Raw genomic sequence first — 144179 nt, 5'->3', positions numbered from 1 at the left:
AATGCAATTGCCAACTACTATTGTCCTTTTCTTACATCCTTCGAAAATAAGTATTTATATAGGGAAATGTCATCAGCACTACTACTGTATTTTGATGAGGGCACTCTCACTTTATTAAAAGTACGGTATGGCCCGCACCATAAGATGATCTAAACCGTCCATTAGATAGACCACAGCCTAAATAGGTAATGCCCCAAAAAATATCTCCATAGGTTGATCCTATGGAGGATTAGGATCAACACTGTAACATTCAGATCGGAGGGTTAGGATCAACCTATGGAAATGATTTTTGGGGTACAACCTATTTAGGTTGTGGCCCATCTAATGGACGGTTTGGATCATCCTATGGTGCGGGCCATACCCTAAGGAGTGCCCTCATCAAAATACAGTAGTGGTGATAACATTTCCTTTTATATATATAGTGGTGATAACATTTCCTTTTATATATCTACTATAATAAGCCGGAAGCTTTTTTTACTGTTCACCCCTGCGGCGTGTCATCGTCCCTTCCTCCCTCAGCCTATTTTTCCCTTTCTCTTTCCGGTTGAACCCTCGAACAATTGGGATTTTTCCTCTTTCTCCACGTGTCCCAGCCATCCCAATTCCTCCCTTAGAGAATTTTTTGAATATTTCGAAAATTCTGTGAGGTTTACACGTCATCTACTATAATAAGCCGGAAGCTTTTTTTACTGTTCACCCCTGCCGCGTGTCATCGTCCCTTCCTCCCTCAGCCTATTTTTCCCTTTCTCTTTCCGGTTGAACCCTCGAACAATTGGGATTTTTCCTCTTTCTCCACGTGTCCCAGCCATCCCAATTCCTCCCTTAGAGAATTTTTTGAATATTTCGAAAATTCTGTGAGGTTTACACGTCAGTTATGGTGTTTTTTACTACAGACCCCTTCACTACCATACTGTTTCTATATCCATGTGTAAGGGTAAAATAGGAAGTTTCATCAGCTGTATCCACACGTCTCTTCAATATGTATAGTTATGTCAGAGATGTTTGACTTTTTCCGGTAATTGTCATAAACTACTACATGTTGTTCGTATTTATTTGGTAATTTAAAAACTTTGTAACCATTATAGGTAATTTGTCATTGAAAGCTTTATAACTTTAGCTTATTTACTTTTCTTTTGTCATGATTACTTCTTTTTTTTGCTACCAACATTTGCCATCATTTTGACATGCGCATCTTTGCACGAGGATCTGTTATTTGTAATTATTACTTCTTTTTTTATGTTTGCTAGCAACAGTTGCCATTCGCATCTTTTCACCGAGAAAATTTCAATCCTACCCCTTGATGCTTTTAACAAAGGCACCCATTATATCAAATAATTTCAATCCTACCCCTCCTTTATGCTTTTAACAACGGCACCCATTAAAGCCATATAATTTCGATCTTACCCCCTCATTTATGGTTTGTTCATTAAAAAACTACAGGGTGATCTTGACCATCGGATTTAAGATAAGAGGAATTATGAAAACATTTATAGATTGGAGGGCTAGGATCGACCTATGGAAATGATTTTTGGGGCACAACCTATTTATGTTATGTTCCTTCACATGGACGGTTTGGATCAACCTATGACGTGGTCCGTACAGTTCTTTGTCGGCCCGTGCATCGCACGGGGTTTTTTACTAGTATATATATATAAGCTGGGATGAAAAGAAGAGAGTTTTTTCCTTTTGTTTGAAAATTACATGAGATTTACACATCACATTTTTTGACTTTTTTGAACAAATGCACCCATTCAACTCATATAATTTCAATCTTACCCCCCTCATTTATGGTTTTTTAATCTCTCTGGAACTCACGTGTCCCCTCTACACATGCAGCTTCTGTGTATAGCTTATACACTGTATTTCTGTGTATAGAAAGGAATTCGATAATTTAATGCTATAATTTATATTTCTGTTATCACCAACGAGATTAGAAAAAGTAGCTATTTTTCTTTTATATTTTTTTTCCTAATACGACGACTGCTCATATAAAAATCTCTATAGTTTGAAGAGTTGGGATCATATTAGGGAGATAATTTTTTCGGCGAGGCCTGTACGGTGGGTCGCAACAAATGAACGATTTGGATCTTTGAATAAAGTGACCTCATGCAATAATTTTTTTAAAATGCACTATTTATGGTGTGCACTTTCTTCAAAGATCTCAAGTGTTCATAATTGGGTCCAGCTAAGGATTCATGATCAATTAGAGAAGGGAGGGAGTACTGGCTGTGAGAGAATGGGTGGGGCCCACCTTGAAAAAGGCAGCACCCTTGATATTTGATCCAACAGCAGCCCCTTAAACCGATGGATACTCTGAGCAGTTTGACAAGGCTTATTAGGTGGGATTAGGGGTGGCAATGGTTCGGTTTCGGTTCGGTTCGACCCCCAAACCGAATCGAACCTAAATTTGAATCGGTTTGGTTTTACCGAACTGAAACCGAACCGGTTCCGCCAATTTTTATATCTACTAGATTTTTTAATGAACACTTAGCTCTTTTTAAAAATAGCTTACTTTTGGTTCAAGTAACATAATCGTCTCCTCTTAATTCTCTTCATGTGAAACATGCCCCTATTAATTAGGTTATTAATTTTAACGATAAACAAATCGTCTAGGAGAGAAAATCACTCTCAATTTTTTTTTAGAGACACCCCTATTAATTAGCTTTTGAAATTCCTATTAATTCAGTTAGAAAATCACTCTCAATTTTTTTTGAGAGACACCCCTATTGATTAGCTTAGTGTGAAAACTGCTCCTATTAATTAGCTTTTTCTAAAAATAAGCTATAAAGCATTCTTTATACTTTTTTAATAAAAAATCTATAGAGTGATCTTAACCATCCGATTGAAGATGAATTATGGAAACATCTATAGATTGGAGGGCTAGGATCAGCCTGTGGAAATGATTTATGGGGCACAACCTATTTATGTTGTGTTCCATCACATGGACGGTTTGGATCAACCTATGACGTGGTCTGTACAACTCTTTGTCAGCCCGTGCGATTTACTAGTACTACTATATAGTAGAAGAGAAAATAAGTGAATTATTTGAATTTCTATGAGAATTACACATCACTTTTTTTTTAACTTTTTTAAACAAAGACACCCATTCAACCCACATATTTTCAATCCTACCCCATCCTTTATGTTTTTTAACAAAGGCACCCACTAAAGCCAAATAATTTCAATCTTACCCCCTCCTTTATGCTTTTTTAATAAAAAATCTATAGGGTGATCTTAACCATCCGATTTAAGAGGAACACCATATTATGGAAACCTCTATAGATTGGAGGGCTAGGATCAGCCTATGGAAATGATTTTTTGGGCATAACCTATTTATGTTGTGTTCCAGCACATGGACAGTTTGGATCAACCTATGCTGTGGTCCGTACAGTTCTTTGTCAGCCCGTGCATCGCACGGGGTTTTTTACTAGTATATATATATAGAGGGTTGCTAGCAAACCGTACAGAAAAAAAAGCACGATGTCTGTACCATGACACCTGCAAACAAACAAAATAGAGAGCTCGTATCCCCCCAAATAAAATAAAAAAGGTGAAAATGGCCTAATCGATCGGTCATTTTAACCCCCTTTTTTATTTTTTATTTTGGATCCCGTTTTAGAGGTGGTTTCCATATTCAAATGAGGGACTTGTTCGGCAACTTCTTAGAAAGCCATTTCGAGGCCCTTCCTAATAGCAGATTTTGTCTTATTCCATTAATTAATGGGCTTTGCTAACGTAATTGCCCTTGGGAACTTGAGTTTTCACATACTTTTAGACTTTTACACATGGTTTGAGATTTTTTCCTCAAAGTATATGTAAATTCAAGATCCCAAAGGCAATTAAATGATGCTTAACAAGTGCCCTTAGGGCACTCGTTAGCAAAACCCTTAATTAATTGAGGTGGCATATCTTCCTACAAAATTGCCTGGCAATATCCATACAGGTGTGGTTCTTTGGCTTAAAGTCATGGGTATGCTCTTGATTTACGTGCGCATTTAGTAGAGAATAGTTTCACCGTAAGGGTGGGGATGCCCTATGTCACCAAATAAAAAAAAATTGCCTAGAAATTCCCATCTAATATAGGTTATAGTTATCACGTGTATTTCTCGCTTTTAGGGTTTGTTAGATTACACTATTCTATGTGCACTCACTAATTAATGAATGAGAATGACTGTACACGTAGAAAGTAGAAACAAAGCCTAATTAATGAATGAGATTTTTTCTGTTTGCGTAAATCTCCGAGTGTGGGAGTGCCTAAATATGTGAAATCGCACCAAATCTACGTACCAATAGTCAATTATTGTGGGCCCTTCTATCTATGCATGGAAATTCATGGTCCTCTTACTTTACTCATCTTCCATATATTAATAGCAACAGAAGCCCTCGTTTTTCGGGTAAAGATTTTTTAAAGATTTGGTAACTCCTTTTTGGGTAAAAATTATTTCGAGTGGAAAAGTTTAGGAAAGAAGTTTGGAAATCATTTTCATGATTTCCAAACATGCACAAAACTATAGATTTTGGATTTCAACTTTGATTTTGTGAGATTTACCTCGATATGTCAAGGAGGAGAATCTTTTTTACCAACACGCAGGTAGTGGTAGTAACAAGTGGCCCCATCTGTTCCCGATTGTTAAGGAGGAGAATCTTTTTTACAAAAAGAAATCAGAGCAACGAGGCATTAATAGTTGTTAGGGAAGATAGGTAGGTCATTTTATAATAATTCATAAGGAAATGTTACAAGAGAGCCTTATTCATGAGTTTCATAGTGGAGGCTTGTGGGCTACTTTGGGCAAGTGAAGACCATCGCATTAATACTTCCGGCCATGGTTAAAACGTGACGTGATTCGTTACGTATGTCAGTGTAGGACGTATCAGTCTTTCTAGAGCTAGACCCATAATACATGCTTGTATTCTCCGTTGTCAGTTCCTAATAGACCTTGGGAGGATGCCGGTATGGATTTTGTTATAAGTTCACCCCTGGTTTGCTAAGAAGTTCAATTTTGTCTTCATTGTAGTTGTTCTCTAAAATGTCCCACTTCATGTAGATTTTCTAGATGGGTCATGCCTTTACGCAAAAGATATGGTAAGGTTGAAATGATAAAAGATGAGAATGAAGTGTTTAGGTGCGGCGGATATCTTGGCCAAGGAGGGGGGCCAACAAGGAGGATGATAGGATTATCATTTCCGGCCCTTCTGCTAATTTACCCTAACTTTCTTTGTATATCTAGACTTATTGGCCAGGTTTCGAATTTTCCTGGGGGGACAGCTTGTCCCCTTTGTAATGTCGGGATTTTTAATAAAATTTGGTTGTTATCTTTCAAAAAAAAAAAAGTGTTTAGGTACGGCTCCACTTTAAAGGAAATCTATAAGCTATAAGAGTTGGTCACAAAGAACAAAAAACATTACATCAGTATAGAGACCCACGAAATGAAAGGAAGAAAAAGGGACTTACAGTTCAATGTGTAAGGAGCGTATTGGCGGGAGCTCATCTCAGTGCGTGTGTTCTGGTAGAAAGCGATGGAACAAAAAGAAATCATAATTGTTTTCTATGAAAAGTTCATATGGTTTTGTCATGGCCTTTCCATGCCATATACGAAGTTGCTGCTGGTCTATTTTTGTTCAGAGGCATTGAGTTCATATTTGTTTGATTTTCGGCATCTAATCACCACACCGAAATCAGAGTTAAAGAAGCCAGAAAATAGAGGGAACTTGAGAGCACTTCAATGGACTTCTTTGCCACCAGGAACTTCAGGGGATTTTTGCTTATAAATCCCTAATCTGCAAAGTATTTCAAAAATCTTCATTGATAATTATGAAATGGGCAAAAAGTTTCATATTTTGAAGGATACTACTAAAGGATCCCGATATCATCATAAGCCAGAAACTCCTTGGGTGGGTTGGAAACTCGTTTCTCCTAAATTGCATTATGGAAGCATTTTCAAAACATGATAAAAAAAATTGAGGAAACGTTTATGAAACAGATGAGAAACGCATGAGAAAAGTATGGAACACTTGTGGAAAATGATCTCCATAGGATGATCCTAATCCTGTGATTTGTAGACGAATGGTTTGGATCATTGGAAAATGTGAGCCCTACTGTACTTTTTTTTAAAATATGTGACCATGCAAAAATTGTTTTTGAGTACAAAACTGATTATTGGACACAATTGAAACTAATTTTGAGTCCAATAATCAGTTTTGACTCAGAATCAGTTCTCAAAATCCAAAGCAAAACAGGAGTAAAGATATTTGCCGATTCATCTCATGTCCACCAAAAATACAAGTAATTTCATAATCATTGATTTTGACTCATAACTGATTATTAGACTAAATTACTTTTAATTTATGACTAGCTTAATGTGTCCAACAAGATTGTTGCAATGTGGGAGAACATACATTATTAGATTGGTGTATACGAAAGTCACGTGACTCAAAAGTCATGGCCGCCTAGTTATTGACATGGATGTTTGAATTATTGGCATCTGCTTTTGAAATGAACTCGAAGTGCCTTAGAAGAATATGTAAAACAGGTTGAATTTTCAACAACTTGAGAAATCCATTGAGCAAAAGCTCATAGATTTTTTCCCCTAAATCTCTTCTTTGTTTTGTACATGTTTCAGTCTCATAAATAGCCAAAGCAATTCAAAATAGGGATGTTTTGGTGAATCACTCCAAAAATAGATGAGACATCCACAAGGTATTCTATGCTCTTCTTCAATTTTATCTCTCTAGATCTACTTGATTTTGGGTTCGTTCCTTTTCTAATAAAGATCTAACCATTTCAAAAGAAAGAAAGAAATGAGCCATTCACAAATCTTCCTTTGTGGAATGATGGAGACACTTTTGTTCAAATAGACTTACACTTTACATTGTGCTATGCTCCTTCACATGACTGTAGTATCCCACCAATGTTTTAAAAAAAGCAATGTTTGAAAAACCGAAACGGAGGCCGAATAGGAAAGTTGGTAGAGTGGGGTTCCATGGTTGAACCAAATAATTGAATTTTTTTAAGTTCAAGAGATCTGCCCCTTGTCAGGAATTTTGTTAACAGCCCTCTCTAATAACCCACATATCAGAAGAATATGTCAAATGACTATTTTTTATGACAATAATATCCTTTTACGTCTTTGATACCCTTTGATATGCAGAAATTACTTCAATATTTATAAAATAATGTTTTTGGCAAATATAGAATTCCATTACTACAGGAGTCAATAATCAAGTAGTATCAAGGTAAATAATTTTTAGCTATAGTGCTTTTGCTGAATGCTCTAAACACACTCAGAATAAATTAATCAGACATTTTAGAAAATGAAAATTCTACAACCAAATTCCTAGAGAAAATTAACACATCAAGATAGGTCTCATATTGGACATTGTCTCTGTGTGCCGCCCTATGCGTCACAGCGAATAGCTCATTATAGTAACTTCTCTAGTTAAGTTTATTGGGTATAAAATTAGTGTATGTTATTGTGCACGTTATTCAACAACCTAATTTGGCCATTATGCTTTCTTGACACCTCACTAAGTGTTGAAATTTTGGTCCTAAACATATTAGAAGATGTTAAACAATTACACAACATGACATACACATGATGAATAAAAGAGTAAAATAAGAGAGAATTGTGAACAATGACTGTAAAATTGTGTTGCATGACTGCATAAAATGTCATAAGATCTCAACATCTCTTGGAAAGAGCGATTCTATCAAGACTTTCTAAAACCCAAATTATTTGTATGCGTTTCAAATGCGTCCACACCAAAATTTGTATTTAGGGGATTCCCAAGAAAGTTTTCATCCATATTGCTATTTGCATTGCTTCCACATTAGTTATGTACTCAGCTTGATGATTGAGCCAAAGGTGATTGCTTCTTGTCACACTAGGATCTATCAGCTCCACCAATGAGAATCTGGTGGAGCTGAGGCCTGAGTCCCCTTTCCAATCAGCATCGTGGGATCATAGTAACTTTAGTTCTGCACCTTTTATAAACCAATGAGTATTCCTTAGTACTTTTGAGGTATCTAAGTAATACTTCAAAGGTTTCTATTATAATAATCAAAAGATTTGATGGAACATAAATATCAAGCTTTCCCACTACAAAGTAGAAGTCAACACTCATTATTGTTCTCGAGAAATCATACGGTGCAAGGCCTTACAACAATAAAGCCTTGTACAGTGGAAGCACCAACCTCGATATTTGATCCAACAGCAGTGTGCTGTTGGATCAAATATCAAGGGTGGTACCTCTACCGTATTGTTATAAGGCCTTACACCATGTAAAATCTCCGAACAATAATTACCGAAGTAAGCATATACAAATTACCATTACTCATCAGAAGTCAAAACACTAATTATGTAAAAATATGAGTAGCTAGTAAGAACATTTCTGCCATAATTTTGACCAGATACAAGGGAGGGGCCCACACAGAGTTTAGAAAATATATGAAAAATGTTTAAATGTCTCTTTCATGTTCTGTATCGATATTTTATTTTATTTTAATTTCAAAGATCACTGTAGGCCCGCATGCGAGAGAATAAGGACAAAGCATAAAGCTGATTTGAGAGTTTATTAGGGCCAAAATCTTGGATTACTTCAATCTTTTTATATTTAGTTTAAGAAAACAAACAAGAAGATATTCATCTATTTGCCTGTCCCAACTCACTAAGGTCACGTTTTCATAAAGACAGAGATACTTTTCTTTATGTTTTGTGGTGTCAAACCATGTCCTTGGTGTCGTAAAGCAAAGATCACCATATATGCATGTGGGCGTTAACCCCTTACCCCATGAAAAGAAACCTAATGGCCCTCTTCTCCCATTTAATAATAAGGCTCAGTTTCTGTCGACTAAAATGGGTGTAAAACAAATCTGTGCCCATTTTTTCACTTAAAAATGGGTATCAAAATTGTTTTACCCTCATGATATGTGGAACGAGACAAAGACTGAGGGAAATATTATTATTTGACAATGAAGGAAGGGAAACGATATCAAGCTGCAATGTTTTTTATAAGATGCGCGCTGCATCTATTTTTAATCATTTCCAGTGATTTTGGTAGATGGAGACGGAATTGTGAGAGCGGATTTTCCTTTTTTAGAAGGGCATAATTGAAGTATAGTGTTGAACAAGTAGCTAGGTGTAACTGTTGAGTTCCAAAATTGGCTGTCACTCCACCGGTTGTAGAAGATGTAAGGATTAATACATAGAATAACTTTTTAATTGATTGACAATTATTTGAAGCGGAAGATATTTTCGCCATTTGCATCAAGGCATCTTGTCGTGTAGTAATTAAAGGGCTGCCGGAAGAATATTGTAGTTCTCAAAAAGCTTTTATAAGCCCTATAAACACTACACCACAAGATGCTTCCGCGCATCTCATAAGAGCAGTTGAGTGCTGAAATCATTTCCCTAAGGGGCCGTTTGGATACGCAGAATTTAAGATCCGGGATATCTTCAAAATTGTAGATAAGAAACAAGAGAAGAAGCGGACCTCCCGTCTTTTTTGACTCGTTTTTTACTTCTTGCCCCTTCGTTCCGTCAACAAGAGAGTAACGAATCCTCCCATATTTCCAGGTTTTAGAAATCTCAAGATGCAGGAGAGATTTTTAAAACCTGAATTTCTCACTTAAAATCCAAGAAACCTTGTCACGACAGCATACATCATCTTGATCACGAACCTTCTTTTACACCATTTTCAAACTAAAAACCTGGATTCGAACATCGAGATAGAGCAGTCAATTTGCGTGCATCATGAAAGAGTTAATTGATCTTCAATCAGTTCAACCTTCCCTAAGAAATCAGTGCTCTTCTTTTTCAATCAGCTCAACTCGTTTTTAGACTTTTTTGATTGGATGTTAATAGCATCTTGAGTAAATTGTAAAACAAAGTGAGCAGTGCCATTCTCAAAATTTGGTAGTGCGGATACCAGTGACCCTCGTGAATATGCTAGCTGCTACAAATTTTGTACTTATTTAGAAATATTATAATCAGCTCCGAATAAACAATAAAAATAAGGAAATGATATCAGTGCTGCAATCTTTCGGTACTATCAAAAACACTGCAGTGCTGATATCATTTCCCTAAAAATAATGACAAAGAAAGAAGATGATTAGTCAAAGACAGTTGGTAAATCACACAACGAATTTTTAAAACATATTATTTAAACTTATAATTTTTTTTGTGTACTCAATGAAAAAAAATCTCTCGATCAACCCAATTCAATGGCAAATCTATTTCTTTTTTGGAGGTCAATGTACTTAACACAGACTAGGGTTTTTTTTTTTAAATAAAAAAATCCCCATGAACCTTTTATATTGCAACAACATCCTCTTAAACTTTAATATTACAACCCAGACTCTCCTTTTTACAGAATCTTAAAAAAGTGTTTTAGTAATTACCCTCGTTTTAATACCTGCAAAATGATGGTGCCGACAATAGGTTGCCAATGTTTTTGCAAGATTGCCATTATACCTTCACGATGCTCTTGCCTTCTGTGTGGGAGTGAAGCCAGTATTTTTATATAAAATTGTACATTGGGGCCCACTTCATAGGATGATCCAAAGCGTTCAATTTTTGGGCTACAACTTAAACAGTGTACCCCATATCATCTTCGTAAGATGATCCTAACCCTTGATCTATAGAGGTTAATTTCTATAATGTACAGTCAACTCTATAGATTGGAGAGTTAGGATCATAATACGGAGATGATTCAGAGGGTTCAGCCTGTTTACGTTGTGGCCCAACAATGAACATGTTTGGATCAACCTATGAAGTGGGCCCCACTGTGCATTTTATAAAACATTAGAGTTGGCATCCTTGTGCAAAGGTACGGCGGTCCTGTAACTTTGTCCAATGCCCGATGTTTGATGAAATGTTTCACCTCTAGGCATGTGCTGATCCCTGCGAGTTGATTATTGTTTAGTTAATTAGTCAATGTTCTTGGTGATCCAATTTTGCAATTGTCAGTGTTTTCTCTCTCTTCAGGTAGTAATTATCAGGGGATTTGTCGGGATTTGCTAGGGACCATTACGGAAGGCATTTCGCGGGCCGGCTATTGCATGAGAGAGCAGCCACATAGGCTCATTTTTAAACAGATTTTGTCTTATGCAATTGCCAACCACTATTGTCCTTTTCTTACATCCTTCGAAAATAAGTATTTATATAGAGAAATGTCATTAGGACTACTGTATTTTGATGAGGGCACTCTCACTTTATTAAAAGTACGGTATGGCCCGCACCATAAGATGATCCAAACCGTCCATTAGATAGACCACAGCCTAAATAGGTAATGCCCCAAAAAATATTTCCATAGGTTGATCCTATGGAGGATTACGATCAACACTGTAACATTCAGATCGGAGGGTTAGGATCAACCTATGGAAATGATTTTTGGGGTACAACCTATTTAGGTTGTGGCCCATCTAATGGACGGTTTGGATCATCCTATGGTGCTGGCCATACCCTAAGGAGTGCCCTCATCAAAATACAATAGTGCTGATAACATTTCCATATATATATATATATATATATATATAGAGGAAAAAGATTATACGCTTGAAGCGCATTTCGTTATTTACGCTTGAAGAGAGAGAAGTACGCTGATTGGCTGAAATGGTGGGCCCAATTGGCATTTTTGAAAACAAATGCTCCGGCGTTACGGAGGGTGCGTCTTCGACGTACCCTCGAAAAAAAATTAAAACACAAAAATGTTCGTCTCTCTCACGGAGTTCTCTCTCTGTGTTTTGAAAAACTAAAAAAAACCCAAACCCATCGTAATTTCTTCATCTCTCTCGTTCTCTCGCACGGTTTGGATCACCCAAAAATATCTTCATCTCTCTCGTTCTCTCTCACTCTCACTGTGTGATTTTGGTTAACAAAAAAACCCAAACCCATCGTAATTTCTGGAAGAGAATCTCTCAAACCCATCGGCTCTCTCTCACGGGTACGTCGCAAACCCATCGTCTCGTTCTCTCTCACTCTCACTCTGCAGCATCTTCTCCAAGGTTAGTAGCTTCTCCTTCTTCAACTCTCTATTCCCTTTTTTTTTGTTTTCAGCAGCCATTTTCATATTATTTTCGTCAAATAGGGTTTTAAGGAGACAAATCTTGTTTCGGTTTTTTCTTGATTCTGAACATAGGGTTTTGAGCAGACGTATTTCATCTTGTTAAAAAAAAATTTGGGTGAAATAGGGCTGCTGAAAACCCTAAGCCTTCGATTTTTTTGGGGCGAAATAGGGCTGAAATAGGGGTTTGATTTGGGTGAAATAGGGCTGCTGAAATAACCTTTACATGATTGAAATCTTGTCTGGGTTCCATCTTTTCCGTCAAACTGGGTTTTCACCAACCCCATGTCATCTTGTTAGTTTTTTTTTTTGGTGATCTCATGAGTTTCTCTTGAGACATTTAATCTCTCTGAAATAGGGTTTTTCTTCTTCCTTTCACCTCTTACCTGGTTTTGGCATTGATTTTGTAATACCAAAAAAAACCTATTCAGAAACGACATTGTCAAAAGTCATTGTGTTTTTTCATGTGGGCATCTTCCCTTTTTCTTTTTCTGTTTTTTTTTTACCTTTTATTCTGCCCATAATAATTGTGATAGGGCCATCGAAGAGGAAAAAGTGTTGAGGACAACAACTGAATATATAATTTGGATGAAAAAGTAAGAATAGGGGTGATGAGAAGGAAGATCACAGTGTTTACACCCATTTTTTTAACATATGTTCAGCCTTGTTTAACATAGGTTCAGCCTTGTTTGGGCGAAAGAGGTGCAACACGGTCAGGTGTAGGATTCTTGGAAGCACTCGAGTTCAAGAATAATGAGGGGATCTCTGTCTATCAGGTCATAGATGTCATCATCATCTCTCTCACTTATGTAAAGACGAGATTTTCAGTATACTCAGCCATCTGGACAATGTGAGAGGTGCAATGGGTGAAGCAGAATTGCGGTTAAGCCTTAAAGCTGGGCGAGGCCAAATGGGTTTTGAAAAGGTGAATCTTTCGAGAGCTATGATTAACCAACCGGGCAAGATTCCTATCATGGACATCACAAACACTAGGTTCAATGAGAAGAAATCGCATGGCAATGTAATGCGCAAGTTGAAACAAAAGGCAACACAAAGACATCCTTCCCTTGTATAAAAATCCAACAGCATAACAACTGTACATGAAGATGTGGTACGGCAAGTACATGGTTCGTCAACAAGCCTAAAAGGATGATGACCACACTCAAAGTATTTGGAGAAAATTCGGCAGCATAACAGCTATACTAGGAGATGTGGTGAGGTAAGCACATGGTTTGTCAACGAACCCAAAAGGATAATGATTACGCTCAAGGGTTCTGAAAAAAAATCGGCAGCATGACGGCTATACTAGGAGGGTCTCAGCAACTAAACATGAAGAGTATGCCGTCATGGTCAAGATAAAGCAGGGCTCTCAGCAAGAACACACACTCCGGTAATGATAATGGCAAGATAGACTCATAATCGACATGCGGAGTACACGGTCCGATCAGGATCAATCAAATGATCAAGCTCACGGAAGACAGATCATGACTAAAAGAGCCAAGAATCTGATGATAATCCACATAATGGATAGATGGGGAAAAATTGATTAGATTAGAAGGAAACCTAACTAAGAAGCAAGCCCTAATCTAATAATAAATATATACATATATATATATACATCCTAACCAGAGGCACCAACCCTAGTCTAACTAGCGGAGTCAAGGAAGTCTCGACTCAAGACAGACTGATGAGTGTACTAGGACCGCTGTAGCCATGTAAAAATGAACTACCCTAGTCTACAAAGGGGACAAAGCTCCTAACTCTAGGCTCCACACGTGTGAGCAACACATATTCGACCCTATATGAATGCAATATACTTATATAGACATAGGTACTTCCTAGTTGGGTTTCACTAAGTCAGTAAGTATATACATAATAAATAAAACAAAGTAGGGCTCCGGACTCAATCTATCGGGTACTATGCGTATGAAACATACTTAACATGTATAACAAAAGTACGCCCAATGTTATACATAGTATGCTTCATTGCCCATCGGCTGCTGTAGACAAAAGTACGCCCAATGTCTACGGCTGCAGCACCGGCGCATAGCTTGGAAATAGATTCAACAGTACCATCAGGGTGTAATGACATCCCAGTCGGGCACGCATCGAATCTATCCCGTGGAGCCAATAATAATGAAAATAATGAAAGAAATAAAGAATATGACGATGCATGATGTGCAGTGTGTGAATCCCTCGTTTTAATTACGCACCTATCTGGTGCCCCTGGATTCTAACGATAAAGTTCCCATTTAGCTTGGTTTTGACCCAAATTTCTTCAAAATTAATTAAAATGGCATTTTTACAGAGTTAGGCAATGTTTCAAAACGTCCCCAGCAGAGTCGCCAATCTGTGGACCCCGATCCGAGAGAGGCGGGGGGACGTGCCCCCACGCGAGTCTCAGGATCATCCACGTGAAGGAGAGCTCCGCCAAGGAACTCTCGAAAGAGTGCCCCTCACAGCATGAGCGGCGATGTGAAGTGAGATACCTCTCGATTCGGGGACCAGCCCGGATTCGAGACGCACCTTAAACAAAGAAAGAGTCGCCATCCAAGGAAGTGGGCCCTGGATCCCATGCTGTGCTCTGTCGCAACAGATAACCAGAGATACAAAGGGTCCGTGCCTGATGACGAATGGGGAAGGGGTTAGGCGCCCCCAATTCGCCCAAGTGCAAGCACCTGGTCTCTTATGCCATTTATTATTAACTTTGAAGAGTTTTGGGCAAAAATCATGTGAAATGAGAACCATCATCCCCGAGATAACGTCTATCTAAGCATGCATGACCCGGGGAAGGGCAAAGAAAGTGAACATCCGAATCCTAACTCATCGCATCTAATCCTAACTCATCACATCTAAGAAAGCAATAAACAATCGCATGCATAGCTACAGCTAAACAGATAATGACAGATATAATGAGATAAGGAAAGCAAATATCTAAGTTTAGACAGATAATCAAACTAAGACGAATGGATAAACGCTATAGCTAAGCAATCAAAACAGTAAGGTAAACACACTAGCATGCGAGCCTATGCAAGAGATAAGACTAAGAAAATGGCAATCGAGCGCACGCTAGAAGAACAAACAAACTAGAATGCATAAGAAATCTAAGATAGGCGCACAGCAAGCTAAAAGGTGTAAGAAAAGAAAGAAATCGGAAAATCAACGGCACGTGAGAACCAAAATGCCAGGGAAAAGAAGATGGAACACACGATAGGCTCAGAGGGCGATTCAAAAGGAATCAAGCCCAGCGATCCTAATCTGCTGAAGATCAGACAAGTCTCGCGATCGTCATAACCTATCGTTGGGCTCAGCGAGGGCAATCCCTGTAAAGGGGCCACGCTACGTCATCGCCCGTCCCAAAACCCGATAAAACATCAGAAAACCGATGGAAACCGAAAATCACGATGAAAACCGAAAATGGAATGAAAAGAGGGCTCCGAGTGACCGGGCAATCACCATCCTTGCCCATTTTTGCTTTTGTTTTGAAATGTTTGAAAATATTTATTAAAAATGTTTGACTGAACTTGGGTGGACGAAAAGATGAGAAATATTTGTAAAATTGTGATTTAAAAAATGGTGAAAGGGTGCAAAAATGGTGTGTGAAAATAGTGTAAAAAGAAAGGGTGACTGGACTCAGGATGCCAGCTGCACGCCTGAGCTGCCTACGTACCCCTCAGCTAGGGATCAAGCCATCCGTAGTTCGGACCAGATTTTCCTAACTACACTCTAATGACTCGAGATTTTTGAGATTTTTTATTTTTCAGATGTTTTTGATTTTTTCGACACAAGAGGACAAAATCCTATCATCACAAGGGGAGGACAGACTCCTGATATCCCACAAAGGTTGGAAAGCATCCTATGCTTTGCGGGGGGAATGAACAGAATAACAACTCTGCAAGGGTTGGACAGCATCCTATACCTTGCAGGAGTGGATAGAAAAAACGCACGACTTGATGAGAGGGTGGACAGAATCCTAACCCCTATGATGATAGGACAGACCCCTGAAAGACTGAAGGACTGACTCCTATGCTGAAGACTGACTCTGAAAGATGGAAGGACGGAATCCTAAATTTTATGAAGGGATAGGACAGAATCCTAAACTCTACAGGGGTAGGACAGACACCTAAACCCTAGGATGGTAAGACTGACTCCTAAACTCTCTAGGACTGACTCTAAAGAGGAAGAAATCCCTTAACCTGCGAAGACTCTAAGGCAGGAAGGGAAATGGTTGGCTCAAGATACATTCCGCCATAGCCTTGCCCTAAGGAAAGTTCCTGAGAATTGATGGCAAGATCAAATGGTATTGACAATCCCAAAAGACTTATGCTCACTGATGGTTCAAGTTTAAAATGGTCTAAAGAAGGAATAAGAGGAATGTCGTTGAAAGCGCAAGATTTATCTTCAATGGAGGAATTCAATCAATGAATGCCTCAAAACATGGTGAATCCTATCTATAATTCATTTAAGAATGGCTTGCACCCTCTTACCTTGGACATAAAAATCGCTGGAAGACATGGAAAATTAACTCAAAGTCAAGCAGCTATATATCAACGGATGTCCCAAATGATTTGGGGGATGCTGATCCCTATACTCTTTTCTGGAATTTACGAATCTAGTATCTATACTTGGTTTTGAATCCACAGTACTACTACACTTCAAGGATGACATCACTTACCATATATTTGAAATTACCTTGAAGGCCCACTATTGAAAGAATAAATGGGTAGAATAATGCCATCTCCAAAATATAGCAACACCAATATTAGAACATCATGACATGTATGAATGATTCACACCATATACAAGCTAAAGCCCAAAGAAACAATAGTCCTCATGTCAGAACCTTAGCACATTAATGAATCGGATTATTGAAAACTAGGATGACAAGCTGCAGGGCAATGATACCAACATCATTTACAATTTAATTCTCGAATCGAACCAGCTTGTCCTTTGGAATTTCAAGAACAACCAAAAGATTCCAACAAATCCCAGGCAAGGCTCTTGTGAACTTCTCAAAGAAGCAAATATTAACTGAAATAATGCATGTAACTAAGACATGGCTGGGCAAATATCATTAACCAACCAACCTGATGAACAAGGAAGCCTCTCTTAGGCAAATGGGATCAACCCAATCATACCTTGAATTACAGTACCCCAAGAAAACCAAAATGTAAATGGAATAAAAAAATCAAGCATGACCAACTCTTCAAACCTGGTTATACTAGATTTCAATCCCAACAAAGAAAAGTGCTAAAGAAAATGAGAGTCTTCAATAACCTAAGACTGAGATTTAAGGGATTGGATCAAAGGCAAGATCAATCCCTTAAATCTACATGATCAAACAAGATGGGTTAGTCATGCTAAAGTAGCAAATGCAGATTTTAAGATTCAAATTGTCCCAACTCACATGGCATGATCTATGTTGTCCAAACATTAATGAAAAGAGAGGAAGGTTACCTGAGCTGCTGGGTGGAGATGGGTTGTGGCAATGGCAATAGCGAGCAACGGCGGAAGTGGCTGCAAATGGAGGCAATTAGAAAGGGGTTTGAGGGAGGAGATGAAAGATGGTCCGATTGAGAGTGTAGGGGGCGAGATTGATACGGGAGGTGGTCGGAGATGGCGGAGGTGATGAAAGATGCGGAGACGGACGGTGGAAATGGTGGCCGTAGGGTGGGTAGCAAACCCTCTTTCTTCCCCTCTCCTCTCTCTTTCTCTCTGATTTGGTTCGGTTTCTACCCTTCAGCAAAACCCTCTCTGCAATTTTTTTCAAAGAAAATGAACGGATCGTGGTGGGGGTGAAGATGGAGTAGGGTCTGAGCTTGGGAGTGGGTTTCGAGGGGAGTAAGAGTAGAGGGGATGAAGTGGGGGATGGACAGAGGAGGTGGCGGTGGGTGGATTTTGGGTTTTTTTTCGAAGTGGGTTTGGCTCGAAAATGGGTTTTGGGTAGAGATGGGGGTGGAGAGGGGTTTGGAGGTGAAAATAGGGGGGATAGAACGGGGGAGGTGGCGGCTCGGATTCCGGTGGGTTGCTGGCCGGAGATGGGGTCGGAGATGTAGTTGCAGAGGTGGAGATGGTGGTAGGGGTGGTTGGTGGCGGTGGAGAGATGGAGATGAAGGTGGAGGAGGAGGAGAAGATGGGTGCGGCGGCTGATGGTGGTGGCTGAGAAGGGGGTTTAATGGAGATGGGTTTTGAGAAAAAAAATGGTAGAGGTGTTGGTGGTTTAATGGAGTATGGTGGTTGATTTGGGGTAGAGGGAAGAAGGAGAGAATCGGATCTGTTGGGGTTGAAGAGGGTGGATTGGGTTTTCGTGGGGAGATGGTGAAGAGGGAGGAGATGCAGAGGTGGATGATGGTGGTGGTGGTGGTGATTGGGTGGAAGACGAAGAGGGTTTGGGTTGGGGAAGATGGGGAAGATGGAGATGATGGTGGTGGCCTCTCCCTTGGTGGCTGCTGTTGGTGGAGGTGGAGGTGAAGAAGGGAGGTGGCGATGAGGGTTGCCGGTGCCGAGATGATGGTGGTGTGGACGGGGGCTTGCCGACGGCAAGGGAGATTGCCGGAGGAGATGGTGGAATGGAGGCGATGGTGGGCGGCGGCTCCTCCCTCTCTCTGTTTTTTTTCTTTCCTTTTTTTTTTTTTTTTTGAAACCCTAGCCCGACGGCTTATTTAAAGAGAAATGGCGAATTTGTCCCCACTCTTCTTTACCTGGACAGCCCCCTTTTGGATTTTTCACTGGCTTTTCTCTGCCCAGGGTACCCCCGACTTGACTAATTCGACCCTCTTCTGCACTATTTTTCGAAATGAAGCCCATTACCCAGGCAAAATTCTGTCGAATCTCGACGAAACTTCAGGGGGCCCACTTACGGTCTCGAACTATTCAAGATTTAACCCCAGAGCCCTGAGTTGCTAATTTTTTTTATTTTTATTTATTTACATATATATATATATATATATATATATATGTATTTACACTCGAGGACTGATCCGGGCCCAGCTGCCCAGAGATTTTCCAATTTTTGTTTTTTTACTTTTTTTGTTTTTATTTTAGTTTTAGGGCTTGGTCAAAATGGGGTGTCTACAGTAGGAAGATCACAGTTTTTTTACTCATGAATTTGGATGCCATAGAAGGGCAATGGGATCATCCTAGATGATAAGTGTTTCCTTTTAGTTTCATATTCTGCATTTACACATTGGTTGTTGTTCATCCTCATTGTCATTTGCCAAAGGGATATTACTTGACTGTTTCCGCTTGCATTCCTGCATTCCTGTCTATTTTTGCTTGCATTTTGGCACTATTTGGTTCTTTTGTTTCTTTAAAAAGGCATTAAGAGCCAAAGGACCTGAATCCTGAAAAATGTATTCTGATTCTTTTGTGTCGAGTTTTTTATACTTGGGTATTAAATGAGACCCTTGAGCATGTACTGAGTTAGCAGATTCCTACAACAATATTTTTGTGAAGTATTGGCAAAAAACAAGTTCTGCATGTTAATGGCAAAAAACAAGTTCTATGTCGTTTTTAAAGGAAGACAGGTAGGAGTATATGACAGTTGGCAATACTGTCATGTTCAAGTTAACGGGTTTAGTGGAGCGTGCTTCCGTTCGTATGGGAGTAGGGAGGAGGCAGAAGCTGAACTTACTGCGTATTTACATGCCATTAGTGGTCTCAACAAAGATAGGAAAGAAGAGACCAACATTCCTCCGGATTCCCAAGCCTCAACAAGTTCTTCTGTGACGAGTTCCTCTTCCAGTTAGGTTTTATTGTGGTCTTTGTTACTATGCTTTCCATTTTATTTCTTAACATGTATAAATTCTAATGTTGGAAATGACATGCAAGGCTACCCGTGTGAATATTTTGAATGGGTTGATATTGATTTCGACGGTACCGAGTCAGCCACTTACCGAAGGATTCACAATCGACGAGAAGGCAATGGCGGAAAAAAAATGATCAAAGACCGCGTAACAGCACTCGAGCATAAGAATACCATGCGAAAGAATGAATTTAACATATGTTCAAAGTGTTTGTAATTATGGGGTTTATGTTTGCATTTTTCGTGTCTTTCTACCTTGAGGTGAGTAATAGTAGTATCCTTTGGTAGGGTTCTACCTTTAGGTAATGAGTAGTAGTAGTATCAAGTGATCCCACATGTGCTATTTTTAACTTTTGGAAATAATACTCTGTTTATGCTTCTGTTACTTTGGGTGGGAGAAAGACTCCTGGGAATGGATGGATGGACTTTATAGCAATTAGCTATTGTGATGTAATCTTTGATTTTTGATGGGTTTTGGGCTTTCTCTGTTTATTCCCATGTTTCCATTTTCATCTTTGAAAATCTCAGTTGCTTCTTCTGTCTGTGATGGAATTCTAGGCTTTTTTACATCATAGCAGTCAATTTACTACTTTGCACCATTAGGTTTTTTAGGTCATCACAGTTATTGCATTATCTCTATTACGCATGTAATTTGATCCAGGTCACTTGCCCTCGTATTGGACACAAAGATGACATGTTTAAGCTGAAAATATATATCCTGAAAATTCAGTGGATAATCAAGGACTGGAGTACTGGTTCATACAACAATTGCAATGTTGCAGTTCTGGTCGCTCCCTCACCAACTGATGTGCATAGCTGCCTCTACAGTTCATGGCCATGTTTGACTATGTTGAAATTTTATAAAGAAGATTCAGGGAAAATATTGTAGCAAAAAACAAAAAAACACAACTATAGGATTGGTTGCTTCTCGCTATTCAAAAAAAAAAAAAAAAAACGAAAAGGCATTGGTTGCTTCTTTCAAGGTGTCTTGATGAATTTTTTTACCTGAGGAGTTTGGCATAGAATGAGATCATGGGCCATGTCTATGTTTTACTCTGATTTTGTAGTACCCTATTAAACCCTTAATTTACATCCATTTTACACTCTGTCATAGAAAATAATACCAAAGTCATTGAATCAATGAAGCCATGACACTGGCTCGTCAGATGTGCTTGAATGCAGGATAGGCCAATGATTTGGTCATTTCCACAGCTTTTTTTTAACATTTGGTAGGGATTCAAGCTCACTTCCTTGTCTTCTTGAGCATGTGTGACAACAGACTATTTCATCTTTTTTAACAAAACAGATTTCTGTTTTTGCTAGCAGCCCTCTTCTGAAAACTATCAATGCATCCAATGTGCTGTATCCATAACTAGCTTTTTTGCCCTCTAGTCTCTACCTTTCAGTTTTATGGCCCGTTTTTAAGCTGTGATTTGGTCATTTCCAATGTGTAGTATCAATGCATGGTCCATAAAACTGTGATATGGCCCGTTTAAAAGCTGTGAAAAAAAACTATCAATGCATCCAATTGTAGTAGTTCTATTCAGTTTTATGGACCAAATTTTTAGTGCAAATACAGGTCCTGAAATGCATATAATTGAATAGAATGGCACAAATTGCTACTGCAAATACACGTCCCGAATTGCATAAAACTGAATAGAACTACTACTCACTTATCAGAACATGCCAAAGATGGGTTTTAGTAAGTTCAATAAACTAGACTATCATTCAAAAAGAAGTTCAATAAACTAGACCTCAGAAGGTACTTCTGCATAGCATAAACAAGAATTAAAGTGACAGAACTGATATATGATTGTCACGGCAAGAAGGATTCCAGTCCCAGAACCAATGGCGCCAATGAAATCTGCTAGCACTCTCAATGCACCAATGCACAACCCTCCAAAGGCAGCCGCGGTAGGTATGTACCTGTTCAGTTCCCCCTCTAGATTTGAATCTCGATGCCCGGCCAGCACCATTTGTTGCTCCTGAATCAGTAATAAGAACACAAAACAAAGAACTCAACTACATGATAATGAAAGGTTGAAGGATTATTTAGTAAATACAGATAGATACAGTACTCCAGTTCAGTGTACTGTAATGGATAACGTTCGATTTCATGATACAGTACTCCAGTTCAGTGTACTGTAATGGATAACCAAATACAGATAGATATTTATCTGTGGGACATTTTGTCCCCTTGGCTGTAACATACTATTTAGTCTTTAATAAATCATTACCATTCTCAAAAAAGTCATTCGAGCATGCAGATCCAAAGAACTTTTGGGCTGTGTTTCATAACCTCGAAGTGCAGAAATGCTCATAAAATGCTTTAAGAAATTATACATATATGAGAAAGGGAAAATTGAGCTTTAAATCTCTGGTAAACACAACATCATCAAATATGTCACCCAAAGAATTGACAGTAATTTGAAGAATATTAACACTTACCTCAAATGTGATGCTTCTCCACCTTTATTTTCTCCATTGAAAATGCTCCTTTTCACCTGAAAAATAAAGGCAGTTCTTTTAAACTTACAACGCATAATATACTTATGATGGCTGAAAAGAAGGTCAACAACAATTTTTTGCACTTAATATCAAAGTAAATGAGAGCACAAACATGGCAATGCTTTCAATATTTTGGTCCCCCTCAGCTTCTTCTCCCTTATCATCCTTTTTCTTCTCATTTGCAGCCACCTATTAGCAAGCACAATAGTAGATATTTAAACAAAAAAGAAAAAAATGCGGGGCATAATAAAAATGACGAGTAATAACCATATTTTGTTTCACCTTAGCCCTCTTTTGACAGCTTGTTCTGTAATGTCCATATTCCCCACAGTTTTTGCATTGGCGTTGCTGTTTTTTTTGCTTGAGTGGCCTCTATGCCAGATACATGACGCGTGGCACGCTTTGGCCTGCCCTTCATCCTTACAACTTCGGGGTCGCGAATTGTAAACCCAAGTATTTGACTGGAATCAATGTTTGACAGAGGTATTTGACTGGGACCAATGTTTGACTGAGGTATTTGACTTGGACCAATGTTTGACTGCACTTGGCTACCAACTGTTACCAAGTCACTCTACGGAGAGACAATCTCCTTCTCCTTCTTTTCAACTTCTACAGCAAGCTCTGTACAAAAATCAGTCATCTTCTTGAAGAGAATCTCGTCATTACCAACTTTTTCAATCAATTGCTGCCTGTGGACCCCGATCCGAAGAGGTAGTGAGGTGAGGGAAACTAGTCCCTACACCATCCTCTTGATCATCCACGTGAATGGAGAGCTCTACCAAGGAACTCTCAAAAACGGATGCCACCCTCATAGCATAGCACGAGTGGCGATATAAAAGAAAGAGATATGTCTCGATCCGGAGCCAAGGCTCGAAACCAAGACATACCTGAAATAAACTCAGAGTCGCCATCCATGGATATGCCATGGAACCCTAAAATCAAATCCTCTGTGCAATGGATAACCAGAAATATATATGGGTTCGTGCCTGGTTACGAATGGGGAAGGTCTGAGAGCACCCCCGATTCGTCCGAGTGCAAGCACTTGGTCTCTTATGCCATTTATTATTAACTCCAAAGAAGTTTGGGTAAAAATCATCTGAAATGGGAACAATCCTCAGGAATCGTCTACCTAAGCATGCATTTCCTGAGGATAAAGATAATAAGCACACATAAAATGAGATGAAAGATGTGCCACCTAAGCATAGCTAGGTTATGAGTGACAAACCTAATGGGTGTCTAAGTTCTGATGTGCAAACACATGCAAGCTACAGCAAAAGGTATAGGATCAGTACGAGAAAGTAAGAAAACACATCAAAACATATAATAACAACATAATAAATCCTAAGACTCTAAATTATTAGCCCGAGTCCTCGGATGGTCTGGTATTCATCCAAAGAAGCCTACGTATCCCCGCCTCCACGAGAATCAAGGCAACGTAGTTCTTCGCGCCTATTCTAAGCTAGGATGCCTAAGACACCTAGACCTCTATCCTAGACTCGATCTAAAAGACCGGACCAATTATTAAAGTTTATTGTACGATTATTTAAATTTCAGTGAATTGCGGATTTTAAGACACCCTATATGCCCTAACTAAATGCAGATTAGCCCTAGGCTAATGCAGGTAGTTCCTACAACCTATGTGTAACTAGGCTGTATTTCCTAAGGAAAACCAAAGGTGGACTAGCGTATCCTATTCTAGTCATCACTCGGCGATGTGGATCGCCGACTGACCGGACGGAGGCGCTCCTATAACTCTAGGACAAATCCCTAACTCTAAAACAAGCACACAACAAGCAAACAAACAAACAACCTATCAAAAGACACAACCTAACTCTAAAACTCTCTATCTAGGAGAAACTCCTAACTCTAGAGGAAGATCTTTTGAAAATGAAGGTTTTAGAAGTTGCTTATTCGAAAAGATTTAGAATGCTATCTACAAAAGTTTGGCTGGACTTGGGATATAAATCCCAAGCTGCACTACGTACCTCGTGGAAGAGGATCAAGCCAACGTAGTTCGAAACGAACTCTCCTAACTAATACTTCTAAAACACTCAACACTTTAAGCTTTTTTAAGATTTTTCGAATGTTTTTGAGTTTTAAAAATATTTAATGTTTTGGGATTTTTAAATGCTTTAATATGTTTTTGGATTTTAATTGTTTTCACCCTTTGAGTCAAAGACTTAAGGGAAATACACAAAGCAAAACCCTAAGGCTAAACCTTAGGGCAAATAGGGGAAACCCCTAAACAAATAACACTATCAAAAGCAAAGGTAAACGAATCAAAGATTCTCTAACAACACTCCTAAAAGGACAAATGAGTCAAAGACTCTCTAATAAAATCACCCAAAGGACGAATGAGTCAAAGACTCCCCGACAAGAAACGGAAACATGATTCAAAGACACTCTAAGAGAGAAAACACGAGGAAAAGACCCCACTGACAACAACTAAAGGATATACGAGTCAAAGACTCTCTAAAAGATGGAAACACGAGCCAAAGACTCCAGAAACACCGACTAAAGGATATACGAGTCAAAGACTCTCTAAGAGATAGAATCACGAGTCAAAGACTCCACTAACACCAACTAAAGGATGAATGAGTCAAAGACTCTCTAATCAAAGACTTTCTAAAAGAGAAAGAAACACGAGTCAAAGACTCCACTAATACTAATTAAAAGATAAATGAGTCAAAGACTCTCTAATAACACTACATTAAAGACAAATGATTCAAAGACTCTCCTATAACACCACCTAAAAGGCAAATGAGTCAAAGACTCTCCAATAACACCATCTAAAGGATGAATGAGTCAAAGACTCTCTAATCAAGGGCTAACTCCTATGCGAATGAACTATCGAATAAGGAGAAGCTCACAAGCAAAAGGAATAAGAGACCTTGTGCATATTTGGCAAAGGTAAAAACATCCAGCCGGGCCGGACAGCTACCTAGCCCTCAGGGTGCAACAAATGTGCAACCCAATACCCATAAGGGTAGGGGTATGAAGCCAAGCCGAGTAGGGTGTTCTTCCAAAACCAAACGGCGCACAAAGAGGAGGTTTAGCAAGAGAATGAGACCGGGCAGGTCTAAAAGGAAATAAGAGACTTTGTGCATATTTGGCAAAGGTAAAAACATCCAGCCGGGCCGGACAGCTACCTAGCCCTCAGGGTGCAACAAATGTGCAACCCAATACCCATAAGGGTAGGGGTATGAAGCCAAGCCGAGTAGGGTGTTCTTCCCAAAATCAAAAAGCACACAAAGAGGATTAACGAGAGAATGAGACCGGACGGGTCTCCCAAACACACAAAGATGGGCTCTAAGCAACCTTATCATTGCCCTTGCAAAGGGGGAAGCAAAGCTAAGACAACTAATTGACCAAATTGGTCTCTAATTAACAAAGGAACAAATTGAAGTACAACCTCAGAGAGGATTCTACAAATGAGGCTTGCCTCCAAAGGAGGATTGCCTAACGAGACAGAGTATGTCTCCTAGTACAGGTTATAGCATCTAAAGAAATTTAACAGAAATCTAAAAGACTGTGCTAGTCTAATCAAAGAGAGAGGAAAATGCTACCAGATAATCGCAAATTCCAATCAATTATTATAAAAACAAATCAAATATCAGCAAAATATGATCTACAACTAAAGAGTGCACAATCTGTAATAATAGCAATCATACAACGATAAACAACATTAATTAGTCTAGACCAGCCGCTGGATAGCCTAATAAAGTAAAACAATATCAAACACTTCAAAGCCAACCACAAACCCCAATACGGGGACTCCAATGAAATCAGATGATGCCAAAGTAATCATCTGATTTCCTACACAATAATATTTCTACAAACCGCCTTGAAATCAGACGATATTCGTGTCAAGAACATCGAATAGTGCAAATCATCTGATTTCCTTCTTCAATTAAACAATTTATAAAATTAATTAGCCCAGAACAGCCGCTGGGTAGCCTAATGAAATAAAAGAAAGTATGATAAGGTTTCAAGATAGTCTCACCTGAATAATCCATTCATCACCATCTTCAAAACCTAACTCAAAGCTTAGTATAAGAAGAGTATTAGATTTTCAACAGATTATACGAATATATCAAATGATATTCCCAATTTATAAAAAATTTAGTGCAAAACATAGTTGAAAAGTTGACAGATAAAGCTAGCTCTATAGAGACACAAATTATCTCTCTAAAGGGGAGGCTCTAAGCAACAAGGCTTGCCCCCAGAGGAGAGCTGCCTAACGAGACAAAGCGTGTCTCCTAGAACGGTACTCGCTAATGAGACCACAATGGTCTCCTAAATGAAGAAGAGAAACTACCATCTAATGGTGTCTAAAAGACTAAGTAAGTCTACTAAACTAAGAGGGGAAACCTACTCGGACTAAGCAAGTCCCCAAAGGATGGGCTTGGGCTAGCGCCTTCATCGCCCCGGAAATCCTACCTTCAAAACTGGTTCCGCAAACTGCCCCGACTGACCCGCCACCAATAAGACAGTCTTTATCAAGCAACACCTTGGTACCTGCTTCCCAATCTTCATATTTTGAAGGCAAGCTCTTGCTAAAGAGAACCAACTTTTCCAATAATGACATTTGAATCCGCGGAAGCAGGTGGGGAGCTCTCTAAAACCAATATCTCTTCATCCTTCTTCCTCCTATGAGCGCTAATATTTGCCATAGTTATCACACAGACCTCTGTAAGGATTGCTGTGGCAGCAACAATGGTTACTATTGCAGAAATACTTAGCAACCCGGATCTCCTGGTTTCTAATGTGGTGACATTGCCAGGAATTGCCGAGCAGGGTGTGTCAAGAGGGGCACCACAGAATCCCAAATTGAAGATGAAAGCAGAAGTGCCAAATTGTTGAAGGATGGGACTGTCAAGAATGACACCAGTGAGGTTGTTGAATAAGAGATTGAAATAATTTTTAGATAGATCAAACCACTGGATTCTGGACAGATTGCCTAGACTCGATGGAATGCTTCCGCTAAAACGATTTTGATGCGGTCAAGGACTTGCAGGAATGCCACATTGTAAAGGCTCCGAGGGAATTTCTTCCTGCAAATCATTATCTGAAACATCCAGCTCGAGAAGGAATCTGCAATGGCTGATAACATCTGGAACTTCACCGCTGAGGTGAAGAATGTGCAAGTCAAGAATCTGAAGCATGTCAATACTTCCAAGCTTGGCCGGAATACTCCCATTAAGTTGATTAATCCCAAAATTCAAAGTCCTAATCTTTCTGCAATTTGCAAAGCTGGATCGTATTTCCCCACTTATATTGCTCCTAGAAATGTCAAAAAATCTCCATCCAGTCAGTGCAGGTACTGATCTCAGGGATCTCACCTTGAAACATGTTAGGTGACGCATTGAAAAAGCTAAGATTTTTCAGTCCCAGCAGATCGAAAGGAAGCAATCCAGTGAACGAATTGCTAGTGAAATCCAAGAATTCCAAGCTCCTGCATTTAGAGAACAGGTCTGGGACAAAGGATTAACTAACCTCATATGATTTATAAACCATTGTAACATTACCATCCCATCCACATTCTTACAATTCAACCCGAGACAACCATCTCCTCTCTTCTCATCATGACATGAAATTTTTACGAACCTATTCCGGTGATCTCAAATCATGCGGACATACACTATATAAGACTTTAAGGCTAAGCTACCAACATATGAATTGTGTCAATGGACTCTCAAAGGATTTCAGATCAAACATTAGGAATTAATAATCTATCCTTACCTACAAACAAAGTACAAATTTCAGATCAAGAGAATTCAGGAGGGCAGATTTTAATAATAACAGAAATACAGAACTCCATCTTCTTACTCAAATTCGCAGATCAAGCTATGCAATCAAATAAGTAATGTAAATGATGAGATCATGCAGGCATCAGTGGAAAATATGAAAATGTTAGGAGGCTTACCTTTCAAATGAGCAAAAGAAGAAGCTGATCTCTACATTTGCTATTATTGCCCCTGCACTCTCCTGTTCCTTACCAGTGCTCTTGATCTTTTTCTCCTTTTAGCTTCAAATCTTTCAGATCTAAGCTAGCAATATACACAGATCCGAAGATCAAAACCAGATCGGTATCCAGCTAAAATTTTGGCGGAAAAAAATGAGGATCGACGTTGTATTTAACAAAAGGAATGTGAATCTAAAGCTGCTGATATTGGATCTAAAATCTCAAGACCGAAAATAAGGTTTAAATGGAATGAAGATAGAGATCTGAAGTGGCTGAGCGATGGAGAAAATGAGGATGATCGGAGAGGTTCGGATCAGATGAACGGAGCTCCGGTGACCGGAAGTTGCAGGGGAAAATGATCAGATTTTACCGGGGAAGAAGAAAAGGGTTTCTAAGGTTTGATGGAGATGAGAAACTCTGGAATATGGCCGGAGAAGGAAAGATCTGATCGGAGGAAGAGAGAAAATGGGTTAGAATTTGGGAAATCTGGGTTTTCTCTCTCACTCTACAATCTCTCTCTCTGTTTCAAAACGAGAATGAGATCCTCCTCCTCTCTATCTCATTTTGCTCTACCGAAACTCTAGCTTACCTCCTTTTAGATTTTCTGAAACCCTTTCCACCATTCTCTCTTGGAATCTCACAGTCTTCCCTTAGATTTGCTGAGAAAATTACCGAAAATCAAATGGGTTTTGGAATGGGTTCAAGGAAGAAATAATGAAGAAGATGATGGTAGCATGATTGAGGAGGGTGGAAATGGTGGTTCGAATGGTCGGGGAAGCTGGCCGGAGAGATGAGGGAGATGGCCGGAGGTGGGCCGGAAGATTTGAGGGGCGGAGATCCAGCGGATCTGCCGGAGAAGAAGGCAAACCCTTCTCTCCCTCTCTTGCGGCTGCCGAAATCTGCCCTCCCTCAACCCTAATTCGTTTCTCTTTTAAAGAAGGAAATGATGTATTTGCCCCCTTTTTTCCATGGACCACCCTTACCTCGATTAATTCAACCCCCTATACACTCATGCTATGATGTTCTTGAGGCTCGTCCTATTTGCCCTTTCTCGACATATTTTGCCGGAACCTTACAGGGGCCCTGGTGGGACCTTAAGCTACTTCAGGGTTCAATTTGGGACCCCCAATTCACTGATTGGACGGGGTTTCGAACAAATAACACGAACTTGGGTCCGGTCAAAATGGGGTGTCTACACTGCCATGTTGACATTAGACACCACCTCTTCAGTTCATTCACGCCACTAGTATCTCCTTGGGTTACAGATGTTGTGCCCCCAGCTCGATACCTTGCATCAATTGACCATCTCTTTAATAAATAGTGTTTGGGGATAGTAGGTACTTGCTTTCTATCCATAACGTGAATGACATGTCTGCATAATATTCCTTCCCTCTCAAACTTAGCACATTCACATGTCGCAGTTGCATCGTTAGAACTGTCAAACAGAACCCTGACGTATTTCTTCTTGTCATCTGTCCTAATTCCTACACTGTATTCCACAACATTACCGTTCTTTCCCAACTTATCTTTCCATAAGGCAAAAGTACCCATCATCTCATCTTGGAATATGGTGAACATCTTCTTCGTATAGAATTCCCCAGCCTTTCGTTCTAATGGGCTGGTTGTGTTCAATTTGGCACTTGTATTTTTAGACTTAAAATCTTCTTCGGATTCAGCTTTACGCCGCTCAACCAGTGCCTTATCGTATTGACTCAAGAATTCAACTAAAGAGGTGTTCTGGTTAACATAACCATCAAAGAATGAATTTATACTTTCACTCCGTTGATTAGATGTCATTCCTGCTGTGAATGTGTCTCTCCAATAGGCGGGGACCCAATGCTCACGGAGATCCCACATTTTCCCTAACCAATGACTTTCATCAATACCATATTTATCAACCATAGTTTTCCATTCTGTCTCAGAATCCTCTATTTTCCTCCTAAAAAACCAATGATTGTAATCCTTGTAGAAATTACTGTCGGCATCTCTCATGTCTGCAACATGCTCAAGGAGATGATTCTTTATGTGCCACGAACAAAACCGATGTCTGGTCTGTGGAAACACTTTCCTAATTGCATTTCGCATAGCTCCGTCCATATCAGTTATTATAGCACCTGGAGCTTTACCAAACATACACGTGAGCCACTGCTCAAATAACCAGGTGAAAGTCTCCTCTCTCTCGTCTGCAAGAAGTGCACATCCAAATAGAGTCGACTGCCTATGATGGTTAACTCCAGTGAACGGTGCGAACGGCATTTTAAACCTGTTCGTTTTGTAAGTGACATCAAATATGATCACGTCACTAAAGGTAAGGTATGCTTCTCTCGCCCTTGAATCGGCCCAGAACATCGAACGCAAAGTCCCATTCGTGTCTAACTCCAACTCAAAATAGAAGTTCGGGTCTTCAGACTTTCTCTTTTGGAAATGGTTTGCCACTGTCACCGCTTCTTTACCCATATTGTTCTCCCTAAGTGCTCTCAAATGGGCAATAACTTGATTTGTTGAGACCACGGGAGCATTGGAAGTAGAGTTAATGGCGTTTTTTATCTGAGCAGGCTTGAAATTACTTCCACCGAGCTGTTCAATCAAATTCTTACAACTTTTGTTATTACGGAACTGACTATGTGAATGATGCATTTGCCTTTTAACTGGAGAAGTAAGCTCATGAGAATGAATGTCGTCGAAAGTTGTAATTTTCCACTGATTATCTCTCAACTTGATGGTTATCTTCGCTTTACAATTCATTCTGGTAAGGCGATGCTCCCTCAACTCCTTCACATCATCTCTCTTCTCCTTAACTCTTTTCTGTCCCTCTTTGTCACATACGTATTATCTCGATATCACCTCCTTCGTTATATTTGACTTCATTGTACTAGATATTCGTACTCCAAAACCAGTAGCGTACGCATAATTATTGTAGAACTCATATGCAGCTTCCCAAGTTTCAAAAACTTGATCCACAAACGGCTTATTCATAACACTTTTCTGACTGGCAACCTCGTTGGGACTACTAACTCCGTGACTACAACCCTCATCTCCATCTTTCCCATCATTACCCTCCGATACTAGCTCATCATTATTGAGATTCACCCCATCATTAACCTCAACCGTAGTCCCTTCCCACACTAAATTATCATCACAGAGATCAAATCCATCGCCAAACTCAATTAAACCATTTGCATCTACTTCGTCAATAAATGGATCCATTTTTTAGAAATGGTTAAATGTACAGTAAGAAAATCAGAGACAAGAATAGATAATAAAGATAATGACATTTTTTTTTCACATTGCCAACAATAGAACCTAAAAAATGGATCCATCTATTGACACGACACAAAAGAATCAGATTACATATTTTTCAAGAAACTCTGAACAGGGCAATTGTTATAAGACTCAAAATATGTATCCCCATGAGAACAAATGGATAAAAGTATAAAGACAGGGTAATCCTATAAAACATGTACCTGACAGAAACTATGGGCATGAGAAGTCTACAATCCAACAGCCAACAATCCAAGATAAAAATATATAAAATATCCCAGAAAAGTAATTAAAAAAAAAGGGAGTATTCTCACCAAATGTTACTCCCAAATCATGCCCAATTGTCTAATTTTATTATCTAAAAAATAAAAAGAAATCTACACAATTCCAAATAGGCACAGATCTGGAACCCATCCCACCTAAAAACCAATTTCATACAAAAACAGATTCATCCCCCAATACACATATTGATTAACCCTAAAATGTGAAAACACATATTTCTACATAGTTATACTCCTAAAAGAAAAAAAAACCCCTTCTTCTTTTACAAAGATTGACCCAGATGGCCTTATGGAGAGAGAGAGAGAGAGAGAGAGAGAGGAGAGCGTACCTGTGCGATTTGGGGGTTTTTTTTCACCCAAAAAATTGTTGCGGCCTGATGGACTCCGATCGGAGAGAGATCGGAGAGAGAACGGAGAGAGAGATTGGATCGAGACAGAGACAGAGACAGAGAGAGAGTGCGAAGAAACCCAGATTTGGGTTTTTTATTTTCGCCTAAACAGACAGTGAGAGAGATGAAGATGGAGAGCCGATGGGTTTGGGTTTGGGTGATCCAAACCGTGAGAGAGATTAAGGTTTTTTTTTTTTCTTTCAAGGGTTTGGGTTTTTTTAAGTTTTTAAAAACACAGTGAGAGAGAGAGAACTCCGTGAGAGAGTTTGGGTTTTTTTGTTAACAAAATCTCACAGTGAGAGTGAGAGAGAACGAGACGATGGGTTTGGGTTAATTCCGTGAGAGAGAGCCGATGGGTTTGGGAGATTCTCTTCCAGAAATTACGATGGGCTTAGGGTTTTCAGCAGCCCTATTTCACCCAAATTTGTTTTTAACAAGATGAAATACGTCTGCTCAAAACCCTATGTTCAGAATCAAGAAAAAACCGAAACAAGATTTGTCTCCTTAAAACCCTATTTGACGAAAATAATATGAAAATGGCTGCTGAAAACAAAAAAAAAAGGAATAGAGAGTTGAAGAAGGAGAAGCTACTAACCTTGGAGAAGATGCTGCAGAGTGAGAGTGAGAGAGAACGAGACGATGGGTTTGCGACGTACCCGTGAGAGAGAGCCGATGGGTTTGAGAGATTCTCTTCCAGAAATTACGATGGGTTTGGGTTTTTTTGTTAACCAAAATCACCCAGTGAGAGTGAGAGAGAACGAGAGAGATGAAGATATTTTTGGGTGATCCAAACCGTGCGAGAGAACGAGAGAGATGAAGAAATTACGATGGGTTTGGGTTTTTTTTAGTTTTTCAAAACACAGAGAGAGAGAGAACTCCGTGAGAGAGACAAACATTTTTTTGTTTTAATTTTTTTTCGAGGGTACGTCAAAGACGCACCCTCCGTAACGCCGCAGCATTTGTTTTCAAAAATGCCAATTGGGCCCACCATTTCAGCCAATCAGCGTACTTCTCTCTCTTCAAGCGTAAATAACGAAATGCGCTTCAAGCGTATAATCTTTTTCCTCATATATATATATATATATATATATATATATATATATATATATATATATAAAGAGGGTTGCTAGCAAACCGTGCAGAAAAAAAAGCACGATGTTGTACCATGACACCTGCAAACAAACAAAATAGAGAGCTCGTATCCCCCCAAATCCACAGAGAAAAGGTGAAAATGGCCTAATCGATCTGTCATTTTAACCCCCTTCTTTATTTTTTATTTTGGATCCCGTTTTAGAGGTGGTTGACTGGTTTCCATATTCAAATGAGGGATTTGTTAGGCAACTTCTTAGAAAGCCATTTCGAGGCCCTTCCTAATAGCAGATTTTGTCTTATTCCCTTGGGAACTTGAGTTTTCACATACTTTTAGACTTTTACACATGGTTTGAGATTTTTTCCTCAAAGTATGTGTAAATTCAAGATCCCAAAGGCAATTAAATGATGCTTAACAAGTGTCGTTAGCAAAACCCTTAATTAATTGAGGTGGCATATCTTCCTGCAAAATTGCCTGGCAATATCCATACGGGTGTGGTTCTTTGGCTTAAAGTCATTGGTATGCTCTCAATTGACGTGCGCATTTAGTAGGGAATAGTTTCACCGTAAGGGTGGGGATACCCTATGTCACCAAAAATGAAAAAATTGCCTAGAAATTCCCATCTAATATAGGTTATAGTTATCACATGTGTTTCTCGCTTGTAGGGTTTGTTAGATTACATTATTCTAGGTGCACTCACTAATTAATGAATGAGAATGACTGTACACGTAGAAAGTAGAAACAAAGCCTAAGGTCCATTCCAATGGGTGCATGAGAAATAAATAGAGAATTTTATTAACCTATTTCATTAAGGATTCGTTTTTTTGTAGAACAAATTTTACTCCCATTGGGCATAAAATTTGTATTTTTGTCTATTCTAAAGAGAGTCAAAAGAAGAATACTAAACTGAAGTGCGCCGCCCTTGCAAAAACCCATCTGCAAGAGTGCCCAATTGGATCCATGCCACCCGAATATATTAAATTATTCCCTGAAATTTGCATTTTTCAGTGTCGTTATAAATGAGATTGTGTAGTGTGGATCCAATGGAAGGCCCCCGTGGCTGAGCTTTTGTAAGGGTACCCTTCCCGTTAGTATTTCTCAACACAAAACAGGAATGCTAGACTGAAGGACGCCCTTCTAAAAGCGTTTACCCAAGTAGCCTTAGGCCATTGGGAACCCATCTGACACTGAAATGTCCCACGGCATATGGCCACAGACACTGGCGACAATAAACATTCTGTGTATATGCATGCGATGGCCCCCACTTATCAGATGACAATCAGGAGGGGAGGAAAGCACATACACCAAATGGTTGGCGTATAATCCCATTCATTTTTTATTTTTTTTTGAGAAATATAATACTATCTAGTTAATCTATGAAAGAGAAGTATGAGCCATGTGGGTCTACTCGCAGCCATGATTTGGTGTATTATTTAGAGAACTTTATTAAAGGAGAGGCATTTGAAGATTAAACAACCAAGGTGCACGGTCTACCGAATCAACCTTTCCCTATTCCTTGTCTTGTTCTTTTAAAGGTGGACCAACTCTAATGGTGTAAAAAACATAGTAGTATTTGGTTTGGTGAGGTCTTTTTCTTTTTTTTTGAAGCAGTTGGGAAAGTGAGGGAAGAGGAATGAAGAAGCGACATAAAAGAAAATCATCACATGAATGCAACAACCTAATGTCGTGACAAACATAGTTACAAAGAAAGACTGCAAGCCATAAAAAGAAGAAACCACACACTGTTCTTTTTTATAGTGTTTGCTCAAGTGAAAGAAACACAGTAGCCCAACTCTCTCTCTCTCTCTCTCTCTCTCTCTCTCTCTCTCTCTCTCTCTCTCTCTCTCTCACACACGCACACACACACACACACAACAGAAGCTCTATCTCTATCCCAACTCCAAAATGGCCCTTTGTTTTTGTAATAAGAGCTATGATTGTATCCAGTTGGGGAATTCTCTGAATAACTTAAAAATCCGCAAACTTTTTTATGCCCCGTTTTAAACTTAAAAAATCCTGAGTAATTCAAAAGATATTTATCGAATTAAATGCAAATTTTCTTAATTAAACATAAATTTGACTAATAGTTCCATTGATTTCTCATATATTATATTATATGTAAATACTTACTCGAAATTCAAAATGAAAACTGAACTCACATCCTAATCTACCCATGCACTTGGCCATCCTTCCATGCTTCCTGTTATCACTTATTTAGTAGATAAGCAAATGTAGTAGATATACATGTGGCAAATAGAAAAAATTCGGAGGCTGCACAAGGAGACAATATCATTGTAGACAGAGATTCCCTAAACATCATTACATGGTTGGAAAGGAGACCTCCTGACCCTCGGAGATTTTCGGAACTCTTTGATGAGATCTTTGATCGTTTGGAGGGTCACTCGGTCCTCTTTCAGCATGTTACGAGATCGGCTAATAGAGATGCGGACCAACTAGCGTGGTCTGGAGTATCTAAAGCGACTAGAGATTCTCAAATTTTTACCCCTTAGATCTGTTGTATATATCTTGTAGGGTTTTTCCCTCTCTTTTATGTTATCTGGATCCTATGACCGTCTCGATCATGGCTTTATCATTCTTATAAAAATTTAACCATTTAAAAAAAAATAGAAAAAAAGTCCAACATTTTGAAACTCTTTCGTACCCTTTTTTTTAACATTGTAACCTTTGTAACCGTGATCGCATTTATTCATAAAACGATCTTTAGCAATTATAAAAGTCAAAAATTTCCCAGCTCTTTTTCAATGCACATCATCTAGCCTATTGTCAGTATCTTTATGAAAGGCACTTCAAAGTGTCTAAATTAAATAAAATACCGCACTACTCATTTTTTGTTTTTTTTGTTTTTTTTTTTTGGTGAGGTAGGATGTCCCCACCCCCTTTGGAAGTACGGAAGTAGGACTATTCCCTACGGATGCGCGCAATAGCCTGTAAACCACGCGCATCGGGTAAACCCGGGTGGGATTCGATCACACGTCTCCAGGGAGCAAACCCGAGACTTATGCCGAAGAACCACACCCGTCCGAGACTCATTCTGTGTTTATACTTTACTGATTGGATGTTGATAGCATCTTTAGTATTGGAACAGCCATTAAAACCTAATTAAAAAAGTGTCACCTCTCTGAGTATTGTAGAAGCCATTAAAAGCCTCTTTTTTTTTATTTGATGGGCAAGCTGGGGTTAGGCCGGACTCAGGCAAGATATTAAGAAACAGAAAAATTACAACCTAGTGAAGATCGACCCCGAGGAATCTTTTTTTACAATAGCAACAGTCATTAAAAGCTAATTTAAAAAATGTAAACCAAAATGAGTAGTGCCGTTATCAAAATATGGTAGAATAAAAAATTATATAGAGAAACCTAGGCAAATGGGTTCTTGTCATATGTATAAATAAAGGCATGATTAGTGCCTCTTCTCCTTCACCAAGAAGGGTGGATAAAGGGACCATCCAATCCTTTCAAGCAACAAAGAGTCCCATGTTTTCGAAAAAACTTCCTTTTCTCTAAGAATCAGATTATTCTTTCTAGTATCTCATCACTACCTTCACTATACACACATAAAGAAAGAGAAAAAGGCCATGCCTGAAATGACCAGGAGATCTGTGAAAGCTGATGTGAACAAAAGAGCATGGACACCCGACGAAGATAGAAAACTATCTCAATGTATCAAACACCACGGGGAAAAGCGGTGGCGATTAGTTCCAATTAAAGCAGGTCTTAGCTCAACGTCTAAACCAAAACCCAACTTCTTAAAACTGCTTATCTTTATTATAATCTCTGTGGGTGCGTGTTTTTTCAGGGCTGGATCGATGTGGGAAGAGTTGCAGGCTGAGATGGTTGAATTATCTGAGACCCAACATCAAAAGAGGCAATTTCTCAGACCAAGAAGAGGACTTGATGATCAGGCTCCATAAACTCTTAGGAAATAGGTTAGTTTAATCAAGGTAACTGATATTGGCAGTACCATGTTTTGATAATTGCACTAACTCACCTTTTCTTTTCATTTTTAATTGGCTTCTGATAGCTTTTTGGGAACTGTAATAAACTTTGACAGCTGGTTAAATAATAAAAGACAAGGTGATTTAGTGCAATTATAAAAAAAAACATGATAGTGCAATATCAGAGGCCTTAATTAGTCTCCATAAACCCTTTTTTTATAATTTGTTTTTGTTTGTTTGCTAACTGGTGTTTTTTCAGGTGGTCTTTGATTGCTAGAAGGCTACCAGGAAGAACTGATAATGAAGTAAAGAACTATTGGAATTCTCATTTGAGCAAGAGAATGAACAAGCAGAGGGAAAAACCAAGTGGGAATTCAACACAAGAGCTTAAAGCCAACGGATCTAATGGCTTAGACGAGGGAAATTCAAAGGTGACAGAAAAGAGTCCCTTAAACAAAGCTGGAGATCCAAAACCTGAATTTAATGTGAATGAGTTCTTCGAGTTCTCTGAAGATGAAACAGGAGGGCCTCTTTTTTTAAGTTCTTGTGAAGAGAAACACAAGGGAAGATTGGATGAGTTGGTCTCTAAAGAAGGCCCATCATTGAGGGTTGAGTGGGTGAGAGAATTACTTGAGCTGGATGAGTGTTTGTGTGGATTTCAAGGTGCTGGAGGAGAGGAAGAGTACAGGAACCTTGTTTCCCTTACATGAATTTGGTCCAGTTACTCTCTTGTCGTCACTTGTAGAGAAATACAATGGGGTGAATATTCTACATTTTTATCTTTTTGTGTTTTACTTTTGGGGATTGCATATTTTCTCTCTGGAGGAATGTTTTAGATATGAACAGTCCAGTTGATAGGCCTTGCTTTGGATCATAGTTTCAAAACTCTCCCACATCAACTCCGTTTTACCTTGGCCACATCTTTGTCCGAGTCCCATTTTGTTCAATTAAACTCCTTTGATTCTCCAGAGTCATGACTACATCTACTGAGTACTCAGCCGTGTCAACCAAGTACTCAGCCGTCATTGTGCCGAGTTTTTTTCCTTTTGAAACACCGGTTTGGATATCTTATGGCCAGAAAAATCATGTATAGCATGTGATTTAACATCCATATATATTTTACTAGGGATTATGTTAAGGTTACATGATTGATATGAATTTTGGGTCATGTGAGATCCAAAGCAAGGCCTATCAAGTGGGTGGCTCAGATCAATCAAAGGTGGGACCCATTATGCTGTAATTCGTGCATGATGTGCTGATCAGTTTACACGAGTGTGGACCTTGGATGATGAGGCATTTAGTAATACACTTTGGCATGAGTCATGGCACTTGCATTAGGGTTTTATCAAATTATGGCAATAATCAAAGTTTTTGGCTCTGAAATATGAAACCCAAAAGAAAAAACAGAGAAAGAAATCAAAGAGACAAGAAAAGATGCTTAGAAGCAGCTTTTTATTCAGAGGTGTATTGGCATCATCCTTGTGTCGTACGTTAGCAATGAATAGTTGAATGACTAAAACCTAAGAGGTGTTGGAATCATCCTCTCGTCTTATGTTACGCAAAGTGAGCACCATCATTCAACCACGAGGTTCTCTCATGTTTGATTTGAGAGCTTGCTAAATGTTCACATATTACTGGGTCTTTTTTTCCCTATCACTATACCACAGCCACAAGTAGAAAGCTAAAAGAAACAGAGCTTTTCATGTTTGTTTGCTTTTTTCCTGGTTGCAAAAAGTAGTTAAATGAGTAGTTTTCCCAGCATTGCCCACAATTCTTTCAAGGATGTAGAAAAGTATTCTATGGTCATCATGCAGATGAAGTAAAGAAATGAATTTATTACTCTCATATCCATTCTATAAAAAAGTTTTATACATCAAATTCTCCATCTATGCAAATGATCATTTACACAAGTATACCGTAGCTTGCATGTATATCCTTTTAGACTCCGAACTTTATCTCCCATTTTAGGCCTCCGATTTCTGCGGGGACAATAATAAGACTATTGAGTATCGCGCGGACAATAAAGTTGCATTACACATACAGCTGTAATAATAGTACGAGTTCCCTTCAATCAAATCAATAAGAACATAACCAGCCCCACCTTCCTCTTTCTTCTGGAACCCATTTGAGAGGGATCTCTGTCCAGGAAGTGGTAAAAAAACGACAGACCATAAATCTTTTGAAGGTTTTCTACACATATTTGAGTCCAATAATCAGTTTTGAACTCACAATCGGTTTCAAAATCCAAAACAAACAGGAAATTAATCTGCCATTTACTTTATGTGAGTGGCAGGGACTAATAATAATAAAAAGGCTGATATCAGCCATCTAAAATCGGTTCACCTCTACCAGTGCTTGAAGCAAATCAGTTAAAAGTTTATACACAGAATTCAGACGCTAAGGCCCAGTTCGTCTAATGTTATCCCAACCGATTGTGAGTGCCAAACCGATTATTGGACTCAATTACGTTTAAATTTGAGTCCCATAATCGGTTTAACACTCACAATCGATTGTCATAATCTTAAACGAACGTGGCCTAAAAGAACGTAATGGATAGGAAGTTATGGAAAATGCTTAAACAATTGTATTGTCAATTATGAGATTGAAGGAATGCAGAACAAATCCTTACCACCATTGGCTCCTAACCCCAAGCCATAGAGCAAGCGTAATTAACCACCAGTTTCCCGTCGAACCCGAAATTCTGTTATTTCAAAGTCAAGGCATGTTAATACAATTTTTTTTTTTTGAAAATTGACTTTTATAAAGGAGCAAAAGCGGGCAGGGTACAAGATGTCCCCAAGTCCCCCAGATTACAATAGCCGATAGCTTACATTCAATAAGACCAAATTACAATTGAGGATCCCGCAATTCCGGATCCGTATATAGCGACATCCTTTGCATGTTAATACAATATGGATATAGGAAATACACACACACATACATATTCATGTCATGAAGCATAGAATTCAGTCAAGACTTCAAGTCTACAGTAGACAAACTCAGTTTTAATATGTCAGTTTGATGTAGGAGGCCACTCTTTTATGTTTTCCAATGATATTCTATATGGAATTATGAATTCATAAATTTTATTGTGATTCAGTGTCAGATGATTTTTTATTTTATTTTTAATAAATATTCGTGTTAGATGATACAATGGAAAAATATAAACATTGTGAAATATGAAATTTGGGATATCTATCGTTTATCAGATAACAATACTATGTTTATGTCATACAGAACTCTTTAAGTTTTATGGATTTTTGAAAGGAATACTCGTTGCAGTTACAGAACCGCCCAGTCTAGGGTATCTGCAGTTTGAAATGGGCAAGTTGCCTTAAAAAACAGGCTACCTCCTCCTCCTCTGCAACTAGACTGTTCTGCAACTGCCCCTAGCATTCCTGTAATTTTTAAATGATTAGACAAGTTAATCTACATAGAAGGAATAGATTTTAACCATATATGAACTATAACATACATAGATTTTTTTGCTTATGTCCTCTCTTTGGTTTTGTTGGCTTTTGCATATGTAATTTCTGTTTTTGTTCTGACCACGTCGGTCTTGATCAGCAATAAAATCTTCATCATTTCAAAAAAAAAAAAAAGAACTATAACATACATATTTACAGGTTTTAATAGGGAGAGGTCATGCGGTCCTCTAATTTTTTTTTCTTTCTTTTGAATGATTCTTTTGGTCCTCAAATTGGAATTGCATCAGAAAATTCTGGTTTTACCCATTCTGATTGGTGAGTGATGTATTTGACAGTGGGACGTCCCTGTATTCTCATAGACTCAGAGCTCACATTGGTTGGTTACACCAGTGGAGTGCCAGGACCAAATTTTAAGATGTGATTTCCAAGAGTTGAGGACCACTAAATCAGTCCGCCTTTTAATATGCCCAATGTCAAAGGGGCTGTTTGGATACATGGATTTTAGAATCCGGGTTTTAGTTTGAAAGCGGTGTAAAATTCTGGATTTTACAATCCATTATCCTGGATTTTAAGTAAGAAATCCGGGTTCTAGAAATCACTCTCCCATCATGAGATTTCTAAAACCCGGAAACACAAGGCGATCTCCTACTCTCTCGCTCGATGGAAAAAAGGGCAAGAAATCAGAAAACAATGGACGGTCTCCTCTTGTCTCCCATCCGGGATTTTGAGGAAATCCAAGATTCTAAAATCCACGTATCCAAACGGCCCCAAAATGATACCCCTTAATTCATGATATGGAATGGCAGAAATGTTAAGAATATCATTAGAAAATGTACACTAGAAGCAACAAAGACTACAAAACAGGAGATAATTAATCCAAAAAACAGCTTACATTATATAGATCGATCACCAATTCATCGGGATTAGGTGAAAAGGCACTGTTGACATACACAAACTGTCGAGTCAAAGGGAGATGATTAGTACTTCCACACAGAGCATTGACACTGAACATAATGGTATATTTTTTTAGTAAGTACTTACAAGTGTGTCCCTATGAAGTTGGCGGCGAAGAAAGTCAATGACCCTTGCAAATTTTTCACTTCCATCCATCTGCCAATTCCAGAATTATATTACCATGCATATACTGGGGTTTATAAATGAAAGTCTAGTCAATTATCTAACTGGAATCTCGATCTTGCAGTAAAGCAATCTAACATAGTGAAACTGCAATTAATCAAACTTCAAAGTAGATGGCGAATAGACATATTTAAAAGCTTCATCAATAAATAAAAAAAATCCAACCAGCACAAATTAGCTTTTGCATGTGAAAGAAACATAATGAAATTGAAGATCAACCCACTAGTGAGTTTAGATGAAATTACCAAAAAAAAGACCCCAAGAATGACCATTGATGATGCAGTCATTAATTATGAAAGAAAGACCCCCTCCTATTAAAACTTCAGGAAAATTATCGTAGAAAGAATGGAAGGAAGAGGGTCAAAGTAGACCCGAACAAGTGATGCGATATCAACAGAGAGCCAATGCGTGGGAGCCGAGTTAAGTTGTTGATTCTGTTTTATTTGCCATTTCGTTTTGGTTAGTGGAACGGAATATATCGGTGTTTCGGTCATTTCGGCGTATAGTTTCGGAAAAAACGCTTCAACCAGATGACCTGTTTCTCTACCGTTTTTCGGGATGAAATGAATCTAAATTTACAACTAAGGAGCTGAGTGAAAGCCCCTCCTAAAGGTTTTCTTAAATTAAATCTTGATGGGTCCTGCCTGGGTAATCCGGGTCCAGCTGGGGTTGGAGGGCTATGCAGGGATTCCCGAAGGGTGGTATCGTGGGCTTTTGCAGGTCCAATTGGAAGGTCTGACTCATCTGAAGCGGAAGTAAGGGCTGCATATCAGGGGATAAAACACCTAAGTGATGATTATTATGATAGGGTGATTGTGGAGAGAGATTCTTCAAATGTAATTAGGTGATTACCTGGGAGAGTGGCTCCCCCGTGGAGATTCCTTAGTTACTTGAGAAAATTTATGTTCTCATTTCAGAGTCGTCGTCTATAGTTTTTAAGCATGTTAGACGCGAAGCAAATGGTAAGGCGGATTCTCTCACTAGATCTGGAGTACATAAAGTGGGGTTGGAGTGGTTCGATTTCCTTCCCCCGTGAGAAGTTTGTTCTGTATTTTCCATTGTATTTTGTTGTCTTTTTATGCTTTTCCTCTTTGTATTTCTGGTGGACCATCTCGGTTCCTTTTTCAATATATTGCCATTGCAAAAAAAAAAAAAAAAAAGGAGCTTAGTGAAAGCCTCAATTCCCTGATTTTCTCTGACTGAAGAATTACTTAGGGTATTTTTCTGGAATTTTTCAAGTTTGTGGTGCTACCGAGAGTAAAATAAAGTAAAACCAGCAAGAGGATGTATTTTAATATCAGAAATCAACCCAAAACAAATAGCAAGCAAATAAGAAGGAAGAAAACTTAGCTGGTTCATCTATTTCAAAACCCAAAACCCACATTCCCATGGATAAAACTTTTTTGGGGTTTTTGCAAAAGAAGTCTTCTAGTTTGCTTTATTTGCAAAAAAGGTCTTCTACTTTGACAATTTAAAAATAGAGTCGGATTTTAAAACTCCTTCCAAACATTCAAGAAGTCGGCAAAAACAGCGGAATTGGGGTTGATCATATTTGAGTGAATTTTGCAAATCAGGACATGCCATTTATTTGTGACCAAAATACCCACAGGTGGATTGTTTTTTTACTCATAAAAAAGACCAAAACATCCTTATTTGTAAAAAGATGAAAATTAGTTAAGAAAAAGACTGTGATGCTCAATAATATTTTTTGACAGGGTGGGTCCCACCACCTCAACTCAAACTCATGCATTGGGTGGGGCCCACCATTTTGCCTCATGTTTTTATCTGTAGGCACCCACACCCATGTATAAGGTAGGGCCCATGAATTTACACCACATGTTTTGATGGGGTGGGCCCATTTTTTTACACACATACATAACTTTGGCCAAGAATGCTAGTATATATGGAGATGATATTCGCACACCCTTGATTAAAAAGATGTCATTGGCCATTATGGGTATTTTGGTCTTTTTACAAGGTAACTTTTGTCTTTTCACATATGAGGATAATCTAATCTTGTAAGGAGTAAAACACAGTCCACCATGGGTATTTTGGTCACAAATTGATGGCAAGATCTGATTTACAAATTTGATTGAAATGTGATGACTCTATTTGCAAATTGTCAAACTAGAAGACTCTTTTTGCAAATAAGGCAAACTAGATGACTTCTTATGAAAAAATCCCAACTTTTTTTTAATGGTTGCAAATTTCATTCTCCCATAGATAAAAACTCCTCCAACAATATTTAGTGAAAGCCCAAAATACCCCTACTCATTAAACACTAACTTAGAGGAAAAGACTAATGTGCCCCCAAACCTCATAATTAGGAATAAACTATTATAAAGGATGTAGAAAACTCTTTAATAAATAAGAGTTTTTGCCTATTAGTCCCTAGGTTGTAAACTATTGGCTAATTAGCCATAAAAAAGTATCTATTATCCAAAAAGTTAGCATTTAAGAGAATAATATCTAAAGCATCCCTAGAATTAACTTTCTTCAATTAAGCTTCACCATTTTATCAAAAATTACAATATTATCTTTAATATCTTGAACCTTAAATCTTAATCCTAAGCGAAAATTCATGACCTACTTTCCCATTTCCTCTTCTTCCTTGAAACAAAAAAAAAATCCTAGCTCCACCCACAGCACAAATTTGGGTGCGGAGTCAAGGTGATCTTAAGCAGGTGCAGTCTCAAAGGTGGTGATAGCAACATCCATCGAGGTCGATGGGGCCGATAAGGGGTGGGGTTAGGGTTGGGTCGCGGCGCGGCGCGGCGCGGGGAGTGGGGATTCGCCGCCAATGCCAACAACATTTCTTCCTCTTCGAAAAAATCATCCGCAAGTAATTCTTATATCTACTTTTACCTTTATCCCCAATCCCATATTTGCTCTCCATCAAACCCTTACCCAAGGAAGCAGCATCCCACCTAGTCTCCTCAATTGAAGAACCTCTAGAAGAACTACGTCAACCACCACTTTTCCTTTTCCAACATTCATAGCATCATTCAAAAAAGAGGAAGGCAGGACCCAACTGGGTCTTCCACCATTGCCATCAGATATCCTTTAGGGTTTGTTTGGTGGTGCGGCATAGACTCGATTAGTAGTGGAATAAGTAGTCAATAGGGAGGAGACAAGCATTGGATTTGCCTAGAACTTACCTCGGAGAATAGTGGTAAGTAGTGTTCGGTTGTCAACCTCGTAGAGTAGTGGTAGCGAGTGTCATTACCAATATAGAGAGGAGAGAGAGAGAATGAGTGGGCGAGAGAAAGCATCATTCCCAAGAAATCCAAGCAAAATTCCACTTTTTGTGGACTTTGGCTTGGATATCATAGGGGGGGGGGGGGACAAGGGTGACAGATTGCTAGCCATGCAATTATTAGCCAAGATACATCCATGGGAGTCACCTAGAATGTCAACGCTATATTGTAAACCGAACAAGGGATTTTGCTAATGTGGCACCCAAATGCCAAGCAAAACCCCTAAGCCATCCCAGCCGGTGTTTAAAAACGCGGATGTGACGCAGAACTCGGCCAAGAAAAATCCTTGTCGACTCGGCGCAGACGCGATCATAACTCGGGAGAGTCAAAGGAATTTATTGACTCTATAGGGCAAAACGTGGAATTCGGATGTGGTGCAACGCAGAACGTGGCCAAGGTAAAAAGGAGTCGACTCGGGCGAGCTCCTTGTCGAGTCAAGGAGTTTTTAAACACTATTCCCAGTTTTTGTGAGGGTGTGTTTGGTTGCACAAAAGCCAAGGGGGCTTAGGGATTGTTTGGCATTTTGGTACCACGTCAGCAAAATTCCTAGTGTGGTTGCCAATATAGCATTGAGCTCCATGAGATGTCTCATGGGTAATTATTGGATGTCTGTTGAGGCATTCTTGTCCTCTCCTTATAACTTCCAAGACAAAATCCACAAAAAAGGTAGAATTTTGCTTGAAATTTCTTGGAATGGTGCTTGTTCTCTCACCCTCTCTCTCTCTCTCATCTCTATTTTGGTAATGATACCCCCTAATTATTCCCCTACTCTTTTAGTCTTTGTCGCACAACCAACCATTACTTAGCACTATTCTCCAAGGTAATTCTTGCCAAATTCAATGCTCTTCTCCTCTCTGTTGACTATTATTCCACTACTCTGAGTCTATAATGCGCAACCAAACATACCACAAGGTGAATCTGAAATCTGCTTCCTCTCGACAACAAATTCATACCGACAACCCACGTTCATCACCTTCTACTATCACGGTTGAAATCAGCTTCAAGAGCACTGCCGGCAGCCTAAGGACATCAACAAGCTGCAAAGCAAAGCCCGGTCGCCGCCACATTGTTATCTCAACTCTCAATCAAAAAAGAATTACCATCGAGGTGTGGCCAGAAGTCGTTGCTGGCTAGTTAACCGACCCTAGGCATGCTCGTGGCCCAACGAAAGAATTCCTCACCATGTATCTCTAGATCCCAACAGAAGGACTCCCCTTTGCCTCAGACTGGGGGAGAGAGAGAGAGTTGCGATGGGAGTAAAAAAGCTAATTGGGGACTTCAAACTTTTCCAAAAGTTTCATGGATGGAAATGAGTATTAAAGAAGCAAAAGAAAGAGAAGTTGGACAAAACCCATCGCAAACCCTAGAATCAAAACAAAAAAGCAGAAAAACAACATAGTTAATAGCATTGCTTGCATGTGATCTTGATCCTTCATTCATGAGTCTCTTTGGGAATAAATTTTGGAAAACATGGCACCCAATTATGCAACAGCATCGTTTCTCATCCTCCAATATTGGGGCAAACATATATTATAGATTGTTGCCACGAAGCCTACTTGAGATGCTTTATAGGAACTAAACCTAAACAATGGCTCCAATGGCTTTCCTTAGCCGAGTAGTGGTACAACACAACTCGCCATGCACCTATCAATTGCACCCCTTTTGAGGTTGTTTTTGGCCATGTAACACCACCACTCTAGCATATAATGAGTCATTAGTACACAAGGTTGACATCTAACTCCGCGGCACCATGTCATGTCACGTCATCTCAGGGAAATTTCATAGCAGAACCAAGAACACATGAAGATGCAAGCTGATAGGGGTTGACAATAGAGAAAATTATCAGTTGCGGGCATTGTTAATGTGTGCCTGCAACCATATTGGCAATGACTGTAGCTTCTTGTAGCAACTTGAAGTTGTCCTCATACTATTATAGAAACGAAAGGAACGGTTTCGAAGCCAGTTGTCCTCATACTATTATAGACCTGAAAGGATTGGTTTTGAAGCCTACAAGTTGGAGCTCCCAATCCAACAGCAAAATTCACAACGTATTTAATGTTTCTAGCCTCAAGAAATACATTGGCCACCTTCATCGCCCCTTTTTTCTGATGATGGCATATTTGAAGTCCAGCCACTTTGTGTTCCTGACTTCTTCTTTTTTTTAATGGTCACTTCGTGTTCTTGATCGACACACCATTAGTAAAAACAATGTTAGTATAGTGGATGGGTACCTCCAAAAATGACAGTGACAAGGGAACCCTGGTTCAACCTTGAGGTCAATGTTCTTTCGATCGGGGACAGAATGATAGGACTCCATAATACAAGGCCCCTGTGATCCGTGAAAGGTCACGTAGATCATGTAATAAATCAATAACTCTAAATGATATTCTCACAAGATTATTGATGTGGACTTGGCGGCGGAAACAACGAAGAAAAGGTCAATATCTATTCATGAGTCTAAAAGTGTATGACCAGATGTGAAAATATGTGTAAAATGTGCAAGATTGAACATGAAATGGACTTGTTTATCATGAAATTAAGGACAGGTGGTTGTCAGTTCTTAAATCTAAGATCATATTCGATCTTCAGCATGAAAACAAAAAAGATATATGAAAGAAATTCAAGAACAAAACAAGAAAATTGAAAGATCTAACGAAAGAATCGGAAAACAAAACAAGATAATATGAAAGAATTCAAGGATAGATTTCAAGAAAAGTAGAGACAAGAACACAAAACCCTTGTGATCTCCACGTCAGGGTTCGGATCCGATACAATGGCAGCCAATCCGTCCAACGAGGTGCGCACAGAACTCGCCTTCATAAGGCCCGTACCTTTTTAAATGTCAAAAAACTAACTAAAATTCTACCCCTGCCCCTATTTATAGAAAGTCTAGTCCTCTTCACCAACTCACTATGGACCACGCTCAAACACTACTGACCACACTTTCCACACACTTACTCTTCACTATGTGTACATACTACATACAACCTTGTAATCACACACCACTAACACCACATCATATTATAGCCCTTGATTCATGCTGCAAGCCAATCTTGATCGTTGATCCGCATCCAAGCCACGTCGTGGCTCCTTTGTCTTGAATCACAGCCAAAATGGTGCATTGCCTTGGCCCGATCTACATCAATTATCTTCTCTAACTAATAATGATGACAAATGCAGTTACCTGTTTCTTTGGATCGATTGGGCAGATTTGAATTTGAGTAATTGTAATGGCCTATCATGCTGGGCTTAGATTTAAGAATCTTTTTTCCTCCTTTTTCTATCTAAGATCATGTAAACATCAGTTGTACTTGTAACCGGGCATTATTTTCAGTATATGAATGATCGAAGGCCTGCCTTAGTCTCAAAATTAATGCTAAATTAGTCTGCTATTCGTTAGAATTATTCAAATCCTAACACACACACACACACACACACACACACACACACACACACACAGAGTTACCTTAAACTTAGCTTGCTTGAGTATAGGAGCGTCACCGGTTGCCCTCAAGTGCACCACCACTGTAAAAAATAAATAAATAAATTAAAAAAAAAAAAAAAAAAAAACAGAGAAGGAAGATGAAGGAATCAAAAACTAAACAGTACATTGGAGCTCAATCAAACCCAGAAAGGTTAGGGATTAACCTTTGCGGGGGGAGGACACTGCTGCCATATCTGGAACACACCGTTCAAATCGTCCTGAGCCCTCCTGCCATCGATCATAGATATATTTTACCTTTTTTTTCCTTACAAGAGAAGAAGAAAGCGGGCTCCGTCTCAAGTCTCAACACTCAAAATGACAAGAAGCCTTAACCATCAACTTGTGTTAGAATTCTTAGCTAGAGAACCACCGCCACAATTCGATATAAAATTACCAAAAAAAAAAAATCTTAGAAATAAATCCACAAAACCCTATACTCAACAAATTATCAATTTGATTTCCAAACTCCGTTGTATATCACGATCCTGTCGATTGTCGAATTAAAACAAGCACGGAGGCCATTGAAGAGAGTAATGGAGGCTAAAACTCAAAATATAAGGAATGAAATTAGTTAGAATTCAGAGAAGAAAACCCTAGGTTAACAAACAAGCTAGCATGCATCCGCAGAACAGAAGAAAAACAGATCGATGCAGAAGAATTCTTACTAGAAATCGGCGAACCTGATTGATCAAACCTTCGCCGTGAAATTGAAAGGAGAAAACAATAATTCTAGGGTTTTCTTCTGTTTTTTCCTTTATTTGTAATGGAGAACGTAATTCTCGTACTCCCCTGCTACGAGGTGAATTTTAGAGTGGTAATATCATTTTCGCGGGAGAGAGAGAGAGGGTGATCTGAACCGTCCATTTGATAGACCTTGGTTTGGGTATCTTATGACCGAAACAGAATGTAATAATTTCAATACTGGATGAATGGCGTGCCATATAAGATCTAAAGCAGGGCCTATCGAGTCAACGGTTGAGATCAATCAAAGGTGGGACCAACTATGCCTCAGTTACTTAGCATGGGCATCTCATTGGAGTACAATGAGGTTGTGGCCTACCGAAAGAAGGCTCCCCACATAGCATAGCGGGTCCCGCCCACTTTTGGTTGATCTGAACCCTCCATTTGGCAGGCCTTGCTTTTGATCTGTGCTCAAAAACCATGCCAATCTTGCAGTCTAACATAAAAAACTAATTATTTTTCTGCCATTGATGTTCAGAGACAAAATATAGACACTATTGGATGTTAGAATTCAATGATTGTTCATCGTTGTGATTTTCGACCATACGAGATCCACAGCAAGGCCTTATCAAGTGAACTATTAAAATCAATCAAAAGTAGAAAACATATTGCTTGAACTAGAGGCATGTTTGGCAACCATGGAAAAAAAATCATGGAATATTTGGTTATCCAAGGTGAGAAAAGGGCAGAAGGAACTGGTAAGAGATTTTAGAGGGCTATGAATGAGGAGAGCATTTGCTTAGGTAAATATAGAAAGAAAGAAAAAATCCATGTTTAAAATAAGATTTTCATTTTCCCTGTTTTCAACCCATATCTCAAAACAAAAGAAACCCCCTATCTCATGCTCTCCATTTAAAAAAAATAAAACCTATCTGTTGAATTGGTGTGAGAATATTACCGTTGGAGATCCTTGCTATTCTTCCCATATTGCCATTGCGGCCTCGTTGCTATTTGTGGATGATTGGTTGATTCCATGAGATTAGACTGGGATTGAATATTGGCAAGATTGTGTATTCCTTCTCTTTATATGTTGTTGATGGGTGTATGTATCTCCTTCGTGAATGAAAATACAAAACGATCTCTCTTACCGCGGAGTGGGCAATTGTCGAACCACGTAAAACTCTTGTCCCATTTGATCTTCTGTTTATTTTCACTATCTCGGTGAACCAGGCTGAACTTGGCTTGGAGGGCGGTGTTGACTTCGTCGAAGACATTGCGGAGTTTAACGAACTCCTTGCGAGCCTCCCTCTCTCCCTCTCTCTCTCTGAACCTGACTCGACTCGACTCAGAAGAACTATGTTTCGCTCCGAGCGCTCCTTACGTCCCAAACAAAATGAGAGAGTCATAGAAAGCGTAGGAATGAGGAGATGATTATCATTAGAGCGTTGTCTAGTCATCAATTTAGGATAGGACAAAACAAAAGTGACTCGGTGACAATCGTTCGCATCTCGTGATCTTGGCAGTCTCACCGGATTGGGTCCCAGTGGACCCCACTTTCGATAGATATATAAACTGTTAGTTTAATAGGTCATGCTTCGGATATCCTGTGGAGCCAATAGCCTCGTTCTAACATCAAATAACATCTACTTTTTCTAGTTGAATGCAGGTGGTAAAAAACAAGGGGGTTCGCATTTAGCAACAAAAAAAATACATACTACTGGAAATAAGGATTGAATGAATAGCATATTTTAAATCATTTCCATAGGATGATCCCAGCCCTCGGATCTACAGAGGTTTTTTATAGATCGTAGGGTTAGGATCATCCTGTAGAAATGATTTTGTTGGCACAACCTATCAACGTTATGGCCCATCACATGGACAGTTTGTATCATCCCATAGTGTGGTCCGTACAGGGGGACCATAGCTCACACCAAATAAAAACTCGTTACAAGGCAGCCCCTTACACACTTGAAAGGGTATTTTTGTAAATTTGTCATCGTTTTGTTTCCCATCGCCTAAGCGTGCTATATAACCACTCTTAATCCAATGATCCAATCTTAATTCGCAGCTTCTGTCTTAGCCCCTCGTCTCCTCCCTCCTTTCTATTTCTCCTTACATACAAAAAAACTCAGGGGCTAGGGTTTCTTCTTCCGTTCATCTCCCTTTTCAAAAGAGATCGAAACCCTAATCTTCAGATTCTATGGCGTGCGTTTATATTCCCGTTCAGAACTCAGAGGAGGAGGTTAGAGTAGCACTCGATCAACTGCCGAGGGACGCCACAGACATTATCGACATTCTCAAGGCTGAACAAGCTTCCCTCGATCTCTGGCTCATCATAGCCGTTCGTTCTCATCTTCTTCAATTTATTCTCTTTCGTCTAAGGTTTTTTTTATTTTATTTGAATCCAATCTCAAACATAGTATTTGATGCAGAGAGAATACTTCAAACAAGGAAAAATCGACCAATTCCGTCAAATTTTGGAGGAAGGATCGGGTCCTGGTATTTCTTTTTCTCCTTTTTATACTCTGTATTCTGAGGACTCGTTTGGGTTTTCAGCAAATTGGGTTTTATTTGGGCTTTTTGATGTTGTAGTTTACTCATATATTAAAACCTAGAAAGGCCCAAATTGCTCTCAGATTCACCCTAAAAGACTATGATAACATTCAACATTAATTACTCCTGTGTCACTAGTGCATGGTGTTTCTTTTGTATGTTTTTGTATCTAATGTTATTCTAGTCTTATTTCGAAAGGCCCAAATTGCACTCAAATTGCATATTGGGTGTACACTCGAATTAACCCAAAAGATTATGATAGCATTCAATTTTAATTCCTCCAGTGTCATTTGTTTTCTATGTTTTACCCCTAATGTTATTCTAGTCTCATGTAGAAAGGCCCAATTCCCAAATTGCACTCAAACTGCATATTGGGTGTACACTCAAATCCACCCTAAAAGAGTGTGATTTGCATTTAGACACGAGGGGGGCTGTTAGATGTGAACAACTTGGTATTCCTAATGTTTGAGTTAAATAAGTATTTTATACTATTGTGTGATTTTTTGTATTTTGTATGGGTTTTAGAGGCAAGGTGACATGTCCTCCTCTTGTACTTTTTTATTTCTATTAGTAAAATTCCAGGTGCCGCCCCGGGTTCCTAGATAAATTCCGGGTTAAAAAAAAGAGTGTGATGGCGTTCAATATTAATTCCTCTTGTTTCATGAGTTCATGATGTTTATTTTCTATGTTTTTACCTCTATTGTGATTCTAGTCTCATGTTTATGTTTCAGAGATCGATGAATACTATGCTGATGTTAAATACGAAAGGATCGCGATTCTTAATGCTTTAGGGGCCTATTATAGTTACCTTGGACAAATTGAGACGAAGCAAAGAGAGAGGGATGAACATTTCATTTCAGCGACTCAATATTATAACAAAGCATCGAGGATTGATATGCATGAGCCTTCAACTTGGGTCGGGAAAGGTTAATATCATCTTACTTAATTTTCTTCTATGTCACAGGTTCAATTGGAATGTCTTAGGCCCTCTTTGGATGCCATCAAAATTGGTCCCTCTTCGCAAATAAAATTATTTTATTTTAATCTTATTTGCAAATGGGACATTAAGGACTCTTTGGAAGCCATTAACTTCATCATTTCTAAAACCATAATTCGTAAATAGTAGGAAAAAAGGGATTCTTTTTATGATATATTGTTTTACCTGCTTACTGGCATGTGTTGCATAAAAGAGACTATTACAGCTAGTATTATTAGGGGAAGGAGTATGCATTGCGTAGTAGGAAAGAAAATTGTTAGCTAGAAGTATCACATTGGCTAGGTGTTAAACTGATTTTTTGTTTTAGAAGACTGGAAGGTTGGTCCCCGCAATATAATAGAGCCTTCCATTGGAAAACATACGTAACACTCTGGTGTTTGGTTGGGTTTTTCAGGAATTCTCAGGCTGTGGTCGGCAATAAGCTACAGCTACATATTATTTCAGATTCCCGTACTCTGTACCCTAACAATCACAGTACTCTAAAAATGTCACATAATCCTGTATATCATGCTCGGATCTAGTACATTATATATATATATATATATATATATAGGATGCCCACAAAAAATCAGGTCCATAGGATAATCATAACCTTTCCATTTGTGGAGGTTTAGATTTATGGAGGTTTATACCCATCCTTTTTAACCTCCACAAATTGATGGGTTAGGATGATCCTATGAAGTTGATTTTTTGTGGGCACCCTATCCATAGTTGTCAACCGGTGACTTGACTCGTGACTCGATTTCTTAATTTTATGACTAGTGACTCGAATCGACTCATGACTCGTAAGAGTTTTTGAAAACAGTAGAAATGTAGTTGAAAAAAATATCATTGTATCTCAAAAGATGAAGCATGTAAAAAAAATATAACTCAATTGCACATAGATAAAGCACTAAGCCAAAAATATCCATCTATCCATAATATATCTATCCATAATCCACAATATATACTAAGCACGTAACTTTCCAAATGCAATTCACCTTTTCTAGAAAAAGTTTTTCCTGGAAAGTATTTTCCCCTACATCATGTTTTGATCTTTTGATGGGGTGGGGTGGGGCCCATATTCTATACCCAAGAATAGCATGGGTAGGCTCCACTATTTTACCCTTGATCCGATGAGCCCACCAACTCTATCCAAACCCATGCATACACCGTGGGACCAACTTTTTTTTGAATGGTTTGGACTGATTATTTTACACCTCATGTTATGATGGGGTGGGGCCCAATATTTAATAGCTATGCCTAGGATTGGTAGGGCCCACTGTCTCTACCCAAACCAATGCAGAAAGTGGGGCCCACCATTTTACCCCTAATGTTATTGACAAGGTGGTGTCCACCGTCCCTACCCAAACCTAAGCATTTGACTGGAGCCCGCCATTTTACATCTCATGCTTTGATGGCGTGGGGCCCACCATTTTACTAGTAAATAACTACATGCTTGTAACTTGCACGAACAAAAATAATTAAGTTTTAAGTTCCTACTTCCAAGTTTTCAACCATCAAAGCAAGAAAGCCCAGGCCCAATAACTCGATTTGACTCGTAAGAGTCATAGTTTTTTTACTCGACTCGGAGCGACTCGTAAGAGTCACCAAATGACTCGTAAGAGTCACCAAATGACTCGTAAGAGTTTTCGACAGAGGGGACTCGCATGGGCGACTCGACTCGAAATCCCGGCAACTCGACTCGACTCGAGAGTTGACTCGTACGACTCGTAAGAGTTTGACAACTATGACCCTATCTATGTGAGGGCCTATCAAATGAATGCTTTGGATCATCCAAACAAAGTGGGCCCCCTATGTTTTGTGAGCGCCACCTCATATAAGGTAGCGCCACCGCCACCTCAGGAACCCTTTTCTCTCTCACACACACACACACACACACACACATATATATTGTTCGTAAAAAGGCAGAAAGTGGAGAGGTGATACACCATGACATATACCAAGTAAATATCAGGTGGCTGATATATTCACAAAGGGATAGATAATGTTCAGAGGAGCACTTCAGATTGAGGGGGAGTGTTAGAGAGAACATTATTAGTGATTTAGGGCATTATTGTAATCATTTATTTCGGATTGCTTTAAATCTGTCACCTTCAAAGACCAATTTTGTAAGCTTCTTGTCAAGCTGGCATGCTTAAATTTGTAATATTGTATCACAGGGGTCATACAATTTGTAATATTGTATCACATGTGCTATTCTACCTACCAAGAATAGCACGTGTTGTTGCGTACCTAGTTTCCAAGAAATTAGCTATTTTTCGTTTAAGAAGCGCATCTGTGTGGGCTCATGAATATTTTTGTGTTGATAACTGTGAAAGAAATCTTGGCAAGTTATTTAGTTGTTCTAAGTGAGTTCACCCATTAATACATAGATTTTTATACAGGTCAGCTTTTACTGGCCAAGGGCGATCTAGAACAGGCATATGCTGCTTTTAAGATTGTTTATGATGGAGATCATGATAATGTTCCTGCTCTTCTTGGTCAGGTACTTCTTTCACTGCAAGCAACTCTCAATTCCTCATCATAAAGTGTGTGTGTGTGTGTGCGCGCGCATAAAAGTTTGTTTAGTAATATCAATCTGTTCTTATTTATGTTTTGTTACTGTATGATTAGCTTTAAAAAAAATTATTTTCATGTTTTTTAAAATTTATTTATATGATTTTTTAATACGTTTGCTCTTCAAGCTTCCTCTGCTGGCATATTTTTGTTCTTTATCATTTGCACTAGAAAACTTTTAAGGGTCTGACAATTTTGTTCTATCATTAAGTAGTTGATTTATTTGATCAATTATAACATCCTGTTAGTAATCTGCGTTCTAATTACTCACTGCTAGCATTTATTGATCTCTCTTTATATAAGTTAGTACTTCTTTTGCTGCAGGCTTGTGTTCAGTTTAATCGTGGACGTTACTTAGATTCCCTCGAGTTATATAAGGTTTGATTGTCACTTCCATCTTACAATCTTTCTCATTGACTGATGCAACATCATCCACAGTATTATTTGTCCTATTAGTGGACATTATCTTAGTTCCAATTTTTAAGTTAGGTGACGCTACTAACTTTATTGTGTACTTTGGTTTTAGAGGGCGTTGCGAGTATATCCTAATTGTCCTGCCTCTGTAAGGCTTGGTTTAGGTCTTTGTCGCTACAAACTAGGTCAATTTGAAAAGGCAAGACAGGCCTTTCAGCGTGTTTTGCAGGCATGTAATTTGTGAGCCAGTTTTATGTGATCCTATGATGCATCTTTTCTGCACATAAGTATTTTTTTTTAAATGATTTCTTTTTTATTTGAATTTATTTTTTGAAAAATGATTTCTGTACGTAAGTATGTTGTCAAATTTTCACTGATTACCTTGTCTGTCCTCTGACAATTGTAGCTGGACCCAGAAAACGTTGAGGCTCTTGTGGCACTTGGTGTCATGGATTTGCAAACAAATGAAGGTGTGTTTTATCATTCAGTTATGATTATATGAACAATTTTGACATCTGGGTCTGGTTTCCTTAATGTACCAATGTCTAAATTCGAGGGAATTTGTTTATTTATCTTGTCTGCTAATTCTTTTTTATTTGAGTACATATAGCTGATGGAATTCGAAAAGGGATGGTGAAAATGCAAAGAGCTTTTGAGATATATCCCTACTGCGCAATGGCATTGAATCATTTAGCAAATCATTTTTTCTTCACTGGTCAGCATTTTTTGGTTGAGCAATTGACTGAGACTGCCCTTGCTGTTAGCGATCATGGTCTAATGAAGTCACACTCGTACTACAATTTAGCCAGATCATACCATAGCAAGGTACAACGGAGCCCAACTCTTTTGCCAATGAACATCTGGTTTTGGTTGTAGTCCCTTTTTCTTATGGTAAGGTGATGATATCCATACTGTTTTGAAATTGCAAATTCAGGGTGATTACGAAAAAGCTGGAGTGTACTATAGGGCATCTGTTAAGGACAGCAATAGGCCCCAAGATTTTGTGTTGCCTTACTTTGGTCAGTGCCACAGTGGTCATGTCAATTCTCCGTGTGGTGCAATACCATAAGTAACTTCTTTTGGTTATGAAGTTTGCATTTTATGCTATTATTCATTTTTTTCTTTTCTCTAAAATAGGTCTGGGACAAGTCCAACTGAAGTTGGGAGATTTTAAAAGTTCTCTTTCAAACTTTGAAAAGGTCTTGGAGATTTACCCCGAGAATTGTGAAAGTTTGAAAGTAAGTGAGATTTCATAATATCGGAAGCTGTTAATGGTGTTTTAATTATTATTTTTTCAGCTTTTCACTTTGTCATGTTGCTAATTGATTTGTTTTGCAAAGGCTGTAGGGCACATTTATGTTCAGCTTGGCCAGAGTGAGAAAGCCTTAGAAGTCCTCCGAAAAGCTGCAAGAATTGACCCACGCGATGCACAGGTGATTCATGCTTTTGTGCTATGAAAGGGGTTGATACATACATCTCTCTATGCGTGCGTGTGCGTGTGTGCGTGCGAACCTCATCTTAGTGTATTAAAATACGAAAGTTATATATGCTTGCATTCTATTGCTTCTGTCTCAAGTTTTGTAAGGAGTTTTTAGTTGCTAACATTGGGAGTCTGGATAGGAATAAGAAAGGGATCTTTATATAAAGCTTGTCACCCTTTTTTATGGCACTTAAGTATTTTCTTGAGTTTGGGAAGGAAGAACAGAAGCCCTATGCTTTCAGGTGTTTATATACATGTTTCAGGTTTTTTCTGTATTTTTTTAGTTGAAGAATCTTTCTCTATTGGAATCTGACTGTGGCTTATGAATTTTTTGTAGTTTTCTTGAAGAATTTCTTGTTACATATGCATAGCAATTTAGAGGTCTATTCTGAAAATTCCAGCCCTCTACTTTGCACCATCTGTTTAGCTGATTCGAGATTGTTGCAGGCGTTCCTGGAGCTGGGTGAATTGTTAATATCATCTGATACAGGAGCTTCATTAGATGCCTTCAGAACTGTAAGGGCCTTTCGTTGATTTATTCCCACCATTTTGTTAATGTTGTTGATGGAAGTGACCTAAAGTTCTCTTATGAACTTTTTTTGGTGTATGACGTACATAGAAATTTAACATTCATGCCTTTAGTCCTATATCATTGCTGCATGTGTACTGCTTTTTAGGGGCCTAACCTTCTTAAGTAAACCACCTAGGAGACTTTTAGGATCTTAGATTTGATATGGCATATTGACTGTATTTAAATGTGGTCCATATTCATTTGGCAAAAACATACACTGCGAAAATAGCTGGTCATTTCCCTTTTAACTGACCTACGATCTACACAAAGAAATATTATCAAAGCCGCCCTGACATTCCCTAGTTCTTAGGGGCCTAGCTTCACTGCAAATTATCTCGTAATTTTTTCTTTCACTACACTACCTATTTATACAAAGGGGTATTGTTTCTGCCATGAATTTTGGATTTAGAGCTTCATTTTGATGGTAGGTCCACATAGTTTATATGCTTTGGGTATAAAGATGCCCTCCTAACAATTTTTAGTTATTGTTCAATCTAGTGTGTTCTTGTAGAGTTTGCATACTTGGGAAGAGTTTTTTCTTTTTAAACTAAAAGCTCTCACTTCATATTGTTTATTCATTTTCTGATTATTAACTTTACTTACCCCTCCCATTCTTCCATCTGATATTTCTGCCCATTTCTATGTGCTAAGTTGGTTGATGCCAATGAAGGGTCTTCTCCTCTAGTTTTCGGTCTCGATATTAAAATGTGGTGCATTGGATATTAAAAATTGAAAATACTGAGGGGCTGTTGGATACGTGGATTTTAGAATCCAGGTTTTAGTTTGAAAGCTGTGTAAAAGAGGAGCAGAAAACGACGGACGTCCTTCTCTCCTTGGCCATCTTGGATTTTGAATAAGAAGTCCAGGTTTTAGAAATATCTCCCCCATCCTGTGATTTCTAAAACCTGGAAACACGTCGATCTCCTACTCTCTTGCTTCACGGAAAGAAGGGCGAGAAATCAGAAAACGACTGATGGCCCTCCTTCTCTCTTCTTCCATCCAGAATTTTGAAGAAATCCAAGATTCTAAAATCCGCATATCCGAACGGCTCCTGAAAGTCTCCTATCCATCCGAGACTGAGGTACTCTACTTCTTCATATTGCTGCGTTGAACTGCATGGATTTGTGTTCATGAAGAATGCACTTCTTGTATGGCTCTTTAGCATTCTTTGTAAAATTTCTTTTTATTTTGGTTTACAGTTTACACACTTCAGTTAAACAAATCTTCTAAACCGATTTATGAGCTGTCCTGTAATTTCTTTCTATCTTTGCCATGGTTGTTGGCAATAAGTCTAGTCATTTGGCTCATTCTTCTTATTAGCTGTCTTTACATGGAGTGTTTTTTATGTAGAAAAAATTATGTTGTGTTTTATGATTCTGATTTCTTCCTTCGCTCACACTACTTGCTAAGAACTCAACCAAATGTATTTATTGCTTCAATACATACATCATGTCAAGCTGTTGTTCTGCGCTTTTCTTTAGGTTTCAAATGTGACATTTATACTTGAGTCTCTATTTTCTGACAGGCATGCAGTCTTCTTAAAAAGGGAAGCGAAGAAGTACCAATAGAATTGCTCAATAATATTGGAGTTCTTCATTTTGAAAGAGGAGAATTTGAGGTCCGCAATGATTAGATGTTACCACATGATTTCTTTAATTGAATGACTTTTACTGGGAAAAATAATGCTCATTGTTACTGGCATTCAAAACAGAAAAAAATAATGCTCATTGTTACTTGACGGCTTCACATTCTTTCCTAATTTTACTTTAGTTGATTTTGGGTATCTATTGTTTACTGCTACTCTCGTAAGTTACTTGTTACATCCAATGATTGTGATGTCTATATTTCTTAATCTATACTCAACTCAACTCTAACTCAACTCAGTTAAGTAACATTCAATTGAGCTGAGTAACAATAGAAATGACCCCAACTAGTCTGGGATAAAGGCTTAGTTGAGTTGAGTATACTCAGCTCAACTCAACTAAGCCTTTGTCCCAAACTAGTTGGGGTCGGCTAATTAATCCTTTAGAAAATTTTCATGAAGAAGGTGAGAGGATCTACCCGGCTCAAATTGACTAAGTTTAATCTTAACATTTTTTGTCATTTTTTTCTCAGTTGGCTGAAAAGACTTTCAAGGAGGCATTGGGTGATGGCATCTGGCATTATTTCATGAATGGGAAAATAGGCAATTCTAATGTGGATTCTGGTGCCTCCACCGTTCAGTACAAGGACATGAAATTATTTCACCAACTTGAAGAAGATGGTGTTTCATTGGAACTACCTTGGGATAAAGTGACAACACTTTTTAATCATGCCAGATTACTTGAGCAATTGCATGACGCTGAAAAAGCTAGTATTTTGTACCGGCTAATATTATTCAAGGTCTCTTCTATCTCTCTGTCACATACATACATATACATACATGCATGCACACACACACACACACACACATATATATATATATATGGGAATTGCTAGCGTTCATCGCAAAAGGCTTTTCGCGGCTGGTCTGTTGCACTTCAAACCAGCCACCTCGTGAATGGAGACAACAGCTTTTGTCTCCATTCACGAGGTGGCTGGTCTGAATTGCTACAGACCAGCAGCGAAAAGTCTTCTGCGATGGAGCCTAGCAAATCCCTACACACACACACGCGCGCGCGCGCACGCACACACACATACTGGCTTCTGGTATTGGCACTACCATGCTTTGATAATTGCACTAACTAAACAGACAGATATATATATATATATATATATATATATATAAAAGGGTTTCTGCGCTCGAGCAGTGATAAGGGGGGGTGGGGCCATTGTGGGGGTGATCCAAAGCATTCATTTAGAAGGCCCCATCATGGATGGGGGGGCCTACCAAAAATCAGCTCCATTGGATCACCTTAGGGTGTCCATTTGTAGGGCCAAAAATGGACAGATACTGTTTGTCCACAAATCTGTCCATTTCTGGCCCCACAAATGGACACCCTAAGGTGATCCAATGGAGCTGATTTTTGGTGGACACCCTACCCATGGAAGGGCCCATCAAATGAATGCTTTGGATCCCACCCAAAATGTGGCTCCACCCTGTTTCTGTGCTCGAGCGCAGAAACCATTTCCTCTCTCTCTCTCTCTCTCTCTCTCTCTCTCTCTATATATATATATATATATATATATATATATATATATAGAGAGAGAGAGAGAGAGAGAGAGAGAGAGAGGAAAGTGTTCCTAAGCTATAGCTCAAAAACACATGTGGCCCCACATTTTTTGGGGATCCAAAGCATTCATTTGGAAGGCCCTTCCATGGATAGGGTGTGTACCAAAAATCAGCCCTATAGGATCATTCTAACCCTGCCATCTGTTGAGGGGAAATGGGCAGAAACATGGACACACAGTGTCTGTCCATTTTTCACTCCACCTTTGATTGGGTTAGGATGATCCAATCAAAGGGTGCGCCAATATCAGTAGCGTGCGCACGCACGCAAGCGCGCGCACACAGACACACACACAGAGATTTATCTGTCTAACTATCTGCCATTATGTCTGAGTACGACTTCCCATCAATCATTATTTGACGCTGAGAAAATCTGGAATGATTACAAATATTGGATCACATAGAAGCCTAATCCTGATTGTTGGATACCGAGACAAGGGATTTTATTTATACTTCCAGTAGATTATAACACCAATCAATTATTGTAGAGAATGGATATGGGCCTGTAGCATTTGCAAATGATAAAAATTGTTGGTATTTGTCATATGGTCACTTCATAACATGATAATGTTTCCATTACAGTATCCAGAGTATGTAGATGCTTATTTGAGGCTTGCTGCCATTGCCAAAGCTCGGGATAATATTCAACTAAGCATTGAACTGGTATCTCATCCATTCTATAATTCATTGTATCCATTATGTTATTTGATGTTATACGCCATATATCAGCATGGTTCTTTGTTTTGTCATAGATAGGGGAGGCCCTCAAGGTAAATGATAAGTGTCCAAATGCTCTATCAATGCTTGGTAGTTTGGAGCTTAAGAGTGATGACTGGGTGAAGGCAAAAGATACTTTGCGTGCTGCTAGAGAAGCAACTGATGGAAAAGATTCTTACACTACTCTTTCCCTGGTGTGTATAATTCCTGTATTGCAAATTTTGTTTTTCCTCAGAATCAGCTTGGGCATAGTTTTTGTTTGTGCAATGGGCCGACCTCGTTAATTGGCTCGGTTTGGGCCACAGGAGCCCTTTGATTTGGTCTGTGCATAATTTTATACCCAGTTAACATTTGATCCAGGCTTATGCCAAAAGGCCCTAAACTATTAGTGCAAGGGCCGGCATCTGATCTATAATCTGTTTGCTAATTAGGCCTGATCAGACCAACAAATCTGGGCCAGGTTTGGCTGGATTTACGCATCCATTAGACTGGTTGGGTCTACTTTTAGGGCCCAAGCAGTATTTGGACCAGGCCCAGGTAGAACAGCTGGGCCCATGTTCACCCGTAGTTTTATTTGCATTGGCTATTCCCGTTTATTCTTGAAGATGGGCTGTCAATTCAAGGTTAAAATTTTCTTTAGCATGATTGTATGGAAGTCATGCTTATTGTGCTCTCTTTTTGAATTTGGCTAGGGGAACTGGAACTACTTTGCTGCTGTTCGTTCTGAGAAAAGAAGTCCTAAATTGGAGGCGACTCATCTTGAAAAAGCTAAGGAGCTTTACACCAAAGTATGATTTGCTAACTGTCTTTGGTTTTGCAAACACTGAATTGCCAACAACTCTGTCACTATTTATATAAGTTTCTAATTCAGATGCTTATATCTTAGTACCATTCTACATGGGAAGGCATGCTCTAGCATAAGGATTTTCATTATTGATAAACATTTCCTCCAAATGCATTATAGCAATGTTTATTGAAGTCTTTTTTTTTGTTACACCGATAAGAAATGATCCTTGCTTTTTAGTAGTCAAAGAGACATTGTTTTCCTGGTTTCCCTAAATAAAGTTCTGCTATTATTTAAAAAAAATGAGAGTCACAATCTGTCCACTAAGCCATTAATTATTTCCACTGGATTAGAGGATATTTTCCATTTGAGCTACACTGTAGTCGTTTTAAATTGCCAAATTTTTGCAAAGGTTTGAGGTTTCGGTTTCGATATGCGTTTCAATCGTGATGGAAATGGAAACATGTCAATTTTAAATGAAAATTTCGGTGGAAATCTTGTAAATTTATGGGAATGTATGGAAACATGTGCAAATGATAGTTATTTAAGATGAAACTTCAGAAAATGAAAAAATAAGCACAAAAACACTAAAAAAATTGAAACGTAAGAAAAAACCCAACACAACGCTATAACAATATCGATCACCTAGCACTCAAATAAAAAAACAACAACAACATTGAACACCTAGTGACACCCTCTGTTGCGCTTGTCTGATAATTCACTAGATATGATATTTCACATGTAATTCATATAATTAGTTATATATAATATACGCATCATGCTTCACATGCAATTGATAAGTGTATAATTATGTAATACATATTGGTATAATATACTATTAATACACTTGGGTAGAAACAGTGAGAAAAGACTTGAGGGCGAGGAACATAGCAGAGAACATGACCTTGGATAGGATAGAATGGAAGAAAAATGATCCATGTAGACGAAACTAGCGTCAGTAGTAGACTTAGTCAATTTGAGCCAGGTAGATCCTTTCACCTTCTTCATGAAAATTTTCTAAAGGATTCACTAGCCGACCCCAACTAGTTTGGGACAAAGGCTTAGTTGAGTTGTATACTATTAATACACTTATTATAACTCTATCCTGTGTCAGTCGGATGAACATATGCATTTTTCAAGGGCCTCAATTCCCACTACTATTGTCACCAGGAGGGTGTACAAAAGTCATCCCGAAGTTCTTTATGAAAATACCCACAAAACATGCAAGACAAGCATGGGCCATAGTTTCTTAGCTTAAAATAGAAGAGAGAGAGAGAGAGAGAGAGAGAGAGAGAGAGAGAGAGAGAGAGTAAACTGATTCTTCAAAAAACTACAGTTCTTTGTTTGAACATCCTGGTCTGGTTTCTAATAGGCTCAAAACAATTTTCTACAGTGATTGGATAAAAAAATCTTCTCAGTAATAAAAAATGATTTTTTCCACATTTGATTTTCCTTTTATGCAAAAACTTGCTAAAAATGACTTGATTTTGATTCATCCACTTTGCAATAGATATAAAAGGATTATTTTGGGCCCTTTATAGGGGTGATGAGAGAATGCCTTTAAATAATTTTCCCTTTGGGAAGGGAAAAATGGGATATGTACAACATAGGATTGTCATTTATGTCTCGGATAATGGTCGGATCCTGGGAGAGATTGTCTAGGCGACCCCCCCAAGCAGACACTCAATGGCTCAAGTGGCTTAAGCCTCAATGAAGGACAAAGGTCCAATAGCCTATGCAATCCCTCGTTACCTTAAGGTTTCTTTCTCTACTGACTGTTGATTGGAAAAAACATGTCGGTACTTGGTATTGCTAGGTAGCTTCCATTACGCCAAGGTCCAAGTTCTTCTGAAACTCTCTCCCCTATGATTTTCTTTCAGTTCAATTTTGGCCAAAAGAACTAGCTCTTGGGATGATGGATATTTTCCCATAAATATTCCCATTCAAGTATTTTTTTTTAATGGTGATATCATTAACACAAAGCCATTCCAAAAAAAAAAAAAAACATTAGAACAAAGGGAAAGGAACAAATAGACTGAGGAGGTCTCAATACAAAAGAAATCAACCCATTTAATTATTATTAATATTATTATTAACTCATTTTAAAAAAATTAGTAGTTGGAACACTTTTCTTGTTATTAGGCCTCTTTCAGCTAGTTTTATTTCCATGCAGAACGATTTTATATTAAAAATAATTGGTTTGAACCCCACGCATATATACTGAAAACGTGCTTAAAATTTGTTCCCGGTGTTTGTTTTTGGGGGAATTGCTTTTTTATGCATTCAATGCTTTATGTTTGAAACTCCATCCATTAGCATTTGCTCTTCTTTCTGGTTCGCTGTTCTGATCCTCTTCACGCAGTTTATTTCTCAATAAAGAAACTTTTTCTAATATGCTTCTTTGCTACCCTTGTAAACAGGTTTTACTTCAACGTCCCGGGAATTTATATGCTGCAAATGGTTCTGGAGTTATCTTTGCAGAAAAAGGTCACTTTGATGTTTCGAAGGATATATTTACACAGGTTGGATGAGATTTTTTCCTTTTTAAGGGTTATATTTGTTTTCCATTTTAAGTTAGAATTCACATTTGATTGTCATTTAACATATCTGAAGTGTAGGTTCAAGAAGCTGCTAGTGGAAGTGTATTTGTCCAAATGCCAGATGTATGGATAAATTTGGCACATGTCTACTTTGCTCAAGGTCATTTCGCGTTGGCTGTGAAAATGGCAAGTCTATCATTTCCTTTCTTCAATTCCTTTCCCAAAATCTTTTAGATGCATTTGTGGTGATGGTCCTCAGTATTTTGCAGTATCAAAATTGCCTGCGGAAGTTTTATTATAATACAGATGCTCAAGTTCTTCTCTATCTAGCTCGCACTCATTATGAGGCTGAACAGTGGCAAGACTGCAAGAAAACTTTGCTACGAGCAATTCATTTGGCTCCCTCAAATTATACACTACGGTTTGATGCAGGTGTCGCTATGCAAAAGTTCTCAGCATCTACACTACAGAAGACTAAGAGATCCGCGGATGAGGTTTGCTGATAGCATAATCCCTTAGGGGCTGTTTGGATACACAGATTTTTAGCATCTTGGATTTCCTGAAAATCCTGGATGGGAGACATGAGGAGACCTTCCGTTGTTTTCTGATTTCTCGCCCTTCTTTCCGTCGAGTGGGAGAGGAGATTCTAAAATCCATGTATCCAAACAGCCCTTTACAGTTTCTCTCCTCAATGTTTTAACTCATGCAAAATACAATTCATTTCACGTTTTTCTTTCTTTTTCTTCCCATATTTCCGTAGTATTAACTAACTGAGAACATATGAATCATTTTGTTTGCTGACTGCTAAAAAAAAAAAAAAGAGGAAAGGATTTTATCACTGGTGTTACTGCAGGAGTTTGGTGGGTTTTTTGTGTGTAATCTTTAAAGTGGTACACATACAAAATGGGCATGCAGAGACTCATTGGTGATTGATACATGCATATAACATTTAAAGACTCATATTCCTGAAGACTGGATTTTTAGACACATTTGGACGATCTCAATGTAATGTAACGCTGTAGTTTTTGCGTCACCAGTCAACCTTCATTCTACAGTTCTTGATGGATTCTAGAATGTTTTGTTGATTTATAGTCTAACACTTCATTTTTATACAGCATAACTTATTCATTTATCAGTATACGTTTCATTGTCGTGTTCATGGTTAAATCACATAGATGGATCATGTCCTGTTTTCAGATTTGCTCGCCTGATTTTGTACCTCAACGCCTTTCTTCTGATCGAGGAAGATTACCATTCATGTTCTATATTAGAAATAATAAAGAAGGAAGATGAAGAATTAATTTTGTACACTACCATTAAAAAAAGGAATTAATTTTGTACACTCCTATTAAACTTTTCTGCTTTCATTTTTTTTAAAAAATACACTGATTTGCTTTATTACCATATGCCTGTACCTTGTTATAGTTTTTTCTGTTATTATTTATAGTAGTGTAGTTTCTTCATAAACATCTTACCAGGGCAAATTACTGTCTGTTGGCTTTAAAATAAAATAAAATAAAAATATTGGGATAATATCATGTGATATTATCGCCATATTTTATGATAAAAATGAAAATATCGCCATATTTTTAAAATCTCGGGATTATTTCTGAATTTTGTTGTTTTATCAAATTGTCGTGATAAAAATGCGATATTTTGAAATATCGGAGATATTTGTGACAAAATTTCCCCTCAGCATCACTTTTCGTTATCATGTAGGTACTGGTGGGTGATGTGCATCCACTTGTTGCGTTTGTCCAATCGTGCTTCATTAGGAGTGCTCTTTTATTTTGTAGGTACGTTCGACAGTTGCAGAACTGAAAAACGCCGTTCGTATATTTAGTCAGTTGTCTGCTGCAAGCGGCTACCACTTTCATGGGTTTGATGAGAAGAAAATAGAGACTCATGTTGGATATTGCAAACATTTACTGGATGCTGCTAAGGTTCATTGCGAGGCAGCTGAGCGTGAAGAGCAACAAAATCGCCAGAGATTAGAAGTTGCTCGTCAGGTTACCTTGGCTGAGGAAGCCAGGCGAAAAGCTGAAGAGCAGAGGAAATTTCAGGTCATTTTTTTTTTACAATCATACCATGCATTATTTTGCTGATATTATTTATTATTTTATTATGTAAACGAATCTTTGTAAATGACGGACTAATATAGTCTTACTGTTGGTTTTAATGGGAAACAGTTGGAGAGGAGAAAACAGGAGGATGAGCTAAAGCAAGTAATGCAACAAGAGGAACATTTTGAGCGTGTAAAGGTCAGTCATTTTATCTATCTCACATTTGAAAGGCTTTCCCCCGTTATTTTTGTTTCGTGCTTGTCAGGAGCAAGAAATGTGCGTTTAGTAATTTGGTAATATTAGCAACGCTCAACTGCTACCACATTGGAATGCTAAAATAGCCTGAAACTATTGGTTGCAGGGATATGGAATTAAGTCCGTGTTCGTTTGGTTCACCATGTAGGAGAGAGTAAATTATATCAACATTTGTGGACATCTAAGTTACACTTCAGATATTTAGCATCTAAGTTGGAGAAAATAATTTTTGGAACTTTCCTACCTATACATAGAAATTCGTGAACATCTAAATTAGCATTAGATTTGTTTAGAAAATAATTGGAACAAGCAGTCATTTATTTTACCTCCCCAGTATAGCCTTAAACATGCATCTTGCACGGTTTTTCCAGATTCCGGCAAAGCATTAGTTTACGTGGGATTTTTATGGAAAAGAAGAGAAAAAAGGAAAAAATATTGTGGAAAACATTAATCTTGGATATAAATTGCTATAATTACCACTCTTGTCATTTCAAAAGAATAGTTTCAAAATCCCCCGTTGATTCCTTGTTGCTCTCTTTGTTTATTTTTGCCTTCGGTCGTGGGACTTCGCTCTTCTTATTACTAAAATTCAACCATTTCAGGAAAAAAAAAAGTTTAAAAATTATTGAAGATTTGATTTATTTGCAGGAACTATGGAAGAGTAGTGTTCCTGCGAACAAGCGTAGAGACAGATCACAGACTGAAGACGAGGATGGCGGGCACAGTGAGAAGAAAAGGAGGAAAGGAAGCAAGAAGAGAAAGAAAGATAAGAACACAAACTCACGTTATGAAATGGAGGAAGCTGATGCGGACATGATGGATGAGCATGAAGAAATGGAGGAAGATGCAAACTTGGTGAATGATGAGGAAGATGGGGCAGAGAATGCTCAGGATCTTCTCGTAGCTGCTGGTCTTGAAGATTCAGACGCTGAAGAGGATGCGGTAACCTATTTTTTGTTTATTTTTTTTATTGTAGATAATATTAAAGAATTAAACTGAAATTTTAAAAAAAAAAGGTTTCCATGTGATGGGCCCTGATTATAGATAAGATTAAAGAATCAAACTGAAATAAAAAAGGGTTTCCAGTAATAAAACCACAGCTTTGAGGATAAAGCTTCAACTTATTTTCTGTTATATGCACACACACGCACACACACAAATTATGTAGTTATGATGTACTTCTATTTGCCTAGATTGTTTCTTCTATACTTGCATAGACTAGTATTTTACAATAATACATATTGTGATGTTATCTTATAGCTGTAATGTAAGCATCACTGAGATGAAGTAGTGGGTCTGGTATTCTGGGATCACTGTCTAATACCTTGTTTCCATGCATAACACAAGTTATGAACATATTAGAAAAAAAGAAGTCTTCCACATGCAAATACTGGAGTACTGTAATTGGTATTGGATTGTACTGACACTTCACTTAGCAGTCAGTTTTTCTTACTTGAAGAGAAACATAGATTAAACAAACTTTGGTAAGTCACCAGTTGAATTTTTTGGCTTGTTTAATGGGGCCTATTATGCTGGCTAACAAGTTTTCTGCTTTGTTTTATTTTTTGAAGGCTGTCACTGCAAGTCGGCGGAGAAGGGCGTGGTCAGAATCTGACGATGATGAGCCTTCAGAGAGGCTTCATGAATCCAGCCCAGCAGCAGTTGGTAGAGAGGATTCGGTCGAGTTGCCCGAAAGTGACAAAGAGGTCAGAGAAGATGAGAACCAGGACGATGAAAGTGACAAGCAAAATAGAGATGCTGGTGATGATGAGGAGGAAGACGATTATTAAAAAAAAATTAAATTCAAACTCTGTATGTAAAACCCAACTTACATATGTTGTAAAGTTAACGTAGGTCTGCAGTGTAAATTATTAGATAATTATACTTGTGTGTAAAACAGCCTTCTGTTTTAGAGAAATGCTGTTAGTTTTAGGGAAAGACGAACAGAAGGGGGTGGCCAGGTCATTTCCCCCGAGAGAAATAGTCATTTTTCGACACTATTTTCCCTCGGTTCACCATTTAAAAAAAAAAAAAAAACCTATTTTCCCTTGGTTCATCCAGTTGTTGTACCAGTAAATACAAGTAGAGAGGCAATTCCCATTTCGTCTTGTAAATATACTTGTTACGAATGATATTAAAATTATAAAAGGAGTTGACACCTGCAGCCCCTCTTTTAAATTGGGAATGACCATGAAGACTGTCACAGAGATCAATGGTGACGATCAATTCTAGGGTGACATGTATGTACAATCAAGACCGTTGATCTTTTTGGAACATCACGTTGCAACCCACATGGTCTAGGTCCATACAGGCTCGACCTCCCATGTGTAAAAACCACAAAGATCAATGGTTTAGCTTTCAATAGATCAAGGATCTAGGATCTAGGATCATGTCTCCCCCTCTCCGTCCATCTCTCTCACAAGTGGTCTCACCACTATTCCAAGTGTTACATCACAACCTAGTCCACAAGCAAAAAATTCAAATGGGTTTTGTCATCTTGCTCCAATGGTCAACACTTACTAATTTTTGTCTTCATCCATTTGTTTCAATCTCTATCCGATCATGCTCTTGTTTATCCTTTAATCCACTTTACCAAATTCACCACCATGAATTTGTCATCTAATAATGTGGACCGTTGATTAGTTTGCTCATGAACGGTACATACCATCAATCAGATGGCTAATGATCCTCCATCATCCATGGTAAAGAACTAGTTACATGGACGATCAATATCATCCCACCCTAAAATTGACACATTTCAGTTCATTTCCACACACACACACCAAGCCCACATATCGTATGGCTACGAATTAGGATCAAGATCATCAGTTTGCCATGGGTAATAATAGTTGGACGGTCTAGATCATTCCATCCTATGATTAACCAATCTTTTTTTGGCGGAGCCAGGATTTATACACAAGGGGGGCAGGCTCTTAATTTTGAAGGCGTGTGGGCCCAATTGAGTTGGGCCTATTAAGGAGTTTGGCCCAACTCAAGAGGGGCAGCTGCCCGGCTGCCCCCCTTATGGTACATGTAGCTACGCCCCTGTCGCCACGTACACGAAGAATTCCGTTTTTAAGAATTGTTTTTTCTCAATAGAAAATCATCCCAGAAGAAGAAAATTCATCCGAAAAACGCGTCTCTCTTTCTTTTCGGCCAACCGTTGAAACCCGTCTCTCTCTTGGCCTTCTCCTCTCTCTCTCTCTCCTCTCCATTCTTCTCCTCTCTCTTCCTGTCTCCTTTTCTTCTTCTAGTTCTCCTCTCTCCGAGAAGGAGAAGAAGACTAAACCCGATTATAAAAGTGTTTCTCAAAACCCATTTTCCCATTCAGAGAGTGTTGAAAGAAGGAATACTCAGATGCAGAATCGCTTCAAAATCCCTACCCCTATTTTCTCCCAATGAAGCCCCAATCCTTCTTCATGGACCAACCATTGAAAACCCTAACCCTAATATTTCTTTTTATGTGTATTTTCTTCTTCCATTACCCTCTCCCTGTAGATTCTTCCGCTCAGATCGGAAAATCAACCAGTTTGGATTCACCTTTGGGGGAAATCAAACCTTCACGAAGATCATCCAATTTCGATTCTCCTTCCGCGCTTTCGCCGAATCATAACCCTAAAAAAACAAGAAAATCCCACCATCATCCTCCTCCTCCGCCTCAATTACGAAGGAAATCGACGAAAACTCACACGCATAAAAAAACTAGGGTTCATAAAGGGAAGAACAATCTCGGGAAGAAGATTGGGATATTGTTTGCGGGAATTGCGGGTTTTTTGCAGGTAGTTGTGATAGGTATTTTGGGTTTTAAGAGATGGCAGATTTCAAAGATGAAGGATAGACATGGGGTTTGATTTGATCTCATTGGTTTTTTTTGTGGGTTTTGGGGGTTTTTTCCATGATTTTTTTGCTCGGTGGGATGAGGATCTCGGATATTGGAGCATTCGGGTTTTGATCCTTGTAGCTGGGTTTTATTGATTTGATTCTTTGGTGATTAGTGTGTGGTGTAGTTCTGAAATTGGGGCCTTGCTGATGCTCCGTGTAAATGGGTAAATGTTAATTGACATTTTTTCTTTTTTCTTTCTTGATTTTGAGCTCTGTCTTTTTTCTTTTCCCTCTTTCAATTACATAATTGCCAAGTTTTAGTGGAACATAACTCTCATTTTTCGTTTTCGTCTTAATTCTACTTCTTGCCTTTGATCCTTCCATGTGTTCTTTTTTTTTTTTGTTTACCTGCATTCATGATTCTGTAGCAGTTTTCTGGATTCTGGATTAATATGAAATTATTGGTTTGATCTTGAGTTGTAGAATGATGATGATGATGATGATGATGATGTCATTATTAAACTTATTATTATTGAGTTAGGATCAAAGTGAACTAGTTGTACTACTAAATTTCGGCATGATCTTTATGCCATGGATGAGTTCAGAGAGCTTTCTTTCAGGTTGCTGTGTTGAGTTTGGAAATTTTTTAACTCATTCAAGAAGTCATAATAGAAGAGGATAGTTTATGTTTCGATTCTAAGTTAAAAATAAAGTAGACAATTGTATATGGAAATGCATTGGATGTTGTGAGTGTCTTGACAAATGGAGCTGATTTCCAACCAGTTACATGGTTCACTCAACGAGGTATCGTATTAAACGGTAATACAATTCGCGATAATTAAATATTTTTATTGATGTTAATCGCGATAGGTTATTTCCGTCCCAACTACTAGTTTCTTATCTTCAAAATTTCAATTTCTCTTCTTATTCATTTCCTTGTTTCTCCTGCATTATTTATGTTTCGAAGAAAATATGAAATATTGAAGATTTGAAGGTAAGAATCGTTAGATTTTTTCCCTGTTTTTTTAGAAGGGATTGCAACTCGAAAACTGATTATTGGAGTGGTTACCGGTCCGAGGTTGCTCAAACTCAACCCGTAAAAAAATTCGGTGCCAATTTTCACCTTAAATCATAAAGAATTATGAGATAGCAGTGGTTATTTGTCTTGAAGAGAAGCTTTCATTTTAAGTATGCAGTTCAAAGTGAGAGAAAATCCCGAGATGATTTTACTTCCCGAGATCATCTTCTTCTTTCGTTCTAGCTGCTATGTGATTTTTTTTTTATGTGCTTGTTGGGTTTGATAAAGATTAACTCTTCTACTTTTATTTCATCTTTGTTTTGTTGATAGAAAGATGATGGGGTTGGGCCTGTAGCTCAATGGTTGAGGTTGCGGGTTCGATCCCAGCTTACCTATAATATAAAAGGTAGAAAGATAATCTTCTCTTCTGCTTTGATTTGTAGGATGGTGAATTGAGTTTGGAAATTGAGGATTTTCTTTTCTTTTCTTTATGATAGGGGTTGAGATGCTCGGGCAAAGCTGGTAGTGCTGTTCCCCTCTTTGGATTTGAAAGAATAGAAGACGAAGAGGGGAATTAACGTAACTGTCTGGAGCAACTTTTTCTGTCCCTGCCATTCACTGATTTTCAGGTGTAGAATTATCAATCCCATATATGTGTATATGTATGTATCAACCACCCATACTCTTTAAAACCTCTCCTTTTGCCAAGGAATCCACCTCCTCGTTGCCTCTCTAATTCATAAATGATACCTCAAGAGACTTGCATAGATCGGATATTTATCTTCGGAGCTGGTGGTAGCAGTGCAGCTGCAGAATGACCTGTAAAGATGCTATTTATGACCATTACTAGACATGAGCATTGGAGATTTAAGATATGGTTTGGTATGGGTATGCTCCTCCTATTTCTACCAATTGCAATTATTCTGATAATGATGACAGTGTACTCTTACATCTCATAACAACCATAACCTCAAAGCTATGGATGCAATGATGGTGGTGGTGGTGGTGGTGGTAACAGGATCCAACTCCCTTTTGCCTTATTCTAGTTTTGGGTAAATAGTAACAGAATATACAATTATTAGTGCACTGCCTGGATCCAACTCCATTTTGCCTCTTTCTAGTTTTGGGTAAATAATGATAGAATATACAATTATTAGCCCAGTTGAATAATCTGCTTCTACTATTACTATGTGAACTATTTAGTGCAGTTCTAATTTTCCATAAAAGCCTACTGAATTGCAACATAAGTTAGATTGATACATATATGAGTTCATGAAGGAAAATTGCAAACCCAGGAGTAACCTTTCACAAACTTATAAGAAGATTATCCCCTCAATATTTGCACAGGAGGAGCTCTCATGTACCTCACTTTTTTATGATGCGCTATTATATTGCTTATCAAGTATGTCAGTACGAGTGGGCTACCCGTTTAGGGATTAGTGGATTCAATACTCCTCTCCTCGGTGGGAAAGAAAAGGCAACTCCTCTTCTGGGCATGATGCCAACCTTAAACGCACTATAACCCTGTTATTGATGTGGTGGACCAATAAGGATGATAGGAATGTGGTTGTTGATCTGTGGAGATATTGGATTTGTAAGAATTCTCAGGTCTCTCCATAGGAGTGCAACTAAAGCTTTTTGCCTACAGGGTCTTTTCCACAGGTATGCCTACTCAGGTCTCTCAGATTGTTATAATGGGAGGTGAAGACCGGACAATGAAAGGAATGCAGTAGGTTCGATCCTGATGGAGCGATGTGGATGGTTAAGAATGTGAGTCGCAAAATCTTAGAGTTGTGTAAATAAAATAATTGCGATGTCTGTGCGGCCGTGGCGGAGCAGTTAAAAGGACTTTGGTTATGAAAATCTTTCCACTCAGATCTCTCAGATTGTAGAAGTGGGAGGTGAAGGTTGGTGGACAGCAAAGGTGCGGGAGGAATTGCATATTGACCTTTAACTTAATAGACCTGGTTTGGTCTTTTTGATGCCTGAAGGTGTGAAGTATCTCAGCCTAGAAATTTTAATGGAAAGTCTTTCATTGTGGGTAGCTCAACCAGGTGAGCTAGCTCTAAAATAAGTTGAATTATACGCCAGCTAAGGGGGAGGCATCAACTGCTAGCTTGTGTGATGATACTTCCCTCACAACTGTTTAAAGAATTCCATGGGCTGTTGCTCCCCTTTGGCCCTTTTTGGATTGAAAGAAGATCATTTATGATTGAATTTTTTTTCTTTGGAAACTTTTTCCTTTCCGCAATTTATAGGGAACAGATAGGATTATGGTTGATTTAGAGGGATTTGCTAGTGTCCATCGCAAAAGGCATTTCGTGGAGTGCCTGTTGCATGAGGGAGCAGCCACCTCAGATATTAAATAAATAAGAAATAATCTGAGCCTATGTGGCTGCTCCCTGATTCAATAGGACGCTCCACGAAATGCCTTCTGCGATGGACTCTAGCAAATCCCTAATTTAGATGGATATCATAATAAATTAAGGGAAGTAATATATCTGCCCTTTTTTATTACTTCGGACACCCAGCAGCAGTGTATCAATGACTGCAGAGGGGCTGATGTACTTTTGATCACTCCAAGCCTCTCCTAGTTACTGTACTCTGTAACCAGAAAAAGGTACCTGCCGTTCTCGTGGACAATGGTTCGGCTTTGAACATCTGTCCACTGAGTACGGCCACAGCCATCGGATTTGGTCCCAGTGATTTCTCCCCATCGGATCAAAGTATCATGGCCTATGACAACTCCTGACGAGATGTAGTCGGAACCCTTTCTACTGCCATTTATATGGGCGGAGAAAGTTTCGATGTTGAGTTCCAAGTACTTGACATCAAGTCAACCTGTTGTTAGGACTCTTCTTTACAGCAAAAACTCAAGGTCATGAAAGGTAACAAAATTGTTACCATCCGAAGTGATGAAGACTTATAAGTACGTGTCATCTTGTCAGATTTTAATGGAAAAGTAGAAGACAGGCTGATTGCCACGTTCACTGCTGCTGGGTGTCCCAAGTAATCAAAAGGGGTGGATATATCACTTCCCTAAATTAAGGGTCCCTCCAAATAAAAGTTGAGTAGGGTTGGTTTATCTGTTCTCGTGTGTAAGCAAAAGTAGGAAATTTTAGAAATATTTTCCTTTCAAAAATTTTCCAGAAAATTCCTACAATCCAAACAGGGCTACAGGCGGGTTCCCATGACTCAAATTGACCTTGATTGTGCCACCTTTATATTTCCATTCATCGTATTCCCTATGATTTCCATTAATTGTCACTTATAATCTTAATAGTCAAATCAGGAAACTAGTGTCTCCAAGTGGTGAGAAGTGGCTAAAAATCAGGATTAAAAAAACTCTACTCAAAATAAGAAAACCTTTTCCTGGTTTTTAGCCACTTCTCGCCATCATCTCATCTGTGCCATCTGTGCCCTCTCAAATCTCTCTTCTTCTTCCAACCGCCCTACCCCTCTCTCACCACTCAGACACTAATTTATCATGAAAAAAAATCCTGGCTACCAGACATGGCCTTAGAGGAAAGCATTGACACTCCCTGCTTTCTCTGGAAAGGAATTCTGGGCAACTGAGCAGACCTATTAGAGATTTAGCATAAATGAAAGGATTGTATGGAGTAATTTTGAGGGTGATTTATGTAGCAGAATTTCCTTTATATTTTGTTGTTTCTTTGCCATCATGTTAAGAGGCGTGATGAATAAGCATGTCATCCGCCATATATTGAAAGAGAGGCCACCCAGTGGGTCAAAGTCTAATGGTGGAAGATGATATCACATGATCCTAACCCTTCCACACATAGAGGTTTTCATAATTTGCAGTCCCTCTATAGATCGGAGGGTCAGAATCATCCTATGGATGTGATTTCTGCGGCACAATCTATTTACGCTGTATTACAGTACTTTTTTGAAAAATACTGGACTATACAGCCACACCCTATAAAATCTCTATATAGTTATGCTGTTGCATGTACCAAGATAAGGGCATGCTTGTCATTTTATATAAATCCAGGTTTTCTTGTCATGAAAATTGATTATCAATGTAGGATTGAACAGGTGGGGGCGATAGTGAAGTTTACTAGGAATATTCCTGATATGAGTTGATTATCAAAAGTACCCAACATAAAATAGGGATGAATGAAGAAACAAGGAGTTGCCTTATTGCACTAATGGAAATATGAAATTTATAAATAGGAACCACATTATAAATTACAGAGCTTGATTGCTCTTGAGGTTCTAGCCAAGTGTACCTAGGCCAACGAACCTTGAATGGCAAAACTATTCTTTCTGGTAGAAGGAGAGTACGAGATCCGTATGTACAGAGAAGAGCTGGGTATCCACAAAAAGCTGTTCCAGAGGGAAAAAAGGTGGAGATAAAGAAAAATCAAAGGGGATCAGTACTCATCTACGATTTCTACTGCAATACAGTTTGAAAGTAGAAGAATAAAGAATGAAATCCTTTCCTTGATACTAGTAGGATATAAGTAAAGAAAAATTAAAACAGTAGTAACAAAAGTTAATAAGCAGGCAAGCTAATGGCTAGTTGTCATTTCAAGATGCATTTGTTGCAGGGATCCCAATACAACGAGTTCATAAAAGGAAAATGCATGCTCACCCAAATGTACACGCGGACATGACATAAGTTGTTAGTTAAAGCCGTGTTATTATGGACTACAATTGGTTTTTGCATGACGTTATGAAAAGAAACAGCAGTAAGCCAATTTCCTATGCTCTCTGAAAATGTAATGGCTGATGGTTCTACTCCCACCCTTTCTTCTCACTTCTTAGTTCTACAGGTCATTAGATATAAAAGATAGATTCTGATTTACATGGTAACAGAGCCAACAAGATCCAAGTAAAAAGTTTTCTGTTGAGCCACTAAAAGATATTATCTTGAATGTGTATCTGTATTTCATTCAAACACTAGATCTATTTCTCCAGTCTTCTGTTAGGAAACCCAAGCTTCTCCTCCTCCTCCTCTTCTTCTTCTTCTTTAGTAATAGTAGATGCTAGGGCCCTCTTTATGCAAGGGCCGGAGAAGGGCCCTTGAATAGATCCAAGTCATTTTTAAAGTTGGTTTAGAAACTGAATTCGGTTGCACTTAATGACGTGGATCTATTCAAGGGCCCTTCTTTAGCCCTTGCATAAAAAGGGCCCTTGCATCTATTATTCCTCTAATAATAATAACAATAGTGGATTTGCTAGGGACTTTGCAAGAAAGGCATTTCGCGGCCGGCTGTTGCATGAGAGAGTAGCCACACAGCTCACTTTTTAGCAAATTTTTTCTTATTCATTTAATTCATCTGAGGTGGCTGCTCTCTCACTCTATTTCCCAACCCGTGATAAAAAAATTTCATCATTTGCATATGTTTTCATATGTTTCCGTGATTTTAAAAAATTTCCGTTGAAATTTCCACTGAGACAGAAATGTGTCCGTTTCTGTGCCAACCGAAACCGAAATTTAAAACCTTGAACACAACTTTGGGAAGAGTATTGAAGATAAGACCGTTTATTCCTCAATAGTGTATTCAGTTGCCCTTCATTGCTCTGTTTGATTGCCAGAGGCTAGAAGATCAGTAGCGTTTCAAACGTCGCTGATCTCTAGACATCTTCCGAAGCATGTTTGGTTGCCAAATTCGCAATGAAACTCCGTTCGACTCCCAGGCATCATGACTGCCTTTTATCCTACGTGGCGAATGTTCCCTCTAATCTTCCAACCAAATTTCACCATTTTGGTGGAATTTTGGTGGAAGAAGAGCAGGTCTTGTTTTATTCTCTTTTCTCTCTCTCTCTCTCTCTCTCTCTCTCTCTCTCTCTTCAAGCCTCTATATTGGTAATGACACCCCTACCTCTTCCACTAATCTTTTAGAGGATTACCGCCCAACCAAACACTACTTCCCACTCTTCCACTACTCTTCTATACATCTTACATGCTTTGACTTCTTCTTCTACTAACCTCCCGCTACCTTTGAGCTACCAAACAGAGCAAAAGGGTATTTTGGACATTTTGCCTTATGCATAGCTAATGTATCTTACAGAAAAGCTAATGAGAACATTTTCAACTTCTCTCTCTCTTCTTCTTCTCTCTACTCTTCTACAAGTGGGGAGATTCATAATTGATTCTGATTTTACGGTATATATTTGGGGACACTTGGACACTCCTCGACATATTATGACACTCCAATACATGAAAGTTTCAACTTCTCTCTCTTCTTCTCTCTACTCTTCTACAAGTGGCGAGATGCATAATTGATTCTGATTTTACGGCCTATACCTGGGGAAACTTGGATACTTGTCAACATGCTATGAAACTCCAAGACATGAGCAAGTGTCTTAGTGATGTACGAAAAAAAATGTTTACGATGGAGTACAGTAAAAGTTTGGGACAAAGGCTTAGTTGAGTTGAGTTGAGTTGAGTTGGAGTACATTAAAAGGAAATGATAGGCATTTTAGACGTTTTGTCTTACGTATAGTTAACAAATCTTACAGACAAAAGCTAATGAGAACAGTTTCAACTTATCTCCCTCTTCTTCTCTCTCCTCTTCTACAAGTGGTGTGATGCATAATTGATTCTGATTTTAAGGGTCAATACTTGGGGACACTTGGACATTCCTTGACACGGTACAACACTCCAAGAGACCAAGACATGAACAAGTCAAGTGTCAAAAAAAAATAAAAAAATCTGTGTCAGAGTACAGTAAAATGAAAAGATAGGATTAAATTGATTATTTATTAGTTTAGATTCCTTTTCAATACAAAGTCAAATTGATTATCTTTTCAAACTTCTTTTTTTACATATTCTCTCAGAAGTTAGAACTTAACACTTTCATTTACTTTGGTACAGAGGTGTACATATTTGATGTTTCTAGATTTTCTGAGATGGTTGTGTACAACACTTGGAACATTTTGCAGTTTGCACCCATGCCCACTTTTCTAGGAAAAATGTCAACTGATACCTGTACATTTCCATCATTCTGTCCTTTTTTTTAATGGCTTCCATCATTCTGTCCTTCAAACTTATAGTGAAACTCAAACGCTTTCAAGATATGTGATATGTAAATGAAGGACATTTATCCACATTATCTTAGCATTTGACTTTAGGTAATATGTCAATGTCATTTAAGTTCTGATTGTTTATTTTGTATAATATGTCAATTTCAGTTCAGATACAACGTGTGATGCTTCAGAATCACAAAGCAATTGCTTTGAATCGATAATGAATAATAGATAACAGACTTCAATTGATGAGTAGGACTCCACATATTTAACAATATAACCAACCAATTAAATGAACTATTAGAGCAGAAATTAAATAGATGTTAGATTGCAATAGGCATACCTTCATAAAGGGTCTATCACGGCTTGGGAATGAATCGATGAAACTTTCTTTTAGAAGTAGAGAGACCTAAAGATGTCAGGAAATAACAGAGAGAAGGGTTAGCACCTACTAAAAATATAGGAAATAATTCCAGCTCCATTACAGTAACCAGTTTGATATCAAGCACAATATTTTACTAAGGAAATTTCAATTTATTATCAACAGTCAGGTAGAAACTCCAATTGTGTTAAAAACAGAAGAACAGAGTCCAAAATGATCAATAAATTTGCCATTCATATGGAAGTATAGAGGGGTCAGCAGCACGATGGATTAGCATACGAAGTTCTCATAAAACTATGTTCCACAAGATGGAAAAATATTTTTAACATGAGATTCATACATGTGCGGTACTTACTAAGGGCCCACGACATCTATAGGGGGGCACATGAGTCGTACCAAGCCGCCCGTGCAAAATGAATCCAATATGGACCAGCTTCTAATCATACTTGTGATGTTATCCCATTTAAATTCTAAATATTTTTTTTGGTAGGCATTTAAATTCTAAATATACTAAGGTGAAAGGGTGAATTTTTGCCCCCAAATCTTTATTCGAATCTGGGTTTTTTTTCTGATTTTTGTCGGGTTTTCTGTTTGGTTATATAGTGAGCCTGTTTCTTTCCCTTGCGAACGAATAGTGTTGAGACCCTTCTACGCACGTAGAAATCCCTCTTCTATTCTCTCTTTTTTTTGTGAAACACTAAACATCTCTCTCTCTCTCTCTCTCTCTCTCTCTCTTTCTCTCTCTCCAGGTTTTGATTAGTAATTAAATTTTCAAACAAAAGAAGAAAAAGAGAAAAAGGAAATCAGAAAATGGCACATCCTTTCTCTCATTTCTCTCATTGTAAATCACAATTCCCAAACCCTACTTATGCAATCAAAGTTTTATGGATTAAACAAAATCTAAGAAGGAAAAATCAGAGAATGGCATATCCTTTCTCTCATTTCTCTCATTGTAAATCACAATTCCCATACCCTACTTATGCAATCAGATTTTTATGGATTAAACAAAATCTAAGAAGGAAAAATCAGAGAGCCCAATTTAAGCTAATAGATTAGCTGGAACTCATCCACATCTCAATCCCAAGTGACAAGGGAGAGGAAATAAGGCTGCAAGAGCAAGAATAGGCTTCAAAATTCATATCAGATCACTCCATTACAGAGCTGAAATTTTTAATATTAGAGCGTTAGGGTTTCTAGACAAAACAGTTCTCAGCCCACCAAACTCCTATTGACAACTTCACTCTGCCCATTAGTTTGAGGATGAAAGGCAATGCTAAAGTTCCAATTAGAAATAGAACAATCCCCTTAAAATATAGATTGACAATATGAGAAGCAACCGTAGTCTTCCTAAATGGTAGAAAATATGTGATTTTAGAGAAACAGTCCACAACAACAAATATAGCCCATAACTTATTTTGTATGCGGCAATCCAAGCACAAAGTTCATGCTAAAATCTGTCCAGGGGGGCATGGGAACCCATGTCACAAATATCTTCGATATTTTCAAAATATAGCAATTTTATCGAGATATTTTTTATAAGACAATAAAATCCCAAAATAATCCCGAGAATTTAAAATTCTCGCAATATTTTCATTTGCCGCCATAATGTAGCAATATTTTATGATATTTTTTTATTTTTTCTCAATTTTTATATTTCTAAATAATTTTATTTTTTTCATTTTCCCAATATAAGCCCGAAACAATAAAAGTTATTAATATACCCCGAGATTTCCCTTTGCCGAGAAATTCCCGAGAATGATATTTGTGACTTAGATGGGAACAGGTAAAGGTTGTAAAATCCAACATTAGTAGCTCGTCCCTTTGAAGCCTGTCAAGTGTGACATCTATCAATAAACCACTTGACATCCCTTCGTAGCTTGAGCAAAAAATAACTAGCTTTAAGTTCTTTAACCAAGGCACAGGCTTTGTGCGGCTGAAGTTCTCTTCACCATGTTACTGACGAATAATCTTCTCTCAATGAACAATCAAGTAGACAGCCTCGTCCCTTAAAGAGAAAGACCATTTTGCATGCAGCAAGCATTTCGCATGCCTGCAACCACGTCTTTAAGGGTTGGGGGCGCCGGCTAGGGTTGGGGGTGAAGGGAGGAGGAGGCCTTATGTGTGTGTGCGCGTGTGCGTGCAAGAAAAACATGAAAACAACAAGATACCCCCTAGCAGAAAGCACAACTGATCTTCTACTCTAGTCATCAATCAATCTGTTTTGAAGACGAGATTTATGCTTGATGGTAAAAGTAAACTGCTGCAAGGATGGATGCCCATTTGTCATGTCGTAAATCTAAATTATGTTGTCCATTAAGGCACTTCAAAGCCTCATGGATTGAATATAAAATGAACTCCTACTGAATTAGATAGTGCAACCAAGGTGAAGAGTATGAACAATGGAATAAAATTCCTTGTGTTTAGTACTTCAATCTGGCTCCACACAGATATTTCACCAAACAATGTTTCTGGTTTGCTCTCTTGGCTGAGAACAATCCCAATCCTGACCTTGGAAGTGTCATAATTCACCTTACAAAATTTATTAAATCAATATGAATTTTTTTATACTAAGCCTACAATTTAAGACAAACATATCTTTCGACTTACAAATGGAACAACATGCTCCCACACCTCTATTCCTAAGTAGGTCCTTGCGTACGCGCCTACTCCATTCAAACTCATATTTGTCCCCAATAATGTTATGCCACAAGGGACTTTTCCTCACCAAAATGCTACATTCATTTCCCAAACAAAGCCTTATTTCTAAGCCTTACATTATCTATGCCAAGCGTCCCCCTCCCCCCGACCCCTCTTCCCCTCAAAAAAAAAAACCACCACCACCTTTCTATTTTTTTGGGTTTTCTACTACCTTCTAATTACTAAAGTGTTTTAGATTCTTGCTTTCCCATCAGAAATCTATTTGCAATAGATGTCAGCATCTTGAATAATAACCTATGATTTGGGCGACACTTTGAATTTATTGCCGACACGTGTGTCATGCCGTGTTCGACATGACACCCGTGTCCGCACGTGTCGACACGCCTTTCGACACTTTTAAATGTATTGCTTGAAGTGTCAGACTTAATGTGTGCGTGTCGACAAGTCGTGTGACATTCTATTTTTTTTATTGAATATTTACCTCTTTTATTATTAATTCTTCATTTATTATAAGCTCTTCTTTCAGCACTTCTTTAACTAATATTTGCTATTATACCCCCCCCCCCCCCACATAAAACCCTAAACAAACTTATTCCAATATTTTTTTAAAAAAATGAAATTTATTTCAATATTATATTCATTATATCCTATTGGTCTCCCTTTCTCGCTGCATATTGGAGACTGAAGAGAAAAGATTAAATTGATGAATGTGTAGTTATTTGATTATCTCATATTTTTTTAGATTATAGTTGATTAATCCTAAGATTTATTAGTTCGTTAAATGAATACTGTATTTATGCTGTTGCAAAAAAAAAATATTTGAATGGTAACGGGATTATTTTAAAGGAACTAGAGACCGAGGAGATCCCTAGCAGTACAAGCACCATAATAAGCTCAATGAAATGAAAACATAAGAGTACAAAAATAGCTATGGGGGAAGGAAATCTAAGATTTATTAGTTCGTTAAATGAATATTGTATTTATGCTGTTGCAATTTTGTTATTTTTTTTAATGGTAACAGGATTATATTAAAGGAAATAGAGACCGAGGAGATCCCTAGTACAAGCACTATAATAAGCTCAATGAAATGAAAACATAAGAGTACAAAAATAGCTATGGGGGAAGGAAATCGAAGAGTTCCAGAGACTCCTTTGCACCACTCTCTTTAGCCAAATTATCAGCCTCACTATTCGCTGACCGCCTGATATAATTGAATGACGTCAATGCCGCCCCAATTCTGTCTTGAATTTTATAAAAAAAAGCAGCAAATCTCCATGGGACTGGATGAGAGCCTCTTGGCCACCTGATTACGTTGAGGGAGTCTCCTTCAACCACCACTTTATTTAGGTCCACATTGTGAAGCAACCTGATTCCTTGGTGAATGACACCAACTTCCACCACATTTGAATCCGCCACCCTGATCGGACCTCTAAACGCCCATATTAACAACCCCCCCCCCCCCCCCCCCCGGTCCCTAAGGAGCCCTCCAATACCAGAAGGTCCAGGATTCCCCAGACTTGAACCATCAAAATTCAACTTCAAAATTGCCTGGGTTGGGGGAGTCCAAACTTGAATAATTTTAGGTAGATTGCTGACCTCACTACATATGGCCCTCCAACCATGCCATAAATCATAAGCAGATATGAATCTAAAGGCTGGCAACGATTTCACCCAAGAGATAGTTATAGCGATCACAGTATTAAATATGAACTGTGCTCCTTTTCTTAAGCCCTTAAATATTCTTGCATTTCGTTCCTTCCACATAAGCCAAATTGTAGCTAAGAAAGAAACTTGCCAAAGAATTTTGCCTTTCGCTTTCCATGGTGCCATAGCCCAACTTTCAAACACCTCCAAAAATGATGCGGGGAACACCCAAGCAATTCCAAATCTAGACAATAATCTGCTCCATACCTCTCTAGCCAACTTGCAATGTACTAAGAGGTGATCCACCGATTCGCCAGCCTCAATACAAGGAGCACAATGATCGATGATCATTATGTTCCTATGTCGGAGGAAGTCAATAGTTTGAATTCTTCCTAGAGCTGCCGCCCATCCGAAGAGGCACACTTTATGCTGTTGCAAATTATGATAGGAATTTATATGTATGTACATTTATTGTTATTCAAAAAAAAAAAAATGTATGTACATTTATTAGCATGCCACCATATCTAGATTTTTGGGGGTTTCATGTCGGACACCTCGTATCCGTGTTGAAACTCGACACATGAATGTGTCCATAAATCATGATTATATATAATGTTTGTTCTAGCCGTGTCCCCGATTCTAAATTTTGGGAGCTTGCAGTGCCCGACACTCTGTGTCCGTGTCAACACGCGACGCTGATGTTCGTGTCCACAAATCATAGATGATAATACAAAATAAATTGGGAGGTTAGATAAAGTGGCTTTGATTAATGTGCTCGACGAATACAAGAGATAGATCATTTGATTTATTTATTTTTTCATTTTGATGTAAATATTTAATTTATTTTTTAATACTTTGGTTTGGGATGATCCTATGGAGCTGATTTTTTTGTTGACACCCTATCTATGTGGGCCAGTCAAATGAATGGTTTGGATCATCCAAACAATGTGGGCCTCCACTGTATTATAAGCTAGTGTGTAGATAACTTATCTACACTTATGTGTAGAAACCGTTCTCTCTCTCTCTCTCTCTCTCTCTCTCTCTCTCTCTCTCTCTATATATATATATATATATATATATATATATATATATATATATATATATATTATGTCCATACTGTGTTGTTTGGCTAAATCTATGCATGGATATGCCATATCTACTGTTTTTCTTTTATTTAATCTTTTTACCTTTTTGTTTCCTTAAAATATTTTGAGATCTGTGTTTGTGGTGTATTATTTGAACAGATTCATGCACATTTATTGAAGATATAACAATTTCAACACTTTTTTCAATTACTTGAAGTTTTACCATTTCTTAAAAAAAAAAAACAAAGTACAAAATTCATAGAAGGGCTCCCTTGTTTTAACATTGGGACTCAGTCTTTCATTTAAATTTCCCTAATTGGATGCCAATAGCATGTTGGGATTCGGAATTTTACCATCCAGCTAGAAAAGTTTAAAATAAAGACAGTGCATACATCAAAACAAAACATAGCAAACTAAATACTTGTTATAACAAGCAAACAAGACTTTTTTTTCTTTTTTAATGGTTGCAGATTTCATTAATCAAGAAAGGGGCCGACTAAGGCAGTCAACCCGAGACAGGAAAACTCTCGGCGGATAACAGAAAGACCAACAAAGAAAACACAACAAAAATTCCAATTCAAGGAGGCAAGAAATAAAAAAACTCCAAACCATGCTTATCGACTCCGGCCCTCGCTAAGCGGTCCACTATACCGTTAGCTGATCTTCGAACATGCGAAAAAATAATTGAGGAACCACAAACTTTGTCATGAATTTCATCGAAGTACGACAAAACCTCCAAGGAGGGACTGTCGACCCTCTCAACCATCGAATCACATTAAGGGAATCTCCCTCCACAATGATAATCCAAAGATTCTTTGTCCAATTGTTAAATCCCCTCTCAAACAAGATTCTTTGTCCAATCGACCCTCTCAAATAAGACATTTATATTTTAAGAAAAAATTAAACTTACGTTATAAACCTTATAGAATATGATTTTTAACCTTTAACCTTTTTGTGATATTTTACAGGCATAACAAGGTGTCTCCCCCAACTAATATAAACCCAGTCACCAAACTGAAAATAACGGAAAACATTCAGTATATCAAAAAATAACACCACACATAAGAACTGCATCAACTTTTAAAAGACCAGCTCTCTCAAAACTAATGTTCTATCTGAGCAGAACTCAAACCTTGTCATCATTGGACTGTACATTTGTAATTGTGTGAGAACGTAGGTTCGAGCAAAGAGAGTCTAGGTAAGATCTTAGGACTGCTAAGAAGCCTTTAGCAGCTTCAACCTACAAACAAAAAAAGAACAATGTTAAGGCAGAGAACAATATACAAGACATTTTCGATGCAATGTCATAATAAATTTTAAAAAGTTAATCTCGACAAAGTCGCAGTCATATCAAAGCAATATCAGAATATTATAGGAAATCCAATGTGGGAATACTATAAATGTGCCTTGTAGCCTAGTGGCTCAAACCTAAGACTAGAATAGAGAAAACACACTTCCTCCCTCTTCACAACAAATTTTACATGTAAAAAAAAAAAGGGTGGCCCAGTGCACCAGGCTCCCGCCATTGCGGGGTCTGGGGAGGGCTAGATGTACGCAGCCTTACGCCTGCTTTGCATGTATGAAATAAAAATCACACACATAAAACACATTGAGATCAAACTTCCCTCTTGTGAGAAGAGGTTTTATTAAATTGGTGGGGACATCCACTTTCAGCTCTAATGGTCGTTAATGACATTTCTTGAAGAAAGGAAAATACCTCCAATTGTCCATCAAGAGGCTCCCTATCTAGATAGATGTAAACAATAAATGAATATCTATCTGGAATTCTGTACAAGTATATCAAGTGGATCAATATTGATCAGTTTGAGTCGAAATCCAGAGAGGTTGACCGTTGAATCGATCAAAGTGTTGATAGTTTGAATAATTTATGGGCTTGGATCTGACAATCAAGATAGATTGTGTATCTTTGACAGTTGGATCGCCCATTTGGATGAACGTGGCAATAATGCCTTGTCAATTTCTGATCTATCGTGACTACCGGAGAAGTATATCAAGTAGATCAATATTGATCGGTTTGAGTCGACATCCAAATAGGTTGAATCAATCAAACCATTATTATTTTGAACGATTTATGGGCATGGATCTGACAATCAACCTAGATCGTACATCTTTGACCGTTGGATCATCCCTTTGGAATAGGCGATGGTGATAAGTATATCTAGTAGATCCATATTGATCGGTTTGAGTTGACCTCCGTTGATATTTTGAATGATTTATGCGATCGGACAATCAAGATAGATCATACATCTTTGATTGTTGGATTGTCCTTTTGGAATGGAAGGTGGTGATAATGCCTTGTAAATTTCAGATCTATCTTGACTTCCGGAGAGGGTATATCCGGTAGATCAATGTTGATCGATTTGAGTCGACCTCCGTTGATGTTTTGAATGATTTACGGGCCTCGATCAGATAATCAAGATAGATCATACATCTTTGACTCTTGGATTGTCCATTTGGAATGGAAGATCACGATATGCCTTGAAAATTTCAGATGTATCTTGACTTCCATAGAAGTATAATAGAGTAGATCCATATAGATCGCTTTGAGTCGACCTTCGGAGAGGTCGGATCGATCAAACCGTTGATATTTTGAATGATTTATGGGCCTCGATGGGATGATCAAGATAGATCACAAGACCTGAAGAGTACACTCCAATATGTTACTTTAATAACTTGTACTATCCCACACCATAATTAAACCAAGTAATTAAATATATGGCTTGAAATGTAAGAACAATTGAGAATCCAACTTCAATTCTTATCGTTAAAAAAAAAATCCAACTTCAACTTTTATAATGGAATCAAGCATTTGCATCACACTTCAAAGTAAGAGCATACCTGGACATCTGTGCATTCATAGACTGGTCGTTTTCTTGCTAAGTAGCTTTCGCCTACAAGCTTTGCATGATATGGACTTAGAGACGAGAATAACTCTCTGTGTTGAGGCAAATGTGGTATTGTAGGAGACCTCACCTACTTGAATCAGAATGCTTGGATTTAAAAGTGCCCCTATTGTAAAAATTTGTGATACATAATAAAAAAAAGAAATTTTAAAAAACAATTTATTTGATCACAGATTAGAATCATGCACAAAGCACTATGCAAGAGAGATAATTTGCAATCCTTTAGTGTTATTTTACATTTTGTGAAAACTATACATAGAAGTCACAATATAAACATCACCAAAAAGAAAACTCCTACATCATGAACAAAGGAAAAAAAAAAACTATTCTAATATTTATGGTATTTTCTATTAAATGAGTACAAAGAAAAAATATCTGGACGTAACTACCAAGAGATAATATGTGGTGTTGCAGCAAACAAAGAGCAACAAATTAGAGATAATTTGACATATTTTAGTGTTATTTAATATTTTGAGCTAAAGGTGCAATCCTACGTCGGACTAAAGTATTTCTTCTTTTCATTGAGACATTTACTATGGGGCCGTTTGGATACGCGGATTTTAGAATCTTGGATTTCCTCAAAATCCTGGATGGGAGACAAGAGAAGAAGGAGACCGTCGTCTGCTTCGCTTCTCTTTAGAATCTTGGATTTTAAGTAAGAAATCCATGTTTTAGAAATCTCTCCCCCATCCTGAGATTTCTAAAACCTAGAAACATGGGATGATCTCCTACTCTCTTGCTGACGGAAAGAAGGGCGAGAAATCAGAAAATGACGGCTGGTCTCCTTCTCTCGTCTCCCATCTACGATTTTGAAGAAATCCAAGATTCTAAAATCTGTGTGTCCAAACTGGCCCTAAATGTTCAAACTCTTTAAGTTTCTATTTTTGCACATCTCAGTTTTGGTGGGTAACCAGAATCAAATTCATGGGCCTTAATGCTGCAATGTTCACATTAACCTATAGGCACAAGGTTCAAGATCCTAAACATTTAACTGGATAAACTACAAATTTCAGGAAAAATCATGAATAATTGAGAAATTTTCTTCAAATTAATTTTTCAAGACCATTCCAATAATACATAAAAACTTCGACAACGTAGTTAATCCCTTGTTAAAATTGAGATGGTCTATCCACTTCATCTTTGCAAACATAGTAAATAAGATTATGGATGTGTTATATTATATAAAACTAATCTGATTTAGTCAACATGATCTGTTATTCCTGTGACATTGCGCAAAATGCCACATCTTTATTCTTAGAATAAAGATGCATCTCTTTTCATATTCCTGGAATGGATTATGGATAATGATGTTGAGGTTGCCATAGCTGATAGGAGGCAAGTGATAAGTTGTACGGGGGCAATCTCTGCCCTATGTTTCTTCCTTTGTATTTTCGTTTCTTTTAATAAAGTTGGTTATTTTCTCAACGAAGAAACCAAAGGTTGAAAGGCAAGTACTGGATAGATGTGTAATATGCCACAAAACCAAGCTAATCGATCATGTTCTGCTAAAAGATACATTACATGCAGAAGAAGATGAAGAAAACCTGGTTCTTGTTGGCATCAACTAGAATGACATTTGCTAACTTCGAGTGTGCCTCAGCAGATTTGTTCTTTACTCCAACCTACAATAGGTGAACATTTTTTTTGGCCGTCAGAAGAAGAGAAATGAAAATGTGATCAAAGACAATACCTAGAACTTTTATGTCATTTACCCACATGAATTTACAAATTATAGACAAATCATGAATGTGTGTGTGTATTATGAAGGAACTCCAATAGTTTATTTAGTTACCACTTCACTCAGTTGTTTATATATATATATATATGAGAAAAGTGTATCCACATGATCGTGTAGATAACTTATCTACTCGGTCGGCTTAAAATACAGTAGGGGCCCACACGATCGTGTAGATACACCTCTCTCTCTCTCTCTCTCTCTCTCTCTCTCTCTCTCTCTCTCTCTATATATATATATATATATATATATATATATATATATATATATATTTCATTCTGGAAATCAGCTAAGTTCATATTCATTAACAAAGAACACAGTATAAAATCACCATATTTCCAAGAAATCTTCTCTCTACGAATATCTGCAATGCTGTTGCATTGCATCGTTGTGAAATTTTGCTTGAATGCAAATACAACTTCGAAAATAACACGAAAAGGGCCAGCTTCTATAGAAGAGTAATATCGACACAATATCAATTAAATTAAATCTATGATTCTATAAGAGAGTTACATTCATCATGTTCAGAAAAAGAATTATCACTATTACATTGGTGATTGTGATAAATGCTTCTCTTCTTTTGCTCTAGCCCATTATCCATCATCCTACAAAGATTATTTTGTAATGGACATGAAATTAAGATCAAATCATGAGCAAGTAAACACTTATTTCCAAGAAATCTTCTCTCTACAAATATCTACAATGCCATTGCATTCCATCATTCTGAAATTTTACTTGATTGCAAATACAACTTTGAATATAACATGAAAAGGGACCAGCTTCTATAGAAGAGTAATATTGACACAATATATGATTCTATACGAGAGTTACACTCATCAAGTTAAAAAAAAAAAGTACTTATGATAATAGACGCATGATATCAACCATCAAACCAAGTTCAGAAAGCAGGCTTGGGAGTCTATGACCACCTATAAGCATCCTATCCAAGACAATGCAAGTCTATACATGAAAGAACATGATCCACTGCCTTGGTGTCTATTAATATACAGTCGAGATTAGGAGAAACATAGAAGGATAACTAGCTCAGAAACTCACCACATATGGGACGGGTGCATCTAAAAAGTCTAGCATGTCATTTGGCAAAACCTGGAAATACATATATAAAGCTATTGAGTAGAAAGATATAGCAACATTAGCAGAAGCCTAAAATACAAGATTATCAATCAAAAGCCAGATTACACGAGTTGAAGAAAAAAATTATTCAAGAAAAGGTAACAAAAAGATTCTACAAATCAAGAAGGATGCATACCGGCATTAATAGGCTCTGCCAGTGGTAGGGTCGGATAAGTGGGACAACTGATAAAACCAAAGCAGACAAGATTCCCTGAAACCAACAGTACGAATTAAAACCACCTAAAACTATATACTATAAAAATTACTTTGCAATGAACGACGACCATAAGAACATTCAAGTAGTCCGAATAGAACTGAATGGTTGTTCTGTACTACTGTGTACTTAAACATTTAATTTAATGAAGCTAAGTTTTGTTGGGAGAAACAACCCAAGGCCTAGTTATGGAATTAGATTTCACTAATCATCAGAATCGTGCTTACAGTTATCGGTTCACAATTTTATCAAAGAAACAAATTCATTGAACTTATATCATTCGGAGTGTGGATCCTACTTATATAACCATAAAGAAGGATGCTCCCTGTGCTAATTAGATAGGAAATTCAGGCCAGTGGCAGTTGTCATTGTTATTGTTAAAGTATAAAAGATTAAATAACGCCATCTTCAACAGCTTAAGCTTTTAGAGTCATTGGTTGTTTCACATGTTATCACACCCACATTTCAAAGCATGGAAGTCACACCTTGTGCTAATTAGATAGGAGATTCTGGCCAGTGGCAGTTGTCATTGTTATTGTTAAAGTATAAAAGATTAAATAACACCATCTCCAACAGCTTAAGCTTTTGGCGTAATTGGTTGTTTTACATGGTATCACACCCACATTTGAAAGCATGGAAGTCACATCTACACGAGTCGAAGCTTCAAAATGTTTATTCATCCATAAATTTGTGGTAATGGGCCTTACATTTTATAGACTCTTGGTGCATGACCTGCTAAAAAAAAGACTTCTAAACCAGCTTAGAAACATGAATCCTATAATAACAAAAAAAGGAAACCAACTAATGGCACTTAATTAAAAACAGAAATAAACCAAAATAGAAACCTAGCTAGGCTTGACCCTCTAGAGTCTATGCTCATACGAAACTAGCTTTTGACTTTATTCCCAACAGATTCTAACTTGGACTCTTAGCCGAAATGAACAAACCCCAAATTAAGACCAAACCTTGCAACCAAGTCAAGTGAACCCTCACCCCTCCCCCTCTCCTATGAAAACCCAAAGAGAGGGGAAATGACCCCGGTTTTCATGGTTTGACCACAGTCAACTTTTCAAAGAAGGCAGAATTCACCCCTCTCCTCTCTTGCAGCTTCACATTGGAAACCAGTAGGCGTGAGAGACTGAGAGGAGTTACGTGGGCCCCACTACTTTGAATCAATGGTTCTCTTGGTTACCTTCTTCTTGTCGTGGATGGTCCCCCATCAGTTTGTCGACGAAAAGTGATCTACAAAGACACCTAATAAATACATAAAGAAGAATGACGTGTCAAAAGGAATGCGCAATAAGAAACAGAGAAAAGATCTCAGAGAGAGAGAGAGAGAGTGAGAGAGAGAGAGCGAGCGAGACAGAGAGAGATGGTTCACTAACTGAACAGTGTTGATCTCCTACTCCCCATCAAAAGAAAAAGTTGGAATAAAGATAGCATCCTCATCACTCGATGGACCACATCGTACTATTCACGATGATTGAACCAGCCACAGAAATGAACGACATCTAGCAACACGAAGGTTTTCTCTCAACTAAAATTGATAAGTGAAAATGCCTAAGGAGATACGATGATAAGGCATACTAATATTAATAAAATAGAGTATTTGAGATATGATCCAAATAAACTTAATAAGGTTACTAGCACAGATGCATTGTATCACATCATAACTCTGAAGTTAAGTGTGCTCAGGCGAGAGTAGTACTGGGATGTGTGGCCTCTTGGGAAGTCCTCAGATTGCAGCCCTCACTCTTTTGCATGCCCAAAAAAAAAAAAAAACCCTCCTTCCAGATCTATAATGGTAAAATGAAACATTTAGTCTGTTCCACTACAGAATAGGCATCTCTCTTCTAAAAATAGGAACAAACATGACTGAAAAAAGAAGATAAAGGCACGCTTAAGTACTTGAATATGTTTTAAGAATTCTATATTTAAAATAAGAATACTCAACTCAACTCAACTAAGCCTTTGTCTCAAACTAGTTGAGGTCGGCTAATGAATCCTTTAGAAAATTTTCATGACAATGGTGAAAGGATCTACCCAGCTCAAATTGACTAAGTCTAATCCTGACACTAGTCGGGTTCGTCTACATGGATCATTTTCTTCCATTCTATCCTATCCAAGGTCATGTTCTCTGTTATGTTCCTAGCCCTCAAGTCTTTCCTCACTGTTTCTACCCAAGTTGTTTTCGGTCTGACCCTACCTCTTTTTACTCCATCAACTTGGCACGAGTCACTTCTTCTCACTGGAGCATCCAAAGGCCTACGTTGGATATGCCCCAGACCATCTTAAGCGGTGATCTCTCATGTTAAAAATGAGAACGAAAAAGTTTTGGGCATACATCAATCCCATCAAAGCCATTAATCTCCACAAAAAACATTACTCTTAAGAAAATAAACCAACAATGCACTACATGCACAACTATGACACAGAAAAGACAGGAAGTCTGACAAAACACCAATATGAGTATGTAACAATGATTTTTCAAAATTCTGCACAAGTAGTTGCCCTCCTCTACAAATAACAGATAATAACAGATCATAATATTACAGAGCGTGAATTTGATGCAAAATAAAATTAACAGCTTCATTTGAAAATAACAAAATAAAATAATAGATTGTGCAGTACTGCATACCAAATTAGAGCACACAACCACAATTTGTTTCTCCAAAAGTGCCCCAGCAAAAATTGTTAACACCTGAAAGTGAAAAGAAAATCACTGAATCATAGTTTGTGCAGTCAAGTAAATTTCAGATCTTCAATTAAAGTAGGCAAACATATATGCACACAAATATGTACGTGTAATAATTAAAAGTGCAATCACTTGTAAAAATCAATGCAGTCAAGTAAATTTTCAGATGTTCAATTAAAAGTAAACATATGTACGCACAAACAAGAATTTATATTGCATGAGGAATTTCTCTTCAAAGGCACAGAGTTATTTTTTTTTTAAAGTAAAATAATCAAAGGCACAAAGTTATGCATTCCCAATTGTTCCTTGCAGCTGCAAATTGTAGGAGAATAGCATAGTCAAGGGCGTTTTGAACACGATAAGACACAACAACTTGTGTTTGATTCATATTTTTGGCCTAAGTTGAGGTATGGTGTATGTAGATTTGTGGATCAGTGTCACATTGGCAAGTGCCAAAAGGCACGGCTATGAATGTGGGGTTGTATATGCATTTACCCATTCCAAAAGTACCTTGGACAGATATCTACATGGATTCTGTGCTTGGTTTACCGTGTATGCAACGATCTATGGACTTGTAGGTCACTTTTTGAAAATGGCTTATTTTATAGCTTGACAAAAAACGCTCATGCACCGCTAATATGTTCTTCAAAGAGGTGATAAGTCACATGGGTTACCTAAGACGATTGCGCCATATAGAGACGAAAGTTTCTCTGTCATTTTTTGAGAAATTTGTGGAGTGGGCAAGCAGTTGCAGTCAATGTTTTAAATTTCGATTTCAGTTTTGGTGGCTACAGAAATGGAAACGTTTAGGCTTCGGTTGAAATTTTCGGTGGAAATCTTGTAAAATCACGGAAATGTATGGAAGCATATGCAAATGATAGAATTTTAAGATGAAACTTCGGGAAATGCTAGAATAAGAACAAATACACTTAGAAATACCTCTAGTGGTTTGAGGGATAACAACCTCTCCAAGAGGTGTAGGGTTTAAGATTGTTAGAGAGGTATTCTAAAATACCTCGATTTAAAAGAACAAATACACTTAGCAATCACCACATAAGTAAGACAACCATCAATAATAGTTTAATAATATCAAAAACCTAGCAACATGTGTTGTGGTGTATGTCTGATAATTCAGTACATACCACATTTAACATGTAAATATTCATACATAATGTATACACCACATTTCACATGCAATTTATATTAATATAATTATGTAACACATACTAATATAGTATACTACTAACACACTTACGGTTTGGTTTCAATATGCATTTTGGTTTTGGTATGCGTTTTGGTGGGATGGAAACAGAAACATTTCAATTGTTTCATGTCGTTTCGGCGAAAATTTAAAATCATGGTTGCAATATATAGTGCATATTACCCTCAGATAGATGGGCAAACCAAGGATACGAATCATTAATCGTAGCCATGAAAATATTCTTAGAAGCATAGTTGGAAGCTAAAGGAGATAGTGGAATCCAACACTACCCCGCATAGAGTTCGCATATCTTCATGCAGTAGGTCTACATGGAAGAGTCAATTTGAGGTAGTTTAACAACTTTCTGGATCTTTTGTCATAAATAATTGTGAAAAAGATCAGTGATGACACGAAAAAGATGATGTACATCGATGAGTTACATGAGCAGGTGCACAAGAAGCTAGAGTAGTGCAAAGTCAAGTATAAGAGTCGAGTCGACAAGCACAAGTGACATCAAGAGTTTTAGAAAGGTGATCTCATTGTGGTTTATTTGCTCAAAGAACAGTTTCCGGTGGATACAATACAAGCAACAAGCACCTCCTTTGCATTTTCCATGTAGTGTTGATGCAGACAGGGGGAGAAGAGAGAGATTTGTTTATGGTGATTACCAGAGAATAAGTCATTATGGGTATAGTGGTGTGATTGAACAAAGGTATCAAAAAGATCCTTCTCCCTAAAAGAAATGGCGGAAAATATTGCCCGGCAAAAGGATTGGGGCCGTTTGAGACGCAACTACCATAACTTCAAATGGCGGAAAATCTGCAGGATTTGTTTTGGGGGAAGGGATGGTAGGTCAGTAGTGACACCTTTGCCTCAAACCAAATCTCAATGACATCTAAACCAAAGAGAGGAGAAGGTTTGGCTAGATTCCTGCATTACCTGTACCACCACGACGAATGGAGTACCAACTGTCCTAATTTCTTGGCAAGAGATTGATACAAGACAAAAGATCCCAAAATCATGCCTAATTGGCCGTCTAAAAAACCCTGGAGTAGGGCTGGAAGATTTATGGACATGGGCGAAAGGGTCTTGGAATCTTCCTAGTTTACCAAAACCCTATGTTCTAGCACCTCAAGAAGTTCTCGCTTCATGTTTCAAGAGGAGCATATGATAGCCACCTTAAGAAACAAGGGGGATAGGGCACTCATTGACTATCTATCCTCTCTTTCGGAATGGAACCCAAGTTTTTTTTTCGGAATGGAACCCAAGTTATCAACAAGGTACTGACGCCATGTGGGTTAGATTCACAGGAATCCCCCTCCATGTCTGGCCACTTCAACGGTGCAAGCTTTGGGCTCGTTATTTGGAACGGTCCTTGAGATAGATATGAAGGGACACCACGAAGACTGTATGAGCTTTGCATCAGCAAGAATCATTGCCCCAGCCTGGAAAATACAGAAATCACTGGTGCTCCTTCGGGTTAATGGTATATCCTTCCAAGTAGGGGTTGACTCGATTGCAGAAAATAACACCGAAGCTTGGAGAGAGGGGAAATTGAGTTAAATGATGGGTCTGTGGAGAGAAGTCGATCTGTGGAAAAGAGATGGGAGGATGAAACTACGATGCGAGATCTTACCAGAACAGTTCAGGAGCGGGTATCAGCGTCATTTTTGAATTACTCCGGTGACCGTACCAACACCAGAGGGAAGACCGTTGTAATGACCCTCACATGGCAGCCTCGTGTACGTGCTACTGACAAAACCCACACATCGGTTCCCACGTGGAAACCTCAAAACCGTGTATTGGAAGCCTCTAGCGAGCCCTCAGAATTACAGAAAGCGATTTCAAAATTCAAATTTCAACTACCCCTGACAGAACTGGCTGGAAAAGTGACTAGACTAGGCATTATGGCAGCAATGCATCCTGGGCCCAGAAAGCAAAAGACCTCAGTGCCCTCGGTCCACCCAAGATTAGCGCAAAAAGTTAATCGAGCTTTGGGAATCTTAAGGCAGGCCCTCAAGCACAAAGAAAGAAAACCAAAAAGACATCCATCAAAACGGTGGTCTGCAAAAGGAAGAAATCAAAGTAGTTGGGGTGCGCAAAAGCAGAGATCCAACCATAATTCCAACTTCACTTTTGGAATCGCCTCTCAATCTGTACCGGAATCTTCGAGAAACCTGTTGTGCCGTGGAGATAAGGGTCCCGTGCGGATCCCAGGCCAGCGAGGGGTCTCTACCTGAAGAATTGTGAAGCCTTGGGAGTACGTCCCCGCTCCCAATGAAGATAGGCTTCTGGAATATTATGGACTAAGAGAAGATAGAAAATTCAGGGCGGTGAGGGCCTTTATTGTTAAAAATCAGTTAGATTTGGTGGCACTAATTGAATCAAAATTAATAGGGGTCACAGATGTCACAATTAATAAATCATGGGGAAGAAATCAGCGAGAATGGGTTGCAAAGGATGCGATTGGCACAACAGGGGGAATCATTGCCATATGGAAGGAGAGCCGATTCCGTCGCAAAGAAGTCAGAGAAGGGAGATTTTCGCTACCCATAATTTTCTTCTCATCTGATTGCAATGAGGACTGGATGATCACAATCGTTTGTGGGCCACCTCGGTCCTCTGATAGAAGCGAATTGTGGTAGGAGTTGAACTCCCTTAGAGAATCATGGCAGGGTCCCTGGATTCTGGGGGGTGACTTCAATGCAATCTGCTTTCCATCTGAAAAGAACACACTATCGAGAAGCACAACTAGCATGACGAACTTTTCAAACTTTATTCAGAATCATGAATTACTGGACATCCCACTCAATGGAGCAAAGTTCACATGGTCCAACAGTCAGGCTCGTCTTGTTATGACAAGGATCCAACATGTCCTCCTTACTCGTGAATGGGAGGAACGCTTCCCACTCATCTCCCAGAAAGCGTTGCCTAGAATGGAATCGGACCACAACCCGATTGTTCTGGAGATTTCAAATTTCTCTGGCGGCCCTCGTCCTTTCAGATTTGACTTAGACCTCTTGGAAGTACCAGGTTTTGTGGAAAAGGTAGAGCATTGGGAGGAGGAGTTACAGATCAGGGGCTGGAAAGGATGTGTTGTTTGTCAAAAACTGAAAAGGCTTAAACTTAAAATCAAGGAGTGGCAAAAGACCTTTGATGAAGAATCTAACCAGAGAAAAGAGACTATCTCAAATAGGCTGGCCTCCTTTGAACTCAAAGAGGAGGAAGGAACACTGTCAGAGGAGGATCAGTTAGCTCGGTTGAATCTACTGGCTGAAAATGAGATGATTCTGCGTAGAGAAGAGATCTGATGGAGACATAAATCACGTGCATTATGGCTTAGGGCTGGGGATAAGAATTCCAAATACTTTCACCGAAGCCAACTCCGGAGGATCCGGGAGGAGGATAAACCTGATCAACTACATCAAGCATGGTGAATCGATAATTGAAGATCCCAACCATATCAAATCCTTAATTGTGGAATTATATTCTGGCCTCTATTCAAGAAAATTTCGGGTGGTCAGAGAAACAATCTGGATTGAAATTTTACAGAGGAGGTCGAACAAGCTATCTTCTCAATGGCTGGGGACAAAGCCCCAAGTCCGGATGGCTATCCTATGGCTTTTTTCCAGTCCTTTTGGAGAATCTTGAAAGAAGACATTATGGCTTTCTTTGTGGAATTTGCCCAGAGAGGAATCATTACTGAAGCAGCGAAGGCGACTTTCATCGCCTCAATCCCAAAAAAGGAAGGTGTCATTGGGATAAGAGACTTCCATCCGATTAAGTCTGATGCACAACATCCCCAAAATAGTTGCCAAATTATTATCCCGAGGAGTGAAAAATTACATGGGGGATATCATATCACAATTTCAGGGAGCCTTTGTTGAATCAAGGCAGATTCTTGACGGTGTCCTAATAGCTAATGAACTTATCGACTTAGCAAAAAGAAGTGGGCGCCGAGGCCTCCTCTTCAAAATTGATATAGAAAAGGCCTATGACCATGTCGATTGGGATGTTCTTGACTTCATCCAAGAAAAAATGGGTTTCAGGCCATCCTGGAGGAATTGGGTTAGAGCATTGATATCAGATAATTCTTTCTCAGTAATCATTAATGATTCAGCGGAGGGTTTCTTTAAAGCATCAAGGGGGATCTGACAGTGGGATCCACTGGCACCTTATTTGTTTATTATGGTAGTGGAGGCACTTAGCCTATTGTTGACAAGAGCAAACAGAATGGGGCTAATTAGGGGATTTCGAGTGGGACCGCAAGCTGAAGACATAACTCATCTCCAATTTGCAGATGACACTCTGGTATTTATTCAATACTCCCCCCAGGCTATCTCTAATGTTATAACATTCCTCTGGTGATTTGAGGTCGCATCTGGCCTTAAAATTAATTTAGGTAAAAGCATGCTCCTGGGCATCAATCTGGATCAACTAGAGGTGCATCGATTGGTAGAGTCTATTGGGTGTTCTGCAGAGTCTTTCCCAATTTCCTACCTGGGCCTACCCTTAGGATTCGGTATACCATCGGCATCCCAATGGGATCCGGTAGTTGAAAGAATTGAAAGAAAGTTGGCTACCTGGAAGAAAAAGTATATCTCTTTTGGGGGAAGGATCACACTAATCAAAGCAGCTTTCTCTAACTTACCAGTATATTTCATGTCCTTATACAAAATCCCAGTTAAGGTGGCATTGAGAATTGAGAGGTTGCAAAGGAACTTCTTATCGGACGGAGATGGAACACTGAAGAAGGTAAGGCACCTAATTAGCTGGGACAAAGTCACACAGTCAAAGGCGAAGGGGGGCCTAAGTATTGGTAAGCTTAGACTACGTAATAAATCCTTGATTGGCAAATGGTTGTGGAGATATGGTAAAGAAAAATCTGCTTTATGGCATCGGGTCATAAGGCTAAAATATGGTTCCGGATGGGGGGATTGGAGTTTTAAAAAACCAACGGGAGGAAAGGGCTCAGATGCTTGGAAATCCATCTGCTCTGTCAAAGAGTATTTTGACCGGTCAATCCGCTACAAAGTGGGAAAGGGTACCAACGTAAGATTTTGGCTAGACCTCTGGTGCGGTCAATCTAAACTTTGTATGGAATTTCCGGGGCTTTTTAGAATTGCTTCGAATCCTGAAGCGACTGTTGCTGACTACTTGGTGAGAGAGGGTCAGGGTGGAAGAGGGTTCTAGGACATTCGTTTGGGTCGAGACCTCAAGGATGATGAAATTCAAGAGCTCCAGAGACTACTTTTTTCCCTGGAATCGGCATATTGCTCGCAACATAAAAAGGATGAAAGATTTTGGATCCCCTCTTCGAGTGAGGAATTCTCTGCCAAGTCTTTCTTCTCTATGTTAAATGAGGGTCATCTTTCTCCGGTAAGGCATATTTGGAAATCGCTAGCCCCACCAAGGGTAGTAGCTTTTGGATGGACACTGATACACAAGAAGATTAACACATGTGATCGCCTAAAGAAAAGACACTTCAGTATGGCTAGTACATGTGTTCTTTGTCATCAAAATGAAGAAATCCTGGACCATCTAATGTTGCACTACCCTTTCGCTTATCATATCTGGACAAAAGCAATCGGAGCTTTTGGGGTCTTTTGGGTTTGCCCTCAGTCGATCTGCTCCCTCCTTTCTGGATGGCGCTCAGGACCCTTTGGAGAAATGGGTAGATATCTTTGGGCAACAGCTCCATATGCCATAATATGGAATATCTGGAAAGAACGCAATAGACACATCTTCCAAGAGAAAAGTAGAATTGTGGCTCGTGTTGCCTCGGATACCAAAATTGAAATGATTTCATGGACAAAGGTGAAGAAACAATCTCCATATGTAATGTGTGACCTCATAAGTAGGGGTGTAACGTTAAGCTCAAAAGCTCGGCTCGGGCTCGAACCAGGCTCGAGCTCGGCTCGGCTCGGCCAGGCTCGCGAGCCTTATCGAGCTCGGGTTATATTAAGTTCACACCCCTCATCTTCCCTAGACAGCCCTATCTAGTGTAATTTGACTACTCTTTTTACACTACGGGGGGTGGTCCAAGTAACAAGTGAGGTTTCAAAAAAGAAGTGACATATTTTGCGTCCGCCTTTCACTCCTTGGACAACCCTTTTAGTGTATATATTAATATATAATATATATATTTAAATATATTAAATTCTTAACGAGCCTTAACGAGCCGAGCAGAGCCTGGCCTAGCTCGGGCTCGGCTCGTTAAGCTTAACGAGCCTGGCCAGCCGGCTCGGCTCGGCTCGTTAAGGATTCGAGCCGAGCTCGAGCCGAACTTTTTCCGAGCCGAGCCCGAGCCAAAATTGACACCCTTACTCATAAGGAACTGGTGGTCAATAATATGGGACAGAACTATTCGTTCCAAACCTAAACTAAAATGGTCTTGCACGCCATCGGGATGGTTGAAACTGAATTTCGATGGCAGCTCTTTGGGCAATCCTGGAAGAGCGGGGATTAGAGGAGTCATTAGGAACTCTTCTGGCTCAATTGTTATGTCATATTCTGGACCTTGTGGAATATGTGACTCTAATGAGGCTGAGGTTAGAGCATTACTCTTTGGTCTACGATGGGCATCTGAACATGACCAATGCCTCCTTATAGTGGAAGGTGACTCCTCAAATGTAGTGGCTTGGGCTTCTAAGTCATCAAAGGGTCCTTGGAGATTGTAGGAGCTAGTAGAGGAAATACTGGATCTAATGCGGGTACTTAACCCGCGGCTTGAACATCGGAGGCGATCGGCAAATGAGATGGCTGACACTCTAGCTAAAGCGGGAGCAGAACGGGAGGAATTTGAAATATTTTCATATTTGTAATGAATGTATTCCATTATGAAAAGGATAGTTCTATCCTTTCTTCTGGAAGTGTGCCTTGTCTCTTTTGTAAACCATCGGATATATCCGGTGTTTAATATCCAATATTTGTAAAAGCAGGCTGGGACCACTGGTCCCGATTGCGCTTCAAATATTAATGCAATTTGTCATCTTTCAAATAAAAATAAAAATACAAGCAACAAGCTGAACAACAAAAAAGTTGGACCATCGGTCGCATTGAAGAAGATTAGGAGCAATGCTTGTGTGATTGACTTGCCAGAGGACAAGAAGACTTCCAATATTTTCAATATTTTGGATTTGTACAAGTACCATAGTGGGGAGAATGGAATTACAGCTAAACTCAAGGTTGAGTTCTTCTCCAACCAGAGGAAAATGATGCATGTGAGAGGCATGCCCCGCCAAGGATTGATGTTTAAATCACGGAACTTATTATTGTGGGACCACTTATGGTTTTCATGAAAAGAGAAATAAAACAGTTTGTGGATTGGAGTTTCTAACCACACAAACACCTTCCCCTCACCTTCATGGTTTCTCTCCTCTCTCTCTTCTTCTCCTTCCTCTTCTTCTTCCTCTTATCTTCAATACTTCTGATTTTCTCATGTTCTAGATTTATAACAGGAGGTTATCTCTTACCCAATGAACTGAGCTAAAAGTGTTAATTGTTCAAGACAAATACCTGTTCACATTCTGACTCTATGATCTAGTCCTAAAACCCTTAACATGACTAAATCAATCAATTTACCATTCCCTTTTCAGTTCTCACATGCCACAACTTTGATTGCAAGTGTCAAACATATTGGAGATAATTTGACATTTCATCAACAAATACAATTAGTAAAGATAGACATCACCCAAGTTACAAGCATACACGTCCATAAAATGGCCTCATGCTGCACAGCTAAAGGCAGACCACTAGGTCAATGAAAATCAATCTATTAAGTCATGGTCAAACAACAAAACACCAAGGTGAAAAAATTTGTAATTTATACTAAATATTCATGATATGAATATGCTCTTGACAATCATCGTGCAACTTACATTTTCAAGCCGCAAGCAACCACAAATGCATGCAACAGTCCATGCAGATAGAGCACTTGCCTCCTCCTCTGTCAACAGAGCATTGTGTGCCTGAGAAAAACCAAGAGATATAAATATAAAGCACCTTTCATCGGCGTTCTATACTTTCCCATAACAGAAAAAATGGATAATATGCCAGAAGGGAGTTTCATCACAGCAAGGGGTGAAAATGAAGGTTAATTCCTAAAAATGCAATAATAGAATATACCTCCACTTGCAAACTTGTAGTACAAGATCTCAAATCAATGGTTGAGCCAGCGATATGCAGAACTGTTTCACCAGGTCTACGAAATTCCAAGGGATGCATGTGTTCCAGAGGGTGAAAAGTAAGCGTTGAACCTCTGGCAGGGTAACGTAATCGATAATATTCGCAAATTATCTGTAAGGACCCATGATTGTTTACCTGAAAAATCAATCAAAATAGTGTGTAATTAGGAAAAGAAGACAACAACAGCACAATAGACAACCATTCAAAAAAGAAAAAACAGCACAATAGACAAGTGGCAATTCAGGCAACTTTGTACACATAAACAAAAGTCTAAAGACTCTAAACCATGTAATCTACAGACCTTGGCCCATTCAAGAATGTCATTGTGATCGCTGAAATCTTCTTGGCCAGAGGAAGAGGAATCTTCCATCTCTGCTTCATCCATGTCACTCCTAAAGATTCTATCTTCACTAGGGGAACCCTCGAAACTGCATAAAAATAAATAATATAGTCAAGATTGGAATTTCTATAGAAATATTTAACCATCTTTTCAGAAAATTCATATGATCAAATTATTCTACATCAGAAGCGTGCTGATACAATCACTGCTTATAAGTCACAATACCGACTTTGTTACCTGAGCACTTAAAGACATTATATAACCTTAACATAACAGATACATTATACGAATGTTGCAACTTGCAAGTAAAGCCCATGTTTTAGTATGTTAGCATTACAAACCTGCTTTATGAAGTTATTAATATCATTTCACAATGTCATCATTTGTTTAAATAATAAAGTTACTTGCTTTTGAACAAATTTCTCAGTAAAGAAGAATGCCCATCCCCAATCTATCCAGGAAAATGGTTTCACAAATTATGCTTTCCATTATAATTTTAGCTGTTTACAAACTTCTATCATGCACCAGAGGCATACAACAACTAATGTTCTTCAGATGAAAGGCACATTGTCCATTTGAATGATCTGGAAATTGCTTTTACTAGTATAAATAAAATCTTCTTTCATGTACAGAATGCAAAACCATGGATTCCGCAATGGATTGATTTTTATTTTTATTTTTGTGGTGGTGGAAGTGGAGGGGGGGGAGCTGGAATCGAACCTCCACCAACCTCTTGGTTCGATATATTTGAGTTCATTCGAATAAATTGATCCATTTGGATTTTAATAAGACTGAGTCCAAACATAATTTTGCAAATGCAGTGTAGCGATCCATTATCATCTTTTAGAACATATGTTCTACTATGTGAGGAGTCACCAAAGTAACAAATGATTCTAAAGTACAAGATGAGACCTATGGAGCTACCTGGTAGAGGATTCAGAGCTTTCATATTCGTGATACCGCAAAAGTGGCAAAACAGCCTCTGGTACGTGTCTTTCATATGTGTGTTTGCCTCTCGTAATTTCATCAACAGAGACATCATGACCATTAGAACCCTGCATTTCAACCCCAGAATCCCTTTTAGTCACCAACCCCTCAGTTTCTGAATTAACTAGAATCATTATATCATTGTTCACGGCTTCCCTTGACAAATCCAACTCTCTTTCAAACTTTTGATGTTCCGGGCCCTTCCCATTAACTATGATACTTCTAGGAGAAGAAACCTCGGAACTTATCTCAGACCTTTCCATGGCCACTACTGTTACTTCCTCTTCGTGGTCATGCTTGAGTGAAATATTATCAGAATTTTCAAGTGTATTTTCTTCATTGCTGCATCCCTCTGATGAAACCAAATTGAACATATCAATGCCCTTTGTTAACCGTTCCAGCCTTTCTTCAGTGAAGATGCTACAAGGAAAAAGGAGACTTTGTCAAGATGTGCAACACCATGAAAAAGAAGAAACAAATAAATGTGGAGTTAATCAAACAACCAGAATACAACATAAACTTTCTATTCATGTGTTGCAACTAAAGCAAGATATAATTAACACCAAGATGTTGAGCAGTTAAGTATACACTAGGGCATAACAAAAACAGAGAACCCCTTGGGTGTTCTTGACACATGAAAAAGATGGTGTAAAAATATTAGGTGTCACATCCTACTAATGTAAAAGAAGAATAACAATTCACACTAAAGATGTGACATAAATACTACCTAACTATCCGACTTCTTAACAAATATTTCAGATGGTCATGCAGTTCATTTTGCATCACACCTCAGGTAGTACCAGAATAACATTGCTCCATTTATTTTTTTCTAAGCCACACCAGCAGAACGCTTCTTCCTAGGAATTGATTTCTTTTATTAAGACTTATACATTTATCATCAGAAAATGTTTACAGCATTTGTACAATGAATCTCAAGAAAAAGAACAAGAGATCAAATAAAATATTTGAAATAGCCAGTACCTTTTAAGTATACCAAAATGTAAATCAAAGAAGGGAAGCCTTGAAAGAATGCAATAACATCGAGGTGTGGTTATGATAAGACGACCCAAAGAGGAGCAAGAAGGTTCTCCTTCTGAAATCATTGAAATCAATCCTGATGGTTTTTGTACAATTTCTTCAACTAACACACAGCAACCATATAATGTTGAATCATCAGCCACCTGAGAAAGACACAGAACCTTACTTAAAAACCTATGTGGGAAGATAATAACCGGTAAAACAATTAGACATATTAGTGTATAACAAAGATTTTTACATTGAATATGAGATGACGGTTTAATAAGTATATATAGATTATAGAATATAAACAAAAGTTACAAAACCAACAAAAAGGAACAAAAATCCTTTTCTCCTCGTAAGAATCTTGTATTTTTTTGTTTTGCATGTTGACTTATTTATCCATAAGCATTTTGTCAAACTTTAACAATGTTTCGCGTCCATAAACGCTAGCATCCAATTTTTTTCACTAATTGTGGAGCCGACCAAAAATTTAAAAGGATGACCCACCGCATTGCTGCTTTATCTTGTGTAGCTAAAAACAGAGGCATTTGTATTTTTTGCCTTTGTTGAAATGATTGATGACACATCCCAAACCACAGAATCAAAGAACAATGCTTTAATCGATAATGAACATGAAAACATACCTTGAGAGAAGCAATCCATAATTTTATCAAATATCCACCACTAATTTTATAGATAGAGAACAATATTCCCATGAGAAGAATCATTATAGACCAGCTTATAACCAGATCGCTACATAGACAAGGACTTCTACAAACAATACCAATCATGAAAAAACATACAACCTTTAATTTCAAAAAATTAAAAATCGTAAAGCGGTCCCCTTTATGAACTATGCAGGATCATTCGTATGCAAATGATGAAGCATTGGGTAAGATGTTACATCCATAACTACATTAAAATGTCCAACAAGATCCTGGAATGTAATTCCATTCCAAGAGTAACTCAACTATCAATACATAAGAGCAAGCAGCACATAATTGTCTGTAATTAAACTGTCATGTGAAAGAAAAACTCATAGCAAGAATAACCACAGGAAAACAGTATGAAATGATAACAAACAAATTACCTGTAAACGAAAAACAAATGATAGATCGCTTTGTTTAAGGTGCTCCTGCAAAAGAAGTGACACATAAATTGTTGTAAGCATTTATAATCTATGTAACAGCACAAATTCAATAATCAGAAAAGCAAAACCATAATCAAGACATGCAACATTTTATTTAATGAAAATCCAAACTATAGTAGAGATGATGAAGCGAGCGAAGCAAGTTCATTATATTGGAAAGAAAGACTATTGTCATTAAACTAAACATGCTTGTGTATACCAATACAAGATATATTACAAGAAGAAGTATCAGTTCTAAAAGCATTTATACCTGACCGAAAAGTATTTCATTCAACTCACTCACTGAAGGAGTTCTTTCCACAGCATGAACCTAGCAGTGAAGTTAAAATAGTTTCAGAAGATGATGTAGAAACTTATTGTTAACGCATAACTGCATCAAATTACTTTTTGTAAGCTAGTGTGTCACTCTAAGACAACTCTAGTATGTACACATACTACAAATAATTTTGAACGAGGACCGGACTTATCAAGGTTGATAGTCATTTTGCAAAAGATTATAAAGTAGCAGCAAAGGAGATCATCAATATGTATTCATGAGATTTGAAAATCAGCTTGTAGTATTCTTCACTAATACTCCAAGGAGATTATTTATGCCCCTCATACAAGAGCATTTGATGTAATCATCCCATTCATTTGAAACTTAATGTAATTTAGGATGATTAGTGATAGGCCACTAACCATCCTCTTCCCCAGAAGTATGAGTTTTCTTGGATTTGAAACTAAAAGTGTAGCCATGTCACCCTATACTTCCCATAGTCGTAGATTAGAATTAGAAATAGGTGAATGAAAGATAAGTTTGGTCCTTAGTTAATATCTGCAACTGATTTGGTTCTGATATTCTATTGACTAGGAGAAGAAGAGATGAAGAACCTTGTCCATTTAATAAAATCCAAGAACATATTTAGTGAAAAGATTTCATTGTACCAGTTTTTATCAACATAAGAAATTAAATCTTTATTAGCTACAGAACATGGAACAAGAATAACCAAAAAAAAATCATACCATACAAACAAAAAAAAAACATCAAAATTTGAAGCACCTCAGCTTTAAAAGATTCAGCTGAAAATTGACATTAAAAATGATAAAACAGCAATAACAAACACAATCAAATTTAGTACAAACCTCCACACCTCCAGGAAAGCAAAATGAAAGTAGATCTTTATATTTGAGAGGTAGCTGCTTTTCTGGGGGATATACAAATAAAACCTGAAAGTAGAAAATGGATGTTCATCTTTAAATGTCCAAAAAGTTGTCAAATATTAAAGAATTAACCTGCAAGATACTTAAGCATAACCTGTTGATCATGCAGAGATGTAACGTGAGATAACCACAATAAACACAAATCTCACACACGGTGTTAAAGGACTTCTATGAAGAAAAGTCATCAGCAGCACAGCCTCACATCAAGACACTATTTTAACACAATTTCCATAACACATATGAGAAACAACATGTTTCTCCGGTGCATTATTCCAAAGAATATTAATACCATAAAAAATTAAATCAGAACCACTCTTTCAATTATCCAAAGTTCCAAACTCATAACCTATTCGGCCCCATCAAGGATGGGTCATGCCAAACAATCTCCTACTTCAAATGATCACAATCCTCCATTGGTCTGCAAATGGATAGTTAGAGAGAGAGACCAACGGCTCAAGTTGAGCAGGAAAATCTCTCATATGAGGGTTGTGGTCACTACACAGGTGAATTTTGAGGCATATACAGCCCAAGGTGGGAACAGCTGAATGATTTAGATAATTGAAAGGTTAGTCCCAATCTATACCTCTGCCTGCTCATACAAACCGCCATCTTGTATGGCTGGGCAACATATGATACCTCACAACATATGTCTTGAATAACATTTCCTATGATCCATTAATAATTTAAAGAGAATACTAAAAAACATGAATACGAACATGTCCTTTCACGCATTTCAACCTAGGTAGTCAAGTATATGGTAGCGACAACACAAATGGTACTCATCATCCATGAGAAAACCACATGCTACCAGCAAGAAACCCGTGACAGGAGACACCTGTACAACATGAAGGAGACAAGTCTACTTGTTTTCAGCTACACGATTATAACAGATATAGTCCAAATACCTCTATGCTTGCACAGCATAGATTAAGATGTCAAGAAAAAATGACAATCTAAAACAAACTGCGAGAAAAATTCCTTATTTTTTAGAACTATAAAAACAATAAATTTTATACGAGCCTCTCAATATCAAAGTTGCAAAAGCAGATTCGAGGAAACAGCTAACCAAAAATAACTAATCATAAAAATTAGGCATTTTTCTGATCTAGAAAAGGATATAAATTTCTCCAAGCATTTTGCTTCAATATTGCATTCATGGATCAGACTTGGCACCTGAGGTTCAAGATTAGATTCTTTGTGCGGTTGGCGGCGGAAACTTAGTGTTGTTCGTAATTTCTTTGGACCCGAGTTTTTCTCTAAAATCTGCTTTTGAAGTTCTTGAATGTTAGAGTTAGGATGAAGTCCAACAACTACCATGCTCTCAAAAATCCTGGACGGCTCTTTCACCAACCTTTGATCCTGCACAATTTAAACTTGTATGGTTAATAACATAAACAAGATCGAACCTTTGATCCTGCACAATTTAAACTTTAAGTTCAACAACATAAACAAAATCAATGAGTGGCATATGCTCCGAAATCAGATCAAAATTAATCCCAAATATAGAAATAGATCCTACTTTTTTTTAATGGTAAAGAATTGAATTAAGAAGAAATGAGAAATAGATCCTACTTAAGAATGACTACCCTTACTTATCCCAAAGAAATATTATGAAAAAACTTAAAAAGTGATTTGACAAAACAAGGCATGCCAACAAGTCGATGGCAACAAAAAACTGTAACATTCACATTTTATAAAATAATTGAACATGGACATAAAAAATAATAATTCAGAAATAGGATCATGTAAGTACCATGAAAGAAAAGTACGTATACGAAAATGACAAACAACATCATTGAGTAAATAGGCAAACTGTGTGATTGGCACGCAAGGTTGGGACCCGTGGGTAGAGATCCTAGTCATGGGAAATCTTCACATCCTTACTCAGCCCAAACTTCTGACAGAATTAGGGCAGTAAAACATAATTACAAAAAAACCACTCCACAATTTAGGAAAGACAACTCTATGGAAGATTCATATTTCAACAAGTAAACACTACATCTTCATAGGCCGGTCAAAAGTAATAAGGTGGAAGGACAGAGACCTAGTGTCTGACTGTGTTTCGAACTATATGGTGCATTTCTCCGGCTATGAACATGCATAAACCGGTGGAAAATAATTAAAATAAAATTTGTTACTGGGTGACTTTAAGAATCCATCAAATCAGATGCTTGAAGTGGATAGAGATTAGAGAAACCTGACATGACTTACCATCCCCACCAAAAACATGCCGAATTGCATGTGAAAAATGGTGTCTTTGTATGAACTACAAGTGAAATGTGGTAGGTAACTAGGTACTATATCATCAGACAAGTGTGTCAGTGCATGCCAGTGGGTGTTTGATATTGTTAAACTATTATGGGTACTTTTTTGCTTATGTGATGGTTTTTTAGTGTGAATATGAGTTCATTCTAGTACTTCCTAAGATTAGATCTTAAATGTCCATCATTTGCATATATTTCCATATGTTTCTATAATTTTATAGGATTTTCACCAAGAGTCAGAAAGGTGAACAAGTGGACTCCCCGTTCATGTGTTGTAGTAATTATTTTTGTTATGGAAAAGTAATCTAAGAATTCCAACCTAAACCTTGTTTGGTAGTAGTTTCAGTTCCAAACAGAAACATCAAACTAAATAAACGATAGACCTACAGAGTTCACTTGGTCAAAATCAATTCTTATACGTGAAGAAAAAGACTTGCACACCATCCTCATTTGGCACAAAGCTATCACAAGAACCTTCATAATTACAAGCTAAAGGTATATACTACGCTACAATATCCAGAGAAATGAATGTGCATGGGCATGATAACAATTAAAATATCAGAATTAAATGGGTCACTTAAAAGCAAAGTGGGCCACATAATTGGGAACACCATACCAAGGACTGCAACTGATCGTTTGCCCATTGACGCTTTTGGGTGGTAAGAACTTCTGGATTATAGTATCCTCTTTTCACTTCGGGCAGAGATGAGAATCCTTTTAATACTTTTGTAACCTTCCGCTGTAGTTTCTGAACTGGGCTGTTACTTTTATCATCTTTAGATGAAAAGACTACAGATGGGCGTGGTGAACGAACAGCGGCAGCCGCAGTTGCAGCTGAGACTGCTCTTGCAACGACATCCTCAGTTGTCTGCACCAAATATGAAGGAGTCCATCCAGGGCTATCGGAACCTTCTTTTGTAGCCATTTTACAATATTTTGCCAATTAAAATGTCGATCACTGTCTAAATGAATTGTTTACAAGTTAGTAACTAAGTATAAAATGATTAAACATGTAATACATAATAACAGTAGGATTACATCTCAATTAATCATAATTATCATCTTTCAAAAAAACTAATACAATTATCCTGTAGAAAACCCAAATCATGGCCCAAAACTGCTTTTGTACAGTACTGATGCCTGGAGGAGAAATACGATAAGAACCATAAATCTTAAATCCTGGGGATTAAAAGAAGAGAGCAACCAAAACAGGCAGAGGATGGTCAAGATGTAACTTGTGAAAGGGAAATATCCAATAAACAGAATAAGTCCCCTTTATAATTAACAATGCTAATGATTTCTTGACACCGGATCATCAAGAAAACAAGATTGAAACATAAGAAAATGCATCAAAGAAGACATTAATTTCCGATAATCTTCAAAACAATAATAGGTGCTAAACTATATTGGACCAAGCTTCAAATATACAGAATAAGTTCCCTTTATAATTAACAATGCCAATTATTTCTTGACACTGGATCATAAAAAAACAAGATTAAAACATAAGAAAATACATGAAAGAAGACAATAATTTCCAATAATCTTCAAAACAATAATAGGTACTAAACTATATTGGACCAAGCTTCACTGATTATTGAGAAGTCAATGCACTATAAAATCACAAAATGCTGAAATTCATCCACAAGATTAGCAAGATAGGTTAGCTCGAGAAGGGGTGGGAAGGCAGGGGTTGGAGCTATTCGACTTCCTTCCCATGATGTTTGTTATCTTTCGTATTTCCCTTGGCTTTTTATAAAATCCTCTGATGTAATGTGGGGTTGACCATCTCGGTCTTCCCTTTTTGAATGAATGAAATTGCAACCATTCAAAAAAAAAAGATTAGAAGAGGAGTTCCACAGGTTTAACTAACTGCAGAAAACACATGAAATGTAAAATAAACCAATCGCAAGCAATAAAAAATGAGGTTTTAAAAAGACGGAGAAATAAAATATTAAATTCAAAGAGCAACAAAATTGGAAAATCCAGTATAGATAAAAAGTCAGTGCTTTCTATGACCATTTGTCCTTCGTGGTTCCGTACCAAAATGCTTACTCACACAATTCCAGCACCTATTCAATTACACCAAATTCTATTCCTATGTGGTCTTCAATTTTAATTGTCACTGCTCATCTTTGTCGCTCAACAACCTGAGTAGAACAACACATATAGGAGCCAATGTTATCTCCTGTGTAACAACCCGTTTCTCCTCTGCAAGCATAAAGGGGTAAAAAGGAACAAAAGAAAACATCCATTGCCAGACAGAACTGAGAATTCCCTTCCTCCACATATAAATATAATATGATTTACAACTATCAAATGAAAAATCTAATCATGTGCCCTCTTAGAACAGTACACCTGCCTTGTATATAGGGTCACTCAGCTGGTCAACAAAACAATAACTTTTACGGAGGCCATTCCACAGCACATCATGATCCCTACTAAAAAAAACTCGAAGATAACCTTTAGCTTCCCATTTCATGTTAAGTGCCCCAGCCTTAAACTTAATTAACCATGGATCCCATGACTGAAAGACACTCATGTTCAAATGTGGCATCCTCTGCTCTATCAAGCTTTTAACTCTCCGGCTCAAGGGTCAAATAGATTTTCTTACTGTGCATAGAGTTTTTTCCTCTTTCCTTTCTAATCATATGTAAGAGATGCCTCCAATCACTATCCTTGATTGAGAGAGATTCATCAGCTTTAAATCAGCATAGAATTAGAAGTTAAGCATTTCAAACGATTATACAGTCGAATTTTTTTATAAATAAACCATATATCTATATATTACAAATTCATATGTGTTTCTTACTTCCCCAGAAGTATTTATACTCTTTCCAGTTTTTGCACTCGTCTTCAGTACATCTTTGTTAATTTATATGGGTAAATTATCGACGTTTTCCTTAAGTTTTCAAAAGTTTAGCACTTGACTGATGAACTTTGTCCAAAGAAAATTAGTACTTAAAATCATTAAATTCAGGCCAATATTTTTCTGAATTATTTGTGATAAAAAAATTATTTTCAATTTATTCCAAACGCATCTCTCTAACTGCCTCTCAACGCGCATCTAGAATAAAAGATGTAGAAAAATCAATGCAGAAACCTTCATTAAAATCCAGATATTCCTCAAGGGCGTTTCAATCCATGAAAAAAATGAAAAATAATTATAAAAAAAAAACGATGATTCATGTGGTAAAAAAAAAAAAAAACTGACACCGCTAGAAATTAAAAAGGAAAACAAATAACAGCACATCAAAAACGAAAAATAAAATAAAACAAATAGAACTTTCTCCGTAAAAGCTTCTTGATATGAAAAATTACAAAAGCACAGAATCGATGACTCCAGTTTCAACTTAACCTAGCTCAGAAACTCGAATCATCAGACGATAATAAATTCACGAAATAATTACAAGCAAATGAAATTGAAAAGAACTTCTGATGAAAATAAATAAAAAAATAAACTGAAACACACGTGCCTTCATAGAATCGAGGGAGTGATAGTGCTAAACGCCATGGCAACGGAAAATCCTCTGAAACCGAAGATAGGGAAATAAGAGGGTGAAAAGGATTAATAGTGAAGGGGAAAAGGACGGAATCCCGTTTTAGAAGCGGTTTCCAAAAGTATATAAATATGAGAATGAGAAAAAAATGGGAAATTGATTTTTATAGCAATAAAATAATAAAGGAGGACGGAAAAATGACCTCGAAAGCGTCGAATTTTAAACGGCATGGGGTCGCCTCCATATATGTAGCCAAACGGGCATAGAGAGGTGATGCTGTAGTGAAGCGTCCGAGGAACTACGTTTTTTTTTTTCTCTCGCTACTTTCTCTAATGCGCGGGGTGCGTAGTGTACCGAGGGAAACGAAAACTTGGGTGTAATTTTTTTTCTCCTGTTTCACGGTTTCGGCCGAATTTTTATTTTTTTTTGTAATTTCGTCCGAAATTTCGAGAAATTCAACCCAAAAATTTTAATTATATAGCATATTTTCCTAAATTTCGACCGAAATCTGTATGAAATAATATATTGTTTTTTAATCATGTACGTTTCGGTGAGGGCCGAAACGGATACTGAAACTGAAGTTTAAAACCTTGCTAGGTAGACAGGTGATCTAGATTAGGATGATGATCTTACCGTACACCATATATTGGCGGACTTAACAGGTTATTGATAGAAAAATTACAAGCATTAGATTGGTGTAGATTTTTAGCTCCGGACCACTCTGGTGGGACCTACAACATGTCTACGCGTTTTTTACGTGTTGGAATCCCAAGTAGCATGCGCTCGGTTGGTGTGTGCAGTGTGCTAAAATAATTGGTTCAATCAGTGTGGTCCACCATTCATGTATGCGATGTGACCATCGACTCTACCAAACTAGTTACGCGTGGAATTTGCACTTCGAATATGTATGTTTCTCTTGCGGAATGCGGGCGCCCTTCCAAAAATGGGGTGAAAGGGCGGCACCCATTGGATCCTCATCAGTCATCAACGTAGTCCATTTATCATCCTTGGACTTTATGCACTATGGTGATGTCGATCCAATGGGGGCGCCATTTCACTCCTTTTTAGCAAGGATGCCCCTGAGTTTAGGGACGTCCTTGAAGCTGATTTTTGCGAGCGCACCCTTCATTCTATCATTCATAAATAAATAAATTTGAATATATAAATGATTTTTTTACTTTTAAATTAAATAAAACGGTCAGCATCTATTTATGGAAAAAAAACAATGAAGAAATAATAAATCGGCACTTTGAGTAAAATCTTTTATAAATTCTCAGTTTACTTTTCAAGTCATCTTTCTACTCGTGAGAGAGAGAGAGAGAGAGCTTTGGTTATTATGTTGCCATCCTTCTGGGATGTTCTCCATCAAACGTGGGTTTATTTTGTCCCTGGATAGATTCAGCTATCTTATACTTTCGTTTACCTCTATTATTATATAAAACTAGTGGACAACCCGTGCGATGCGCGGGGCAAAAAATAAATAATTCGCCAAAATTTTGCCAATATACGTAGGATATTGAGAGACAGAAACAATTTTGCTAAAATCATGGGACATAAAAGGGGTGCCATGTGGCGCACCCACGTCGTCCAGGATTCTATTTTACATGTATAGATAGATAGATTATATGATATTAGTAGAAGAAAATTGGCAAACAACAAGCAAGATACTTCGAGGATAAATTCAGAAATCCAAGCAGGATAGCCATGCCTCCTCTTGCCACCAACCAAATAAATCCCCCTTTTAATATTGCTGGCAATAATGCCCTTGAGTGGTAAGTCAGATGCTAGAGCAGCATAACACGAGTCAAACCTATACTTTATTTGGTAGCTAAAACATAGACTTCATTTAGATCTCCTTTTTCTTTTTTATGAAAGGTAGGCTATAATCCAACCTACGAAGGTTTGTCATCCATCCTATTCTCGTTCAAGTACGTTTAACTTCGGAGTTTTGATGGGATTTGTACATTATGCTGGTATAACCACACCGTTAAATCTCTTTTTTCACTTTATATTATGAGAGAAGCTATTGTTGTTTTTTTTAAAAGACCAAGAAAGTGGGCTTTAATCATTGGGTGAAAATTTTATTCCATCAAAATATTCATATCATGGTCAAATTTTCAGTGAGGTTGATGCATCCGACGCCTGCCCGAATCCCTGCCCCAAGACAATACACTTGGGATGCCGGAGTGGTCATCATGCCCATCACACTCTCCTGCTAGGACTTCTCAAAAAAGTACTGTTAAAGTGACTAAACCAAATGATATTGGTAGCAATTTTTAAAAGCAAATGTCTCTCACTCATTATGGTAATGTCACTCCTCGCCTTTTAACACTTTTGAGTGGACATTGATAGCTTTTTGAGATTGAAATTTTACCTGTTTGTTAGTAACTCCTCTGAGAATTTGTAACGATAACGTTCAAAAGCTAACTAGGGAGGTGTAAAATGAAGAGAGGAGTGCCACTGATAAAACAATAGTGTAGAAACTTTATTTGCAAAAACAGTATTGTAGTTTGACAATTTACAACTAGAGTCGTCACATTTGAGGGAAATTTGCAAATCCCGTCGTCTAGTCAATTTGTGACCAAAATACTATTGATACGTAAAAAGACCAAAATGTCCATATGTTGTGTTGGAGAAATAATTTGTATCTGTTGGAAAGAAAAAACAGTAACCAGTTTGCTTCAATACGCGAAATCGCTTTCCTTAAGACAGATTTCGCCCCCACTAGAAGTGTGCAAAGGGGATCCGCGAACTGCCTCCAAGATACAATGAAGCCAGTAGGAATGTCCTACTAATTTGACGACGCTATGCACAAGCGGAGTCAAATCCGAAATGCCCTTAGAATCTTACAAGCCTGAGAGAATCAGTCTAATTTCTGTTACTGCAGTATAACAGTAATTAGATAAACAATAAGAAAATAGTTTAGTAAAACGAATTTTGGTGGGAGCAAGAAAGAGAGTATAATGCACTGGAAGCCTTAAGAATTTTTCCAGAAATGGGTAAATTCGATTCTATCTTGAAATGGCTGGGTTCTGCAACTTTTATAGAGCCTCTGGTGACTTTTCAGTGTGAAAAGCACCCCTGTATAGAGTCTTTCCAGATCAGTTTGAATTCTGGCCGTTAGATCGCGCCCATACGCGATTCAACGAACCAGATCAATCCTAGAGAGACTGTTGGGATATTTAAATTCCCGTCCTCCCATCTAACCGTTAGATGATCCATCTATGGTACAGATCGTACCCCTTAGATCCTTGACCGTTGGGGAAGGGACACAACCCAATGGATCGCACCCACTGACCGTTGGAGCACTGGGCCCGCTGGGCCGACCGTTGTGCTCGAATCAAAGCCCAACCCAATCGAACTATTCGACACCGTCCCGCGGTTCGACCCACGGCTAAGACCTCATGTGCACATAAACAAATAAGAAGAAAGAGTGAAGCTTTATAAGCTCAACTCTTTCTTTCTTACGAGTCGGTACGGGACTATCTTTTCCCTCTACTTTACACTCTTCTCTTTCTCTTGCAAAAAGTAACTATTTCCAAAGAAAAGTTTTTCCTTTTCCAAAACACACTTAAAGAAATATTTTCCAAAAATTGTTTTGACCAAAAAACTTAATTTTGAAAAATCTTTAACATGTTGTGTGTGAAAAGATGGAAACTGCCATACCTTGAGGAGGTTGTGAGCCCCCTATTAGCATGGCAAGCGTCAGCGTCTTCGACCGCTCGAGCCAAACCTCCTCAATAATTAGGTGTTCCCCCTATTAGTAAGGGCATTCCGCAAAAACTTTCCATAGTCAGGGCACTTCGCAAACAAGCACTAATCAATGCTCTTATCATCTCATTCACTGTATTTCTCTCAAATTGAGAAAGCGGTTCATTTCACTTGATGATTCCACCTGCCTCATTAGGACGGGAAAGGGGTCATCATGAAAAGGAACGGTTCATTAGGGCCGGGAGAGTGTGCGGATAGAGGCCTTGCATTCGATGTTGCAACTTCTTGACTCCCACCTTGTATGGCACTGAAAGCAGTAGGTAGGGAGATGGCACGCCATCCATCGAATCCATGGCTAATCACAGAAACCAGAAGGGACGGGTTTAGACCAAAATACTTGTGACACTCGGTAATATGTTTTGATAGGGTGTGCTGATATCATTTCTACATATACTAGCATTCTTGGCCATGCCACGCATGTGTAACGTAATGTAATGGGCCCTACGCCAATAAAAAGCGAGGTGTAAAAAAGGTCCCCACCCTAAAGATACATGGGCTTGGGTGGAGATGAGGGACCTACCCCATCAAAACATGAGTAAAATGGTGGCCCCAGCGGATTCATGGGTTGACTTGACTTGGTGGGACTCACCTTATCAAAAGTAAAATAAATGTGGAGAACTTTTTCTTTTCCAAAAAAGTTCATGCAATCCAAAGAGGGTCTTAAGGAGATTAATCTCACCGTATTTAGAATTCCATGTCAGAGTATCGGATCCGACCAGACGTGACAATTGATCATGTAGTGCTACATTAGGTCACTAGATTAAATTAGGATTATCTCTTTCCATCTTTATCTTAGCATCTTCATGTTTATCCATTAATTACTCTATGTAAACACTCATGAGATCTTATGTAATTAAGCAATATTAGTGGAGTTTAAATTCTTTACATTCCCTGCTTATGAAAACCATCCTAAGTCGAAATAAGGTTGACTTCTCACTTGCGATGACCGTTTCTACAAAAAAACGAACAATTTTAAATTCCAAATTTTACTTGTTGAAAACATGGTTTTAAATTTCGACCGAAATCCAAAATTTCGGATTTCGGTCGAGACCGTCGACCTACACCGAAATCACATATACCGGAAATGGTATTTTATTTCGTCCAAAATTTCAAAATTTCTGCCGAAAATTTGTTTTTTATCGAAATTTCACCTAAAAACCTGTTTTTTTAATTAATTAAATATTTTACCGAAATTTCGGCCAAAATTTTGTATGGAATAAAATAGTGTTTATCTTGTTTCGCCGGATTTCAGCCGAAATTTTGAACTTTCGGTCGCCGAATCACTCAAGTTATGATCTTATACATGCTAGGTCTCTTCTTTCTTGCATCTGGCTTATTTTCTTCATTTAGCATTCAGACCAAATGACTTTATGAAATTACGTCGACACTTTCGATTTCGGTGGAGTCCGAAACCGGTACCGAAACCGAAATTTAAAACCATTGTTGAAAGAATAGATCCAACTCTATTTCAGCCGTCCATTTCTCGGTCATCCAAAATATTAAAAACATGGCCATGTTTATTAAAACGCTATTGATATTTACATGACCATCTTTTGATAATTGCACAAAATCATCTTGTCCTTAGTTATTTAAAGAGCAGTCAAAACTGTCAAAGGTTATTACAGTTCCCAAAAAGCTCTTAGAAGCCAATTAAAAAAGAAAGACAAAAGAAAAGACAGGCTGAGCTTGTGAAATTTAGGGCTGGCAATTTCACCCGAAAAAGCGGGGATCCGCCCCGCCCCGCCCCGTTTGGGGAGGGGATTCCCCGATTTGAAAGGGGAAGGGGATGGAGTTGTCCCCGCCCCGCCCCGCTAATCAATGCCATTTTTTTGTAAATTTTTAAGTTTTTTTTTAAGGAAAACTACTAGAAACTCTGTGGATCAGCTACAAGATTCCCCCAAACATAAACTTAGCTTGTCTTTTCCTTTTAATTAGCTTCTGAGAGCATTTTGGGAATTATAATAACCTTTTCACAGATGTTGAAATTATAAAGACAAGCTGAGAGCCTGAGAAGCTGAGTGTATGCAATTATCAAAAAATCGTAGTGCCAACAAAATTTTAGGATTGGATTGCAGGTTTTAATTTTCAACAAGAAAAATTTAGCTACTAGAAATTTGTTTCATGTCAGCACTAGACTGAATTGCAGTTAAAGAAATAAGTCATTTGTTGATTTTTTTCTCTTCTCCATTCTCATTTCTCATGCTCATCTGGGGGTTAACATGCTATACAGAATGAACTAATGAACATTATTTTGCGTGTGTGAGCGCCCACTTATGGACTTTTAAAGTTCATTGTGACTACTGAAATAGTTACTTTTTGCACATTGGCTGCCTGTTAATGAAGGTAAACCTGGTGCTCATTTCCTATTTATCATTCCATAATTTATGCAGAAAATTGCTGAAAGATGAGGTCCTGTTGTTATTTATGTTTGTTGTCTCATCCATGCATTTCTGATTTTGTCCATCTGTTTGTTGATCACATGAATAGAATCATAGCATTCATCACAATATTGTCTGTAATGGACGTAGAAGAAAGAAGCTCTGTTTGCTGGTTTGATTGGGTTCCAAAGAGGGGGCGGGGCGGGGATTTTGTCCCCGAAGGATGCGGGGAGGGGAAGGGGAAGGGGAAGGGGATTAGATATTCCCCGCGGGGAGGGGAGGGGGATTCCCCACCATCCCCGCAGAGGGGAAGGGGAAGGGGAGGGGGAAAATTCCCCGCAGAGGGGAAGGGGAAGGGGACCCCAACATCCGGCCCCGACCCGCCCCGTTGCCACCCCTAGTGAAATTATCAAATTACGGTAGTGCAAATATCAATAGCCTTATTAAAACACCGGGCAAATTCCGAGAACTTATTTGCGAATTTGCGATCATGTCCAAAGTCCAAACCCAATCCGCAGCCGTATAAGACCACACGATTTTTATACAAAAACACATGAAGAACATGTCTACCCCTCCAAACATCACCATCACTTTCAAAGTTCTCCCACCGACCGACGAGGACTCCACCTAACTCCTTTTTATTTCTCTGCTTTCCCTCTTCTTCATCTTTACTTTCTTCTTATTCCTCTTCTTTTTCTTCCTATCTCTCTACTAGATCGTCACATATGGCTGAATCCCCGGTAAAATGTCCGACTCTATTTTCTCCTTGCAAGATGGGGCGATTCAACCTATCTCACAGGTCAGTTCTTTGGGTATTTCTTTCATAATCTCTCCCTATTCGCTTTTTTACTTTTACTTTGGTGTGTACGGATTCGGTTTAAAGTGGTATCGGATCGGATCGGATCCAACTGAAGGAATAAACCCATCTGCCCGGAAAACAGCGAAACTGTTAGGGTTTATTCTTGGCAAGAGATCCATGATTGAAGGGTATTTTCGTCATTTTGACAGACGATAAAGAGGGCTGATATTTCCAACCTCGTTATTGTGGAATATTCCACCCTGTATCTTTATTTTGCATATCATTCGGGGAAATTATATATTCGTCCCTATTTTTACCTGGGACAGCCTCCTCTAGTGTAAAATATTACTCACAAATACACTGTGGAGGGCTGCCCCAGGTAAAAAAAGGGACGAGTATACCACTTCCCATTATTCCTCTGTCTGTTACTGTAGTAGGGGTGGAAGAACCAAAACACGGGATGGAAGTATTATCTGTAAAATTTACAAGGGCTGATTGTTTCGCCCCGCTAAGGATAATGCGCCCCCTGTTAACGTGAGGATAGTTCCTGCACGCGTCATGCTAGCGGGCATTGTGGCTTGTGAGTCTGTATTGAAATTACGAATTTAGCCCTCATCTTTCTCTCCTTTTGCACCGTGTGGCAGGATAGTTCTTGCACCCATGACAAGATGCAGAGCTCTGAATGGAATTCCACAGCCGGCCAATGTCGAGTACTACGTCCAGAGGGCTACACAAGGTGGATTCCTCATCACGGAAGGAACATTAATTTCACCAACTGCTGCAGGGTAATTTTGTAATCTCCACTTCTATGTACGTCCTCAAGAAGGGAAAAAATGGAAATGATATCAGCACAACCATGTTTTGATATTTTCACTAACGCATCTTGTCTTTTAGTATTAAAGAGCTGTTAAAAGGTTATTACAGTTCCCAGAAAACTCCCACAAGACAATTAAAACATAAAAGGCAAGCTAGGTTAGAAAAGACAAGCTGGTTTTGTGCAATTATTAAAACATATTTGTGCTGATATCATTTCCCCTAAAAGGAATCTTAATCTTTTTATTTATTTTTAGATTGTCCATACCTGCACCAGATCGTGGGCCCTCGACCACATGTGAGGGGATGTTGGTAAGTGAGAATATATCCGACAAGGTTTCTGTTCTCGTATTAACAAATGAATCCCGTGTTTACTTGTTGGGGAATGCTAAACTCAGGGGCGCTCTTGCAGAGCATTCCTCTTGATTCATTACTGGCCGTTATAATTTCTCACTAGCTGTCACCCTCTCCCATCTAATAAACGAGGTTTAATTATAAGATAAACATGCTGTCAACCTCACACACGTCACACGTGCCATATGGGATCCAAATTATTTGTTATTAAAGTTTATATATGATGCACGCACTTGAAGCCCAAACACTTGAGTGGGGCGCACATGAATGGATGATCTAAACCATTCAATTTTGGACCCATTGTATACAAGCCGTGCCCCAAAAAATATGGGCCGCAGGATGATCCTAATGTTGTAGATAATGATAAGAACATAATGCAGAAATATAACAGTAGAATTTGTTGTGCAAGGCACTTCCAGGAAGCTATCTTTAAGATAGTAATTTCTCACGTATAGATGCAGATGGACTATTGAAATTCTATCTCCATGATACAATGTCCAATACCGAGAATTGTAACACTGCACTTCTTGTATTCTCACGAATCAGAACCCACTCAGAAAAAAAACTTTTAAACTGATATTAAAGAGAGAAGAATACGACAGAAGAAGTAGATTTTAATAAACTCGGATTGAATCTAATTATAGACTTCGAATTGGTGCAAAAGACACCCTCTCACGAAGAGACTCGCACCCTTTTGAAGAAGAGGCGCAACTCTGAAGAGACTCTCACCCTTATGAAGAAGAGGCACAACTCTTCAAATATAGTCGTTTAACAGAAAACTATTTCAGCAATTAAAATTTAAACTCTTTTGCTTAAATGACTGTTATAGCCGGTAGGCCTAACTGTCTTTATATTTCTTCTTCCTTCATCTTCTTCCATATATATATATATATATATATATATATATATATATATATATATATATAATAATTAATTGAAGTTCTTTCATGGTGCTCTCTCAAAGAGAAATAGCTCTAAAGAACTTGAATGAGATGAGTGAAACCATCTCCTATTTATAGATGAAGGAGTAAAGGAGTTTGAATCCCAAATCTCCATGTGTGTTCAACAATTTCAAATAATTCTCACCAAAGCATTTAAAAAGATTCCAAAATGAAAAAGTGAAGGAACTTGCACAACTCTTAAGATTTTGATTTTCCCCTTCAAATTAATGGAGGGAACTTACACAAGTCTCAAAACTTTGACTTTGCCTCCAAATACATTATTTTAATATAACATAGTTTATACTATAAAATACATTATTAATAATATAATATACTTAATATTATATAACACCTAATATCCTTTCATTTGTAGAGTTTTCCATACAATGCCGTCCAATGAACAAAAAAGAAAAAAAAGATACGAGTATACATTATAAAAAAAACTGAAGAAGGGTTAATTCCTTCTACTATCATGAAAGAAATATTAACTTTGTATGGTGGTTCATTTGGTTGTAAAGGTTCCCGCATGTCCCAGGGATTTACACACGGGAGCAGATCGATGCCTGGAAGAAGGTAGTGGAAGCCGTTCATGCAAAGGGGAGTGTCATTTTCTGTCAGCTTTGGCATGTTGGCCGCGCCTCTAACCAAGGTATGCAAAGTATTCCCTTACAAAAATCTTGGGAGAAGATGAATGCATATTTCATTGGAAATTTTTTCGATAGAAAATAAATTTTCCAGATGTAAGCTAATTTTTCATGGATTTTGTTATTTTATAATCGAATTTTTTTCCTATTTTCAAAGAAATTTGCAGACTACTAGACCTTGGATTTTTTTTTCCATACTTTTTCCCTCTATCCAAACATTCCCTAAAATCATTATTTTTTCCATAAAATGAATTTCAGAACAGTCCTTAATGGAAAAAATAATGATTTTCTATTCAATTAAGAGGCATTATCATTTAAACATATGTTTGACAACCATGAAAACAATTTCCATGGAATATTAGTGGGGCCAGTTGTGAGAGATGGGAGTGAGGGGAGCATCAATAGCAACCCAATTTGAAGTGGCGTATTATTTTTCCTTGTTTGATAGGGATTTCTCGTACTGTCTCCCCTCCTTATGAGCAATCAGTTTAATCGTCTTTGATCATATGAATAGGATTGCGAGGACCCACAATTTGAATGTTCTAGATCAACATACATCTGTGCCGCATATACGACGGTCATATACTAAAGTGTTTACTATGGATTAGCCAAAAAAGAAAGTTTCAACAATGGATTGACCAAAAATGAAAGTTTAAACCATGGATTAACAAAAAAAGAAAGTTTAAACCATAGATTAACCATAAGAAAGAGGGTTGCTAGGAAACCTGCTTATTGGGAATACAATACTGGTGGAGATCCACCTCCTCCCATTGAGGACAAACCTCTAAAGACAATCCACTAGGAGTTGAGGAATAGCCAAAGGACTGGGAAGTTGAGTCAAAAGATGATAAATCGATACGATAGCAGGAAGTTGAGGAATAGCCAAAGGACCTCCTGGAACATTAGAGCTGTCGAGTCTACTCATGCAGGATAGCAGAAAGTTGATCTCGATGAGCTTGAAATCTGTTTCTTTGCCTTCAATTCAGTCCTTATTTAGCGTTTCAATTATAGGGACGGATGTTGGTTTTCATACTTAAACGTATCATCTTTCTTTTCATTTAATAAATCTTTAGGATCCCCCCAACCCAAGCTTACCTCCCATTAAAAGAAAAATAAAAAGAGGGTTGTGAAAATGGGGGCTCAACAAACAAATAAAAGGGAGCGCGTCTCCCCGAGCCCCACAAATGGCCAAAAACAGTTAAAATTGCCAAATCAATGTGTTCTATTCACCTTTCTTTGTTTTCTCCACGGAAACTGTTTTCGAAGTGTTTTCCAAGAAATTATATATTAACCATGGATACAATATGCTACCTTCTAAGCTGACTCTTTTTAACATTCTCACAGTTTATCAACCTGGTCGGACTGAAGCTCCGATCTCGTCCACAGACAAGCCCATTTCTGGAAGATGGAGAATTCTGATGCCAGATGGGACCTATGGTAAGTATCCCAGGCCACGGCGTCTCGATGCCTCTGAAATCCCGGAGATAGTGCAACATTACCGCCAGGCAGCCATTAACGCCATTGAAGCAGGTACCAGCCCACGAATTCAGTAAAAAAATGAATGGTTTGGATCATTAATGAACAAGTGGTCCACATTTTGGCCACATAGACCTAACTTTAAGTCACGTATAAATGATTCGTACCAAGAGTTTCAATGTATAATCAGGACCGTTCATCCTGATCAAATGATTTTGCAGGCTTTGATGGCATTGAAATCCATGGAGCACATGGGTATCTCATTGACCAATTCCTCAAGGATGGGATCAACGACAGAACGGACGAGTATGGAGGCTCGGTGGCGAACCGGTGCAAGTTCTTGATGCAAGTGACTCGATCCGTAGCATCCGCCATTGGCCCGGACCGGGTCGGCGTCCGAATATCACCCGCAATTGATCATCTTGAGGCCATGGACTCGGACCCACTCAACCTAGGCCTTGCAGTTATTGAGAGGCTTAACAAACTCCAAGACGAGTTGGGTCAGAAACTCGCTTATCTCCACATGACTCAGCCGCGTTACACGGCATATGGGCAGACGGAATCGGGCAGACATGGAAGTGAAGAGGAAGAGACTCGTTTCATGAGGGCATGGAGGGGGGCTTATAAGGGCACATTCATATGTAGTGGGGGGTTCACTAGGGAGCTGGGAATAGAAGCCATGGCTTGTGGAGATGCGGACCTAGTCTCATATGGTCGACTCTTTATCTCAAACCCAGACCTGGTTAAACGATTTGAGGTTAACGCGCCCTTGACTCGGTATGTCAGGGCCACTTTCTATACCAAGGATCCTGTTGTAGGGTACACAGACTACCCGTTTCTCGATCAGGGACGCAGGGAAAGTGACATTAGGTCACGCCTATGATTTAAATTATTGAAATAATCGTAGATGTATTGAAATTTTCTATGTATTTTGAGTTTATTATGCTTTAATGTTGAATGTTCAGCTTTGGTCAAGAAACTTAAGCGGTAAATGCTAAAAAGAAAGGGCCTGATAGGCTCCTCCTAAGTATTTCATGTGTAAGATAGGCAAATGAATGAAGTGGACTCATTGTTAGTTTAGTTTGAAAGACAAGATAGGCAGGTTGCGTGTCACGGGATGCAATTGGTATTATGACCCCCCATGAAGGGGGCTTGTGTCATCTTCAAAAGTATGTTGGGAGAAGACGTTTGGTGGGCATTCTTGTGACACTAGCTCAAGTGTAAAGATGAAAATTGTAAGGGGAATGATTTGGTAACCAGGAGTCAAACTGATGGGAGAGAAATCTACTATTTGTTGATTTTACTAAACCAAAGGGCTGACTTACGGCACTTGTGATGTTCTGGCAAGAACAAATTTGTTCGGTTCCCTGCTTGGTCTGACTCTCGGTTTCACTAGCATTATTCAAATTGTAATGAGTTCGGGGTGAAATGCATGAGACATACACATGAAAAGTTTAACAATTTTCATTGGCGTTAAATTTGGTCCATCATTGCAACGAATTCAACAGGCGACACACACACTCTCTCTCTCTCTCTCTAACCTTGTTATCTGTAAAACCATCACCACGTAGGCCATTGATGCTGGTAACAAATGGAGAATACTAATCTTTTCATTTATTGAGTAAAAAAGGAATGAAATTGGATGTGCAGGTTAACCTCTTTCAAAAGCAACTTGTACACGTGATACACAACTAACGCTGTATAGTTGGGGCTCTAATAATTAATGCTCTACAAATTTATAATCTCTTTATATCTTTTTAAAAAAAATATAGATATAATCTCTTTATATCTTATTGCTTAGACTAAGAATCATTGTTCCTCTGCTGATAGTTTATAATTTTATTATTTCTAATACTTTATACAAAAATCCAATGATATAAGAGGGATTTGGTAGCATCCATCGTAGTAGGCATTTCACGGATGGTCTGTTGCACATGAGAGCAGCCACCTCGTGAATGAAGACAAAATTTGCTGAAAAGTGAGCATGTGTGGCTGCTCTCACATGCAACAGGCCATCCGCGAATTGCCTTCTACGATGGATGCTAGCAAATCCCGATATGAGATACAAGAAAATACCTTATTAGAAAACATTATTCAAATTATGCACATGTGAAGATGAATACATCAAAACTGTTCGAAGTACGTACTGTATGTAGTTAGTTACGGAAGCGTTATTCGTTGGAATCTGTTGTGGCGGTTGCAGGAACCATGGACTCTAGTATGGTCGTGAAAACGGGCACCAATTGAAGATGGAGGGAGACTGGCCTATCAGTGGAAGTAGGGGGTCATCGAGTTTTCTTTTTGCCAAACATACCGGTATAAAACCTATTGCACCATAAACATAATTAAGCGTGGAAAGACAAAGAGTTGTACGAGAGAAATTGTGGCTAGGGGTCAGAGATGACGATGATGGACCAACCTTATTTGACAGCTAATACCTTTTAATATGTTATATAAAATGTGGCAACCAACAATATTAATTATAAGAATCCCATTTGTTATAACGAAACAATTTGCGTAAAACCTTTGTATTCTAAATCTAACAATGGTAACTAACAAACAAAGGTTTAAAGAGAATTAAGCTGATGATATAGTCCACTCATCTTGTTAGACACAATAAGTTTATATGAGAATATTCAATCCCACATTGTATGGGGATCCCATTTCCTCAAGAAGAAAACGAGAGCTACTGGGAAGTCATGCTCTCTAACTCTATTGCACTACATTCGTTGCGCTATATTCTCTGCAGCACACTAAAAATTATTTTTTGTAATATAAATACGTTAATTACTTTTTCCGTGAAATGACAAATCAACCTCAACATTGATGAGTTTTGGCAACATTACTATGCTGTCAGTATTCATACCATTTTTCATCATAAAATGCTGTCAGTATCTGGTTGCACAAACTCTAATTAGTTGTTGTGATTTTGAAGGAATTTAAGATGATTGCATTTATCTTTCATACCATTCCACCCCCCCCCCCCCCCCCAATGCAAAGGTGGACTTTAGCTTTGAAAATATTGGGAATGATGACCTCTCTTTCTCTCCATTTCTTCTCTCTATATTGTAACGGCAGCTTCTACTTGTTCCCCTTTTCTCCGAGTATATGCCGAGCAACCAAACACTACTCCCCACTATATTTGGAGGTAATTACATGCAAATTTAAAGCTCGCCTCCTCCCACTTTACTACTTGTTCTACCACTCTCCTAGTCCGAGCCGAGTATCTAAGTTCTACTTTTCAGTTCGGCTAGGACGGTCTCTTAGACTTTACGGGATCAAAGGTCATTTAGCAGATGGTCTGTTGCATGTCAGAGGAGCCACCTTATCAATGAAGACAAAATCTGCTGAAAAGTCTGCTCTGACATGCAACAGACCATTGCTAAGTGAATCTTGCGATGGACGCTAGCAAATCCCTTGAAAAAATTGTACGTCGCTCGTCATCAGCGGCAACTATACAGTAAGAGATGAAAATGAGGTCGGTTCAGATTTTTCTGAATACCGAATCTAAGGGCATTTCTAGGTTCAAACCCTAAAGACCGCGAGCGTTTGGACGATTTTTGTCAACGGATTCTGATTTCTGACTAGGGTTTGACTCGGGAGTTTTGAAGTATCCGTGTCTGTTCTCTGATCGTACAGCTAGGGTTTGGTGTTGGATCCATTTTATAAGGTGAGTTGGATTGACTTCGTGATCTAGGGTATCTCAAGGTCACTCATTTGATATTCGGTTAGGGTTTTTTATCTTGCACAGTAGCATGAGATTTTGGTACTGGTTTGGTATAGTTAGGGTTTAGTGTTGGATCAGTTTTATAAGGTGAGATGGATAGACTTCTCGATCTAGGGCATCTCAAGTTCACTCGTTTGATATTCGGTTAGGGCTTTGATCTTGAGCCGTCGCATGAGATTTTCGTACTGGCTGGTACAGCTAGGGTTTAGTGTTGGATCTGTTTTATAAGGTGAGATGTATAGATTTCTTGATCTAGGGTATCTCAAGTTCGCTCATTTGATATTCGGTTAGGGTTTTGATCTCAAGTTCACTCATTTGACATTTGGTTAAGGTTTTGATCTCAAGTTCACTCATTTGACATTCGGTTAGGGTTTGATCTTGCGCCGTTGCATGAGATTTTGGTACTGGTTTGGTATGGGGGACGAAAACAACAAAGGCGTGATAGAGGGGCTCAGTTCGAGTGAGACCGAGGGCGATTGTGAGGAACTTTCATTTACTGGGATGGAAAATGACGAATCCAGGAGTTCGACATTTGGATATTCTTTGTGGAGATGCGGAGGAGCGAATGGTTTGCCTGATCCGGAAAGCGGCTTCGAGGAATCTATTTGTAAGATGAAGGATGTTGCAAGGAGGAGCCAAGGTGGTCGTGATTTAGAGCTTGCAACGGGGTTTTCTCGCTATTTTTATCAGTATGGGTCAACTAGCTGCTGGGGTGAGGACGCAGGGCAGTTTCTTGCGGAGGTCGAAGGGTGGGAAGGGTGGGCTTTCGACGAAGAACATTTCTTGGGGTCAGAAAGAGGGAGCTGGGATTTCCAGCACAAGCGGGCGAAAGTTCTATTCGATTCTCAGTGAGTTCTTGATTTTTCCCTTTCAAGTGTCCCATTGTTTATAATGTTGTGAGGGAGCTGCATTCTCCTTCCATTTCCCATTTTTTTTCCTTTTTTTTTTTTTTTCCCCAATTGACCTGATTTCTCTTGAATACATTTTCTCTTTCAATCTCTTGGGAAAATCCGCCGTGCAAATCTGAACGTGCACAAATAAACTGAAAAGTATAAAGTAAAAACAAGTCACAAGATGAACACTGAGATTTTACGTGGTTCAGCCATAATACATACATCTCTGGGCGAGAACACGATCTTCCACAATGGGAACAAAAAATACAAGGATTATAATGGGATTAACCTGCAAACTGCAACCCTTTCCCTCATTCTCTCAACCAAGACAGTACACAAAAGTAACCTAAGAAATAAACCAAGAGAAAACACCAAGGAGAAACCGTCTCCCTCTCTCCGTCACCCCACGCAGAAGAGAAAAGCCATCTCTTTTGCAGCCACCACACAGTCGTGTGATGGAGAGCTTCTTATATCACTAGGTTTTTGGAAAACCTAGAAAACCCCTCTCCGGTTTTAGTTTCCTACTGCAACTGCAACCATAATCTAGTTGTATTATGAAACAAGGCAACTTTCCCAGCTCAATTCATCTGAATAACTAAAATATTTGATTTCTTAATAGTTGATACTTTGAAAATGACTTTCAATGCGCAATTTTACATTTTCATGCGTGCTTTTCACACTGGTACTATTCTTTTTATCAGCCCTCCAATTCAAAACAAGCATTTGGTGGTTATCCTATGATCGTTCAACTTGTAGGTTTCACATTATTAGCGGCTAAGAGATTTGTCAAATGAACTAGGTTATTTTCACAATTTTTATTCCAGTTCACAGGATCTTTTAGTGCCTATTGTAAACATTCAGCATCCTTGTAGGAAGATATTTGGAGTTTGTTTCTGTTTCAACATTCACAGCTATATTCTATGATTGTATCCTCTCTACGGTGCATGTCGATGTACATATGGTGCATGTTGTAAACATTCATCTTCCCAGAGTATTATTCAATGCTTATTTTTTATTATATATGCAAAGTTTCAGATTTTGATTTCAGTATGTGTTTCGGTCCAATTGAAAATGAAAACATGTTGGTTTTGAATGAAAATTTCGGCAGAAATCCTGTGAAATCCGGAAATATATGGAAACATATGCAAATGCTGAGCATTTAAGACTAAAGTTTAGGAAATGCTAAACACAAATACATGTTAAAAAACGATCACATAAGACAAAAAAAATCACCATTAATGGTTTGGAAATATCAAATACCTATTGCATGCACTGTCGCGCATATATGGTAATTCAGTACATACCACACTTCACATGTATGTCATATGAATATTTATATGTAATACATACACTACATTTACATGCAATTCATATAAATATAATTATATAACATAGATTATATGGTATACCCTTACAGGTATGGTTTTGATATTCATTTTTACTTTCGGTATATGTTTTGGTGGGGATGGAAACAGAAACATTTGGGTTTTGACGGGACAACCCAAAATTCGTTCTTCACATTAAGGAATTTCCCCAAGTTTTGAATCATGTTGAAATTGTTTTCGATGAACATAAATGATTTTGTAGCTTATTTTGTTGTTGTTTTGCTCATTTCACCCATTAATACACTAACACATGGTCTTAAAACTCCACTGCGTCATCGTGGACTCCCCCAAGTTGACCCTCTTAACCCATGGCCGTGTTTCACGTTTTGCCGTAGTGTTCCGCGTTTTGCCCTACAGAGGCAACCAAGTACTCTGCCGCGTCAAATGTGTTTTTGACCGCGTCTGCTCCGAGTCGACAAGGATTTTTCTTGGCCGCATTTTTACCCGCATCCACATTTTTAAACACTGCACTTACTACTGTCTTTACTATTATGTTTAATTCATTATCGTGAACTAATGATCTTTCCATCCAATATTTATTCAACATTTTAATGAAATCGATCATAGATACATATTATGTTTCCTACGGCTTCGCTATTTTTACCCTACTTCTGTAATGTAATTTTGTAAATAACTATTATTGATTTTTTACTTGGTCCAATTCTTGCTGTTACCTTATCTAGCATGCCTATCTGTATGTACGCACAAGCATATGAATATTTCTCCTAGCTGTGTGTATCAATGTTTCAAGCTGGGTCAGTGTTCCTACCTTATAGTTATTTTAATGCTTCATTTGTGTATGCTCTAATGGATGCATTAATTGATCATTTCCTAATTTCGTTTAAGGCATATGGGAGGGAGTTGGGACTTCAACAATTATCTTCCTAAAATGCTTATTTTGTCATCGTCATGCTAGATACCTTTCTTTGTTATGGAGAGATGCTTACTGTGTAGTTAATCATTTTTCTTTCACAGAGCGCCCCTTTATGCTGCTACAACTTCAGGCACTGGTGCATCTGCTTCACCTGCTGATGGAGACCTCAATGTTTCTCAGGAATCATCTCTCCCTTCCGGAACTGTGATGGTCCGTTACTTCAGTTCTATGCAAAATAATGACGGTGGTGGAAATTCCATGGGCCCCAATGGTGGAGGTGATGGCAATGGAGATGGGTCTAGTATTTCAAAATCAGAAGATTTAGTGGCTCGCATGGATCTTATATATGATTTGTTGCACATGGTATGTTCGTTCTTCACATTAAGGAATTTCCTATTACTAGTTCATGTTGCACATGGAATGTTTGTTCATGCTACGCTCTTTCATCTCAATAAGGGTTGTTTTTTTCTTCTTAGTTGTGTTACGTGATTGCAGGTCTTCTCTTTCTTAGGTCACATAGATCTCTGTCGAGCTGCTAGAGTCTGCAGACAATGGCGAGCAGTTAGTGCCCATGAAGATTTTTGGAGGTGTCTGAATTTTGAAAACCGGAAAATTTCTGCACTTCAATGTAGGTCTTCCTTCATACCTTTCTTCTAGTTAACCAACATACCTTGCAGAATCTTTCGTGATCAGTTGAATGCCACACTTGTTAAAAGAAATGTGAGTACCGGGCGAGTTTTGACGGGACAGCCCAAAATTATAATCACACATGGTGTCAAAACCATAACATTACGCTTTCAGTTGTATAACTGTATCTATAAGTTTGTGAGGTTACCTGCTAGAACATTTACTATATATGGACACGAGTGCTCCTCCTGACCGAAAAATACAGAAATAATGTAGTCTATGGTCTATTTTTCTAACTTTTAGATAATTTTCCACAGAAGAAGAAAACTCATTTTAGCATCTGGACAGCTTTTAGAAAGTCATGAATCCATAGGATCATTTTTGAAATTTGGCAAAGCGTTTCGACCGTCTTCTGTATCACTATGACCTCAGGCTTCGTTATTTTGGTACTGCCAATAGGATCCGCAAATGCAAGTTTGAATATTTTTTTCTTAGAGGAATAATCTGTCCCTCACCCCGTAGGAAAACTCTATCCAATCTTTGACCGCAAAGCCAGTGCGCCCTGTCTAATTTAATCTTTCTAATCTCATCCATAGAGAGATATGCATAGGGCTTTGAGAAAGCACTGCAGAATGCTTATCTTAAATCTTATATTTTAAAGAATTTCATATGTCGGATGCTAAAATGCTTTATTAATTCATTGCCATTGCAGTTAAGGACATGTGCCGTCGGTACCCAAATGCCACGGAAGTTAATATTTTGGGTGCACCTGCTATTGACTCGCTTGTTATGGAAGCAATGAGATCTCTAAGGTGATTGTGTTTGCCCCTATCCAATTCATGATATCTTTTCTATGCATATTGCTCATATAGGTAGCTGGTTGGTATACAGGAATATTGAAACTTTAATCTTGGGTAAAGGGGAGCTGGGCGATGTGTTTTTCCATTCTCTAACTGGCTGTGTTGTGCTGAACCGTTTGAGAATCAGTGATGCATTCATTGGTAATGGTGTTCAGGAGATTTCTGTGTTCCATGATAGGTTGCGTCATCTTCAAGTTATTCGGTGTCGTCTCCTTCGTATTTCAGTCAGGTAAAAATCTTGCCAGGTTAGGAGGTCTGAATTACACGTAGTACACACTTGTTTGTGATTTATTTGCCAGTTTCTTTGTTGAGAAAAAGGTAATTTGCAGGTGCCCTCAGCTTGTAACTTTTTCGTTGAAGCGCTCTAACATGGCCCATGCCATCCTTAACTGTCCCCAATTACAAGAATTTGATATAGGCTCCTGCCACAAACTCTCGGATGCTGGGATTCGTTCAGCAGCAACATCATGCCCATTATTAGCATCTTTGGATATTTCAAATTGTTCATCTGTTAGTGATGAAACCCTACATGAGATAGCGCTTACATGTCTTAATCTGCGTGTTCTCAATGCATCATACTGTCCAAACATCTCGCTTGAGGTCAGTCTTATGAAACATGACTTGTTGTTCTCATGGATTTAAATTTCGGAACTGAAACCCGTTTTTTTTAATCAAATTTCGGTCATTTCGGCTGAAATTTTTACAATTTCGGTTAAAATGACCGAAATCCAAACTGAAATCCATAATTTTCAGATTTCGGTCCCAACCAGAATTTAATACCACGGTTGTTTATATATGTCTGCTTTATCTTTGTAACTTACATGATTGCTTGGCTGTGCTGGAAGCCTGTAAGACTGCCAATGTTGACATATCTGAAGCTTCATAGCTGCGACAGTATAATTTCTGCTTCAATGGCTTCTATATTCCACAGTTATATGTTGGAGGTTAGAACTTGCATTTTTGCCTCGGAATTTGGTTTTGCCTAGATGTGCTTCTTCGTTGCTTAAGTAAATTAGTTTTTAATTTTGTTGTGAAAATTGCTTGCAGGAATTAGAGCTTGATTGCTGCGGCCAATTGACGTTTGTCTCCTTGGATCTGCCACGCTTGCGGAATATCAGTCTTGTGCATTGCCGCAAGTACAATTGTTGCTCCGTTTTTTTCTTCATATGCTTAATCGCTTATATCTTTATCTGAACCATTTGTTGATTTCTTACTTTTTACCGTTTCTTCTCCAGATTTGTTGATTTAAATTTGCGAAGTCCTTTGCTGTCTTCCATAACTGTTTCTAATTGCCCTGTACTCCATCGCATCGATATCACATCAAATTCACTTGAGGTCTGGCTTTCGTCCAAAGAACCCAATGTCTCTTTTTTGATACTTTCTATCCTACAAGCTTGGAACTCTAAGAGTGTTTTTTTTTTTTTATGGGATGCAGAAATTGGTATTGCAAAAACAAGAAAGTTTGACCTGTGTATTATTACAATGCCACCGTTTGCAAGAAGTGGATCTTACTGAGTGCGTGTCTTTGACGAATACTATTTGTGAAGTTTTTACTGATGGCGGAGGTTGCCCAATGCTTAGATCATTGGTTCTCGACAACTGTAAGGTATGTGAATTATTATACTTTTGGTCATGTGGATGCTTAATCTTATTTCTTTTGAATAGTCTGTTCCATAGTTACGTAGTTGGATGGGAAGCTCACTTCGGAAGCCAAGTTCTTCACGCTTCTCAAAATTTGGGGAAGCACGCTTCCCAGTCGCTTCCTATGCGTTTCCTCTTAATTAAGAGTATGCTTCCTATTTCAGTGATTTTTCTACCTAGAAGAATATATTCTCCTTTTGTTAATATTGAATGAGCATATTTAAAAAAAGACTGCATTTATACCTTGAAAATTCATCTTAAGTTTCAAATGAAAATTATGCAGATCTTTTTTCCAAAAATTTAACATTAAATATATATATGAATAAAACATGGAACTGTGAATTCCTAAAACTTGTAATTTTAATTAGTCCCAAAGTTTTCTTTTCTACTTGTAATCTTTCTCATATTAACCCTTCCTCTCTAACCCCATTTCAAAAAAAGAAACCCTTTCCTCTATGACCTACTACAATCCTGCTCTTTTTATGTACTTCTTGTTCGCTTCCTATGAGGCTTATTACAGTCTTCATGTTGACTTTCAATGAAATTTTTCCCACAAATTTTCTATGTACTTTCTTTAGAGCTTTTCACTTCCCGCATGTTCTCTTTTCCAAAAAACCCCTTGTTCCCACTTTTGCTTCCCGCACTGCTTCTTGCACTTGCTTCCTACTCTGGCAACTTCTCTCACTTGCTTCCCACTTCGGCAATTATGGTCTGTTCTTTACTTCCTATTATGGTTTGCTTTCTACTATCAATTTTATTTTCTTAAGTTCATTTGCATTGTTTGTGTGAAATTTTAGAGTTCTTTCTTTGCACATACTCATGTTGATTACCTTAGTTATCTCTTTGCATTTATTCGTGGAAAGTTGGAACTGTCCAAAACTGGAGATTTTTCAGGCATCACATATATGATGGGCCCCATCAGATGAATGGTTTGGCTCATTGAACAAGAGCGCCCCACCAGTATTTTGTGTGCTTGTATTATTATTTGTTAAAAGGGTGGACACCCTGCGATTCCTAAGTAGTATGTATTTGTACATTTAGATTAAATACTAAGCATGACTATTAAAAAAAAAAGAAAAAAAAAACTACCAAGCATGCATCCATAATTAAATGGCTAAGCAATAACTGTTTAAGAATAGAAAATAAACATTACTTTGGTCCTCCTTTCCCAATGCATCTTACTCACATTTATAATGTTTTGATGTTTTATCGAAAGATTCCACACATTCCAGTTTGCCGAGAGAAATGATTCACAAAGTCATATTTTTGTACTGTTCTATACTGAAAATATTGCATAAACTGGTAACGCACAAAAGATAAACCCTAGAAAGGAAGATTGCATTTGATCTGATATGTGGAGGTAATAGTTCTATTGGTAAGTTTTTTAGCTACTGCTCTACATCAGAACATATGCTTTCTAAGTGCTGCAGGGAAGAAGAAAAGTAAAAGAGAACACTGTTTATACGCATCTTCCTTTTGATAAAATAAATGTCCCTTCAGCATAAGGTGCATGTGTCATAGCATCACAAAAAATGTATCCAAAGACACCTTTTACTGTATTCTGTCTTATTTTACGAGTTCCCTGATTTTAGAATACCAGTTATCTCTTGATTTCCTTGGACTTCTTTGCTCTATGAATAAAGGCTCATTTTTTTGGTTGAGATCTATGTGCGACTTTCTGATGGTGTTTGCAATTTGGCATTACTGTGGCATCTGAGTTTGTTACTGTTTAGTAATAAATGTTGCAGATATTTTATGCTAATCTGAAAATATTCATCTATTTTGGTCAGAGTCTGACGACAGTGGGATTCAGCAGCGCTTCTTTGGTCACTCTCTCACTTATTGGTTGTCGGGCCATGACATCACTTGAACTTGCATGTCCAAATCTTCAGCAAGTTTATCTAGATGGTTGCGATCATCTTGAAAGAGCGTCATTTTGTCCTGTAAGTTAAATTAAGTGCATGCCTTTTACTTTTTACTTTCTTGTTGCAGTCTATATCAACCTATTTTGAACTATTGGTCTGTGCTCTTATCAGGTCTCAAGCTGTAGTTTGTTTTAAGCATATGATTTTTTCCCTAGTTAGATCAATACTGTTTTTTGTGCCTGTTACTATCAGTCATTGTTTTAAATTTCGGATTTCGGCTGAGACTGAAAGTCATTTGGACCGAAATTTTTACAATTTCGGCCGAAATGACTGAAATTTGAAAAAAAAAAAGTCGGTTTCAGTAGGCAACGAAACCGAAATTTAAATCCATGCTCTCAGTTTCTAAGATACTATAAACTGCATCTAAGGAATGTATTTTTTACTCATTTGTTGATTGATATGCCTAGGCACTTCTCTAGTTTCTTTACAATTATTTCAGTACGTATCCTGCTATTTCCTGTTCCAAGGCCGTTGGTTTTCTTCTAAAGTCACATGGTTCCTTTTTCGGCTTAACAAATATGTCATTAATACTATTAAAACAGGTCTTTGGTGGAGTCAATCTAATTCAATCGCTGTCTAATACATAGGTCTTACTTTCTGTTATCGCGGAATCAATGTAATTTGAATGTGTCTAAATATGTTATGAAGCGGATCAATCAACTGCATTACTAATACAAATGAGTAAAGTGGGTAAATCCAAAAAATGACAATCTGTACATAAGTCCTGTTACCCTGGTTTCCGGAATGTACTAGTTCCTGAAGTGGGAACCTTTCTCTCCCAATAGTCTATTAGCATATCCATTATCTGTGCAATCGATAGCATCTCTCTCTCTCTCTCTCTCTCTCTCTCTCTCTCTCAACAGTCTATTAGCGTATCCATTTGCTTAGTTCCTGGTTTCCTGCACATGTACATTGCACAGAGGGATTTGCTAGCGTCCATCTCAAAAGGCATTTCGCGGGTGGGCTGTTGCATGTAAGAGCAGCCACATTGATGTAGGCCAGGGAGAGAGAAATAGAAGAAAGAGGAGAAAAGAGAAGAAGAGGAGAAGAATAGAAGAAGAATAGGGGAAGAAGAGAAGGAAAGGAGAGGAGAGGAGAGGAGATGAGATGAGATGAGAACTAGAAGTAGAAGAAGAAAAGAATTAGAGGGGAGAAATCTTAATCAATTAATTAATCATCCAAAACTGATAATCTCTACTACATTAGGCCTATTTATAGGCAATGAAAATAAAATTCCGTGGAAATAAATAAAAGCCCTAAAAGCTAAAAGCATGAAAATAAAATCCTAGAAACTAAATAACATGGAAATTAAATCCTAATGGGCAAAGATGCCTCTTATGGGGCCTACAATCTACATCACTCTCCCGTTCCTGAAAAGAACTCGCACTCGAGTTCTAGTTAGCTTTCAGAGATGGTGGCTTGTCCGGTTCTGGTCTTGCATGAAACAAAATAGGGATGGCTGATGGAAAAACCCAGAAACTGGATTAGAAAAGGGGCGAGAAAATTAACTTGAAATGGGAAGTTAGACCGTTCTGCACTCCGGAGAGTCTTGGATCTTTCGCTCTGATACCAAATTGATGTAGGACCGGGAGAGAGAAATAGAAGAAAGAGGAGAAACAAGAAGAAGAGGAGAATAATAGAAGAAGAATAGGGGAAGGAGTGGAGAGGAGAGGAGAGGAGAGAAGAACTAGAAGTAGAAGAAGAAAAGAATTAGAGGGGAGAAATCTCAATCAATTAATTAATCATCCAAGATTGAAAATCTCTACTACTTAAGGCCTATTTATAGGCAATGAAAATAAAATTCCATGGAAAATAAATAAAAGCCCTAAAAGCTAAAAAAAAAATGAAAATAAAATCCTAGAAAATAAATCACATTGAAATTAAATCCCAATGGGCAAAGATGCCTCTTATGGGGCCTACAATCCGCATCACGCTTTGACTCACTTGTCAGCATATTTTGTCTTCATTCACGAGGTGGCTGCTCTCACTTACAACAACCCATCCACAAAATACCTTTTGCTATGGACACTAGCAAATCCCTTGCTCAGATAAAGATGTTCAATCAACTGGGATATACGTTCACGCGTGTGAATTTATGTATGCGTACTTTTCTTTCTTTCTTTCTTTTTTTCTTTTTTTAATGACATAGGGTATCCCCATCCCAATTTTTAGGGTGAGACTATTTCCCACGGATGCTCACAATCACCCGTAAACCACGCGCATCGGGTAAGCCTGGGGAATTCGAACTCGCGTCATTTTTAGTCCATAGTCGGATAACAGGTAGTCAATAATCATATTAAAGAACTGATGTCGAGTCATTTTTAGTCCATTATATTGAAAAATCTTCATCAAGTCAGTAAGGGAGTCTTTTATTCCTATCAACTTTGATGTGAGGCCATGCTTAAGTGCATGCACTGTTGCCACAATTAAATTGGCACACTTATGTCCATCCCTCGTCAGGGATAACTCCTTTCCAAGTCTCGGCACACCAAACTAAAGGCTCCACACCATAGCTTGTGGAGTAGCTGTAAATGGAATGATTTCAAAAGCTGAGCTAGTATAGAAACACTTGCAAAGCAATTGTGGTTATTCCTTTTATTTTCCATAGAATTATTTGGAAGTCTGCCTGAAACAAGTGAGAAACATTTTGGGAAACAAATGGGGAATGATCGGGAACTAGTGTGAACAATCAATAAACATATTGGGGCGGTGGATACTCTTGCTAAACTGAACAAATGTTTTCTGTAGGTTGGTCTTCCATCACTTAATTTGGGGATATGCCCCAAGTTGAGTATTCTGCGGATAGAAGCACCCCATATGTTAATGCTGGAGCTGAAGGGTTGTGGTGTTCTCTCTCAAGCATCCATCAATTGTCCTGGATTGATGTCTCTGGATGCTTCCTTTTGCAGGTAATATTCTTGCTACTATATTGTGTGCTCTGGACATTCTTTGGTTCATGTATTCAAGCTAATGTTAGTGCTTTTTTGCTTCTACAGCCAACTTAAAGACGATTGCCTGATTGCCACGACTGAATCTTGCCCATTCATTGAGTCACTAATCTTGATGTCATGCCTTTCTATTGGTCCAGATGGGCTCTCCTCTTTGCGGCGGCTTACCTATTTGACTTTGCTTGATTTATCTTACACTTTCCTGCCGAACTTGCAGGAGTTGCAGCCTGTTTTCGTGACCTGTTTGCAGTTAAAGGTAATTCACACTTCACCTCAACCACCATTACCTGGAAAATTTCTACTTATTGTAAGTTTTCTACAAGAACCATAATTTTAAAAAATTTCCCCCAAAATTCATTAAAATTCAGGAATCATTTTATTCTTTACATGTCTTCATAGCGAATCTCCTGTTTCCTTGCAAATATACACGTGGCACATTCAGTTGCATGTACACTATAGTCTACTTTAGCTACTATGGGTTCAAGTGAATGGGACAAAAGTGACCCTGCTGGCTCAATTCCCCTCTTGGGTCAGCCCATTGGTTTTTGGTTTCTTCACTATAACTATGTCGGAAGTGCATGGAATATTTCTTCACATATTTACCTACTTCTACCCAAGGTTTTAAATTTTGGTTTCGGTACCTATTTTGGACCCCACCGAAATCTGAAATTTGGTATTAAGCTTTGAAATTTGGGACCGAAATTCCGAACGAAATTTTGTAACATTTTTTTTTAAAAAAAAATGTCATTTTCTCCAAATTTCCGAAATTAGGTATTTCGGGAAATTTCGGTTTCAGTCCCCACCGAAATCCGAAATTTCGTATTTCGGTCTAAATTTAAAACCATGCTCCTACCATGCTGGTGTGTGTGCGCACACTTGTATATGATGCAGCATTGGGACTTCCATGTTTTCTTGCCACACATTCTTGTTGCTTTAATGAGTTAGCCTGGTTTCATTAAAGCAAGCAGAAAATGCAGCCAGAAAACATTGGCCATCCCTAGGTCGCATCATATTGTTGTGCCCCATTAGCATACCTCATACAATACATGGTGGGATTGGTATTGCGATATTACCCCTAAAATTAGGGACATCCACCTTAACAGTTGTTCCAATTTGTAAAAAAGGCAAAGTATATCAATTAGGACAAACTTATGTGGGTCGGTGGGTGGAAGCTCCAATATTTTTAAGGGCTGATAGCAGGCTAGCAGCCTGTCATATGTGTGTTGAAGATGTTATTATTTGAATTTTGACCAGTTCCATTTCAGGTTTTGAAATTGCAGGCATGCAAGTACCTCACTGATTCCTCTTTGGATGCTCTTTATAAAGAAGGTGCTCTCCCAGTCCTCCGTGAGTTGGATTTATCCTATGGTACTCTCTGCCAGTCCGCCATAGAGGAGCTTCTTGCGTGCTGTACACATCTTACACATGTGAGCTTGAATGGTTGCGTGAATATGCATGACCTTGACTGGGGTTCAACTGGCACCCGGTTCTCCAAGTTATCAACCACCGGTGTTTATTCTTTACTGGTTAACCATGAGTCCATTGAACAACCTAACCAATTGCTCCAGAATCTGAACTGTGTTGGGTGTCCAAACATTAAGAAAGTTGTCATTCCGCCAATGGCTCGTTGTTTCCATTTATCATATTTAAACCTTTCTTTGTCGGCAAACTTGAAGGAAGTGGACCTAGCTTGTTCCAATCTCAACTTTCTCAATTTAAGGTGAGTTTTTCCCCTTAGGATTTTTTTTTTCTGTAATACCCTGATTGACTGTTTATTTTACTTTTCTTCATTTCCATTTCCCACACCAATTTATTCTTTATTTTGTCTTCTGACTTCTCCCGTGACCTTTGCTTCATTCAGCAACTGTAGCTCCTTGGAAATTTTGAAGCTTGACTGTCCAAGATTAACCAGCCTCCTCCTTCAGGTATGTTTTGTGTCTGGTTTTTGATGCAGTCAGTCAATCGCAGCAACCCCAAGGGAAATAGATAAATTTGAGATTAAATGGCAACCCCAAGTGCAGCATATAAAACGCGCGCGCGCGCGCACACACACACACACAGTGTATGTATGTATGTGCATACTTTTTCCAGGGAAAAATATGAGCAAGCAAGAAGTACTAGCAGGGTTCCACTTGCTGAATGATCTAAACTCTTTATTTCATAGGCCTTGCTGTGGATGGGACATGGAGCAAAATCCAAGCCCCATTGGATGATTCTAACCCTCCAAATTTGCCGCCACTAAATGGATGATGGGAAGATAAATAAAAAAACAAGAAAACTTGGACTAACCACTAAATGGATGATGGGAAAATATTAAAAAAACAAGAAAAACTGGACTAAATGGATGATGGGAAAAAACATGAAAAACTGGAGGGTTAGAATCATCCAATGGGGCTTTGATTTTGCTCCATGGCCTGTCCGTAGCAAGCCTTGGGAAATTAATGGTGTGGGTTATTGATTAAGTGGCCCCTAATCAAAATTTCTCCTTGCAAAATATCCATCATCATCATCACCCAGGTTTTTATATGGTGTCTGGACTCTGGACGTAGGTGCAAGTATTTTGACAAAATAATATACAGTGGAGCCAACATGGTTAATGAATCAGACATTCATTTGTTGGGCCCTGACATAGATAGACCGTGCCTGAAAATCATTTCCATATGATGATCCTAAGCTTTTGACGGCTCTTTATAGATACCTCTACAGATCCATAGGGTTAGGATCAACCTATGGAGATGAACTTCCTGCCACAGCCTATCTGAGCCAGGTCCCAACAAATGAATGGTTTGGATCATCGAACCATCCGAGCCCCATTGTATTTAAAAAAAAAATACTTGCACCTATATGCAGAGCCCAAATAAATCACACACACGGCAGTCCCCCAATTTCTCTCCGAGCTTAATCTAGTCTCGGCCCTAAATCTAATACCTCTAGGAACTCTCTTTTATATGTCTTGCATATGCTGCTTCTAGTTTGATTGAGGAGATCAAACATCTTTTGGCCTGGATTTTCCGTTGTCTGAAATTTCAGATGACACATTATTATTATTATTTGCAATATTAATTATTTATCTAATGGGTGGTCTGCTAATTTTCCACTCTTGGGTCTTTAGTCTTGCAGCATTGAGGAAGCAGCAGTGGACGCTGCGATATCTCACTGTAAAATGCTGGAAACCCTTGATGTCCGCTATTGTCCAAAGGTGACAGCCAGCCCCTTCTTGTGACAGACTCGCACTTCGAAGCTTGAAAATAAGAAATTTAATTACTGTTTATTACTATTTGAAATTTATTTTAATTGAATTACCCTTTCTTTTCTTTTTTTCTTTAGATATGTGGCGCGGGCATGGGGAGGTTAAGGACTGTATGCCCCAGTTTGAAACGCATATTTAGCAGCTTATCTGCCTAATCATCGTTGGTGTAAAACGACAGCCGCTCTTATGGATCAGGTTCTTTTGTGTTGTTTAAATCCTTTGCAGTTTGTTTAACTTAACTTTTTAGATATGTAGCCCTTTTTGTAAATATTGATTTTTTTCCCTTTGTGTTTTCTTTTTCTTTTTGCTGCACTGGAAGAGTATTTAAGAGACACAGGTTGGTTTGTTTTTGTTGTACTTTTGGAGGGAGATGGAGGATTGGAATTGACGTTGCTTATCTGTTTTATGTAGTATTTAAAGGATGATAATACCTTTAATTTTTATATATTGATTATTTATTATTAGTTATAGTGTAAAGTTGAATGTTTTATTTGCATGTATTTAATTGTTATAGAGAAATTTGCATTTTCAAGATATTGGATAGTTATAAATAAATTTACATTTATAAATTACAAGAAAATGACATGTGCTACTTGAACATTATTAATGTGAGAATGCGTAGTTCTATGGTTAAAATTTTTTATGAAGCAGGAAGATGTGCCGATACTCTAAAATGTAAGCTATTTACCTGCTGTACAGAAATTTACATCTACTAAAACACTTCCAAAACGGAACTCCTTTCTGACAATAAAGATGGTAAGTGAAAATGACTAATGATTTGGTCATTTTTCACTGCGTTTGTTGGGATTCGAGCTCTCTTGTCTTCCTGTCTACACGGAAGCAAGGTTTAAAATTTCGGTTTCGGTAACCGTTTCGGACCCCAGCAAACCGAAATTTGGTAATTTGGTTCCAAATTTCGGCCAAAATTTTGTAACACTTAAAAAAAAAAAAAATGTCATTAAACCGAAATTTTGGACCGAAATCTGAAATTTGGTAAAGGGCAAAAAATGGAATTTCGGAAAATTCCAGTTTCGGGCCCCACCGGTATCCGAAATTTCGGATTTCGGTCGGAATTTTAAACCATGCACAGAAGTGAAAAATGTGGTTTGCTAAACGCTCATTTTTTTATTTTTTATTTTCTAAAAGAAGTTCTTACTGCAAAAGATCCGATATATGGAAATATCTTTTCAAGGAAACAAAACGACCATCTATGGGGATACGAATCATCCTACTGGGGTTGCGCATTCATCATCTCCCTAACATAATTGGCTAGCATAAG

General features: G+C 38.3%; 6 protein-coding genes and 2 long non-coding RNA genes across 16 annotated transcripts; 5 read left to right on the top strand and 3 right to left on the bottom strand.

Moving 5' to 3' along the window:
• Positions 1-21470: 21470 nt before the first annotated feature.
• Positions 21471-33135, bottom strand: LOC143880875 (uncharacterized). 2 transcript variants are annotated; one of them, XR_013251808.1, is made up of 4 exons: positions 32864-33135; positions 22485-22561; positions 22313-22368; positions 21471-21849 (listed from the first exon to the last, which is right to left on the bottom strand). It is a non-coding gene; the product is annotated as an uncharacterized LOC143880875 (long non-coding RNA). The 2 variants fall into 2 exon arrangements; XR_013251807.1 differs by lacking the exon at positions 32864-33135 and adding an exon at positions 22655-23029.
• Positions 33136-36752: 3617 nt separating this feature from the next.
• On the top strand, positions 36753-39020 carry LOC143881643 (uncharacterized). Its single transcript, XM_077384854.1, has 3 exons — positions 36753-37089; positions 37175-37304; positions 37573-39020. Exons 1-3 carry the CDS (start codon positions 36954-36956, stop codon positions 38021-38023), a joined length of 717 nt encoding a protein of 238 aa, XP_077240969.1. The 5' UTR covers positions 36753-36953; the 3' UTR covers positions 38024-39020.
• A 78-nt stretch (positions 39021-39098) lies between these two features.
• LOC143881644 (ubiquitin-like protein ATG12) lies at positions 39099-49478 on the bottom strand. Of its 3 annotated transcripts, none has more exons than XM_077384855.1 (7): positions 49285-49468; positions 48784-48847; positions 48602-48660; positions 41783-41851; positions 41634-41696; positions 39943-40014; positions 39099-39292 (listed from the first exon to the last, which is right to left on the bottom strand). In XM_077384855.1, the coding sequence occupies exons 2-6, from the start codon at positions 48809-48811 to the stop codon at positions 39955-39957; spliced, it is 279 nt and encodes a 92-aa protein (XP_077240970.1). In that variant the 5' UTR covers positions 48812-48847; positions 49285-49468; the 3' UTR covers positions 39099-39292; positions 39943-39954. The 3 variants fall into 3 exon arrangements, with proteins under 3 accessions (XP_077240970.1, XP_077240971.1, XP_077240972.1); XM_077384856.1 differs by having other exon boundaries at positions 39232-39451; positions 49285-49474; XM_077384857.1 differs by lacking the exons at positions 39099-39292; positions 39943-40014 and adding an exon at positions 40476-40711 and having other exon boundaries at positions 49285-49478.
• Positions 49479-51349: 1871 nt separating this feature from the next.
• Positions 51350-69436, top strand: ELF8 (binding protein). Its single transcript, XM_077384853.1, has 24 exons — positions 51350-51641; positions 51733-51799; positions 52585-52779; positions 55238-55338; positions 55734-55787; positions 55936-56052; positions 56230-56293; positions 56434-56648; positions 56758-56842; positions 56961-57061; positions 57164-57256; positions 57751-57819; positions 59400-59492; positions 59990-60256; positions 61665-61745; positions 61835-61993; positions 62492-62587; positions 65004-65105; positions 65202-65309; positions 65393-65617; positions 66920-67186; positions 67313-67384; positions 68090-68383; positions 69013-69436. Exons 1-24 carry the CDS (start codon positions 51501-51503, stop codon positions 69229-69231), a joined length of 3285 nt encoding a protein of 1094 aa, XP_077240968.1. The 5' UTR covers positions 51350-51500; the 3' UTR covers positions 69232-69436.
• Positions 69437-71300: 1864 nt separating this feature from the next.
• On the top strand, positions 71301-73183 carry LOC143881641 (uncharacterized). Its single transcript, XR_013251977.1, has 2 exons — positions 71301-72687; positions 72779-73183. It is a non-coding gene; the product is annotated as an uncharacterized LOC143881641 (long non-coding RNA).
• Positions 73184-76417: 3234 nt separating this feature from the next.
• LOC143881640 (uncharacterized) lies at positions 76418-113920 on the bottom strand. 6 transcript variants are annotated; one of them, XM_077384848.1, is made up of 20 exons: positions 113797-113920; positions 113567-113624; positions 110714-111055; positions 109007-109192; positions 107756-107839; positions 106884-106943; positions 106574-106618; positions 105445-105644; positions 104401-104883; positions 103438-103564; positions 103077-103271; positions 102830-102919; positions 93692-93754; positions 90976-91050; positions 90762-90812; positions 89515-89592; positions 87906-88040; positions 86179-86286; positions 79621-79686; positions 76418-76628 (listed from the first exon to the last, which is right to left on the bottom strand). In XM_077384848.1, exons 3-20 carry the CDS (start codon positions 111020-111022, stop codon positions 76560-76562), a joined length of 2424 nt encoding a protein of 807 aa, XP_077240963.1. In that variant the 5' UTR covers positions 111023-111055; positions 113567-113624; positions 113797-113920; the 3' UTR covers positions 76418-76559. The 6 variants fall into 6 exon arrangements, with proteins under 6 accessions (XP_077240963.1, XP_077240964.1, XP_077240961.1 ...); XM_077384849.1 differs by having other exon boundaries at positions 113571-113624; XM_077384846.1 differs by lacking the exon at positions 113797-113920 and having other exon boundaries at positions 113567-113785.
• Positions 113921-120252: 6332 nt separating this feature from the next.
• Positions 120253-125800, top strand: OPR3 (oxophytodienoate-reductase 3). The gene is made up of 5 exons (XM_077384845.1): positions 120253-120542; positions 121187-121327; positions 123169-123299; positions 124639-124824; positions 124992-125800. The coding sequence occupies exons 1-5, from the start codon at positions 120469-120471 to the stop codon at positions 125651-125653; spliced, it is 1194 nt and encodes a 397-aa protein (XP_077240960.1). The 5' UTR covers positions 120253-120468; the 3' UTR covers positions 125654-125800.
• A 2097-nt stretch (positions 125801-127897) lies between these two features.
• Positions 127898-143364, top strand: LOC143881638 (F-box/LRR-repeat protein 15-like). The gene is made up of 18 exons (XM_077384843.1): positions 127898-129345; positions 131751-132012; positions 132145-132277; positions 132989-133088; positions 133168-133365; positions 133466-133736; positions 133982-134080; positions 134184-134272; positions 134372-134471; positions 134572-134742; positions 136568-136720; positions 139451-139611; positions 139699-139906; positions 140916-141370; positions 141512-141575; positions 142763-142849; positions 142978-143095; positions 143220-143364. The coding sequence occupies exons 1-17, from the start codon at positions 128888-128890 to the stop codon at positions 143053-143055; spliced, it is 3087 nt and encodes a 1028-aa protein (XP_077240958.1). The 5' UTR covers positions 127898-128887; the 3' UTR covers positions 143056-143095; positions 143220-143364.
• Positions 143365-144179: the final 815 nt, after the last annotated feature.

The sequence above is a fragment of the Tasmannia lanceolata genome, unplaced genomic scaffold (assembly GCF_043159265.1).
Source record: "Tasmannia lanceolata isolate RefF3 unplaced genomic scaffold, GAP_Taslan_0.1 ptg000007l, whole genome shotgun sequence".
Lineage (NCBI taxonomy): Eukaryota > Viridiplantae > Streptophyta > Magnoliopsida > Canellales > Winteraceae > Tasmannia > Tasmannia lanceolata.
Note: the sequence above shows the minus strand (reverse complement) of the source record. Positions and strands in the feature narration are given on the sequence as shown.

Bases quoted from the DNA above. Each gene is read 5' to 3' on its own strand.
- LOC143881643 (XM_077384854.1), top strand. From the start codon at position 36,954: ATGCCTGAAATGACCAGGAGATCTGTGAAAGCTGATGTGAACAAAAGA. The intron at 37,090-37,174 runs GTCTTAGCTCAA...GTGTTTTTTCAG, and splicing joins ATTAGTTCCAATTAAAGCAG to GGCTGGATCGATGTGGGAAG. The intron at 37,305-37,572 runs GTTAGTTTAATC...GTGTTTTTTCAG, and splicing joins CATAAACTCTTAGGAAATAG to GTGGTCTTTGATTGCTAGAA.
- LOC143881644 (XM_077384856.1), bottom strand. From the start codon at position 48,811: ATGGCAGCAGTGTCCTCCCCCCGCAAAG. The intron at 48,661-48,783 runs GTTAATCCCTAA...TATTTTTTACAG, and splicing joins AGTGTCCTCCCCCCGCAAAG to TGGTGGTGCACTTGAGGGCA. The intron at 41,852-48,601 runs GTAACTCTGTGT...TGGAATTGGCAG, and splicing joins TCAAGCAAGCTAAGTTTAAG to ATGGATGGAAGTGAAAAATT.
- ELF8 (XM_077384853.1), top strand. From the start codon at position 51,501: ATGGCGTGCGTTTATATTCCCGTTCAGAACTCAGAGGAGGAGGTTAGA. The intron at 57,820-59,399 runs GTAAGGGCCTTT...ATTTTCTGACAG, and splicing joins CATTAGATGCCTTCAGAACT to GCATGCAGTCTTCTTAAAAA. The intron at 62,588-65,003 runs GTATGATTTGCT...CCTTGTAAACAG, and splicing joins CTAAGGAGCTTTACACCAAA to GTTTTACTTCAACGTCCCGG.
- LOC143881640 (XM_077384848.1), bottom strand. From the start codon at position 111,022: ATGGCTACAAAAGAAGGTTCCGATAGCCCTGGATGGACTCCTTCATAT. The intron at 106,619-106,883 runs GTATAAATGCTT...CTTCTTTTGCAG, and splicing joins ATGAAATACTTTTCGGTCAG to GAGCACCTTAAACAAAGCGA. The intron at 93,755-102,829 runs GTAAGTTGCACG...TTTCACTTTCAG, and splicing joins GTTGCTTGCGGCTTGAAAAT to GTGTTAACAATTTTTGCTGG.
- OPR3 (XM_077384845.1), top strand. From the start codon at position 120,469: ATGGCTGAATCCCCGGTAAAATGTCCGACTCTATTTTCTCCTTGCAAG. The intron at 120,543-121,186 runs GTCAGTTCTTTG...ACCGTGTGGCAG, and splicing joins CGATTCAACCTATCTCACAG to GATAGTTCTTGCACCCATGA. The intron at 121,328-123,168 runs GTAATTTTGTAA...TTGGTTGTAAAG, and splicing joins ATTTCACCAACTGCTGCAGG to GTTCCCGCATGTCCCAGGGA.
- LOC143881638 (XM_077384843.1), top strand. From the start codon at position 128,888: ATGAGATTTTGGTACTGGTTTGGTATGGGGGACGAAAACAACAAAGGC. The intron at 133,089-133,167 runs GTGATTGTGTTT...GTTGGTATACAG, and splicing joins GAAGCAATGAGATCTCTAAG to GAATATTGAAACTTTAATCT. The intron at 141,371-141,511 runs GTGAGTTTTTCC...TGCTTCATTCAG, and splicing joins CTCAACTTTCTCAATTTAAG to CAACTGTAGCTCCTTGGAAA.